Raw genomic sequence first — 115,173 nt, forward strand, 5'->3', positions numbered from 1 at the left:
TATATGGGTTTTGTCATCACAAATTCACAATTAATAGAAAGCAAAGCGATTGCATTTTAATCCACAGTCTGGGGTTACATGTCACTTTAAATTTAAGGAGATCCAGTGATAACGGTGATCTCTATTTTTTTCCCCTTATATTTTACATTAATTCAGTGGATGCATCCATTTCGGTAAAGTTACTTATATGAATAGAAGCTCATTACTGCAAATGTTTTAGCTAGATTAAGGCATCAATTTTTCATCAAGATATAGCAAGTAAGAAATTAAAGTTAATAGTTCTTTAAGAAATGTGATTATTTTACTTTTTTACTTTGACAATAAAAGAAGCTATTTGATAGAATAATAATTTGAGAGACTTATTCTCTTCATAAGTTATTAACCTCTGTGTAGCAAGGCTTCTAGCCAGTTTACTAGGCCTACTAGAGCATTGGACAAGACTCAAAGACAACGAGAGTGACATGGTTATTTTTAGACACATCTAGTGTTTGTGTAATGATTAACGCACTGCAGTCTAGAGGAATGGACACAAGCCAAACTCGTGTTTGAGTTAACCAAATATGGAGTTGGGGGAAGCCCTAATAGAAGCTCATTACTGCAAATGTTTTAGCTAGGTTAAGGCATCAATTTTTCATCAAGATATAGTAAGTAAGAAATTAAAGTTAATAGTTCTTTAAGAAATGTAATCATTTTACTTTTTTTACTTTGACAATAAAAGAAGCTATTTGATAGAATAATAATTTGAGAGATTTATTCTCTTCATAAGTTATTAACCTCTGTGTAGCAAGGCTTCTAGCCAGTTTACTGGGCCTACTAGAGCATTGGACAAGACTCGCGACAACGAGAGTGACATGGTTATTTTTAGACACATCTAGTGTTTGTGTAATGATAAACACACTGCGGTCTAGAGGAATGGACACAAGCCAAGCTCGTGTTTGAGTTAACCAAACATGGAGTTGGGGGGAGCCCCATCTAAAATAGTCTTCCCTAAGAGCATTCACATTAATGAAGCCATAAATTTAGCTATTTAGCATTACAAAAAAACCATTTTATCTATTTTACCTTTTCACTTTACAAAATATCCAATATCAGTGGTTTTATTTTAACTTTCAACACAATAAAATAATATATTCATTACAATAAAAAATTCATTTATTTATTATTTTTTTCTCTGTTCTTCACTGTCTTCAAGCAATCACGGCGGCACCACCACCACCACAAACACAAACCCAAACCTAACAACCCCAAACCCAGCAACCCCACATCAATCAAAAACCCAGTAACCCCACGGCTTGACCCAAACCCAACCCGACCCAAACCCAACCCAACCCCACAACACAAACACAAACCCACAACATAGTTCCAACAATCTCAAATCAGCTAAAAACCACACGAACCCCACGACATGACTCACCCAACACACCCACGAACTCGATCACCCACACCCACACGGCAAAACTAGAGACCCTCACACAGCAGAGAAAAATTTGAGAAGAAAAAAGAAAAAATTCTATAAAGTTTATTAATATCCGAGCTCATTAGTTTACCCCTGTCTATCTGAATGATCGGTCTCAACTTGGGAGGAAGAACTGGTAATAGACATAAAACCATCCATTCTGGTTCTATATTTGAGTGCTTATGACTAAACATCATTAGTGGGAAGTCACGTCTTGCTTGCATACACTATATCTTAATAGTAAATGGCCACATCCATCCCCTGTGAACACACAGCTTTGTCCCATGTCCCAGGTCAAACCTAGGAGTCAGGCTCAAAGCTAGGACTAGTTCCACGCTTGGTCATTCGTCTGTGCCTCTGCCCCCTTTTCTGGTCTTCATTTTTATCATGGTGTGGAGAAGCTCCTGAACTATGATAATATTATCAGATGTCTGTCGGCCGGGAATGAAGCTAGACTGGTTAGGACTTACCAATTTATGTAGCAAGGGTCGAATTCTTCCAACAAGCACTTTAGATATGATCTGTACAATCACATTACATAGACCAATTGGCCGAAATTGGGTAATGGAGTCCGGATGTTCCACTTTAGGAATCAAATTGATTAAAGTTTCTTTTTTTTTAGATGAAAAAGAAAAATTTTTGAGAAGAACAAAGAAGAGGAAAAATGAGATAGCAGAGGAAGATTGAGAGACAAAGAGGGGCGGAGAATGAAGAAAAAAGAAAAGAAAAGAAAAGATTAAAATATTCTGACCAGGTGAATGCAACATAAAATAATATAATATATTTTACCTTTGAGCTACAGTGTACAGCCATCTTTGGCTGTGTACTGTAGCTAAGAAGCCAAAATTTTTGGCTTTGGTTCCACCAATGCAATTTCAATTTTGTAGTTGGTGGTGCTAAAAATAGCAATATATGACTTTTTAGCACCATCAATAATAATGCTCTAAGTTAATATCATACCAGTACCGGTTGCACTAGTGGTATGATAGGTACTGTATTACCATTAAATTGGTACCCATCCTCTTTCAGTCTTTTGTAATGTATTGGATTAAATTCCAGCCCATATTGAGAATTTTATGGGTGTTTCAGGCGGTACAATAAAAAATAATTTAAAAAATGTTATTAAATATATTATTCAAGTTAATACATTGGGTTAATATACTTAGGTTAAATGTATAGACTTTCCCGCAAAAAGTAAAGACTTTTCCGAAAAAATTACATATTTTCGCACAAAATGTATCAAGTTATTCGTAGATTATACATACTTTCCTGCAAAATATATAGATTTTTTTTTTTCAAGATATATAAACTTTTCTGCAAAATGTACAGACTTATTCGCACAATATACAGACCTCCTTACAAAATGTACAGAATTATTCATAGAATATATAGACTTTCCCACGAAATTTATAGAATGGCCAGTAGAATATACAAACTTTCCAACAAATTATACTGACTTTCTCATAGAATATACATGTTTTTCCGCAAAATATATTAACTTTGCTACTAAAGGTACCAACTTTCCCACAAAATGTAAAGACTTATTCACAAAACATACAAATATTTCCCAAGCTGTAGACTTTCCCACAAAATATATAGGTTTTTAAAGCAAAATATACACACTTTTCCAAAAAAAAAATGTACAAAATTTCCCAAAAAATGTATTGACTATCTCCCAGAAAATGTACAGACTTAGAAAAAATTTATGTACAAACTTTTCTACAAAATGTACAAATTTAGGTATAGAGACATGGATCAGATTCAAACTCTTTTATTTTGATATGATAATTACCAACTTTCCTAAAAATTTAAGCTATTAAAAAGTGATAAATCTAATAATTTAACCATAATTCTTATAAATAATTATTGTACTGACCAAATCCTTGAGATCACTCTCATATCTTCTGTTTCTTCTTTATTGTTAAAAACATTGACCTATTGAGTGCGTCAACTCAAGTGGGTAGCTAGGGTCCTCGAGTCTAACTTGAGTGGACAAAACAAAATTTACATCTTTAATTGACTTGCAAGAATGCATAAAAATATAGTGGTATAGGTGCTTTGTAGTTTTGCCAATAAGGTGACTTCAAAAGACGCGGCATTGCATGAGATTTCCATGCCTAATAATACTCTTTAAGGACCAAAACATGGGCTGAAATTGTTCAACATCTCATACTCAAGAGTTCTTTTTTAATGAAAATTTGTACACAATGATGAATCAGTCCTATCTTTTTGCCTTTTTTTTGCTGAAACAAGAATCACTCAACCGAATTAAGGAATTATGAGTGTATTAAAATTCAGGAAATTTGAACCCAATTATAGCGACCCAATTATAGTTGACCGACACTCACACTCTTCACATAAAGTTGTGGTTTTGGTCAATCTGACACAACTCTAAAAATGTTATGGCAAATTCAAATTCTCCAGCTTTTGACATCAGAATTTTTCTAATGGTTCTTAAATGGTTGTATCAGCTGTCACTGTTTGCCTTGAGAGTTCTTAGCTGTATTGGCAGCTATGGACAGTAAAGAATTGGACTTTGATTTTTCTTCGAATTACTTTTGGCCACATGTTTTGTTGCCAATTGAATAAGTCGCTTCACTTGTGAAATTTAAAAGTGGGGGCATTCAGTTCAGCCTCAGGACTCGAATTGACTAAGAGTTGAATCAGTCAAGTCAAAGCCACAATATGCATCTCAGGCTGGATCCCCCTTCTTCATGTTAATAATAATATAAAGTGCATACATTTTGTTAAGAAAGCACTAACCTGGATGAGACCCGCACTTCACAATTATAAAATTCTCTTTGTTAAGGTTGAAGTGAATGACACGAGCACCAACTTTTTTTCTTTGATAAGTGATCACCAATTCAAGATTTCTTACTATTTTTTATATATCTTTTTAATAATGGTTAGACTATTACTAGTTACGTGTACCAATCGCCTAAATAAAGGAACTATCACTGATCCTACCAATATCTTGTATGATGTCGGGTGGAATTTTTACTCGCAATTGTGCTAATTTTCACCACAACTTGAACCTTTACTCCCTAAGACTATTCAAACATTATGTCTGAAGAGGTACCAACTCGTCTAAATAAAAGAATCTTTATCCTACCAAAATTATTGTATGATATTTACGTGGGATTTGCACTCGCAAATGTGCTAATTTCACTAATATAATAATCCATTTTTTTTACGTAATGGCATCATATTGACCTGGTAGTGAGTTTCACCAAACTCTACAATTCTAAAAATATTTGAAAAAGAAAATGTGGATAAGAGAGACAAAATATGAAAATTTTCAGTAATGTTGAGCATCCACAGCAGTGGATCTAAATTTTTAACTTTTTAGCACCACAACAAGTCATTTTATTTATTTTACATTTTTTTACATCCAACAGTAATAATTTTATTTTAATTTTTAACACAATAAAATAATATAAAGATTATAATAAAATAATATTTCATTTAACTACCAAAACACAATCATAACCAAAAATAGTGTGAACGTATGGTGGACATTGGGAGACACACGTAGATGTAGTGACCAAAGAGATGAAAGCAGTGTGAACACAAAATATATATATATATATATATATATATATATATATATATATTTATTTATTTACCTTTCAGGTAGCACAACCAAAAGTAGTTGTGCCTTGTAATTGTGGAGCCAAAAAATATAGTTTTGGCTCCATTATTGTAGTGTACTTTTTGATATTTAGTGGTGCTCAAAATAACAATATAGCTATTTAACACCACTATTATTAGTACTCTTAGGACCTACACCTAGTTTTTCCTTTTCTTTTTTTTGTCTTTTCTTTCTTTTCTTTTTCCCCTTCTTAGAATTACTTAGTATTTATTTTACTTTTTTTTATTATGAGTAAAAAGGGTTGGAAGGGACGACTAGAATGACTTTCCTACTTTGACGTTGCCATAGTAGTATCTTACCTGCTGAGTCCGAGACAGCAAGCAGAGGAATCGATGAGTCATAGTTGTTATCCCAACCTCACAAGGGTATTAATGGGTTTTGAGCTGAGGGCGTGAAATTTTTTCCAAATGCTTTCCATTTCGGGATTCAAATTTAGAACCTCCTCCCCCAAACTACTAGGGAGTAGGCCCAATAACAACTAGATCACCACCCCCAGTGGTTTTAATTCTCTCATTACACTTGCAAAAACTAGTTAAAAACATGTAGAGTATGGTAGGAGAATTTTGTAAATTACCAATTCCTTTCATTGTTTGTGAAATAACTATAAGGGTGTGCAACCAACCTGCCAATTCACTAAAATCAACTCAACCCAACCCAACCCACCGGGTTGAGTCAGTTTATGGGAGTTCGTGGGTTGGATTAGATTGTCAAAAAAAAAAATATATATATATATTATGAAAGGTAGGGTCGGGTGCAGGTCAAAAAATTGAAAAATCTGCTTAACCCTACCTAACCCACCTATATTTAATACATATTTAAAAAATATATTATATAATTTTATTATTTATTCTTTTATTTATCAAGAGTTGGGATAGAATTCTATGATATTCTACTAACTTTGAAGAACTAATAAGATAATTTGTGTTGGTTTAGAGTGATGCTTAGGTTTATAAAGTAATAAATTTGCTTTATGCTCAATTTTTTTTTTTAAAAAGTCCGACTCATGGGTCAAACCCGATCCAAGTAGGCTAGGTTGGACCCCTATGATGGGTTGGGTTAGGTTGGATTTTTTTTTTCAACCCAGCCATGGTGGGTCGGATTGAAAAAACCTTTCAACCTGACCCATATACATCCCTAAATAACACCTCAAAGGACTCTTATATTTTAAGTGTTTGAGCTCAACTATTTTTTTTTCAACCTTTTAAAGTTTTTCTTTTCCTTATTTTCATATAGGACTTTCATTTCATTTGGTTGAGGTGAAAAAAATAGATGAAAAACTTTGGGTGGAAAACTCAATTTTCCAATATTTGGTTAACATAAAATAAAATAGGGGAGAAAATGATAGTGTTTAAGTGTTTTCTACCTGAGCTCACCAAATTATTTTCTCTCCAAATTGAGGATAAGACTTGGGGGTGAAACGTGAAAATGGGTAGTAAAGTCAAATTGACTTAGTATATGCTTGGATTTAGCATTTGCGTTTGCGAGTTTCACATCTGTGCGTTTCCTCTTTTTTTTTTTTGATGCACGTGTTTCAAGAGACATATAGCACTATTCAGTGGATCTCATGCATTTTTCATGGGACCTACAAGTACTTTATTTTAGAAAAAAACATGAAAAATGAGTCCCACATCACTATTTACACATTTAAATATTATGTTGCTATAGTATTTTCAGTTTTCAGCAAAATACGCTGTATCTAAATGGACCCTTAATTGTCATTTCATACCACTTTTTTTTCCCTACCCACCAACTATCATTTTTGTCCTCTTCCAACCCCTTTTAATAAATTCACACAACCCACATTTTCCTTCTTAACCAAACAAATGAAATTTATATTATTTTCTATTCTTTCATTTTTCTATCTCCTAAACAAACATGCATGGTGGAAATAAATCAGTTATATTTTCTCACTTTTTTATCCTCTTTACATTTTCCACTCTCTCAACCAAACGGAGCATTAAGTTTTAAACTCAACTATTTTAAGGACAGATCCAGGATTTTAAGCTAGCGGGGGCCGGAGTATAAAGAAAAAAAAAAACTCAAAATAGGCATCCATATAGTATTAAAAAAAATATAAATACTCAAAATCGTTGTTTTTAAATACATTAAGATGCAATCATTTATCAACAAAGACAAAATAATGTTTTTTTTTATTACTAGGTTGGCTAGGATTTTTTTTTTTTTGTAAGTTAGAGTATTTACGGTGGTGCTACTAAAAATTTTAGTTTTTAGCATCTCAAAAAACTACTTTATTTAGTTTACCACCTCATTTTACAATATACCCAATATCAAATATTCTATTTTTTGATCACTTCATTTAAAATAATATGAGCAACTCATTAAAATAATAAAGAAAGCGAGAAAATTTGAGTTTTTTAATTAAAAAAAAGATATATAATCTTAATAAAATATTGTATTTTATTTTTAACAACTTGCTACAATTAACTGGTATTTATACCAGTTTACTGTAGTTGAAAAAAATTTAGCTTTAACTTCTCCAATAGCAAATGATTTTTTAGTTCTTTGGTGGTAAAATAGTTTTTTATTTTTTTTGTTGCTAAAATACAATTACCATAGTGAATATTTTTATTGTTTTTGTTAAGTTTTTGGGATGGATAGTTGTTATTTGGGGTGAGGCTAGTTAGACTTATTAAAGAGAATTGGAGCCTAAGGTTTTGGAAGGGAGGCCAACTACAAAAATGAAATATATTATAATTATAAAAAAAAAAATTTGGACCAGGGGGGGCCCGGGCCCTCTTGGGCCCCCACCTAAGTCCGTCCCTAAACTATTTATATTACTTCCTCAACTATTTATATACATTTTTTTCCTGATTTTCACTTAAAGCAATCACACCAGTCAATGTAAAATACAAAAAGTGATGAGTGACATTTTTGCTAAAAAAATACCCATATTAGTGGGTCTATAATATTGTTCATATGCAAAAATGATATAGTAACTGTGTATATTTACACGGTTACGGTAGCTTTACATTTTAATATATTATTAGTTTTTTCTCTCACCATCAGATCCCTATGCTCTCTCTCTTCACTCTTCTTCTCCATCTCACTCACTCTCTCTCTCTCTCTCTCTCTCTCTCTCTCTCTCTCTTTAACCGATCAATTCGTCAACCCACCGCCACTACCCAGCACCACTCAACCACCACCACCACAACATTACAATACATATTAATCTGACCTCAAAGTCAACGTAAAACAAACATACCCACAAACAAACACATTGATAGAGACAGAGTATTGTTGCGAACAAATGGTTGTGAAGGAGGTCGGATTATTATGAAAGTCGACTAGAACATGTCTCGGTGCTTGTGGGTCGACTGGAATGAGTTTTTGTGTTTGACACTACTTGTGGAGATGGATGCTTATGGCGGATTGGGGTTTGAACAGAGGGAGATGTAGCTTGACCATAAGGGAGAGGTGATCTAAGCAAAGAAGAAGAAGAAGAATAAGAAGAAGAAGAAGAAATAAGGGTGGCGACTAAGAGAGAAGAAAGAGATTGTGGGTTTGGATGAGAAAGGGGTGAGAGGTGAGAGAGACCCATTTAGTAATGTTGTTCTAGTAACGTTGTTTATATTTTTTGAAAATATGTGTGGATGAAAAAATGTGGAAGAAAAAGTGTGGAAATATATGTAATATTTTTTAAATACTGAAAATTGTTGTTTAAAATACACTATCAAACAACGCCTAGATTTGAGATATGTGTGTTTGTGTTTACTGTATTTTTATTACTTTTTAGATGTGAGAGGAGAGAGAGATATATATATATTAAATGAAAATACTAATAAAAAAATAAAACTAATTATTTAACTAAGATAAGGTGTATAATAGATAAATTGATGTAGGTGTTTTTGAGAAATGGTTGTAAAATAGAAAAAGATGGGTTCTTAGTGTAAAATAGACAAAATTTTTTTTTAGAAAAGTAGATGCTAATGCTCTTGTACTAGTATATCTGAAAAGTAAGATTACTACGCATGATGGGAGCATGAATTAGGGTACCAAAGAGCAACACTATAAAGGCATGAACAAATGATGTCAAATAATAAATTCTGTCATTCGTGGGCTTAGAACTTCCTTTTTCTTTTTTGGTCAAATGGATGCTCAAACTCAAAGGTCTACAAAGCTAGGAGTTTGAACTTCTACAGAATCTATAACTAACAATAAAGCTAAAGCTGGATGAAGATAGACATGTCTTTGGAAATTCATGGACACCACAGTTTGTCAAAAAGTCTAAATATTTGCTTCCTTCCCCCGAGAGTGTGTTGAAGCTTTAGGATCAAATCGTTTTCAAAAGTCTTTCTGGTATATACCTTTTGTGGTTGAAAGTTGGGTCATTTACATATGCTGGGCTTGGTTATGTTGGCAGTTAGTGGTATAGTGTGAGAACGAATTAATGAAAGTAACTAGACTATAAAGCATTGAGCAGTAGATCAAAGTTTGCCAAATATATCCAGAAAGGTCAGACAAATGTATTCAATAGTAAATCAGAGTTTATAAATATACTCAGCTATATCATATAAAAATATTCGACGGTAAACAAAGGAGAATGAGTAAGAAATGGAGAGAATATTATTGTGAATCTGTGATAGTACACTCCAACAAAAATGCAAATATCTCATTTTTCTCTCTTTGCTCTGTATGAAATTTTGACTTCATTAAATATACTTGTGTTGACTATTGACTATGAGATCTAATTAATGAGAGATATTGTAGAACGAATGTTTATGAATAAGAATTTGTGTCTGTCTATATGTGTTTAGATAAGTACTTTAACGAGTCCTTTGAGCATTTGAAAATGGATGGTCTTATAGAAAGGAGGCTAGTGTGATGCAGCTCAAAGAAATGCCATCAACAAGCTAATTAAGGATCTCACAATTTCTTTATAACAATATTATTCAAATGAAACCTATCATATATAAGCATTCTTATTTTTTTTTAATGAGAATATTATAAAGATGGGAACCTAACATCGAGATTCTTGGTGAGAGACATAAATGTTAAGGAGTTTTTGACTCAATGGTAACCTTGCCTTAAAGCACATATTTCAATTGTAGCAATGAAGCACGTACCATGGACATGGTTGCATTAGTAAATCTCAGCAGCATTAACCCATAAGCTATTTAGCCCTTAATATTTGGTTTCTCCAAAAAAAAAAAAAAAAAAACCCATAAGCTGCCTTCTATATTGAGCTTATACCTACCCACCCAAAGAAGTAAAAGATCAAGAAATCTTTCTTATGAAAGGGAGAATAGTAGAAGAATTAGATTCAGGAAAGTAATAATTATTTTATGTATCTAATGTACATTTTTTTCTCTTAGAAAAAAAAAAGCTTGATCTGAACTTTAAGAAGTTAATGGTTTTAATATTTTAGATTGTTGGAGAGAGTAAAATCAAAGGCCATAGTATTCCTAGCTTTCCAAATAGACCAATTTGTAGGCTGAATTTGGATTTATGTAAGAGTTTCTTTAAAAATGATAATATCTGCCACATATCAAATTCAGTAATACCATTTATCTCATGTAAAATTTTGGTGAAAGTTTTGCTCTTGATAAAAGAGTGGTGTTATAATTTATTTTTATACTAACCTTATAAATTGGTGTAAATTTTGACATAAAAAAATAATTCAGAAAATTATATTATTTTAATGATGTGATATCAATCACATTCATTAATGTGTCAAATTTTAAATTTTTAGAGTAAAATTAGTAAAAGCTTTAATGAGAATATTTTCACTGATAAAAACATTGTTTTTCTTAGAATAATTACATTTTACTTGTTTGCTGTTTTGATGTATTAATTTGTTGTTTTAAAGGTTGCACTTTAACTACCTAAATTTTTTCCCTAAAACTTACCTAGCTTTAATTCTTAAATAAAAATTTGTCCAACTAGTTAAAAGGTGAAAATACACAAATCCCATGTACTTTGTTCAGAAAACACAAAACCATTTAAAGTTTTGAGCGTAAAACTTAATTTCATGTGGTATTATTTTATATGTAAACCATTAGACACTGAACCCTTTGAAGTTTTGAGTGTAAAACTTAATTTCGTGTGGTATTGTTTTATGTGAGAGCCGTTATACATCCATGAAAATGAACAGTAATTTACTCTTGTGGTGACACATTTTCATATATATTTTTTAAAGATAGCACATTTTCATATTTAGAGTTGAAGTTTCATACAAAAAATTACCATAATGTTTTGTGTTATACTTAGAAACTCAAGAGTTAAGTATTATGCAATTAACGGTTTACAAATAAAACAACACCACATGTAGTTTAGTATTACACTCGAAACCTTAAGTTATTTTTGTATTTTATGGGAAACCACATGAAATTTTGTATAGTTTCCTGCTTAAAAATAGTATGTCTAGACTTTAAAGCACATTATTGGAAAAGTACATTAAAAAATATATATAACAACTTTATTATAATATAAACATATGAAATTCATGAACTAAAAGTAAATACAATTAAAACTCAAATAAATAAATAAAATTTTAAATTATATGTGACAAATAAAAATTTGACTAAAATTATATGTAGATAAAATGTAATTAATTTTTTTGGATAAAACTTAAGTAGCGTACAATTGCTTTGGTGTCATATAGTTTCTTAAGTGTTATATATAATGTGAACAATGATCTTTTCTAAGGACAAGTAAATTTAACCGTGTGACTTATTAACCAATATAACAATCAGTGGTGGCTCTACGATTATTTTTTTAAGGGGTCAATAAGAAACATAAATCATACAAAATTTAAAATAAAAGAAAACTTGAATATATTGACATTACAAAAAACAAAAACAAAAATTGAAATATATAAAGTTTTACAATTGCTTTCTATGATGTTTCATTTTTTGAAATCATGACATGATTTATTCACTATCAATCCCATGGGCTACATATTTTGAAGTGTACACAGTCAAGCAATCATTCATCTATTGATCTCCCATTTAATTGATTTATTTCAAATTTGTTAAGATCTAAATGAGCTTTTTCTTTGGTTTAAGATTGACAAATTTTTACTTATGTTGTTGGACTTATTAATTTTTTTTCCCAAATTTTAAATCAAATGGGTTTGTTATTGAGGTTTTTTGTGTGTGTGTGTGTGTGTGTGTGTGTGTGTGTGTGTGTGTTTAAAAATGTTAGGCCATTGTTAAGAGGATCATATTCAAACTTATTTTAGCTGAGTATAAAAAAAATCCATGATCAAGGTGTTCAAGATTTTATTTTTTTTTATTTTTTTTTGGCTAGCAAGGAGTTCATTTGAACCCTCTAGGCTCCAAGTGGAGCCGTCCATGATAAAAATACGATTTTTTTATTATAGAGTTTCAACTTATGGTGTCTACTTCTGTGATTTTTGCCTTTTTACATAAGATCCAAATATCAATAAGTTTTTTGTTTAGACATGGATTAAACCCTATAATTTCTTATTTAATGATCAAAGATTTTACTAATTGAGCTAATTGAAACCCACTAAATAACATCATGATTGAGTGTACTTAAAAGCCAAATGTAGCACTAATCCAAGAACCTACACCTTACTTTTCCCCCATGTTGTGGCATGACACAAGCATGCATTATATAGATTTGTCTCTTCCAATATTCAGTACAAGTTCAAGGCTCTTCAAACACTTTAATCATTGAAAAAGGTTTATTTTTAAACCTAAAGAAGACACCTCTCACCAACCATGTGATCTATGCCAAAATCATTCACATATACTTTTAAATAAATTGTATGATTTATTTAAAAAATACATGTAAAATATCGGCTACGAATAATCACATTAGTTATTGTAAATTTTCCATCTATTTTGCACAAAAAAACTATTTTTTCTATTTTACATACCTATTTTTACAAAACACCTATATCAATCTATTAATTCTACACATTTATTCAATAAAATATTCATTCTTTTATAATTTTTTATTATTTTCTCACTCACTACCCCTCTCCCTCATAGACCTAATACTATCAAAAAATACTAAAATATTAAATGCATAAACTACAGTAATCATGCATATATGCACGGTTACTATAGTACTTGTACATTTATGCACAATTTTACACTCAATGTAAGTGTTTTTTGGTCAAAATATATAAAATAAAATATTTTTTTTTGTATTTTGCAAGACTTTGCACCAAGTTGCTCTATAACTTTTAAATCCAAAACCCATAATTTTTTTTTTTTTTTTTTGGAGGTCGGTTTTCAGGGGTGACCCACAGCAGGGTCAAGGCAAACGGCTGAGAGAAAGAAAACCTTTGAAAAAACGGGGGCAAAGACTAGAGGAGATGAGAACTTTTCAAAGTATACACGGTGGGAAACCAAAAAAAAAAAAACAACTTTTCAAAGTAAGAAATTTAATGTTTTTATTTTTTTAATAAAAAAAAAAAGAGGAGAAAAGAAAGAAAGAGAGCAATTTAGTACTCTTCTAATAATTGAATATTTCAAAAATAAATAAATTTCTCTCTATTAATTTTAGAGGTCTCTCTGTCTCTCTCTCTCTCTCTCTCTCTCTCTCTCTGTGTCGTCTGGATGGGCAACTACACGAGTCTCTTCCAGAAGACAAAATCACAGTTTTTTCAGAAATCCCATCTCATTTTTTTTCGTCTGGAAATTTGACTGAAACAATCTTTGCCTTTTGTGAATTTTAATGGGCATTAACTTTTTCTCAGGTTTGTCTCTTTCTCTCTTATCTTTTTTTATCAGTGAAGACTTTGTTGACTATATATATATATATAACAAGTCTTACGTTGTTGATTCCTTCTTCTTTGTTGGGTTCCTTTTGAATTGTATTTTTTAGCTCCCAATTACAGGAAGAAGCTGAAAACTGAACCTTTGTTGTTCTTTGGCTATCTTTGTTCGATTGGGACTAGAATACCCACACTTGTGTACGTACACTATCTGTCATTACTTCAAGTCCACGCTGCTCTACATAATGATTTTTTTATTTTTCTTTGGGTATCTAAAACTGGAACTACATATTTAGAATTGTTTTGTTAAGTATTTTTGTTGTGGTGACCAAGAACATGTTGGAAAAGAACACTCATTTAGATTAAGTTATAGATTCTTCTTTTCTATTTGGCGTGTGCCTTACTTTTTGGATTTTGGGTTTTTTTTTTTTTTTTTTCCTTTTCTTGGAAATGAAAATAAATAAACACTTCTGGTGAGACAAGTGAAATATTTTGGTGTTTTTTTTTTCTTCTAAGAATAGAAAATTAACTTAAATGAAGCCCAAGAGTTGGACTAAGCGCATTGAGTGGGAGCTTTCAATTTTCATAATGTATAAGAATGTCAAATCCAGGTCCTATTTTGATTTATTTTTCTAGGCAATCAAATGCAAAATTACCATGAGGTTGAAATTTTTATGTGCTTTTGCTTTCCAATTCAAATGGGCCTGGCTGTATCTCTATTTTGATTATATGCCAAATTTATCATCAATCTCATATAGAAAGTACTAAGCTAATAACTGAATGACTTATTCCAAATTGATATTGTAGGTAGGCATTATAAGGGAAAATATCAGAAGGGTGATACGGGTATGAATGCTGTTCTGTTCTGTATCAAAAGACCTGGGTTGTTGTTCTGCGACCTGTTCTCTGACATCTTTAGTTAGTGTTTTTATCTCATGGGAACAGAGGATTTTACTTCCTAACTTTATTTGGTTGCAATATGATGACACTAGACATGGCCACTAGTGCCTCATGTGGTCCGGCTGGAGAAGCCGTTGCTCAGACAGTGGAGGTCATTCTCGAGATTGTACTTGCTGCCAATGATGTCCTTGTTAAGAAGGAATGTTTTAAGGAACTTGCAACTTACTTGGAAAGGATTATTCCTATATTGAAAGAGCTGAATAGGAAAAATGTTAGCGATTCTGAGAGCTTAAACAATGCTATCGAGATTCTCAACCGAGAAATAAGAGCTGCAAAACAGCTGACTCTGGAGTGCAGCAAGAGAAATAAGGTCTATCTCTTAATGAATTGCCGGACAATAGTTAAGCGCTTAGAGGACACTGTGAAAGAGATCAGCCGGGCATTAGATCTTATTCCTTTGGCCTCTTTGGATCTTACATCTGGCATTAGTGAAGAGATTGGAGAGCTTTGTGACAAAATGCAGAGAGCTGAGTTTAGGGCAGCTATGGCAGAAGAAGAGATTTTGGAGAAAATTGAGTCAGGAATACAGGAAAGGAATGTTGATCGTTCCTATGCCAATAATTTGCTGGTTCTCATAGCAGAAGCTGTTGGAATCCCAACTGAGAGATCAGCATTGAAGAAGGAATTTGAAGAATTCAAAAATGAGATAGAAAGTACACGGCTGAGGAAGGATGAGGCAGAAGCTATACAAATGGATCAGATAATGGCTTTATTAGAAAGGGCTGATGCTACTTCCTCTCCAAGGGAGAAAGAAATTAAGCATTTTAGCAAGCGGAAATCTTTAGGTAGTCAACCATTGGAACCTCTTCAGTCATTTTACTGCCCAATCACCCGTGATGTTATGGAGGACCCTGTGGAAACTTCTTCAGGACAGACATTTGAGAGAAGGGCAATTGAAAAGTGGTTTGCCGATGGGAATAAACTGTGTCCTCTGACCATGACCTCTTTGAACACATCAATTTTACGGCCTAACAGAACTTTGCGGCAATCAATAGAAGAATGGAAGGATAGAAACACTATGATTACAATTGGTTCTATCAAACCAAAACTCAATTCTGAAGAAGAGGAAGAAGTACTTCAAAGCCTGGAACAGCTGCAGGAACTCTGTGAACAAAGAGACTTGCATAGGGAATGGGTAATATTGGAGGACTATGTACCAACTCTCATTCAACTTCTTGCCAAAAATCGTGAAATAAGGAATCGTGCTCTTCTCATCCTCTGCATTTTGGCAAAGGATAGTGATGATGCTAAGGTGTGTCTATATTTAATTTAAATGGTATTGGTTTTTCCCCTTCCTTTCTTGTCTATTAATGAAGTACAATAGTTAACTATATTCTCACATTAGGACAAAACTTAGATACAGTACCTCAGGTGTTGTTCCTTAGGTTCCTCTTTTAAGATTCAGTCATGTGGCTACTTAACTAAAAAATGCACTTCGATCTCATGAGAAAAAATCCACATGATAGAATTTTAACGGGGAACCTAAGGAACAACACCTAAGTACTGTATATAAGTCTTGCCCTTCTCATTAAAACTGGGTTATTTATAAGTCATTAAGGAGTTGGATTCTGTCTGATTGGACATAGTAACTTCTGAAAAACCCAGTTTTGATAAGTCTATTAGTTACTTGATCATGCATGCTAAGAATATATTAGATTTATATATAGGAATATCAGATAATGTAATTGTTAATGAACACTTTTATTTCTATATTGGATCCATAAGTATGTGAATTGGGTCCAATAGTTTAACATTGTAGTAAATTTGGATACTTGATAGATTGCTATTGGCAAATTATTGCTGACTTTTTTTTGGGGGGGGGGGGGGTTGTAACTCTCATAACCGCAAGCCTAATTTACTTCACTATGGGTCTAGATGTGCCCATGCCCTTGTGCTGTAATATAGATTCATATTAGAAATTTGGAAGCTTTTCATAGATCTTACTTTTCTCAAAAACTGAATAAATAAATGCAGGAAAGAATTGTAAAAGCTGATAATGCAATTGAATCTATTGTTCGATCTCTTGGACGTCGTGTTGGTGAAAGAAAGTTAGCAGTGGAATTACTATTGGAATTATCAAAATGTCATTTGGCAAGAGACTGCATTGGAAACGTCCAAGGTTGCATCTTGCTATTGGTGACTATGTCTAGCAGTGATGACAGTCAAGCTGCCAGAGATGCTCAGGCACTCTTGGAGAATCTCTCATTCTCTGACCTGAATATCATACAGATGGCAAAAGCAAATTATTTTAGACATTTGCTGCAGCGTCTCTCCACAGGTACTTTTTATTTATTTTTTTCCTAATTCAATTTCATGTTGTGTTGGTTTGTCAAGAATCTTCCCTATTCTAGCCAGGTTACAGTTTAATCTACCATTTCCTTTATTTTAAGCACCTTCTATTATAGTTATCCATCTTAGTTTTGAAAAGTTGTGAAATAAAACACCCATATGTGTATATATATATATATATATATAGAGAGAGAGAGAGAGAGAGAGAGAGAGAGAACCATCTAATGAAAAGGACAGTTTCGAGGAAATAATGAAACCAAGTAGAGCATGACTAGATGGTTGACAAAGACCCAATTTATCCATCACTTTTGGTTATTCTGTGTTGCTTGCACTCTTATGAGTTATTATAAGATTCAAGTTATTGTAGTTAATTGTCAATCATGATATGAAATAAAGTATTAAGTTCAAAACTTAAGCAAAAAAAAGAAAAAGAAGGCTTTTTCTGAAGGGAATCATATGGTATATAGCTAATAAGATCTCTACTTTCATTTCTCATTTGTATTGTTGCCTAGAGTGATCCAACTTTCAAAAGAAACCAGTTGTGCTATAGTTGGAACTGTAGTGACCTCTTGAAAACAGACAAAGTAAGGGCTTTTGTGAGAAAATATCATTTTTGAAAAACTATTTGTGAACATACAGCACTTTTCAAAGTTAGTAAAATATAACAGTTTGGATACATGATTTCTGGCTGATCTGGCCAATTTTAAAAATTCCTTTCATATGGAAATCATGTCTTGTTTGCTGAACAATTTCAGTAATCTATTGAAATCATGTCTTTAAAATTTTGGAAACAATGCCAATACAATGAGAACTTTAAATCTTAGCTGGAAACCTTTTTTTGATGGCCCAAAATCCCCTCTCTTGCTCTTTTGGCCTCCAACCCTCAATCCCCCACCACTTTATCTCCGCCCATTATCTCTTCTCACTCCAACCATTGCCTCTACTTTGCTATGATGTCGTCCTTCTGAGATGATGAGAAAATTGAAGAAAATTCCTCTAGATATCAAGGTAGAAGCACCTAAGACATAGGATAAATCAAAACAATGCAACATGAAAAGTAAAGAACAAGAAAAATAAAGATAGAGAACCTAGGAATTAGCACCCAAGCTAACTTAGAGTCAGCACCAAGAAAAAGCAAAAGCAAATTTCTAGGAGTTAGCACCTACGACTGGCTTGATGTAGAACAAGTGTCACTGGATTTTCTTGAGAAGTAGAATATTCAGAAATCAAGGCAGAGGGGCGTGCAATTAAATAATTTTTGTTGTTATTGCTTATTTTCATACCTAAGTTTAGTTCTTTAATTTGAGGTAATTTAGTTTTTTTTTTTTATGTCGTAGGCAATTTAAGGGTATTTTTGTAATTTTGATATTTAGGGAAGCCTAATTGAAACCCGAAAGGGCTCCTATAAATATGTGCTTTTCTAAACTGGTTTTCAGTACGCTGAAATAAAGTACTTCTCTGAGAATTTCTCAAATTTCTGGTGGATTTTAGGCTTAAGTTTCTTGATTCATCAAGACTTCGTTAAGCTAGAACGAGATCTAGCCTATTACATTTCTATTCTGCGTTAGGTGGTATCAGAGCTTCTCAGCGATCTGGTATGGCAAACAACCAGTGCAAGTGTAACAACCGTGTTGAAGGATAGCAAGGGGTACAAGCCATTTGGGATGCACTCCAGGCTCCACAATAGAGTATCTAAGAGCTAAGAGATTCGTGATATGCTAGCTGCTATGAGACTTAATGCCAATAGGAACCGCGAAGGTAACAAGGACGATGGTGCCAGGTTCAATGCTCGTGGTCTAGTTGGTGGTCAATAGGGTCATGTCAATCACTGTAGGCCACTAGCCTATGCAGATGATTCTGAAGATGGAGATGGAGGATACAAAGGGTATCAAAGGGAGGCATGACGTAATAGGGAGGCTGAGGATTATTCTCTCAAGGTCGATATTCCTAGTTTCAGTGGGACTCTTGATATTGAGTCCTTGATTTGATCTACAAAGTCGAAATTTTTTTGAGATGCTGGATGTACTGGATGAGAAGCAGGTCAAACCTGTAGCATACTGATTGAAAGGTGGAGCTTCTATTTGGTGGGATCATATACAAAATAATCGTTAGTGGCAAGGAAAAGGGGCTAGTGAGGACATGGGGAGGATGAGAAAATTATTGAAGGGTAGATTTTTGCCTCCTGTTTATGAGCAAAACCTGTTTTAGCAATATCAGAATTGTATGCAAGGTGTTTGATCTGTTGCTGAATAAACGGAAATTCTTTGCCTGGCAGCATGCTGTGAATTATCGGAGGTGGCAACAGATAGTGTGATATATGTATTTTTGATATATTAACAGCTTAAAGTTCTCAATTCAAGAGAAGATGGACTTGCAGCCTATTTGGACAGTAGATGAGGCTCATAATTTGGCGTCAAAGGCAGAAAGGTTAATGGCATTGACCAAGTTGAACTAAAAAATTCCAAGCGGGGTCCTTCTAAATTGCCTCATAATAATTTTGAAAATGAGAAACAACTTGTGGAAGATCCAATTTGCTCATAAGATGTAAGGAGGCGAGGAACTGAAGGTAGCACTAGAACTGTTCCAAGGCAGACTGGTGGGGTAAATAATAGGGATGCTGCTAAGAACCCTTGTACCAGGCCTACTGCAAAACATTGCTACCGGTGTGATGAGCCCAGTCATAGTTCGAATGCATGTCTAGCATGTAAGCCTGTACATCTTGCAAATCATGCAGATGAATATGGTGGAGAATTAGGAGAAGAGGGTTATGGTGATGATAATTTGCTAGATGCTGAAATTGCGGACAAAGAGGGTGAATTCCTGTGTGGTGTAGACTGTAAACTCCTGACTCCAAAGTAGGAGGAGCTGTCACAGCATCATAGCATTTTCCATTCACTGTGGTCAATCCAGCAAATAGGAAGATCCATCACAGCATCATAGAATTTTCCATTCACAGTGTTCAGTCCAACAAAAAGTTTGGAACTTGATCATAGACAATGGTAATTGCCTACTTAGCCACATTCATCTCCCTATCAAAGTGATGGATAGAACAAATGTCCTTGGATTTTCTTGAGAAGCAGGATATTCAGAAGTCAAGGCATAAGGACGTGTAATTAAATAATTTTTGTTGTTATTGCTTATTTTTAGAACTAAGTTTAGGAAGCATTTTCATGGTGTCGGAGACGTTTTTGCGACAAGGGTCAAAAATGCGAGAACGGCCCAAATCTCCCTTGGGTTCTTTAGAAGTGATTATTTTTGGAGTGTCAAGTCCAAAATTCCAATATTTAGTAAATAAAAGCTAATGGTGTTTTAACAAGAGAGAAATCAAAATGTCAATAACAAAAATGTTGAAAAATGCATAAAAACAACAGAGGTCTGAAACTTCGACCCACAGTTAGTGAGAAGAAGAAATTGAGAAAGGTTTTGAAAAAGAGAGGAAAAGTTTCCCTGTATCCATATCCACCCCCTAGCTTCCAAATTGTGAGATTGTTAGTTGGCTAAATGGGCTTTTGCTCTAAAGTTTTAGCTTCTAAGAATAAAACATGGTTGCTTTTGAATCTGATCGGGGCCTTTTATATTGAGTTTAGGGTGCTCTAAGTAACTGCTTTGGTCAATAAAAAGAGGCTTTGAACCCCAAGGTTTGAATCAAAGAGGTTATGGTCAGATTTGCTTTAATTGGGTAAGAGGGTTGGCTTTCTTTTTGCATAATTTGGGAAATGAAGTGGCTTAAATTCATGAGCTGATGTTTCCTAGACATAGTAGCTCCTTGGAGTTTGCATTTGGTTGTTGTAGCAGACAAGGCTAGCCACTTAGGTTCAGCTATGTGTTTTAGGCAAAAAAAAAAAAAAAATGTAGAGCAGAAAAGTTGGGCCACAGTCAGCCAAAGCATAAAAGCTCTTTTGGGGTGGAAATTTCGGGTACAAGACCTCCTCTATGAGCTTCAGGTGCTACCAGTGTTTCTTGCCTACTTGGTAGCACGCATGCTGGGCTCATGCAAAAGGTTCAAAAGAAACTGACCTATACCCTCCAAACCACACTTCCTCAATTTTCCCAATATGTAACACGGGCTTAGGCCATGTTTAAAAGAATAAAATATAATATACACATGAATTAGGCCCACAACGAGGTTGGGCTCGATTGGATCATAATGTATTGTGAAAATGGGTATCAACACACGGATACAGACATAGGTGCAGTGACACAATTTTTGAAAAAGTAAGACATGGGTACTGTGGGGATACGTATATTAATTAATTATTAAATATATTTTCATTTAAATTTTTATATATGGTTAAGCATTTGTTTTTCATATAATATTAAACATCTATCAATTTAAGAGATATAATTAATATTTTATTTCTATATATTATTAATCATTTATTTTTTATTAAATTAGGAGTAATAATGGATAATAAAGCAATTCGTAACTATTAAAGTATATTCAGAATTTAGAATACAAATCAAGGATCAGGATGTTTCTTAATTTTTAAATGCAATATTATTATTCAAAGCATGAATGTTCTCTTTGTTTTGTGAAATGGTATTCAATTTCTCTTGTTCTCATGTCCCGGTTGTGTCCTGCATTTTTTTTTATTATAAAAAGACACAACTGGAACACCCATGTAGAAGTATCCAAGGAGTGTCAAGTGTCCGATGCGTGTCCGACACAGATATGGCACCCCAAATGATCTATGCTTCCTACTTTGGTTATTTCATTTTATCTATTTTCTTTGGGGTAATGTAGTCTTTCAGGATGTCATAGGAAATTTAAGGGTATTTTTTAATTTTTACTTTCAAGGAAGCCTAATTGAAACCTTAAAGGGTTCCCATAAATATGTACTTTTCTAGACTGCTTTTCAGTAGACTGAAATAAAATATCTCTGAATATTTCTCAAATTTCTGGTGGATTTTAGACAATTTTCTTGATTCGTCAAGACTTCGTTAAGCTAGAATGAGACCTAGCCTATTGCATTTCCGTTCTGCATTATGGCTAGATTCAACACCAGTCCAGACCATTGGGACATTCAATTTCAAGAAAAACTTTATTTACATCAAAATAATCTCATCTCCATAGGAGTACAATACTATGCTTATATAGACTACCATACCCCTTATTATAGCTTTCGTGGGAAAACCCTAATTTTAATTGACTTAGGAAACCTTTTTTTTTTTTTTAAATATAAATAATAAGATTATATAAATCAGAAAAATGAGTCGTCTGAGTAGCTATACTGGGGTAGACAATCAATTACAAAAATTGCATAAATCTAACAAGTCAATAATAGGCTATAAAGAGAGATTCCTCGTGGCTGACAGCCAATCCGAAAGAGTTCTAAAAAGAACAACTTAAGATCATGCATAGAACTTTCGATGTCTTCAAAACTCCTACTATTCCTTTCCCTTTGGATGCACCACATTAAACAATGGGATATAACCATTCATATATGACCATTTTGATGACAACGAAAACGACCTTCCCAACAAGCAAAGCTCAACAATAGATTTTGCATCACCCATGAAACTCCAAACAAAACCAAAATCTTGTAACACAAATCCGAAGCAATAGGGCAATGAGTCAAAAGGTGATCAAACAGATTCACCATCGAATTTGCACATACAGCACCAATCTGAAATTCTTATATTCCTCTTCCTTAAGTTGTCAATTATCAAAATTTTACCCAAAACTGCATTCCATACAAAGAAGGCTACTCTTGGAGGGGCTTTTGATCTCCATATGATTTTCCAAGGAAAGGACTGCTCACTGGTGGTAGCAGCAACATGCAAAAGATGGTAATAGGTACCAACCTTAAAGCCCTTTTTCTTATCAGGTTTCCAGCATATCTTATCTTCCTCAATCTCCCTAATTCTAAATGATTTGAGAAATCCCAATTATTGAATAATTCGAATTACAAAAATAACCTTGACTCTAGAAAATAAAATACTAATAGCCTAATTACTACTAATACCTAAAATAAAATACAATTGACCAATACAAATAGAATTGACCCAAATCAAAGAAGACTAAATTAAAATAAATCTTTCCTTGCACTTCCCACATCAACTTAAGTCCTAAGCACATAAACTATTAAAACAGGTGCTTTGACCTTGATATTGAGACTCTAGAGGGAAATTTCTTCAATTTTCTGGTCTCCAAGCCAGAAGGACAATGTCCTAGTAAAACGGAGGCAATGATTGGGGTGAGAAGTGATAATGGAGGTGATAGAGTGGTGTGGTGTTGGGGGAGAGTGAAGCTTGGAGGCTGGAGAGCAATGGACCAGTGGTAGGTCATCAAAGTAAGCATTCCAGCTAAGATTTAAAGTTCTTGTTGTATTGGCACTGTTTTCAAAATTTAAAGGATGACATGAATTCGAGACACGATTATTTTGTGCTGAAACTAAAGTTGAAAGCATAAATTTTATGATTTCAGTAGTTTTGCTGAAATCATGTTCTGAACTGAAGATTTCAGCAAAACGACTGACATTGTGTCTCCACATGGACTTTCTTAAATTCAGCCATGTGAGCTTGGCCATGTCAACGGTGAAAATGCACAAATCCTGTATTGAAGACACAATTTTAAACCCAGAAATCATGTATTCAATTTCACAGTAATTAAAAAATCCTGGCTTTTCACAAAATCCTTGACAGAGTTAATTTTCATTAATTTATTAGAAAACCAATAGAATAAGGTTTAAGAAATTTTAAATTAGGACTATCAATTTTGCAAAAATATTTGGTTATGGGTATATGGAGTTGAATTTTGGTGACTATTTGTAATTTGCATCTTTGATTCATTTGTGTCGTTGAAGGCTTGGGCTTATGTATAAAGAAACACAGTTATGCTATAACTTGGTGTCATTTGATTATGCAGGACCAGAGGATGTTAAATTGACTATGGCAACAACTTTGGCAGAAATGGAATTGACTGACCATAATAAAGAGTCTTTATTTGAAGGGGGTGTGCTAGGCCCACTTCTTCACTTTGTCTCGCATGGTGACACTCACATGAAAAATGTAGCTGCTAAAGCTCTTCGGAACCTCTCAAGTTTACCAAAAAACGGCCTGCAAATGATTAAAGAAGCTGCAGTGCGCCCATTACTTGACAGTCTCTTCAATCATAGCACATCATGTTCTAGCCTACGTGAACATGCAGCTGGCACAATTATGCACCTAGCTTTATCAACCGTGTCTCAAGAATCTAGCCAGATTCCGGTTTCATTGTTGGAATCTGATGAAGATATTCTCATGCTATTCTCTTTAATCAACTTGACAGGGCCTGAAATACAACAAAGCATTATCCAAACCTTCCAGGCCTTGTGCCAATCCCCCTCTGCTTCAATTATCAAGACAAAGTTATCACAGGTATTCATCTTATTGGAAACATGTTTTTATTTCTATGAAAAGGTGGGATACTTCCAAAGGCTGGCCATTCTAAGGAAATGTTGGCAGTGAAAGTGCCAAGTTTCAGAAGGCCATTAAGGAAATGGTCCCACCTTAAAGTTTTCTCGGAAGGAAAAAGTTCGTCCTAAAATTGATAAAATGAAAACTGAATAACGTGAGGCCAAGCATATGAGTATCATGATCTGTACAATAAGCCGGACCAAGCTAAGCCAACTCCGATTATAAGTGCACAAGAAATGGCAGAGCTTGGGAGGCTTGGGGGGAGGCTATTGTCCCCCCTGCCTCACCCAATAATCTTTAGTTGTGTGTGTGTTAGGTATTTTTGGTGTTGGCTAATTTCATGACAAATTTGGTTGTAATCATTGCAAAACTTTCTTTGTAATTGTTATTTAAGCTCATTTGTGATTGGTTGGTGTGAGTGAGGCTGTAGTCAGATGAAAGTTGTCGTTGTGCAAGTTTTGGAGAATCTCAGTTAATAGAAATCAAGGTTGGTTGAGTGAAATGAAGCAGTTCAAAAATTTGTCAAACAAAAAGTTCCGCCTGATGTTTGGTCAAGCAAACTTGTTAAGGAAAGCCACCCAACTTAGTTTTCATGTGTCTGTGTAGCGTTTCAAACCTCAAACTCTACACCTTATAAGAATAAAAAAATAACCCTAATATAAAAATATAGAAAGATAGCCACAAATCTCATTGAGAAAACCGTACCAAAGCCAAATTGTCTTTCACTCTCTCCAGTTGTCTTATACTTGAGAGGAGACTTTACCACCCAAATACAAGATCACCACCTGTGTTGTAGGAGACTAGGAGTGCTGTTGTGAAACCACAGAGACATTGGAAAATCTTCAAGTGGCTTTGAAGTAACCAAAAAATTGGTTTGGCAGTCAGCGATTGACTTGCGGCACTGAATCAGTGAATCAGACTAAAGGCTGGTTCAATAGTGCCTTTTACTTGTAATGGAGGTCTAGTAAGTTAGTTTGTATCGCAACATACTTTATAGTGGATTTGGCGAGTTGGATTTGGCCTCGGAGTATTTCTTTCCGATTGGGTTTTCACTTCGTGAACAAATCCTTATCTTTGTGTTCTTGAGTGTTTGTTCTTTTCTGTTATGAATTCTTTTATCCATGATGTGCTTGAACTTGATTAATTAACTGCTTGGAATTATTAATTGGTAAATTAATAAAATTGGTAGTTAAGGCCCATTATGGGTGAAAACATCATTTTTCAATATGTGATTTTTTTTTTCGTAATAGATTTCCTCTTGCATTTATTTTTATATCATATCTAAAGAGTTATCCTTTTCATACTTCAAACTTTTTTTTTTTTTTTTAATTCCTACTTTATCAATATATATTAAGCTTCAAGATCTATAAATGGAAAACAAGGATAGGAGAAAGGGGAAATAAAGAAATAAGAGGTATTAAATAAAATTGAAAAAAAAAAAAATTTGTGTAAAGCAATTAATTGTGGGGATTATTGCATAACAACTTCACTGTTTTTATTTTATTTTTTGATTAAACTTAGAAATTCAAGGTGCAAAGATGTCCATGATAGTTTTAAAGCTTTTATAATTTGAATATTATTAAACTATCAAACTAACCAAACTAACATAAATTTAGGTAAGTTGTACTTGGGTCTTATCTAGTTGCCAGAAATCCTTGTAAATCATATATAGAAATATGATTTTTAAACACTTGGAAAAAAAAAGTATTTTCATGTGTAAAACAATACTAACAGATAAACACAGTATAACAAATATGCTATCACTTTTTTGGGTTTTCTTGCATTAAAATATCACTTAGTATTCACATGATTGGCCTTTTGTTTTCCAAATTGCCTCCTATGATATATATATATATATATAGAGAGAGAGAGAGAGAGAGAGAGAGAGAGAGAGAGAGAGAGAGAGGGAGGGTATCAAATGTGTATATGTGTGTCAAGTATAAATCCCACCTCCCCCCCAAGTCAAATCCTGGCTTCACCGTTGCATTCAGCCAACTACTGGCAGGCTTTGGTGACTAGAATTGTCTAGTTTCCACCAGTTGCTGAGTGTCATACAGAAAATTAGGTGGTTTGTCTAGGTGACATGACATAAATTGAAGCTCTTTCTTGTAATGCTTTCTCTCGTAATGCAATGACATGCATTCTTTATTGTTATTGACACTATCAACTACTTGGTTGTTAACCATGGCTCCTGAAAAGTTTATTGTTATTGCCGATATCAACCATTAGTGTTTGCAAACTTTCTTAACCCTGACTCCTGAAAACTTTGAACTACTTGGTGGGTAACATGCTCTGTTAGGCTTGTTGATTGTGACATTTATAAAATGTTAGTATTTTTTTTTATTGTTAACGTACCCTTAAAAGTTTACCAAGAGTCTTGTAACTCAATTGACACCTTCTACCGTTTCCAACAGAAATGTCCAAGGTGCAAATCCTCCACGCCAATTGTTGTGACTTTCCCAAAAAACAAAATGCTCCAAAAAGTTTGAACTAGTTGGGTTGTTAACATACTCCTAAGACTTTGAACAACTTAACTATTGATTGTAATAATTTAATACTTTTTAAAAAAATACTGTTGAAAAGTAAAAGCCTCACGATTTATATTATGATATGAAATATAATAAAATAAAATAAAAACAAATTACAAACTTTTTTTTTTCTTGATGTGTTAATTTAAATTTCAAATATGTATTAACCTTTTTATGAAACATGTATTTAAAAATAAATAAATAAATAAAGCTCGTTTTATATATCATCTTTCTATTCAAGCAGATAAATTTGTCATTTATTAGAATTTTATATTTAGGGGAGATGCTATCAGTTTTTTTGTGAAGATGGAGAATGACATGCTCCTTTACTTGACTTTGAGGATTTTGTTTTATTTCTGTTATTTTATTTATCCCATTATTCGTCTGGATTATACCGTTACCAAATGGTAGCTTGTTCTTGATGTTGTAAATTCTGTGAGATACCCTAACTAGTTTGTTTACATTTATAGTGTGCAGCTGTGCAAGTATTGGTTCAGTTGTGTGAGCATGATGACCTGTGTGTACGAGCAAATGCTGTAAAACTATTCTGTTGCTTGTCAGAAGGCGGTGATGAAGTCACCCTGGTGGAGCATGTAAATCAGAAATGCATTGAGACTTTACTCAAGATCATCAAGTCTTCTAAAGACGAAGAAGAGATTGCTTCTGTGATGGGAATTGTCTCTAACCTTCCAGAATTAACCCAGATCACTCAGTGGCTTCTGGATGCTGGGGCACTTCCAATAATTTTCAGCCATCTCCATAATGGCAAGCAGAATAATCCCTATAAAAATCAATTGATAGAGAATGCTGTTGGAGCCATATGTCGTTTCGTTGTGCCAACAAACTTGGAATGGCAAAAGAGTGCAGCTGGAACTGGTATCATACCTCTTTTGGTACAGTTGCTAGAGTCTGGAACTACCTTGACAAAAAAACGTGCTGCAATTTCTCTTTGTCGATTTTCTGAGAGTTCACTTGTGCTAAGCAGGTTGATACCAAAGCGTAAGGGATTCTTGTGTTTCTCGGCTCCACCAGAAACTGTCTGCCCAGTTCATGGAGGAATATGTAGTATTGAGTCATCATTTTGCCTTATAGAGGCTGATGCTGTGAGACCACTTGTCAGAATTCTTGGAGAACACGATCCTGGAGCTTGTGAGGCTTCTTTAGATGCACTGTTGACTTTAATTGAAGGTGAGAGGCTGCAGAGTGGTAGTAAGGTGCTTGGAGAAGCAAATGCCATACCACCAATAATAAAATTTCTTGGTTCCCCTTCCCCCAGCTTGCAGGAGAAGGCTATACATGCTCTAGAAAGGATTTTCCGGCTGGTTGATTTCAAAATGAAGTATGGAGCATTAGCTCAAATGCCTTTAGTTGACTTAACACAGCGGGGAAGTGGTAGTGTGAAGTCTCTGGCAGCAAGAATACTTGCTCACTTAAATGTGCTTCATGATCAGTCTTCATATTTCTAAAAGGTAGAGGATTTGAAGATAAGGCACAAAACTTGGTTTCATGCCCCAACTTTGCAAGAATGAACAAAAAGGATGCAAGAAGACGTGCATAGCTAGGCATGCGAACCTTTACAATTCTGGAAGAGGGCAGGGCATACCTCTTTTCCCTGCTGTGATTTGGCATGCCATATTGCAGCTAAGAAGACCTAATTGACCGTGTGATCTGTAAGTGCAAAGTTGAGTTCACGTATTGTCAATTACTTTGTCCACCCCAAGGTGACCTAAATCCGATGTCAATATTGTTGTCCAGAAATTAGACCTCTGGAGTGTGGACAGGTAGTAAATTAACTGTGGCTTGTATTTCACGCCATGGGATGTGTTGTGTCTGTACATTGACACTCAATTGATTCACCGGTGGAAGAAGAAAAATCGAGTCTTTGCCACCAATGGCTGACTAGTTAGCCAAAATGAGATCATTTTTTGTATTAGAATTGGATTCTTTGCCATTACTAGGATGCAAATTCGTGATTCTTGTGTATAATGAAAAAAAGTAAAAAAAAAAAATATAGAATTGGATTTTTTGCCTTTATATTTTTTCTTCTTCAACCACTAAAACCCTATTATTTGGACTTTGAAAGGGTGTTCAAATTAATAACCTTGTTTTCTTTGACCATTAAACCCTGTCTAAATTTGATTTTGGTTGTATGGCAAGCCAAGATGCACAGATGTTTCCCTGTTGTGCAATTGGCTAACACTACAATGCCAACTTAGATGGGCTAGCAAAATTATATTTACAAAATATCCTTCATGTTAAATTGATTTGAAACATAGAGCTAATGTCAAGGATCCTAAACATATAACCATAAACACCACTAGGGCACCTATTGGCAACCAAAAACAAGTATTAACATCTGACAGACTCAAAACCTTAATTAGCCTTTTTTTTTTTTTTTTTTTTTTAAGGAAAGGAAAGGAACCCAAAAACCATTCCTTTCTTCCTGCCACCCAAGAAATAAAATAGACCTGAGAGAAAATGATCAGATCTTAGGCATTTACCAAGAGTTCATTAAATCTAACCACTCTTTAATGATTTAATTTAGATTTTGCTATGTCATCATTTCATTAACAATTATCTTAATTGTTTTATTTACAACATTATTTTATTATTTCAAGAATATTATTAATGAAATGCCGATACTACAGAATCTAAACTATTAAATCATTAAAGAGTTACAGATTTAATGAACTCTACTGGTAGAGTACCCTAGAAACTCTAGAGGATCTGAATCCGAGAGAAAAAACATGAAGGAAATAAACAAAAGCCCTTTGGCCCCCAATCCCAATGCCACTCTCCTTGACCTACTTGGGCTACCATTCCATGACAATATTGCCTAAACCCAAATTCTGCTACTGTTGTTATATATTGATATTAGATTACTAGTGTCTAGTGGGATAATGCCACACGACTTAAATGTGATATGAACCAACTGAGACAAATCCACGCCTACACTCTTAGAAATGGCATAAGCTACACCAAAACCCTCATTGTCAACTCTCTCCAAATCCCAAACCTTTCTTATGCCCGAAAACTGTTCGATGTTATTCCTAAGCCAACCGTGTTTCTCTATAACAAGCTTATTCAAGCCTATTCTTGTCATGGACAATACTACCAATGCGTTTCCCTCTACTCCCAGATGTGCCTTCAAGGCTGTCCACCAAACCAGCACACTTACACCTTTCTCTTTGTTACATGCGCTTCCCTCTCATCCCCTCACCATGGCAAAATGCTCCACACCCATTTCGTCAAGTCTGGTTTTGAATCTGACGTATTTGCCTTGACTGCTTTGGTCGACATGTATGCGAAACTGGGGATGTTGGCCTCGGCACGCCAAAAATTTGATGAAATGAGAGTAAGAGATATACCCACTTGGAATTCAATCATTGCAGGCTATACCAGGTCTGGCTATATGGAAGGTGCTCTAGAATTGTTTGGCTTGATGCCTTCTAGAAATGTGGTTTCCTGGACTGCAATGATATCTGGGTACTCGCAAAATGGACAGTATGCTAAGGCCTTAGCAATGTTTTTGAATATGGAGAAGGAGAAAGGTGTGAAGCCTAATGAGGTGACTATAGCTAGTGTTCTTCCGGCTTGTGCGAATCTTGGGGCATTGGAGGTTGGCGAGAGGATTGAAGCATATGCAAGAAGAAATGGGTTATTCAAGAATTTGTATGTGGCCAATGCTGTATTGGAAATGTATGCAAGGTGTGGAAAAATTGATGTGGCTTGGCGTGTGTTTGATGAGATTGGCCACCACAGAAATTTGTGCTCCTGGAACTCAATGATCATGGGTTTGGCTGTCCATGGAAGATGCAACGAGGCTCTTGAGCTTTATGATAAAATGCTGGTATGCAGTCTCTTTGGTTAGCATTCCTACCTTAGTGAATTACTAGTTTTGGAAATTACTATGTTGCAAACATAAGCGTTTAGGCTCTCACTATCACTTTTGTGTTTTGTGACCTTATACCAGGGAGAAGGAAAAGTACCTGATGATGTTACATTGGTGGGACTTCTCTTAGCATGTACTCATGGAGGCATGGTTGTAAAAGGCCGACAACTCTTTGAAACAATTGAGACAAAATTTCATATCACTCCCAAATTAGAACATTACGGATGCATGGTTGATCTCCTAGGCCGTTGTGGAGAATTGCAAGAAGCTTATGATCTCATTCAAAATATGCCTACGAAAGCAGATTCTGTTGTATGGGGTACGCTTCTGGGGGCTTGTAGTTTCCATGGCAATGTTGAGCTGGCTGAAATAGCAGCCGAGTCACTCTTTGAACTTGAACCCTGGAATCCGGGGAACTATGTCATTCTTTCCAATATTTATGCATCGGCAGGCCAATGGGATGGAGTTGCAAAGCTAAGGAAGTTAATGAAGGGTGGCCAAATTACAAAGGCAGCAGGATATAGTTTCATTGAAGAGGGAGGCCAAATTCATAAATTCATTGTGGGGGATAGGTCACACCCAAGAATTAATGAAATATATACTTTACTGGATGAAGTTTATACAAAGATGAAGCTTCAGAGAAATGCAATTGATTGTGAATCTGAACTTGAAGGAGGATGATATCATGTATTTCTTAATTTGGGATTAAGCAACTATGTGCACTGCTGTAGGGGATACTGATAGCTCAACTAATTACAGCTGGGATGGTTTCTTTTTGCAAAGCCCATTTTGCATAGCAAAGCATTAGTTATAGCCAGTGTCCAGCTTCAAGCATTTGATGTTTTCATGGAAAACCCACCAATGGAACGAAGATACGATATACAGACATTAGTGTGGCTATAGGCTCAACGGATAGTAGGCAATGTTCATTTTACATGGCTATACTAGCTTTGCAAAATTGTGTTGGATATATTTTATTAATTCCATATAAAATCAATTATTATTTTCACAAATCTTATTAATTTTATTATAAAATTCATTATTGAAACGAAATAGTCATTCATTACACCCCTTTATATAGTGCTCCATCCTCCCCCTCTCCCCCTCTTCCCCTTTGTAGGATATGGTATTCACTATGATTAGAATGGTTTATTTTAAGTGTTTTAATCTTAACATTTTATTTATATTTTTGAAGGAATAGTGAATATTAAAACACAAATACATGATTATGATCATCCTGTGTACCATACCATTACAACAGAATTTTTCATGGACGTATATTTATTCTTTTATTGAAAGTAACATTGGTTTGTATCTTAGAAAGTTTATTTAGTACAAAGAAATGATTATGGAATACAAGAGTATGATGGTTTTTGTGTAATTTATATTTTGTCTTAAATCTTCATTTATTTTAATTTCTTAATTTTGATCACATTCTCTTTTGTTCATTAGTTTAAAATATTTCTAGAATAACTTTAGTTGCAGCAATCTTTAATTTAAGCATTAATAATCAGTTGTATATCATTTTTTTATATATATAATTCAATAGTTGGGGGTGAGATGATTTAAACCTTGAATGTATTTATTAGAAACACCAGGTAATGCTAACTAGTTGAGCTACAAAGCTCTTAACTAATTAGTTGTATATCTTGATATATTTATATTATTATGTGAACCTTGTAGTTTTCAATAACTTATTTGCATAGTATTTATTAAAATATATAATTTTCGGTATACTTTATGTTAATAAATGTGACAAAAAGCTAAAAGATAGTTTTTATATATATAAAAAAATAGCTTTGTTAAATTCAGATTTAATTATAACAATAATAAAAAAACAACAACAACAACAAAAAATTCATAAAATTTAAAGCTAAAAACAAAGCAAACTATAAATAGAAATTTAAGCCTTTTTTACCCTTTTCTATGAATTCTAACAAATTAAGATTAACATGTATTTTTTATTGTGTCATTTTATTTTTATAAATGTAATAGAATTTTAATTTATGATGTTTGCCTTGTGATGATTATTTTTTATCATCTGGTCGATTGTTATTTAATATTTGGTCAAGATATCAATCTATTTTTTGTGTAAGCAGAGTTCAAATCCTAAATTTCTTATTTAATGGCAAGAGACTTTACAAATTAAACTAATTGAAACCCACATTTAAAAAAAAAAATTTGTATCATTGATATAGGACCATGCTAACCTAGGAAGCACATATACTTCATTTTGGATATTGTACCATACTCGTGTCGTAATCATGTCCTATTGGCCGTATTATGTTATAATTTTTCAGAAATTGTTTGTGTTGCCAGATCATAACCGTAACATGTTCATGCATCCTAGATGCTAACTTAGATTTTGAAAGCATAGAACCGATAATCATGCAAACAATATTTCTTGGTCACGTTACAAATGATTATGACAACTTCATAAATTATATGTACATATTAAAAAATTTGAAAGAAATTTTGTGGATTAAAAAATGTTTATTAAACTAGCCAGAAATTCAAACTACAAAATTGATTGTAAGATAGAGTGAATTCCAAATGGGCCCATAGAAGAATTTATTAAACCAGAGCCATAAACACAATGTTTTGTAACCTCATAGTAAGAATGAAACAAAATTTAGCATAGTTGACACGGAGCTTACCAATGAAACAAGACTTGGACTAGCACTTTTTCCAGATGTTAATGAATACATGTGACCAGTGTGTACTTTTAAATATAAAAGCCTAAATTTAAGAAAGAATTGTTATTTAACATAACACAGAATGGACCTCCCAATCTGTGACCTGATAGAAATTACTTCCACAAGAATATTGAGCCTGAAATTTTTTCATGCCATCTTCTCCTTTGCTATCCATCTTTGACTCCTTCCCACAAATTTCAGAACCTCATCAATAAGAATCACAGGAGCTGAAACCAAGATGACCAAAATCCACTCACTCAGACTCAATGGCACAATACCAAACACTTCTGCCAGGAATGGGACAGAGAGTATGAGGCAGTGAAGTCCAAATAAGACTGACATAGCAACCAAAAGCCAAGGGTTCCTCCAAGGTGGCATTTTGACCAAGCTGTTTCAGAAAGGGCGTTCAAGGAATTGAACATCTCAATTGACACCAAGACAGAGAGGGACAGAGTCATTGCTTTCACTTTACCAACGGTAAAATAGTCACAAGGGTCTGTAATAGAGATCATGTGACCCCCAGCAACCGTGAATGGACTCGTGGTGAAATTTGACCATGACAAGCATTTTCCCAAATTGTGAAGCTGAGAAAATTCAACTAGTGTATGCCTATCACTGACAAGATTGATATCCATAAATGAAGCTTGAGTGTACCACAGGACGAAGATGCCAGCAGTTGCAATGCCCACATAAGTACCAATTACCTGCAAAACAGAGACTTAGATAGTATTTGGACAAATTACATAGAGCTTTCTATCTTTTTTTACAATTTTAAGTAGAGAGTGCTTATGTAAATCACTCTTTAGAAAGTGCATTAGAAATTAAAGTCAATAACGTTTTTCCTTCTAGGGTTATACCAGCTAGCAAGCTTCCCCAACTCCTCAATATTCACATATGTTTTGAGTATACATGGCCTCTCCTCAACTACTCCTTGATGGCACTCTGTGAACTTTTTGAGAACATGCTGGGGCTTAAAAAGTTGCAGACTTTCTTTTTTCTCTGATAAGATTTTCAAACTCCCAAGATGGATAGTGCTTGATCTCCACTTTTATCTCCAAGTATCTTGTTCTACCATTTGAATTTCAATACTATAAATCAATCCCAAATCACAAATCTGAGATCCTATCTCTGCATGCAATTGCATCCGGATGCTCAGGAAAAATGCAATTTTAAAATGAAAGCTACTCAAAATTATCCTGTTCAATGTTCAATGATAAATATGACTTATGTTATACAACCTATGTTACCCAATAACATTTTATTTACTTCATGAAGAAAGTGTGAACATCATTTCATCAAGGGAAAAAATATATGTTAAAAAAGAAAAGTGTGTGTGTGCACATCTGTGCTGTGGGGTACTCTTTAATGACAACCAGAGGAAATGAAACAGGAAAATCCTCTATCCTAGCAACATTACTAATGAGAAAGCATGTCACCTTGATATAAGTTTCCCAAAGATCATCATTGGCTGTCATTTTTTGGCAATTCTCATCACCAGCAAAATCATTCTGAATTGGGAGATCCTTTATTTCCTTGTAATCTTTCATCGAGCATAAATTTTGATCTTCTAGTACATCTTTGCCACCCAGAACGCCAAATCTTCTACTGCATGATGCAATCATCCAGGTTGAAGCTTGAGGATTGCATGTAGGACCAATTTTATTCCTTATGTGCAATTGCTCTAACTCAAGGTTAATATAATCCATGAGAAACACTACGAGTGAAGAATTGGTCACCCTCTTCACCTACAACTTCAAAATAACTCTCGTTACATGCAAAAATTTATTCTCAAGGATACCAAAGAAAAATTCAAACAATTATTTTGTTCCAAATTGTTTAACAACATCAATCTCAAACATTACTGGAAATGGGGGAGATTTCACTGTTTTTACACGATACTTTCAGGAAATCTAAATGCAGTAATTGCATTATTGGGAAACTAAACTTATGACAACAATATTTAGTCAAAATATTTACATTAACTTATGCTAGAGTTTTCACATGGCCTTCATGAATAATTATGCAAATGCTCATAAATTATCTAGGAAGTCATAAATTGAATGTACATATCCTTTCTAACTACAGGTAGTAGAGAGAGAGAGAGAGAGCATCAGTCCCAGCTGATAGTCCTCAGTGTCTAGAGTGTGACTTTAGTAATATTTCCTTTCATCAGTGTTGTCATTTCCGTATATCAAAAACAAATATTTGAAATTTGGTAGAGTTCTATTATGGTATGTTTATTCATAAGAACTTAATTTGAAACTTATAAGAGTTATTTGAAATTTTGCACCTTCAGAAGAATCCAAAAATCTCAGCAAATGTTGTAGCCTGTTATAGGCTTGTGAAAAGAAAATCTCACCTACTCCACTACATGCATCCAATATCTTGACCCACATGGTTATACCCTCCATTAGAAGCTGGATTTCCATAAATCAAGTAGAAATAAGTACAATTATCAATTCTACAACATTAGATTTTGGATAACAATGAAAAAAATTGAGATAATGCAAATGATATTGTAGGTAAAGGAACAACACAATAAAAATAAGCCAATATAAGCAGACAATAACTTTCTTGTATTATGCGAAGATCTCAATGTTGAAACAAGAAACATTCCAATCATCAAATTCAGTCTTTATTGTTGAAATTTGCATTGCATGAAGAAATTCTGCAGCTTCGTTAGAAACCCCTTCAACATATACAACAACAATTTGTGACAACTTGAAACATATTAGTTTCTATGAGACCAAGCATCAGGATGCACCTGGATTTGTTTATATATAAGCAACATAATAGAGCAACAAATTATCTAAAGATACAAGAATGGATAAATGGCAATTCACCTAGGTATAAGAATCCACATAATCTCAGCAGTTACCATTTCTCCTGTTTCATCCCAAGATAACCCACTCTATTGAAGAACCTTTATGTCATTATATTGCCTTCTCAAATGTTTGTATCTATGCCTCAGAGCATCTTTGTCATAATGAGACCAATGTCCCATTGAACGGTTTTGACCATTTCATTCCAAGCCTCGGCAACAAGTCCATGACTATTCCCTCTAAGTACCTAGTTTCATAACAAATCAATGAGGTTATGATGCATTGTTGATGACTACTTGATGTCGAGCTCATTCTCAGACATTCACTATCAGGAATGATAAATCTATTAGGTCCCAATAAAATCTTCATGGAGATAACTATTCATTCATCAAAACATTTCATAGTGCTCTTTACTTGAATAAACTTGCAAGGACAAGTCTATTCGTTGTAACATGTAACTGGTAAATAGTTTTTATTCATTAAAAATAGATGATACTTCTTGACAACACCTCACCACAAGCTAAAACATAACCAACATAATTTAAATCAGTCATAATGCATTTAGTTCTTATTTTGTTAAAAAAGCAGCAAATTTTAAAAAAAAAAATTACAATCATTTCCAGAAACTAGCAAAAAAGAAAAAAAGACCATCAAAACCAGTCCAATCAATCAAGTATTTGCAAAGCCAAATACCTCGTACTCAATGCTGCTGCCTTGTTTGTCATCAATGGTCCTCCACGGTGTTCTAACCTGTAATTTTTTTATAAAAAAATTAAGTCAAAATCCAGAATTAATTTTTTTGTTTTTCTACTTTTTTGGAAGAGAACAAAAAGGAATGTAGATGGCCGGATAGTTAAAGCTCCTCTGCTCCACATACATTGACTGCAAGTTATTGCCCATATTCGGAGAAACAAACCCAAATCACACCAAAAACAGAATTGCTGCACCTCAACGAAGGTTAAGCAATCAAAAAAATTAGAATCAATGAGCTATGGACTGAATATTTCAATGTAATAACAGACACAAATGATATCAAACAAAGATGATACAATGGAAAACATTTTCAAAGTAATTATAGTACCTTCCAATGTTTTTGTTGAAATTTGATCAAGAGGGTCTCATTTTCTTTGACTGTGGAAATGGACTGAAGTCAGAATCATCGTCCAAAGAGGAGGAACCCAAATTAAACCCATCACCAAGGGTTAATTCAAATCCAAAATCAAATTCAGACCAATTTGTCACATCCAAAGAAAGCCATGAATTAGAAGACATAGAAACCGAGGATGACCCGCCACCATTCAAAGCTCTTGAGATAATTGGACTGTCCGAATTGCTTGAATGCACTGAAGTTGGTCATGTTGAATATGTGGAGCCTACCTCCTTCGGACACTGGCAGTGGGTTTGAGCCAAGGGCCTGTTTCTCTTTTTGATGACTTTTCGTGCTTTTAGTAATGGTTGATAAAAGGTACTTCTAGTTGACTGCTTGGTATTGTACTGTTTACGCATGATGAAACTTGAACCATGGAGAAGAGCCGGTCTCCGCCTGTTTCGCTGTACAATGCTCTTTGAAATTCGACAGCCTTGGGATTTTTGAGGAGAACAAATGCATTCTACATGGACCCCTACCCTTGTAATCACAGGAGGAATTTTTCCAGCATCATGAGAGGTTTCACAGAAAATCTGAACGAGATTCCGATCACCTAGATTCAAGCCCTCAAATAGTTTCTGCAATGAGCTTTGAGGTCTACAACAAAACAACAGCTGGTTAAATTGTTCAAATGAATGATATGTTCTTCCGAACAGTCGTTTACTACCATTGATGGAAATGAAGACGAGATAATCAATACCGCAACGACGAGCGTTTACTGTTTCAGTAGGAGTTATTTCAATAGCAACACACAGAGAGCAATTGTTGGAAATTCTGGACCAATCAAGAATGATATTGAATTTTCATTGCTTTGGTGGTTAAACCAATTTGGAATCTCATCCCCGTATCCATCTAACACACATTGATACTCAATAAAAGGGTAATACCGAGAGGGGAAAAACGCAGGGGATATTGTAGAAGATGAGTTTGGGTGTGGAACTATTAACATGTGGCATGGTGGAAGATTTGGTGGAAGCCTTATCATTTCTCGAATCTGCATGCAATTAGAGAATTCAACAAATTACTACATTTTAGCAAAATTAATCGACAAGTAGTACTTGGGAAGGTAAAAGAAACTGTTTCTTAATACCTGAACGAATATTTCGCTTGTTTGTGCAGATCTTTCACTTTGTGGAAGGCTTGGAATTTCCCCAAGCTCATTGCAAAGTTTAATATTCACAAGTTCTAAAGACCTCAATCTGCCAGTGATTTTTGGGAAGGTAACAATTTTGCTGTCATCAATCCATAGATGTTCCAACGAGGGGGGACAACAATAATTCAAAATAAAATCCATTTCTGAGGGATTTGGAATAGCACAAAAATATATAGTCTTCAAGCTTGGAAAAGCATATTTGGAAAAGCCTCCGTAAGAATTGCGTAGTAGCTCCACGTCCTTCAAAAATGTGAAATCGCCATAAAGAAAGAGTTGCTTAAGACGTTGTAAATTATAGATGCTACCTGGAATATGTAGATGTCCCGCTTCCGCCTCCGAGTTTCCAAGCGATAACCGAATCATCCCAGTGAGATTCCCAAATGACGGAGGCAATTCACTAATTCCAGTACCGTACAACCGTAACTGCTCTAAACTTTTCATTTCTCGCGAAATATTGGGGAACTTCTTAAGGCTTTTGCAGAAAATAAGATTAAAAATTCTAAGAGATTTCATCGTGAGACAACTCGGAAGAGTTTCAAGTTTATCGCAACGCCGAAGGTCCCACACTTCAAGCTTATCAAGACGCCCCACAGAGTCATCAACCTCAACTAAATTTCTACAAAAACTAAGTTTCAATTCCTTTATATTTGGGCTCATTGATAAGTCAGGTATTTTCCTAATGGATTTACACCGACTGAAGTCCACATAGCTCATGCTTTTGAATGCAAAAACCTGTAGATGAAAAAAATTCAAAAATTAAATTATACTTTAAACTTTAAAAAAAAAAAGTATTTATCCTCAAAAAAGAAAAGAAAAGAAAAGACCATACCTGCTTGAATATTTTCTTTAATTGGTTACCAACCATGTTGAGTACAACCAGATTTTTAGGAGAAAAATGGGATGGAAGTGAAGGAAATGGATAATTATGCCAATCAAGCAACCTTAATCCATTGGGAAGATATTCAAGATGTCCAAAGCAATGTACATTACAAATAGTAAGCAATCTAAGATTTTTCATCTTACGAAATATTTGTGGCTTTAAGTGCAACTTTATCGGCTCAGGCGAATATAACATTATGCTTTGAATTTTATTCGACCCCTGATTAAAAAAAAAAAAAACAAAAGTAAATTACCAAATTAAAATATAATATTTACTAAATTATGGACAAAATATGTGATTTATCCTATTAAATTTTTTAAAAAAATCATCTTGAGAATATTAAAATTGCTTCCACATTAAAAGGGAAAAAAAGTGATTATATTTTTCAAGTGAAAAAAAGGGAGAAAATGAATAAAAACAACTCATACCATATTCTCAGTTAGCACGTTAAGAACATCCTCACAACGCCATAGTCTACTGCGTTCTCCTAGATTTTGTGGTGATTCTTGTCGAACAATTTCTCTACCCATACCTTGTAGCAAATCATGCATCGACAATTCATTATTATAATTAATAGTAACAAGACATTTATCAATAAGTCTTGAAATACCATCTACTAGTTCTAAATCACAATTTTCTAGTATATCCACAACCTTATCATAATTCATGCAATATCCCTTGAAGAAGCATGCAATATCAAGGAAAATATTCTTTTCGTTTTCATCTAATCCTTCATAACTTATTTTCAATATCTTTTGAATATCTCTATTGGGAATTTTATCATACTTTTTTATAGAATGTTTCCATTCAAGTTTAGATCTTCCATACAAATCAGCACCCATTACTACTAGAGCTAGTGGAAGGCCTTTGGCATAATGTATAACCTTGTGCACAAGTTCCAAATAATCTCCATTGGGTTCGTTACATCCAAAGGCATGCATATTAAAGAGTTCAATAGCTTGATATTCATTTAATTCCTTAACCTCATATCTGTAGGTTGAAATACCATTTCCAAGAGTAACAAGCAGGCGTTTATTTCTTGTTGTCATAATGATTCTGCTTCCAGGAGCAAAGTAATCACATTTTCCAATCAAATTTTCTATCTGATCAAAATTATCCACGTCATCAAGAATGATAAGAACCCTCTTTCCGCAAAGAAGTTCATTTATCATGGCGATTCCACTAGATACATTACACACTTCCAAATTCCTATCCCCCAAGCTCTTAGAAAGAAGTATCTTTTGTAGACAAATTATGCCTTCAATTGTCTTTGACCTCTCTCTAACATTCTCTAGAAAAACTTTTGCTTTGAAATGATGTAAAATTTTGTTATAAGTAGCTTTGGCGATTGTAGTTTTTCCTACTCCACTGATACCACAAATCGCTACCATGTAAACATCCTCATTTGATTCAATATTTAAATATGTTATTAATTCCTCTACACGAGACTTTATTCCAACTGGACATTTAGCAACATATAATTCCATCCGATTTAGTTTAGACTTTGAGACCTCTTCAACAATTTCTTGGATAAGGTCGTATTCATTGTGGCTGCCATTCACAAAGTATTTAAGACAATTAACGAATATAATTTAAAAAATAAATGAGAACATAAATTAAATGCAAGGTGTTTAATTTGTATCTCATAACTGAAGTATGGCTAAGTAAAGTAAGTGGCATGTAACTCATGGATTGAAAATATATTGTTTTATTGTCACTTATTCTGGGGTAGCAAATTAGCTTTTAGCACGAAATTGCATGAAAAGCCCCACTAGATGAGTAAATAATCTCATTGGGACCCCACTACTTTAGGAAAATGCATTAATAAGTTTTTCTTTTAAAATATGTGCGAGGCAAATACCTAATTAATAATTGGTAAGAGAATCTAATTCTAAGTTCTTTTATTTCCATCGTTAAGCTATAGATAACTAGCTCAGTTATGACAAGAATAGAATACTTTCATAATTTATTAAACTCTAAAGAAAAAAATAGTAGAAATCAATTAACTGTAGTTGTTATTTAACATGAAAATTTAACAGTCATCCCAAATCCATTAAAAGTTTAGGGTATTAAAAGTTTAGGGTTTGCTTGATTGGATAAAAAATAAAGAGGGATGAAATAGTGGGATGATAGAAAGAAAATAAAAATTACTTTAATCTCACGGTATTTGGTTGAGAGTGGAAAAATAACAACCACTTTTCTCTCCAATTAAATGGACCTTACAGAACAACTAACAAGGATAGTCACTAAATAAATACCTGTTCTTGTAGTCCCAACCAGAAATGTTGCCTGCCTCACATAGAGCTTTCCTCCACCTTTGTACCTTCTTTTTATCTTTAAATCTTTCTTCATGCCTGGTTAGTGCTTCTCCAAATTTTCCTTGTTGCTTACGAACTTCTGATGGATCCACTTTATAAAAAATTGGTAACACCAACCGATTATTTTTCCTACATTCAATAATCTTAGTAAGTTCATCCAAACACCAACTGGAGGATGCATAATTTTCGGAAAATACAATAATTGACATCTTTGAGTTCTCGATAGTTTTGAAAAGCTCTGTAGAAATTTCTTCTCCCCTTTCGAGATTATTATCGATGAAGGTGTGAATACCCCGGTCACACAAAGTGTGATACAAATGGCTTACAAAATTAGAGCGGGTATCTTCACTTCTGAAACTCAAGAAAACATCAAACTGATTAAAGTACTTGGATTGGTGGACGAATGAGGAAGAGGAAGATGAAGAGAAATATGAGGCTCCTTTGGTGGTGATAAGCGCCATCGGAATTTATGAGCAACTGGATGAGTAGATCTGAAACTAAAAGAAGGAAAGCCGTGAAATGGTTTGTTAATATAACTGAGGAAAGCCAACGACAAATTAGGAAGAGGGTGATTCGCTGCAAGTTAAAGAAATAACGTAGACTTGCTTTTCGGTGTGACTATCGTCCTAACAAACTTTCAACTTTCAAGTGCCAATTAAATTAATGCTTTTTTACATTGCAATGTAGTATCATGGAAGTTTCTGAGTGACACCAAAATAACTTTTTGACCAAAAATAAATAAAAAATTCATAGAGTCTGAGTCTGAGCTTTCCCAGAAGAACTCCTAGCGCAAAACTGGGCCCTTATCAATATATCAATCAGCAGCTGCGTCATTGTTGCATCATTGTGTAGTTAAATTTCAGCATTTAACATATCCCTCTCCTTCAATAGGAGTTAACAATGCAAATTCTTGTTTTATGGTGCATTAATTGTTTGAATTGATTTTATCATGGCAGCTTATAGTTATATACACATCAATAATACATATCCCAATTCTTGCAGGACCCAATTTATGCACATGCCCTAATGCACAGTAATTAACACAGCAAAAAGTCCCACCAACTTAGACAGAAAAAACTACAACAATGAACATAGAACCCCCAAAAAGCTAGGAGGGAGCTGCTTCCTTCATGGGTTTTCAGTTTTGGTTTGGGTTTTTAGAAATAGGATGAAACGGTGTAGTTTATCATTAGATTTTTTGTGTTTTAGCATTGTGGAAAACTCCACCATTTTTACTGTGACAGGTAAGCTTTTATTATCAGTTGAAACTGTGTTGTTTTAGGGCTTATTTAAAATAAAAAAAATCAAAAAAAAATCAGCAAGATGACATGACAGTTAACAGCAGAAACTAACCAAAGGGTGATCTGCTAACGGAACCAAACGTTGGGGTGTAAAATTAAAGTTCCGAAACGTTGAGGTGTAAAATCCAGTCAACTCCAAACTTCAGGGGTGTAATTTGCAATTTACCCTTCATATTTTTGAAGGAATAGTGAAGACTAAAACACTTGGAAATACATGATTATGATCATCGTGTGTACCAATCCCTTACCATAGAATTTTCATATGTGTATATTTATTCTTTTATTGAAAGTAACATTGGTTTGTATCTTAGAATTTTTCATATGTGTAAAACTATTCATGGGTTCCAATGCACTTTTTGATACTATTTATGGATCACACTGTACTATTTTAGCTAACTTTTACATTTATCTACAATACTTTCAGCAAAAAGTTTTCAATTACAGCAAAATAAACAGATCCCAAACAGTAAGAAGAAATGATTATGTAATACAAGAGTATGATTGTTTTTGTAATTTATATTTTGTCTTAAATCTTCATTTATTTTTATTTCTTAATTTTGATCACATTCTCTTTTGTTCATAACTTTAAAATATTCCTACAATAACTTTAGTTACAACAACTAAAATCTTTAATTCAAGCATAACTAATCAGTTGTATATCATTTTTTATTTTATTTTTTATAATTCAATAGTTGGATGAGAGATAATTTAAACCCTAGATGTATTTGTAGGAAACACTGGGAAATGCTAACCCGATCAGTTACAAAACTCTTAGCTAATTAGTTGTATATCTTGATAGCATATTTGGAGCCATTACATACATACATACATACATACATATATATATATATATATAGTTTGAGTCTCAAATTTTTATTAAGCATATTGAATGCTTTAAGCTTGATATATTTATATCATTATGCGAATCTTGTTGTTTTCAATAGCTTATTTGCATAGTGTTGATTAAAATATACAATTTTCAGTATACTTCTATTAACTATATAAAAAGAAGCTATGTCGCTACAGTGTTTTGCCACTGTTCATACAACGTTTTGCACTGTGCAACACTGTAGCTGCAACAATGCTTTGGTTTAGTGAGTCTTTTTTTTTCTTTTTCTTTTTTTTTAGTAATCGGTTTGTGTTTTTTTTCCCTTTTAAATATTGAAGTAAGCTGACATTTAATTGTTATACTGACACAATAAATTTCACAATATTTTCACAATTATTGACGTGTCAATTTTTTACAAGTCGAAATAAAATAATAAAATAAAATATGAGATTGGTTTTTTTTTTTCTTTTAAATATTGATGTAAGCTGACATTTATATTGTTATACTAACACAACAAATTTCACAATATTTTCAAAATTATTGACGTATCAATTTCTTACAAATCAAAATAAAATAATAAAATATAAGACTATAGCCAACCACAATTGAAAATAAATGTTTTAAAAAAATGTTACAACACTTATTGTTATCACAATACACTGTAGCACAGTAACTACAACAATCCTTTGGTTTAGTTTTCACAATTATTGACGTGTCAATTTCTTACAAGTCGAAATAAAATAATAAAATAAAAATCAGTGTCCATTCGAAGCTTTTTCATGTTTGCTTATTTACTTTTTCTTTTTGTCTCAATTTAAAAAATAAAATAAGTGTAAGTTTGTTGTCACATATTTAATATAAAAATTTTTTAAAAAATTATCTTATATTTAGCAAAAAGCCCTGGGCTTGTTTAGTGTTGTTGTTTAAACAATAGTTTTTGTTGTTTAAATAACAGTACACTTATTTTTACAATATTTTTTCACTCACACATATTTTCACAATACTTAAATAATATTACTAAAAATCTCTTACCAAATAGACCTTTTATTGCCAAATGGACACTCAATAATGTGATAATACACAATAAATTTCACAACTGAAAATAAATGTTTAAAAAAAATGTTACAACACTTATTGTTATCACAATACACTGTAGCATTGTAGCTACAACAATGTTTTGGTTTAGTTAGTCACTTTTTTTTTTCAGTAATCGGTTTGTGTTTTTTTTTTCTTTTAAATATTGATGTAAGCTGATGTTTATATTGTTATACTGACACAACAAATTTCACAATATTTTCACAATTATTGACGTGTCAATTTCTTACCAGTCGAAATAAAATAATAAAATATGAGACTGTAGCCAATCACAACTGAAAATAAATGTTTTTAAAAAAATGTTACAACACTTATTATTATCACCATATTTTCACAATTGTTAAGATCTCATTTTCTTATAGATCAAATAAATAAATAAAATGCTAAATCTACAACATTTTAACATTAATTTCTATAGTGCCTAAAGTTTTTTTTTTCCCAATAATCGGTTTGTGTTTTTTTTTTTTAATCTTTATATAAACTAGCATATATATTGTTATACTGACATAACAAATTTCACAATATTTTCAAAATTATTGAGGTATCAATTTCTTACAAGTCAAAATAAAAAAATATATATATATGAGACTGTGACTAACCACAATTGAAAATAAATATTTTGAGAAAATGTTACAATACTTATTGTTATCACAATATTTTCACAATTATTGAGATCTTAGTTTCTTATATATCAAATAAAAAAATGTTAAATCCACAACATTTTAACATTAATTTCACAACAAATCATAAGTAATGTATTATTGATGGATAGCATTGGAGCTATAGTGCTTTTGGTTTATTGACTTTATTCAACTAGCACTGTAGCTACAATGCCTAATTTTTTTTTTTTTTTTTTCAGTAATTGGTTTGTGTTTTTTTTTTCTTTGAAATATTTATGTAAGTTGGTATGTATATTATTATACTGACCCAACAAATTTCACAATATTTTCACAATTGTTGACGTGTCAATTTCTTACAAGTCAAAATAAAATAATAAAATATGAGATTGTGACTAACCACAACTGAAAATAAATGTTTTGAGAAAATGTTACAGCACTTATTATTATCACAATATTTTCACAATTATTAAGATATCAATTTCTTCTAGATCAAATAAAAAAAATACTAAGTCCACAATATTTTAACATTAATTTCTACTGTGTCAAAAGTTTTTTTTTTCCCAGTAATCGGTTTGTGTTTTTTTTTTTTTAAGTATTTATGTAAGCTGACATATATATTGTTATACCGACACAATAAATTTCATAATATTTTTACAAATATTGAAGTATCAATTTCTTACCGGTCGAAATAAAATAATAAAATATGAGATTGTGACCAACCACAACTGAAAATAAATGTTTTGAGAATAATAATAACAATGTTATCAGTTTAAAACCAATAATAATTTGTCATTTAGAATTTGTTCTAAAAATGTTATGAATGTAGTATTTCTCTCAAATAAAATAAAAAATATATATTTATTCAGATCTTAAAAATGAAGATATTGTAAAAATATTATGATATTTTGTTGTATTTTTAAACTTCTTTTTTAATATAGTCAAATTGGGTGAGTCAGAATTCACAGTTTCACACATAAAATCTATATTAATTTTCTCACTAATAGGGTAGCACGTGCCTTGCACGTGCAGCCAACACTAGTTATGTTAAATGTGGGATAAAAAGCTAAAAGGTAGTTTTCATATATGTAATAAATAAAATAAATAAATAAAACAACAACACAAAGGCATAAAACTAAAAGTTAAAAACTAAGCAAACTATAAATAGAAATTTAAGCCTTTTGACCCTTATCTATGAATTCTAACAAATTAAGATTAACATGTATTTTTTATTACATCATTTTTTTTTTTTAAATGTAATAGAATTTTAACTTATGACATCCGTTTTATAATGATTGTTTTTTATCATCTAGTTGATTGTTTTTTATCATTTGGTCACGATATCAATCAATTTTTTGTATAAGCGGAAGTCAAATCTCAAATCTCTTATTTAATGGCAAAAGACTTTACAAGTTAAACTAATTGAAACCTGCATTTTTTTTATTTGTATCATTGATATAGGGCTATGCTAACCTAGGAAGCACATGTACTTCATTTTGGATGTTGTACCTATATCATACTCATGTCATAATGGTATCCTATCAATTGTGTCATGTTGTAATTTTTCAAATATTATTCGTGTTGCTGCTTCATAGCCATACCTTGTCCGCGTGTACTAGATGCTAACTTTGATTTTAAAAGTATAGAACCAATAATCATGCAAACAGTATTTATTGGTCACGTTACAAATGATTCTGACAACTTCATAAATTATATGTACATATTAAAAAATTTGAAAGAAAAATTTTGTGGATTAAAAAATGTTTATTAAACTAGCCAGAAATTCAAGCTACGGAACTGATTGTAAGATAGAGTGAATCCCAAATGAGCCCATAGAAGAATTTATCAAACCAGAGCCATAAACACAATGATTTGTAACCTCATAGTAAGAATGAAACAAAATTTAGCATAGTTGACGCCGGAGATTACCAATGAAACAAGACTGGGACTAACACTTTTTCCAGATGTTAATGAATACATGTGACCAGTGTGTACTTTTAAATATAAAAGCCTAAATTTAAGAAAGAATTGTTATTTAACATAACACAGAATGGACCTCCCAATCTGTGACCTGATAGAAATTACTTCCACAAGAATATTGAGCCTGAAATTTTGTCATGCCATCTTCTCCTTTGCTATCCATCTTTGACTCCTTCCCACAAATTTCAGAACCTCATCAATAAGAATCACAGGAGCTGAAACCAAGATGACCAAAATCCACTCACTCAGACTCAATGGCACAATACCAAACACTTCTGCCAGGAATGGGACATAGAGTATGAGGCAGTGAAGTCCAAATAAGACTGACATCGCAACCAGAAGCCAAGGGTTCCTCCAAGGTGGCATTTTGACCAAGCTGTTGTGTTCAGAAAGGGCGTTCAAGGAATTGAACATCTCAATTGACACCAAGACAGAGAGGGACAGAGTCATTGCTTTCACTTTACCAACGATAAATAGTCACAAGGGTCTGTAATAGAGATCATGTGACCCCCAGCAACCGTGAATGGACTCGTGGTGAAATTTGACCATGACAAGCATTTTCCCAAATTGCGAAGCTGAGAAAATTCAACTAGTGTATGCCTATCACTGACAAGATTGATATCCATAAATGAAGCTTGAGTGTACCACAGGATGAAGATGCCAACAGTTGCAATGCCCACATAAGTACCAATTACCTGCAAAACAGAGACTTAGATGGTATTTGGACAAATTACATAGAGCTTTCTATCTTTTTTTACAATTTTAAGTAGAGAGTGCTTATGTAAATCACTCTTTAGAAAGTGCATTAGAAATTGAAGTCAATAACGTTTTTCCTTCTAGGGTTATACCAGCTAGCAAGCTTCCCCAACTCCTCAATATTCACATACGTTTTGAGTATACATTGCCTCTCCTCAACTACTCCTTGATGGCACTCTGTGAACTTTTTGAGAACATGCTGGGGCTTAAAAAGTTGCAGACTTTCTTTTTTCTCTGATAAGATTTTCAAACTCCCAAGATGGATATTGCTTGATCTCCACTTTTATCTCCAAGTATCTTGATCTACCATTTGAATTTCAATACTATAAATCAATCCCAAATCACAAATCTGAGATCCTATCTCTGCATGCAATTGCATCCGGATGCTCAGGAAAAATGCAATTTTAAAATGAAAGCTACTCAAAATTATCCTGTTCAATGTTCAATGATAAATATGACTTATGTTATACAACCTATGTTACCCAATAACATTTTATTTACTTCATGAAGAAAGTGTGAACATCATTTCATCAAGGGAAAAAATATATGTTAAAAAAGAAAAGTGTGTGTGTGCACACACGTCCAAGCTGCAGGGTAATCTTTAATGACAACCAGAGGAAATGAAACAGGAAAATCCTCAATCCTAGCAACATTACTAATGAGAAAGCATGTCACCTTGATATAAGTTTCCCAAAGATCATCATTGGCTGTCATTGTTTGGCAAATCTCATCACCAGCAAAATCATTCTGAATTGGGAGATCCTTTATTTCCTTGTAATCTTTCATCAAGCATAAATTTTGATCTTCTAGTACATCTTTGCCACCCAGAACGCCAAATCTTCTACTGCATGATGCAATCATCCAGGTTGAAGCTTGAGGATTGCATGTAGGACCAATTTTATTCCTCATGTGCAATTGCTCTAACTCAAGGTTAATATAATCCATGAGAAACACTACGAGTGAAGAATTGGTCACCCTCTTCACCTACAACTTCAAAATAACTCTTGTTACACGCAAAAATTTATTCTCAAGGATACCAAAGAAAAATTCGAACAATTATTTTGTTCCAAATTGTTTACCAACATCAATCTCAAACATTACTAGAAATGGGGGAGATTTCACTGCTTTTACACGATACTTTCAGGAAATCTAAATGCAGTAATTGCATTATTGGGAAACTAAACTTATGACAACAATATTTAGTCAAAATTTTTACATTAACTTATGCTAGAGTTTTCATATGGCCTTCATGAATAATTATGCAAATGCTCATAAATTATCTAGGAAGTCATAAATTGAATGTACATATCCTTTCTAACTACAGGTAGTAGAGAGAGAGAGAGAGAGCATCAGTCCCAGCTGATAGTCCTCAGTGTCTAGAGTGTGACTTTAGTAATATTTCCTTTCATCAGTGTTGTCATTTCCGTGTATCAAAAACAAATATTTGAAATTTGGTAGAGTTCTATTATGGTATGTTTATTCATAAGAACTTAATTTGAAACTTATAAGAGTTATTTGAAATTTTGCACCTTCAGAAGAATCCAAAAATCTCAGCAAATGTTGTAGCCTGTTATAGGCTTGTGAAAAGAAAATCTCACCTACTCCACTACATGCATCCAATATCTTGACCCACATGGTTATACCCTCCATCAGAAGCTGGATTTCCATAAATCAAGTAGAAATAAGTACAATTATCAATTCTACAACATCAGATTTTGGATAGCAATGAAAAAAATTGAGATAATGCAAATGATATTGTAGGTAAAGGAACAATACAATGAAAATAAGCCAATATAAGCAGACAATCAATTTCTTGTATTATGCGAAGTTCTCAATGTTGAAACAAGAAACATTCCAATCATCAAATTCGGTCTTCATTGTTGAAATTTGCATTGCATGAAGAAATTCTGCAGCTTCATTAGAAACCCCTTCAACATATACAACAACAATTTGTGACAACTTGAAACATATTAGTTTCTATGAGACCAAGCATCAGGATGCACCTGGATTTGTTTATATATAAGCAACATAATAGAGCAACAAATTATCTAAAGATACAAGAATGGATAAATGGCAATTCACCTAGGTATAAGAATCCACATAATCTCAGCAGTTACCATTTCTCCTGTTTCATCCCAAGATAACCCACCCTATTGAAGAACCTTCATGTCATTATATTGCCTTCTCAAATGTTTGTATCTATGCCTCAGAGCATCTTTGTCATGATGAGACCAATGTCCCATTGAACAGTTTTGACCATTTCATTCCAAGCCTCGGCAACAAGTCCATGACTATTCCCTCTAAGTGCCTGGTTTCATAACAAATCAATGAGGTTATGATGCATTATTAATGACTACTTGATGTCAAGCTCATTCTCAGACATTCACTATCGGAATTGATAAATCAATTAGGTCCCAATAAAATCTTCATGGAGATAACTATTCATTCATCAAAACATTTCATAGTGCTCTTCACTTGAATACACTTGCAAGGACAAGGCTATTCGTTGTAGCATGTAATTGGTAATTAATTTTTATTCATTAAAAATAGATGATACTTCTTGACAACACCTCACCACAAGCTAAAACATGACCAATATAATTTAAATCAGTCATAATGCATTTAGTTCTTATTTTGTTAAAAAAGCAACAAATTAAAAAAAAAAATTACAATCACTTCCAGAAACAAGCAAAAAAGAAAAAAGACCATCAAGACCAGTCCAATCAATCAAGTATTTGCAAAGCCAAATACCTCATACTCAATGCTGCTGCCTTGTTCGTCATCAATGGTCCTCCACGGCGTTCCAACCTGTAATTTTTTAATAAAAAAAATTAAGTCAAAATCCAGAATTAATTTTTTTGTTTTTCTACTTTTTTGGAAGAGAGCAAAAAGGAATGTAGATGGCCGGATAGTTAAAGCTCCTCTGCTCCACATACATTGACTGCAAGTTATTGACCATATTCAGAGAAACAAACCCAAATCACACCAAAAACAGAATTGCTGCACCTCAACGAAGGTTAAGCAATCAAAAAAATTAGAATCAATGAGCTATGGACTGAATATTTCAATGTAATAACAGACACAAATGATATCAAACAAAGATGATACAATGGAAAACATTTTCAAAGTAATTATAGTACCTTCCAATGTTTTTGTTGAAATTTGATCAAGAGGGTCTCATGTTCTTTGACTGTGGAAATGGACGGAAGTCAGAATCATTGTTTTAAGAGGAGGAACCCATATTAAACCCATCACCACCCATCACCAAGGGTCGATTCAAATCCAAAATCAAATTCAGACCAATTTGTCACATCCAAAGAATGCCATGAATTAGAAGACATAGAAACCGAGGATGACCCGCCACCATTCAAAGCTCTTGAGATAATCGGACTGTCCGAATTGCTTGAATACACTGAAGTTGGTCCTGTTGAATATGTGGAGCCTACCTCCTTCGGACACTGGCAGTGGGTTTGAGCCAAGGGCCTGTTTCTCTTTTTGCTCACTTTTCGTGCTTTTAGTAATGGTTGAAAAAAGGTACTTCGAGTTGGCTGCTTGGTATTGTACTGTTTACGCATGATGAAACTTGAACCATGGAGAAGAGACGGTCTCCGCCTGTTTCGCTGTACAATGCTCTTTGAAATTTGAGAGCCTTGGGATTTTTGAGGAGAACAAATGCATTGTACATGGACCCCTACCCTTGTAATCACAGGAGCAATTTTTCCAGCAATAAGAGAGGTTTCACAGAAAATCTGAACAAGATTCCGATCACCTAGATTCAAGCCCTCAAATAGTTCATGCAATGAGCTCTGAGATCTACAACAAAACATCAGCTGGTTAACACGTTCAGATGAAAAATATCTTCTTTCGAACTGTCGTTTACTACCATTGATGGAAATGAAGGCGTGATAAACAAACTCGCAACCCCGAGCCTTTACAATTTCGGTAGGAGTTATTTCAATAGCAACACACAGAGCAATTGTTGGAAATTCTGGACCAATCAAGAATGATATTGAATTTTCATTGCTTTGGTGGTTAAACCAATTTGGAATCTCATCCCCGTATCCATCTAACACACATCGATACTCAGGAAAACGGTAATTCGAAGAGGGGACAAACGCAGGGGATATTGTAGAAGATGAGTTTGGGTGTGGAACTATTAACATGTGGCATGGTGGAAGATTTGGTGGAAGCCTTATCATTTCTCGAATCTGCATGCAATTAGAGAATTCAACAAATTACTACATTTTAGCAAAATTAATCGACAAGTAGTACTTGTGAAGGTAAATGAAACTGTTTCTTAATACCTGATCGAATATTTCGCTTGTTTGTGCAGATCTTACACTTTGTGGAAGGCTTGGAATTTCCCCAAGCTCATTGCAAAGTTTAATATTAAAAAGATCTAAATACCTCAATCTGCCAGGGATTTTTGGGAAGGTAACAATTTTGCTGTCAGAGATCCATAGACGTTCCAACGAGGGGGCACAACAATAATTCAAAATAAAATCCATTTCTGAGGGATTTGGAACAGCAAAAACAGATATTCTGTTCAAGCTTGGAAAAGCATATTTGGAAAAGCCTCCGTAAGAATTGCGTAGTAGCTCCACGTCCTTCAAAAATGTGAAATTGCCATGAAGATAGAGCTGCTCAAGACGTTGTAGATTATAGATGCTACCTGGAATATGTAGATGTCCCGCTCCCGCCTCCGAGTTTCCAAGGTCTAACCGAATCATCCCAGTTAGATTCCCAAATGACGGAGGCAATTCACTAATTCCAGTACCGCACAAATTTAAATCCTTTAAACTTTTCATTTCTCGCGAAACATTGGGGAACTTCTTAAGGCTTTTGCAGAAATTAAGATCAAAAAATCTAAGAGATTTCATCGTGAGACAACTCGGAAGAGTTTCAAGTTTATCGCACAACGAAAGGTCCCACACTTCAAGCTTATCAAGACGCCCCACGGAGTCATCAATCTCAACTAAATTTTTACAATCACTAAGATCCAATTCCTTTATATTTGGGCTCGTTGATAAGTCAGGTATTTTCCTAATGGATTCACACCGACTGAAGTTCACATATCTCATGTTTTTGAATGCAAAACCCTGTAGATGAAAAAAATTCAAAAATTAAATTATACTTCAAACTTTTCTTTAAAAAAAAGTATTTATCCTCAAAAAAATAAAAATAAAAGACCATACCTGCTTGAATGTTTTCTTTAATTGGTTACCAACCATGTTGAGTACAACCAGATTTTTAGGAGAAAAATGGGATGGAAGCGAAGCTAATGGATATTTATGCCAATCAAGCAACCTTAATCCATTGGGAAGATATTCAAGATGTCCAGAGCAACGTACATTACGAATAGTAAGCAATCTAAGATTTTTCATCTTACGAAACATTTGTGCCTTTAAGTGCAACCTTTTTGGCTTACGCGAATATAACATTATGCTTTGAACTTTATTCGACCCCTGATTAAAACAAAAAAAACAAAACAAAAGTAAATTACCAAATTAAAATATAATATTTACTAAATTATGGACAAAATATGTAATTTATCATAATAAATTTTTTAAAAAAAATCATCTTGAGAATATTAAAATTTCTTCCACATTAAAAGGGAAAAAAAGTGATTATATTTTTCAAGTGAAAAAAAGGGAGAAAATGAATAAAAACAACTCATACCATATTCTCAGTTAATACGTTAAGAACATCCTCACAACGCCATAGTCTACTGCGTTCTCCTGGATTTTGTGGTGATTCTTGTCGAACAATTTCTCTACCCATTCTTTGTAGCAAATCATGCATCGACAATTCATTACCATAATTAATAGTCACAAGACATTTATCAATAAGTCTTGAAATACCATCTACTGGTTCTAAATCACATTTTTCCAGTATATCCACAACCTTATCATAATCCATGCAATATCCCTTGAAGAAGCATGCAATATCAAGGAAAATGTTCTTTTCGTTTTCATCTAATCCTTCATAACTTATTTTCAATATCTTTTGAATACCTCCATGGGGAATTTTATCATACTTTTTTATAGAATTTTCCCATTCAAGTTTAGATCTTCCACGCAAATCAGCACCCATTACTTCTAGAGCTAGTGGAAGGCCTTTGGCATAATGTATAACCTCATGCACAAGTTCCAAATAATCTCCATTGGGTTCGTTACTTCCAAAGGCACGCATATTAAAGAGTTCAATAGCTTCATATTCATTTAATTCCTTAACCTCATATATATTGGTTGAAATACCATTTCCAAGAGTAACAAGCAGGCGTTTATTTCTTGTTGTCATAATGATTCTGCTTCCAGGAGCAAAGTAATCACATTTTCCAAGCAAATTTTCTATCTGATCAAAATTATCCACGTCATCAAGAATGATAAGAACCCTCTTTCCGCAAAGACGTTCATTTATCATGGCGATTCCACTAGATACATTACACACTTCCAATTTCTCATACCCTAAGATCTTAGAAAGAAGTATCTCTTGTAGACGAATTATGCCTTCAATTGTCTTTGAGCTCTCTCTAACATTCTCTAGAAAAACTTTTGCTTTGAAATGATGTAAAATTTTGTTATAAGTAGCTTTGGCGATTGTAGTTTTTCCTACTCCACTGATACCACAAATCGCTACCATGTAAACATCCTCATTTGATTCAATATTTAAATATGTTATTAAATCCTCTACACGAGACTTTATTCCAACTGGATATTTAGCAACATCTAATTACATCTGATTTAGTTTAGACTTTGAGACCTCTTCAACAATTGCTTGGATAAAGTCGTATTCATTGTGGCTGCCATTCACAGAGTATTTAAGACAATTAACGAATATAATTTAAAAAAGAAATGAGAACATAAATTAAATGCAAGGTGTTTAATTTGTATCTCATAACTGAAGTAAAGTAAGTGGCATGTAACTCATGGATTGAAAATATATTGTTTTAAATGGACCTTACAGAACAACTAACAAGGATAGTCACTAAATAAATACCTGTTCTTGTAGTCCCAACCAGAAATGTTGCCTGCCTCACATAGAGCTTTCCTCCACCTTTGTACCTTCTTTTTATCTTTAAATCTTTTTTCATGCCTGGTTAGTGCTTCTCCAAATTTTCCTTGTTGCTGACGAACTTCTGATGGATCCACCTTGTAAAAAATTGGTAACACCAACCACTTATTTTTCCTACACTCAATAATCTTAGTAAGTTCATCCAAACACCAACTGGAGGATGCATAATTTTCAGAAAATACAATAATTGACATCTTTGAGTTCTCGATAGTTTTGAAAAGTTCTGTAGAAATTTCTTCTCCCCTTTCGAGATTATTATCGATGAAGGTGTGAATACCCCGGCTAGACAAAGCGGGATACAAATGGCTTACAAAATTAGAGCGGGTATCTTCACCTCTGAAACTCAAGAAAACATCAAACTAATTAAAGTTCTTGGATTGGTGGGCGATTGAGGAAGAGGAAGAGGAATATGAGGCTCCTTTGTTGGTGATAAGCGCCATCGGAATTTATGAGCAACTGGATGAGAAGATCTGAAACTAAAAGGAGAAGGAAAGCCGTGAAAGGGGTTGTCAATATAACTGAGGAAAGTCAACGACGAATTAGGAAGAGGGTGATTCGATGCAAGTTAAAAAAGACTATAACGTAGACTTGCTTTTTGGTGTGACTATCGTCCTAACAAACTGTCCTAACAAACTTTCAACTTTCAAGTGCCAATTAAATTAATGCCTTTTTACATTGCAATGTAGTATCATGGAAGTTTCTGAGTGACACCAAAATAACTTTTTGACCCCCAAAAAAAAAAAAAATTCTCCAAGTATGAGTCTGAGCTTTCCCAGAAGAACTCTTCGCGTGAAACTGACCCTTCTAAAAAATTGGGTAAATTGCAAAGTACACCCTTAATGTTTTGGATGATTGGATTTTACACCCCAATATTTTAGAATGTGGGGGCTTATTTGGCACACAAAAAAAAAAAAAAAAAAAAAACACATCAGCAAGATGACATGACAGTTAACAGCAAAAACTAACCGGGGGTGATTTGCTAACGAAACCAAACGTTGGGTGTAAAATTAAAGTTCAGAAACGTTGGGATGTAAAATCCAGTCAACTCCAAACTTTAGGGATGTAATTTGCAACTTACCCTTATATTTTTGAAGGAATAGTGAAGATTAAAATACTTGGAAATACATTATTATAATCATCATGTGTACCATTCCTTTACCATAGAATTTTTCATATGCGTATATTTATTCTTTTATTGAAAGTAACATTGGTTTGTATCTTAGAAAGTTTATTTAGTGTATGTTTGGCATTGGCTTAAAAGCCAGCTTAAAAAGTTTTCAGTTTCAACTAAATAGGTTGTGTTTGGTTAGCTTATTTTTTGCCAACTTATTTTACTATTCAACTTATTTTTGTTACTATTAATGAGTCACACTACACTTTTTGGTACTATTCATAGATCAAATTGTACTATTTTAACTAACTTTTACATTTATCTACAATACTTTCAGTAAAAAGATTTCAATTACAGCAAAATAAGCGGATCTCAAACAGTAAGAAGAAATGATTATGTAATACAAGAGTATGATTGTTTTTGTGATTCATATTTTGTCTTAAATCTTCATTTATTTTTATTTCTTAATTTTGATCGCATTCTCTTTTGTTCATAACTTTAAAATATTCCTATAATAACTTTAATTACAGCAACTAAAATCTTTAATTCAAGCATAACTAATTAGTTGTATATCATTTTTTATTTTATTTTTATAATTCAATAGTTGGAGGAGAGATAATTTAAACCTTAAATGTATTTGTTGGAAATACTGGGAAATGCTAACCAGTTCAGTTACAAACTCTTAGCTAATTAGTTGTATATCTTGATAGCATGTTTGGAGCCAAACTATATATATATATATATATATATATATATATATATATATATAGTTTGAGTCTCAAAATTTTATTAAGCATATTGAATGCTTTAAAGCTTGATATATTTATATCATTATGCGGATCTTGTTGTTTTCAATAACTTATTTGCATAGTGTTTATTAAAATATATAATTTTTGGTATACTTTATGTTAAATGTATGATAAAAAAGCTAAAAGGTAGTTTTCATATATGTAATAAAAAAAATAAAAAAATAAAAACAACAACAACACAAAGACATAAAACTAAAAGCTAAAAACTAAGCAAACTATAAATAGAAATTTAAGCCTTTTTTACCCTTATCTATGAATTCTAACAAATTAAGATTAACATGTATTTTTTATTGTATCATTTTATTTTTATTTTTATAAATGTAATAGAATTTTGACTTATGACATCCGCCTTATAATGAATGGTTTTTATCATCTAGTTGATTGTTTTTTATCATTTGGTCAATATATCAATCAATTTTTTGTGTAAATAGAGATCAAATTTCAAATCTCTTATTTAATGGCAAGAGACTTTGCAAGTTAAACAAATTGAAACCCGCATTTTTTTTTTAATTTTATCATTGATATAAGGCTATGCTAACCTAGGAAGCACGTGTACTTTATTTTGGATGTTGTACCTATATCATACTCATGTCATAATGGAATCCTATCAGTTGTGTCATGTTGTAATTTTTCAAATATTATTCGTGTTGCCGTTTCATACCAGTATGTCCGTGTGTACTAGATGCTAACTTAGATTTTAAAAGTATAGAACCAATAATCATGCAAACAGTATTTCCTGGTCACGTTACAAATGACTCTGACAACTTCTTAAATTATATGTACATATTGAAAAATTTGAAAGAAAAATTTTATGGATTAAAAAATGTTTATTAAACTAGCCAGAAATTCAAACGACGGAACTGATTGTGAGATAGAGTGAATCCCAAATGGGCCCATAGAAGAATTTATCAAACCAGAGCCATAAACACAATGTTTTGTAACCTCATAGTAAGAATGAAACAAAATTTAGCATATTTGACGCCGGAGATTACCAATGAAACAAGACTTGGACTAACACTTTTTCCAGATGTTAATGAATACATGTGACCAGTGTGTACTTTTAAATATAAAATCCTAAATTTAAGAAAGAATTGTTATTTAACATAACACAGAAGGGACCTCCCAATCTGTGACCTGATAGAAATTACTTCCACAAGAATATTGAGCCTGAAATTTTGTCATGCCATCTTCTCCTTTGCTATCCATCTTTGACTCCTTCCCACAAATTTCAGAACCTCATCAATAAGAATCACAGGAGCTGAAACCAAGATGACCAAAATCCACTCACTCAGACTCAATGGTACAATACCAAACACATCTGCCAGGAATGGGACATAAAGTATGAGGCAATGAAGTCCAAATGAGACTGACATAGCAACCAAAAGCCAGGGGTTCCTCCAAGGTGGCATTTTGACCAAGCTGTTGTGTTCGGAAAGGGCGTTCAATGAATTGAACATCTCAATGGACACCAAGACAGAGAGGGATAGAGTCATTGCTTTCACTTTACCAACGGTAAAATAGTCACAAGGGTCTGTAAAAGAGATCATGTGACCCCCAGCAACCGTGAATGGACTCGCGGTGAAATTTGACCATGACGAGCATTTTCCCCAATTGCGAAGCTGAGAAAATTCAACTAGTGTATGCCCATCACTGACAAGATTGATACCCATAAATGAAGCTTGAGTGTACCACAGGATAAAGATGCCAACAGTTGCAATGCCCACATAAGTACCAATTACCTGCCATTTGGGAAGCATAAATATTTGCATGATGCAGTTTATTAACAAGAAACTTCATCTAATTGAGATTTGGAGTAAAATTTTAAGTATCAATGATTTATCTCCTGGAGTGGATGATAGAAAGTTTGATCTTGCAATATACTACTTCTCCATACTAAGTTAAAAATTTTCATTAGTTTCCATAATTTTTTGTTTTGGTGCTACAAATTTTTCATGATCTAAAATCTACTACATGTATCAGTTTGCTCAATGACCTGTAGATGTGAGAAAGAAAAACTCTAGTGGCAACTGAACAATAAACTCTCTGTAAAATGTGTTACTTTAAGACACCACTATTTTACTTAAAATGCATGATAAATAAATAAAAAATAAAAATTTGGTCCTTATAATGTATGATTGTGAGAATGTGTTGGTAAATAATAGTTTTGTGCCTGTGAATATAATTCAAGAAAGGCATATTATGCATGTACATATAAAATTAAGCAAGTATTTTGCAGTTCTGTATTTACTGACATTTTATACTTACTATATTGGTGAACTAGTGATTATAACAAATTTAAATGCTGGCTTAAAATAATTTTTTCCAGAAAGTTCCATTTTCTAAAAAAGAAAACAGAAACAGAACTTATATGCCAATGCAGATAATTCCAATTTTAATTTTCAACTAAACCACCAGCGTTATTCTCCTTACCATGTCCTGTCCACAGCATCCCAACTGCCATGACAGGACATGGTAGATAAAAATATTTTAAAGAACTCCCATTTCTTAACATTAATTATTACATAGAAAAGATCTTTATCTAACTATTTAATGTTTTTTATCTACTTCTATGCTTACATGGTGACAAAAGACTCACTAGGACATTAAACCATTGCAAATACTAGCACATAAAGTTAGCTATTTTTTGTCAGTGATGTGGAGCACTATGAATTACAAACCAATGGGATTATCACCCAATAATTTTATTAGAAAGTGAAAATATTTATCTATCTGCAATCAAGGAATTAGGCCACAATTCTTATTCTTTCAGATAGCAGCATATAATAGACAAGCAAGGGCTAGCCTAACTTCTGCCATACAGAAGCTGGAAGTGAGGAAGAAGAGTGTAAACGAATACTAACCAAATAACGGAGAAGAATCCAAGAATTTATTAATGCATCATCACTTCTGCGGGGTGGTTTTCGCATTATATCAACATCAGCAGGGTTAAAACCAAGAGCAGTTGCAGGAGGTCCGTCAGTAACCAAGTTCACCCACAGGAGCTGTACAGGTATCATACACTCTGGTATCCCCAGGGCAGCAGTCAAGAATATGGATATTACCTCTCCAACATTTGATGATATCATGTACCTGCAAATTGAGGAAATAAAAATGACTTCCTCAAACCATTCAAAAGGTGAAAGGTGACAAACTAAGAGATGGTACCTAATAAAGGCTTTCATGTTATTATAAATTGAGCGACCCTCGGCAACAGCTGAAACAATGGTACTAAAATTATCATCTGCCAATACCATATCTGAAGCTTCTTTTGCTACCTGTGTAAGCATGAAGGATTATTAACATACCACTCTAATTTTTAAAGAACATACGACAGGGCCTGAAGTTGAAGAGAAAATGAACACATCTTTTCTAACTAGTCAGAGGATCGTTTTAATGCAAGGAAAATCTAACAATAATTAGACAGTGGGTGCCACAAAGCCCTTTAGAATAGAGAACAGGCTTGTGGTGGCACCACTTCACAGCAGGAGAGAGAGAGAGAGAGTGGCAACCCACAATAGAAGCCCTAAAGATTAACTGGCCATTTACCTCAGTACCAGTAATTCCCATGGCGATCCCAATGTCAGCAAGTTTAAGTGCAGGTGCATCATTTACCCCATCCCCAGTCATTGCAACAACTTCCCCCATCTCCTTCAGCATCCTTACAATGTCTTGCTTATGCCTAGGCTCAGCACGTGAGAACACCTTCCCTCCAGGTCTAGACAATATTTCAATTTGTTGTGAAGGCGAGAGAGCCGCAAACTCTTTACCTGTTAAACTTCTCCCTCTAAGATCCTCGCTTTTAGAAAATAGATTAATTTCCCGACAAATGGCCTCAGCGGTGGACTTATTATCCCCAGTTATCACCATAACTTTAATCCCAGCTCCTCTACAATCCTCAATTGCTTTATGAACTTCCTCACGTGGAGGGTCCTGCTCAATTCAATTATTAAATAAAAACCTTTAAATGATATAGAACAATTAATCTAATTGATGTGAAAAAAAAATGTGGCCTATACTCACTCTTAGACCAACAACTCCAACAAAAATCAAGTCACTTTCAATTGAGGAGTATGAAGCCGGATCAAGCAACTTTTTGTGGGCAGGATGACTCTCAGAATAGTAGTCAGAAAACTCTCCCAACTCATCCTTATATGCCAAACCCAAGCAGCGCAATCCCTTTGAACTCATCTCCACGAGTTTCAAGAGCAATTGTTGCTTACAAGGTTCATCTATTGGAACAACGGATCCATCGGCAAGTTGGACGTGTGAAGTGCGCTCCAGTAGACTCTCAACCGCACCCTGAAAATCCAAATTAAATAAACTGTAGAAGAACACTAGATTAAATAAGCATCCAAATATGATACCAGTTTGTGAATAAGGCAATGTTGACCCAACCACATAAGAAGGGTGTATAGGAACTTTCTGAAGGAATAAATCTCAAACCATACAATTCAGTCAAAGATTTTATTGGGAGGAAAAATGCTTATCATAAAAATACTGTAAAGATGCAATTCCAATTTCTGGAAATTTTCCCAAAAACTAATTTTAATGAGTTTATATTTTAAGGAAAAAAATAAAAATAAATCCAAAACCTTGATATTAAACATAAAGCTTCAGAGTAAACATCAAAGGGACAATATCACTACTGAACATGGTTTTCAAGACTTGACAAGTCAACTCTGTAAAAAATTTACTAAAGGAGTAAGAATTCAAACAAACATCACTGAGCAAGATACAGAGCCAGCTTTGCCAAGGTGACACTAGTAAGGATGATTTCCCAGTCAATTCAGAAGTCTTCCAGTAGTGAAAAATAGAAGATATATATATATATATATATATATATATATATATATATATATATATATATAACAATGAAACTTAACAGCCTGTTTACAGTTATGTCCAAAATTCAGACAACACAAGATATGGACAAGGCTTGAGGCAATATGCAGCATATCAGTTCAGTTGCAGATCAATCTGAAATTGAATAATATGTAGCAGGCTAGCAGCAGATGAAGTTTGACTTTGAACAAATATGCAACAGCAGATGAGGATAGATAAGAAGCAGTATATTAGGATGATATTGTTTGAAATTTGTATTTGATAGGAGTTAGTTTCTATTTGTTAGGATGGTTTTCCCATTATTTGTATTAATTATGTAATGTGAAGGAAGGAATGGAACACAATAAGAATAAAACCCAAATTTCTCTATTCTCTCCCTCATGTTCTAGGAGGCTAGTCACCTCAAATTTTACAAAATTCCTGTTGCACTCTTTGATAAAATCGCTTCGTAGCATTTACACATTTCTATTGTTTGTCCAATCAGTATAACATGTTACAACATACAATATAACAAGTCAATTATCTAGTCAATACTTCCTATGAATGAAGTCAACCTACCAAGTCAATTAAAGACACCATTTAATCTTCTTCTCATTTTACCAACAGCAACAACACAATTTAAAACCAACTTGTAAAAGAAATTTGGAGACGGGCTATACATTAGACATTATCCTTCTGACAAAAACCAGAAAGACGACAATCTAACACTCACCTTGACAAGAAGTCGGTTTTGCCCGGTTGGTTCCCGGACAATAACACTCATTGACTTCCGAATGCGATCAAACTCCAACATGGCAACCTGTTTTGATCTTTTTGTCCACCACTCACAACATCCTGTATTAAGCAAAAGTGAATGAATATAGAAACTTTCACCATGGCACATAATTTACACCTTACAAAGAATATTTTTTCTGCTCACCTAATTTGACTGAGTTGCGGTCAATCAAATAGTTTGCAGCAAGTTCAGTATCACGAATTTTGCTCCTCGCCTTGGCATCTGGAACCCCCATCTTTTCAACCAAAACCTTAAGAGCTGCCTCAGTAGGCAAACCAGTAGCTCTATAGAGACGACCATCAAAATAGATCCCAGCATCATTACAAACAGCACATATTTCTGCCATGGCTTGCAAATTGGCATCCATATTGTAGCAAGTCCAGTCAACTATGCCCCCATCCTTGGGATCATAAGTAGTGCCTTCAACATGAAAGATTCGAGAAGCCGTAATTTTCCCTCCCAAAGTGAAGAATTCTGTCACAGACATCTGATTTGTCGTCAAAGTCCCAGTTTTATCTGAACAAATAACTGTTGTGCATCCCAAAGTTTCTACACTTGGAAGCTTCCGCACAATTGCATTCTTTTGTGCCATTTTCCTAGTTCCAAGAGCTAAACAAGTTGTTATAACAGCAGGAAGGCCTTCTGGGATGGCAGCTACTGCAAGGGCAACAGCAATCTTAAAATAGTATGTGCATTTCTCAAAAGAAAAACGAATATTTGCAGGCCATCCATCCACAACATCCCAAGAGAGGAAATGTTTGTAGTTTATGACCCACACAACAAGGCAAACAAGCCCAATTGCAGTAGTAAGTCTGCTCCCAAATTCATCAAGCTTCTTCTTCAAAGGGGTGTCACTCTCTTCTAGAGAAGCCTCATGTATTTGCGTTTGTATCTTCCCAATCTCAGTGTTCATCCCCGTACTAACGACAATACAGATGCAGCTCCCATTGACAATTGTTGTGCCTGCAAAAACCATATTTTCTTTAGCTTGCAATTCACAGTCATCCACGAATATAGGTTCAGTGCCTTTCAACACAGGATTTGCCTCTCCAGTCAATGAGCTCTGCTCAGCTCTCAAAGTCGTAGTTTTCAAAGCTGCAACCCTCATATCAGCAGGGACTTTGTCTCCAACTCGCAATTCCACAATATCCCCTGGGACCAGCTCTCGTGCAGGCAAGTTGGGCACAAAGTAACCATCCCTTAAAACCTTTCCAGATTCACTTTGCATCTCCTTAAGGGCCTCAAGTGCCTTTTCAGCATTAGTCTCTTGCCAAACTCCAACAATGGCATTGAGGACTAGAATCAAGACAATCACAAATGGTTCCACATAGGCTTCAAATCCAGACTCTCCTGCTTCACCTCCATGCATGTAAGCTAGAATGAATGATATACAGGCCGCAACTAGAAGTATCTTTATAAGCATGTCATCAAATTGTTCCAATACAAGTCTCCACAAGGGCTTCCCTTTCTCTTTGATGAGCTCATTCCAACCATACCTCTCACGCAGCTTCTCAACCTCATAACTGCTCAAACCCTTATCTATTTTCACATTAAACTCTTTCAAACACTGCTTCACTGGCCATGACCACGCAGGGAATGGTTTTTCATCCATTGCTGGTTCAACTTGGAGCACAAGTTTCACTCCAAACAAAAAAATTAATCAAAATTCTCTAGAAAAACATCTTAAATTCCTACAAAACAGTTCAAACACAGAGAACAAACTTCAGCAAGGCATTAACCATGCATCATCAAACTGTAAAATGAAACTCAAAAAAGAACAAAGCGCCACTCTCTAATTATAATGTCATAAAATATTGTTACAACAATTACTAAAAAAGATAAAAACTGCACAAGGAAATTTATTGCCAAATGAAAAATAAAGACTAAAAATAAAAGCTGCTACAATAATTTAGTGCCAAATGAAAAAAAAGCAGTGAGAATTATTAACTTTGACAACTAAAAATACAACGCTTTAAAACTTCTTATTTATTAGCAGAGCCAACCAACCATAATATTAGAGGCCACAATAAAGGCAGTTCCTAAAATCCAACCGACAAATTAAAGAGGAAAAAAAAAAACAAAAGGGTAATCTTTATAAGGAGCACATATTAGTTCTATCTTTTAATAAATAAAATTCATATTAGAACAAACGCTTCCCCAACAAAAAGATACATAAATAAATTACACATTAATGTTAACCACCCAGAGACAGTAAACCCACCATCAGATTCAGAAAACCATAACAAACAAAACCACCACAACCACTACACTTTTCGATTACCCACCAACCCAAGTACAAGACAACAATGAAAGAAACAAAGATTACAAAAAAAAAAAAAACCCTGAAATTTGTTGAATTGTGTAACACGCTCGAACCAAAAGAAACGTACCCTTTGGACAGGAAAATACTTCAGTAAATGACAAAGTTGATGGCTTGGAGGCAAAGCAAAAACAAAGCTCTCTCTTTTTTTTTTTTTTTCGGTTTTCTCAGAGAAAAAACTGAAACACCTTGTCAAACACACAAAGCAGTTGAAGGAGTTTGGAATGGACTAGACCAGACCATTAATCCTGGTTTTATACAAATCTTCTTGTTACTTTTGGACTGCTTTTTTCAAAAATCAAAAATTCCCCTCGGTCTTAACTGTTTTTAACTTTAAAAAATAAAAAATAAAAAATAAAACTTTAAAAAATTTTGAAATGCTAAACTGTATATACAGTTACTCAAATACCATTGGGTAAGGCTATCTTACGTTGTTGACTTGTGGGCTTGTGGCCGCATAATATGACAGTACGTACCAAACATAGGAATTTTTTTTTTTTTTTGATGGGCCAAACTTAGGATATTTGTTTGTTGTGTTTCTTTTAAGTTTTTAACTACTCCAAGACCAAGACCATATAGTAAAAATTTTCATTATTTCGACAAACAAATGTAGCAGGTTAATAATCGTATTTGTGTCTCCTGCCCAACCAAACGAAAGTAAGTTTTGTTGGTTAAATGTGAGACATTGTAGGACAGTTTTGCTAGGTGATGGAATTCACACGAGGTTCATATATGTTCATATTTATGATGACCTCATTGGAATGTGGAAGGGCCTAAAGCGCCAAAGCGGTGAGTTCTTGCTGGCTAAGTTTTGTATTGTTTTGTTTGCTTTATACTGTAGTTTATACTTTATATATTGACTGACCCGGCATTTGTCGTCTAGATGTTACTACTTGCCAGTTTACAAACTTTAAATTTCAAATATCAGCTTCTACTTCTTTCGACGCAAGTTCAATGGACTCAAATGATGCGTCTTAAATTCAAAGTTCTCAAGTTTCATCGGTTTACTATTAGTCTTTAAAGTTTCGAGAGTATCTCATAAGTAAATGGTTAGAATAGTCTGACTAAAAGTTTGGATATTATTTTCTTATATTAAAAAATAACTAATATAAATTTCAATATCATGTGATATATGGATAAATTAAAAAAAAATACTCAAGAACAATTAAAAATTCATGTGCACATAGACTAGAAGACCGAGGAGAAAAATGAAAACTAGCATGGTAATTGAGGTTCTTGAGGAACAAAGGCATCTCAAGAATGCTATAGGAAGTCAACCATACTGAAAAGATGAGCTCCAAGGGAGGTAGCAGAGTCATATCAGTAACGGAAATAAGAAATATCTAGGAATGTGACTGTCACCTCTACATTTAATGCACTACACCAACTGAACTGACCGCATTTATGAAGAAATGACACCTAAACAGTATCTTCACAGCTCACAGTCCTTCCTACTACTACCAGAAGGCCTTAATGAGACAAGCATCTAAAGGATTCCCTAGAAATTGAACAAGTGGAAGGCTGAGATTTGGAAGGAATTATATAAGGAAATGACCTCCATAAAAATGGGAGGAGATAGAGGAAGAAGGGAGAGAAAAAAAGAGAAAAACAGAAGGACTCATTGTAAAATGATTAAACTTGATCAATATAAGAACATTTTCTTCCTCAAATTTGCTTATGAGAGATATTATGCAGAATTTATGTGTCCTTTTAACTTGAGCCCAGTCAATCTTGAGCCTAAACTTACGTGGCTTTGTACTTTGCTTGTAGGATCTATTTTCTAACAAATTTATTGTTTTGGACTTATTGAGTTGACATCCACTGTTCTTGGTGGGTTTAGTCTGCAATTCTAATCCTTACATGTAAGATTCCACTTTTATTATTAAAATAATTATAGTCAATTATCAAAATTATATATATATATATAAAGAATAAAATTTCTTTTATATTTTTTGGAAAATTTTGATAATAGAGTGCCACTTAGGAGAAACTATATTAATAATTTTAGTATATTTATAATGCATTACATGACAAAAATGAAAATAAAAAAAATGGCCATCCACTTAAGCAATCACAATTACAAATTGTATGTATATAAGTTTTCTACTGCTTGCATATTTTATGACTATATGTGTGTATATATATATATATATATATATTTCAAAAGGTAATATTTATTCTATCTTTGTTATTATAAAGAAAACAAAATGTGATATGAAGATTTTTGCTTGTTTAGTTTGCCTTACTTTTCCAATGAATTTATTTAGGTTTTTCAATTATGTATATTTTTTAATTGTTACTTCTTTTCTAAGAATAGTTTTACTTTTCATAACTTACTTTTTAATTAAAATAAGCTAATAAAACTAACCTATACAAAAACAAGCTATACTGTAAGTGCACAATTGCACCTGGACCCAAAGACAATCACGGACTCAGGCCCAATGAGCCTTAAACAATAAAATTTGTAGAGTGTGGGCTTGAAACCTAGGTTAGAAGTACTGGGAACTTGATAACAGGCTTTTATAAGCAAACACAAGTAAATAACGAACGATAATGACAAATGGATCTCCTCGGACTCGAGCCGAGAACTACTTCTTTATTATTTCTCTTTCTTCCTTTAAGATTACAAGTTCTTAATTTCTTTCTTAATTTTCTGATCCCCATTTTCTTTGGCATTTACCCCCCTTTTATACTTCCTTCCCTGATACTTTTTGAACAGTGACTAGAAGTTTCCACCTCACTGTTCAGGGGTCACCTCCCCATTAATGCGACCAGGGAGGTAGGTGCAGAGCCTTTAATGCGGAGGTGGCAGCCTTTATTCTTGATATTTTCTTTAATATTGGTGCATCTAGAAGATTCAGGATGTCCCCTTTTAACCACTGGTCTTTCCAGAGTTGTGCTTTTGACCTTCATAATGAAACTTTGAATTCTCTAAGGCTTTTCCGAGGAGAAGTTCGTCCTCGGCTGTATCTTCGGACTCTCGGCGTATGGGCGACTCATAGAGTTTAATCCTGGAGCAGGTCGGTCCTTCATGTTACAGCCCAAAGGCCCATATGCCCATTTGAGCCCTCTTACTCCCCACATATACTATCTTCAACTTTGGACTTGTAAAAAAAGGTCCGTATTAAATAATCACAAACAAATTGATAAAAATATATAATGCAAAAATTGTTGTGCTTAAATTTGCTTTTATATTAAAAAAAAAACCTTAAATTTTCAAAAGACAAAATAAGAGCAATAAGGAAGTGTTTTTGCTTAAATTAAAATACCCATAACTATAAAAATAAGTTAAGAGTAGTTCTAGTAATTAATAAGGGAAATAAATTCGTTTTCAAAAATGAAGGGAGAGCTATTATAAAAGAAATAAAAGAATGTTGAGAGTTGAGACCAAAAGGTAATAAATTGTTTAGAGTTTACCGTTTTCTTCCTTGCCCATTATTTATTCAAAAATAAAATAAAAAATTGATTAAATAATTAAATAATTTTTTTCTAATAATTTTTTTTTTATACAATTGATAATTATTATAGTATCATAGTACAGAGAGGTTTATAAATTTTTGATGGAACATTATCAAGGCCAGGCCTACAAGAATTTATTCTGACAGTTGGCGAATTAGTTCCATGCTTACATTATTTCCCATTATTTGTTTTCATGAGAATATAAACAAAGTACATGCATGAATTAATTCTGACCAGTCAAGTAATTCTTGTATATTAATATATATTGGCTTGCAAAATGCTTTACTTTATAATAATAATATACAAATTGAATATATTATTGTATATTCCATTTTTGAAAGACAACGAAGAAAAATTATGAGAGACTCGGGACAAGGACTTCATGACCGCTACATTGCTTAAGGTATGAAGTCAAATTATTGGTCTCATTAAATAAATACTACTTTATTATAATACAATATAAGCAAAGATCTTTTCTCAAAAAAAAAAATATAAGCAAATACTTTAATGCAAGAAGGAAACTTCCAGGAAACTTCGGCTGTTACCTTTGTCCAAAATGGGAATCATATTCATAGATTTGAATGGAGTGGCTGCTATCATTTGGGGAATTCCCACTTCCCAGTTTTTGGCATCCATTTGTCAAAGTCAGGGACTTCTCATAATGCCTTTTTTTCTTTTCTTTTTTAAGTATTATTATTATTATTTTTTGTTTGAAGTGTAGGCCATTGCTTTTGATGAGAAAAAGACACTATCTGATTGGTTATACCTTTACTCCACTGTTCCAGAGTCTTCTTTTGAGTAGTCACCACCAGCTTCTTTTTCTTTTCGAGGTTTCCTCTCTGGGCAAGTAAGGAGTATTCTTTGGTATAAATAAGATAGAACTAAAAGTTTATGGTTTTTTTTTTTTTTTTTGGTAATAATTATTTTATCATTTTTCAAGAAGAAAATATAATTACTTTATTCAACAACAAAAGATATGGGTAATTATCGAGTATTCTTGAAGTACCTTAAATGCGTATTCATTCTCTCACATAACTGTAAATCCTACTAATTAAATTTATGATAAAACCCACAATTCATGTTAAAGGAGGGAGTATTCAATCATTTTTCAAAAGATACTATTTTTTTTTTGATACATGATAGAATTCTTACTCTAACCTAATCTAAATATATATGTGTGTGAAGCTTCCTTCTAAAGACTTGAACCACAACCCTTACCCCTCACACCTCATAAGTATCTATACTTGTGAAGTGACCACCACACCAAAGGTGCACGGTGATTAAAAGATATATTATCAACTAAGCTAACTAAAACATAAGTAATTGATTGTATCAATTAAGCTAACTACAACATATAAGTAATTTTCTCAAAAGAAGAAGAAGAAGAAGAAGAACATACACGTAATGGATTAAGATCTTCTAGATTTCCTAGAATACTCTACCAAATAATTTTTTTTAAAAATTTTAACAATTCTTTAATGATTTAATGGTCTAGATTTTGCCATATCAGCATTCCACTAACAATAATCTTAATTGTTTTATTTGCAACATTATTTGATTTTTAAAAAAATATTGTTAGTGGAATGTTGACATGGCAAAATCTAGACCATTAAATTATTAAAGTGTAGTTATGATTTAAGGAAATCTATTGATGGAGTACTCTAGAAAATTTAGAGGATCTGAATTCACAAGTAATTACTAATTAGTTATTACATTGAGGCTTCATTTTAGGAGTTCACAAAGGAATGGAATGATCATTATATAGTATCCCTATATATAAAAAAAAAAAAAAAGGGAAAACATATAAATTACACCATTTAAGTTTGGTCAATTATCATCTTCGTCCTCTAAATTTCATTTTTGTCATTATGGTCCTTTAAGTTCATGGTTGTTGTCAAAGGTGGTCCTTCCATCCATCTTGTTAAAAAATTATCGTTAAACCCTAAAATAACATAGTTCAAGGGTTTTTTTTTCACCAAATCTCAACAAAAGCTAGGTAAGACAACCTCTATCTAAACCAAGAAGTTTGAAGGGTTTCTCCTCATCATTATTAGATAGATAGAACTTTGCAAGGATTAACTCTTTTATTATTATTATTATTGTTGTTGTTGTTGTTGTTGTTGTTGTGTGTGTAGATAATATAAATAATAAAGGAGAAGAGTTGTGAGGTTTAAACCACAGACATGAGACATTACAAATAATTCAACTGCCACTCGACCATCAATTGAATCCTATAATTAACTCAATTAATTGGTGTTAGGATTTTGTTTTTTGATCTTCCATATTCACAGTGATTGAAAATGAAGCAAAAATAAATGAGAGTGAAATCATTTCATATTTTTGCCGAAGCTCCATTGCGTGTTTTCTTTTTAAATAAAAAATGTAGACTTTATTGTTATTTAAAATTTAATTTAATTATTTTTTTTGTATACAAAAATAATTTTTTAATGGTTAATATATAGTAGTTAGAGATGAAAGGATTAATGATGGTAACAGATGTGAATTTAATGGAATAAAATAACAAAAAAAAAAATTGACCAAACTTGAAAACGATGTAATTTTTACTTTTGCAATCTTTTTAAATTTGTTGTTTGAAAAAGAACTTATAACGAAAGTTAATATATTGACATGACAAATACTATGGATGGAAGGAGAAGTTATTACATGCAGCAGATGCATGTTTCTTCTCTCTCACAAAGGGGTAGACTCCAAATTTTTCGGATGAAGAGCCATCAATAGTTTCAGGCATGCACGTCAAACACGTGACTAGAGTTGGTGGGGAAAAGAGCTCCATTTGATTATTCAATTCCCTCCTATTTTTAGTCAAGTTTATTTGATTTTTAAATGTCATATGTGTTATAAAAACAGGAAAAAAAAACTTATCTATGTAGATGTGATGTAATATGGATGGAAGAGCAAACATAAATATTGTAATATCAGCTTGTAGGATTATTTCTTTCCGAAATGAATTCATCGCTACTTCTTTCAAAAAAATAAAATAAATATTAACTTAATATTAAATATAAAGTGATAAAATTAGCCTACTTATAATTTGATCCATCCCATTATATAGACACGAGTTTAAAATTTAAGCACTGGGTGTGATTAAGCAAAAAAAAAGAAAAAGAAAAAGAAAAAAGCACATAAAAAAGCACAACCTATGAATGAATATGAATGTAATAATATAAGAGAAAATTTTGTTGCACATTTGTTAATGTACATTCCGTAAACATAATATTCATATTTTCACACTCGATATCCACATTTTTAAAGAATATTCATATTTAACAACTGAGTCTGATAATATGTATAAAGATGGTACATTAGTGAGTGTGAGATAATCAATACCCTATACATGATTGGCAAATGCTTCATATGATTTTTTTTATATATAAATTATAAACTAAACTCAGTTTGGTGTAATACATTTTTTTTAATAAAAATCAATAGTTTGAAAAGAACATAAATATTCATATTTTATTTAAAATATATTATGGACATATAAAAACAAGTTATCTTTGAGCTGTATAATAACTATTTACAAATAAATAAAGGTGACAAAAATATAATTTAGAGACTATTAAAGGTAAAAAGTGAGAACTATAAGGGTCTTTCTATAGAAGTTAATACTTGGATAGAGGGAATTCTAAATTTCTAATACCATTTTATAGGGTTAAATTAAATATATATATATGTATGAATTAAATTAAATTAATCCAAGAAATAGTGCAAAACTGGAAATTAAAAAGTCATACAAGAAGTCAACCACTCAAGAACATAAGGACGATGTGAATCATGTGATCAATTATTTGAGACTATTATTTAAACTTTGTCACGTTCATATCACGACAATGTGTACGGATTTGAGGAGGAGAATCTCAATTGAGTTAGGTTTAAAATTCTAACAATTATGAAGCTTATCCTTATAAGGGTGGGGTAAAAATCAGACCCGTTGAGATGTTGACACATCGCAAATATCTGACATGTATCAACATCTCAATAAGTCTAGTACTTTTGTGCACAGTACTCAAGCCAGTTTCCATACAAGTGACTTTAGAAAAGAGTTACTACATTCATACATAACTTTAGTGGATGGATGCTCCTCCTTTGAGATATGCCCCCTTGACTACTCCTGATGGGCTTCTTGGCTTAGAAGCTGAGTTGGATTCTAGGAAGCCTCCCTCTGGTAACTTTTGGGGGAGTTCAGAAACTTACAAAGAACTTTTTTGATTCAATGTTATTTGTGACTTTTACCGTTTAAAATTAAGAAGTTTCAATTTGTAGGAGTTTTTGGACAACTACTAAGAGCATCCACAGCAGTGGAGTTAAAAATTTAGCAATTTAGCTCCACCAAAAGTTACTTTATCTCTTTTACCTACACATCTTTGCGATGGATCTATTTTACTTTCAACACAATAAAATAATATAAACATCACAATAAAATAATATATCTACCACGATAAAATAATACATCTCACTACAATAAAAACACCAGCGATAAAAAGGTAATGTGAACACAAAATAAAAAATTAATTTTTTTTTAACTAATGAGCAGTGCACATCTATCATAGATGTCTGTAGATATTTAAAAAAATATAAATTTAGCTTCACTACTGCATGCTTCTTTTTGATATTTTGGTGGAGTTAAAATAGCTATATAGCTATTTAGCTCCATTGCTGCAAGTGCTCTAACTTTTTATTTTTTTTTTATTTTTTTTTAGCATGATTGGATGGTAGATAGTATCTTATTCTTTTTAGAATAATAATGACTTCGGCTTTGGCCCAAAACTTTTTTGGACAGTAATACACAGCATCAGCATAAATGCACGGTTAGCTGTCAGATCATTATTCCAACACATTTGAATGCACTAGGAAGTAACAATGATGTCTTACCGACCAAGCGTACAGACTATCAATATATATGTCTATATAGTTAAACCTATGGCTTTTACCTTGTTTTTGTTTTTGTGATTGGTTGGGCAATCACTTTAACCCAAGACACTTTTTCACCCATCCAGCAAACTTGGATTCATTTTCTCCCTAACAAAGAGTTCAAAAAAAGAAAATCTTTCTTTTCTATCGTATCAATGAAAGCTAATAAGCTATTATCAACTAAATTATGTTGCTTCAAGTGAGAACAAATAAAAAAGTACTATATTTAGCCCCAAAAAAAAAAAAATAGTACTATTTCTTCAACTCTTTAAAGGTTCAGCAACTCAGCTTTACTAAAAGATGGAACCTTCCACAAAAAAAAAAAAAAAAAAAAGGGGAGGGGGGGGTGGGGCCTCGCTAAATTTAAGCCTACACCACACATAGGAAAGAGTTCAGCTTGGGCCTTTCGGTTTTGGGCATCAATTTAATTCCATGCCACTCTTTATTGAAAAAAAAAGAAAAGGAAATTGCAAATTACACTCTTAAGTTTGAGAGCACTTAAATTTTAAATTCAAAAATTTCAAAATTTAGAATTTATCCTCTAAAATTTGGAGGTATTTAAATTTTACTATTTTACCCCTACTAAGCTATTATCAACTAAATTATGTTGCTTCAAGTGAGAACAAATAAAAAAGTACTATATTTAGCCCAAAAAAAAAGAGTACTATTTCTTCAACTCTTTAAAGGTTCAGCATTTCAACTTTACTAAAAGATGGAACCTTCCACAAAAAATAAAAAAAAGGGGGCCCTCGCTAAATTTAAGCCCACACCACACATAGGAAAGAGTTCAGCTTGGGCCTTTTCGGTTTTGGGCATCAAATTTTTTTTTTGGGCACCAATTTAATTCCATGCCACTCTTTATTAAAAAAAAAAAAAATTACAAATTACACTCTTAAGTTTGGGAGCACTTAAATTTTACCTCCAAAAATTTCAAAATTTAGAATTTATCCTCTAAAGTTTGGAGGTATTTAAATTTTACTATTTTACCTTCTAACATTTGGAAAATACGCTCAAACTTCCGAAAGTAAAATTTAAACACTATACTACCTCACATTTTTGGTGTGATGGTCACTCTACAAGTATAAGTATTTGTCGAGTGTGGGGGAGTAAGGGCCGATTTCAAGTATTCAGGAGGAAGTTTCACACAAATATATATTTAGATTAAGTTAGAGTAGAATTTTACGTTATATAAAAAAAAAAAAAAATTATTTGCAATGACAAAAGTTTAATACAGTTAGTGGAAGACTCCAAGTCAACCACTGACAACTTCACAACGAACCTACCGTCCGATCCGCTGACCAAAATCTCAAAATCTGACGGCCACGATTAACTTCTGTATAAATTTTGGGCTTTATATATAAGCAAACGCTCACTTTTCTCTTTCTTTAGGGTTTGCTTTTCTCTCTCTATTGCTCTGAGACGAATCGGATTCGGTGTCTTTAAGCTTAAGGTACTTTCCTCTAATCTCTCTCTTAACAATTCGTTAATCTTTCTCGCTTTTTTCAAATCACTGTATTTTTTTTTTTTTTACTTTCTTTTTCTGTGTTTGGTTTCTCGGAAAAAAAGACAAGATTCCTTTTGTACTTGCTGTTGATTTTTTTTTTTTGTTTCAATAATTAATTGGTTTCTGCTTGACTTACAGAATAAGTCAGTTTCTTTTTTTTTTTTGTGTTTTCTCAGGAAACAAACAAAGGATTAGGGTTTTTTTTTTCTTTTCTTTGGATAGTCGCGACGATGAGGCCGATTTTCGTGGGAAACTTTGAGTACGATACTCGCCAATCTGAACTGGAACGCTTGTTTGGAAAGTACGGGAAGATTGAGCGCGTCGACATGAAATCTGGTTAGCGAACTTTGATTTTGATTTGTGTGTGTGTGTGTATATATATATATATATTGTGTCGAAGTTGTCATTAACTATTTGGTACTTGTGGTTTTTAATAATTGCAGCTGTTTTATAAGAATGTTTTGCTGATTGCTCATTGTTGTAGCTATCGAAATTTGAAGATAAATATTGCATGTTGTTCTAGTAACGTTGTTCGTATAAGTATGGGTGAAACTGTGTAAAAATATGCGTAATGTTGTTTAAATATTGAAAACTGTTGTTTAAAATATCTTACCAAACACCCCCTTGATTTCTCATTGTTCTTTAATGTAATGTGGCGTAGTAGGAGTCATTAATAGACTTGCTTCTACGTTGTGGCATGCGTTTGTGGAGGTTATCCACATGTTGAAGTGTGTGAGATTGAGGTTATCTTTCGTATCGGAGTGTTTTTATTTTTATTTTTTATTTTAGTGTTGTGGAAGATATCTCCAATGAAGTCCCTACATCTATTACTATTACCATTTTAAGTAATTTTATAGATTGGTAAGTTGCGCACACACCCAATCGGTGAGGGGAGGAAGTGCGAATTTAGCTACAGCTCATTGGATATTAGCATTATAATTAATTTTGGTGCTCTCTTTTGTAATTGAGTCAAAACTTCGGAACCCTTTTTTTTTCACCTTATATATTTGGGCACTCTCTACCTGGTTCCTTCTTCCTGTTTCTGTCCTCAATTATCTGAATGATCTGTTTTAAAGCAGAGTGGTATGGGTTGTGTGGGTTTTTTTCCGTAGCCTCTAGGTGATTTTTTTAGGCTGTGGCTGCTCCCTTGATTACCGGGCTCAAGGATATCCATCACGGCGATCTTTTATTAACAAAAGTTTTGTACAAACTTCAATTCATTGGATATGGATATATGGCTACTTGTGTAGTGTACATATCCAATGCCTGTTTCCTGATGGAAATGAATGGGGACCACAAATTTGCAATTTCTTTGGAGAAAACGTCCATATTTAAGTGTTTCTTTTGACGCAGGAACATCTGCTAATGGAAAATGAGCTGAGCTTCTATCTGGGCTCGCCAACATCTGTGCAATATACTTATTTTGGAAAGGAAACCATCTTGCTTGCCTGATCTCCTTCCACCCCACTGATAGCATCATCCTGCACTTTCTACACTCCGATCAATCCTTCACTCATGACTCACCCACTTCATCGCATGCCATTTCACAAGAATTTACATAGTGGAATCAGGCAATTTATTATGCCTTGCCTACCAACAATGATCATAGGGGATCAATGATGTCTGCATGCCATGCCAACAACTGAATGTAGTGGGATGAATGAATTCTGTCATGCTATGCCTTCCATTACTGAATTCGTGCTTTCTGAATGGCGAAGCATGCTTATCAGTGACATCTCAGACCTGAAATTTTGGATTAGAACTTTTTACATGCAACAATCATTAGTTCATCATGCAACACCTCTACGGCCTTATGTTCATCAGCCCCTCACTTTTATGCAGGTGTTGTATTTTTTGTTTTTGCCAGGGATAAAGAAAACGTGAGACTAATGTGCTACCAGCTGAGTGGATGATTTGCCATTGCTGTCCTTAGGTTCTATTGTTGATTTTTCTTTTGTTTTCGTACTGCAGGTTTTGCTTTTGTTTATTTTGTGGATGAGCGTGATGCTGAAGAAGCTATTCGTGCCATTGATAATAGGCCATTTGGTTATGACAGGCGTAGGCTGTCAGTGGAGTGGGCCAGGGTACAATATTTTTTACACTTAAAGTACCCATTTTTTGCTCACTTATATATCGTTATGGTCTTAAAGTTGCCAGCATTCTCGTTTAAACCATTTTAAAAAGGAATCGAGATCCACTTTTTCCAAAAAAAGAAAGGAAAGAAGAAACTACATCCTTCCATTATTATTATTATTTTTTTTTTTGAGAATCAGTATCCTTTCTTCCTGATCATGATGAGTTAATTTTTTCAGGGTGAACGAGGTCGGCCTCGTGATGGATCTAGGTCAGTGGCAAACCAGAGGCCTACTAAAACCTTGTTTGTAATTAACTTTGATCCAATACGCACAACTGTTCGTGATATAGAACGACACTTTGAACAATATGGAAGGATTCTTCATGTCCGAATTCGACGTAACTTTGCATTTGTCCAGTTTGAGACTCAGGAGGATGCTACCAGAGCCCTTGAGGCTACTCACATGAGGTTGGTAAAGGGGGTTTCCATTGCATTACTTGGCTAACTCTCATATGATTACAGTCTTTCTCTTCGTAAATGTGACCTAATGAACTTAATAAGTGCTGTCATTTTGCAGAAAGCTATTAGACAGAGTGGTTTCGGTTGAGTATGCTTTGAGGGATGATGATGATAGGGGTGACAGGAATTACGATAGCCCTAAAAGAGGAGGTTATGTTGGGCGTGGGGTTAGTCCTTACCGAAGGTCACCAAGTCCAGTGTATCGCAGGCGCCCAAGTCCTGACTATGGTCGTCCTGGCAGCCCTGTTTATGATAGGTACAATGGGCCAACATATGACAGGCACAGGGGTCCTGATTATGGTAGGAACAGGAGTCCTGAATATGGCCGATACAGGAGGTATTAATACTTTAAATGTCTCCTCATGTTGGTCAAACTCTGTGAAATTTTGCATTATTAAAACTTATGTTTTCCTTTTATTAATATATATATTTTTATTTTCTCCTTGAATCTCGACTTGCAGCCGGTCACCTGTTAGAAGGTCAAGAACTTGAAAGAGAAACTCCTGGTTCTGGGGAAGCGGTGAAATATGTAGCTTGGAGATGTTACTACTAGTTTAGGTATTTTCTTTTGTATGCACAATGGATATTAGGGTTAGCATTGATCATGGAGAAGTTTTTCCCCCCTTGAATTAGTAATCATGGAAAAGTTATTGGATATTACTTTTTAGGATTGACTATATTTGTCAAAACTTTTTTGTTCCAAGGCCTGATGTTGTGTCTAAAAGTGATTTGCATTTACATTTCAACCGTACAGATCATTGGCAATGACAACAGCTTAGGTCTAGAATATGGTTGTTGAGACCCTACAATCTGTGCAAGTTTTGAGATGGGCATCCGATTTTGACCCCTGATATAACAGCCCAACCCACCTTGTTCCCCCCGCTCCCCATTGTCTTAACCACAAACTTTTCACGTGTTAATAAATCTGAATTATTGTTGTCATCAATATGGACATGGGGGTGGACACATTTTGGATTTATCCAGCTCTAAAATACAACCTTTTGTAGCACGAGTTAAATTATCTGAAAAGTTTTGGGTGTTAGGTTGAGGAGAGTGAATTTATACTGGTGGCCTCAACTAGTTCTTCCTAAATTCTATAACAGCATGAAAGTTTTGTAAAACTAATCCCCAAGAAGGATCAAGCCTGCTTGAATTAGTTGTTTTCATCATATTTTATGTTCTGGGTGGTGGGATTAGTGGAGGCTCTGGTTGCTTTTTGTACTTAGCAGTGCGGCTATGTTCATTAATCTGGTTCGGTATGATCCATTGATATAAATGGGAGTGAATTAAATGTGATTGAATCATCAATAAACGAGGATTTTAGTACACTCATTATAGACTCTCACTCTCATGGGCTTTCAAGCGTTCAATGTCCATTTATAAGAACTCTTATCAAGCCCAGAATAGGTGATGGAAAGATGCCTTTTTTGTGCCCTCCAAACTACTGCTCCTACACTTTCCCCTTTTGAATTTCACATGGCATTGTCTTTGCGAAGAACGATTTGGGATTTTGTATTTGTTTTGCCTCGTTTTTCATCTAAAATAATGTCTCATCTATGTGAGCGGCTTACACAATATGTGTGTATCTATGGATGTCCCGTGTTCTTGTAAGGGCATTTATGTATGTTAGTTATAAATTTTGCCAACCCTTAAATCAAATCTTGACTCTGTCACTTGCTTTCCACCTTTCGCCCACTAAACACACACACACACACACGTATACACACAAACAAGTTTCATATCATTTAATTTCGGTCCTAGAATGAAGTTGCCTCCAAAGAAAATATTTTATGTTCACAAGTGTGCTTCTCACATCTAGGGAAACTTCGTTGCTTGTAGGGCAGCACTCACGTACAATGTGAATAATTATGAATAATTCCAGCGTGTTATGTACTATATACTTTTTGTTTTACGCTATTTCCTTTTATTGTAAACTATTTATTCTTCACGGGTGATGGACGGAAATTCATCACATTAAATGGATGCAGCAACTTTAGGAGATCTTGCTCCGGCCCCTTTGTAGTTGCTTCATTAGTTCATCTTCTGCCTATATATGTGAGCCTTTACTCTCATTGTAATGTATTGAGGAAATTAGAGAGACATTGAGAGTAAAAGAGAGATATATGTATATCAGTTTAGAAATAATATGTTGTGGTGGAAGACCAATAGACAAGAAGTAATTTAGATATAATATCATCCTCATATATCTTCTATTTTACAACACAACGGGCGTTTTTTCCTTTCCTTGTTATGCTTAGAATATTCCCCTTTTCTTGTTATGCTTAGAATATTCGATTTTAGCCATGGTATAGAGCATTTTTTGTAGTTACCTTGCTAGTGTAATGCTATTCTTATTGCACCAAAACATATAAATCATGACCACACTCAAATTGAAAATTGAAAATGGATATGAGCATACAAAGAAATACGCTTCATAATCTTTAACATTATTTTTTATTTTTACTTCAGGACAAGTTAACAATGTCCTAAAATAATTTATTAACAAATATTTTAAAGACATCCGCTAATCGAACTCTTTTACGTACTATGCCTTTCGCTAATTTACGGAAGGTTGTATAAAAAAGGAACAAAACTACAAAAGAAAAGATTGAAGGAAGTTCTTTTTCACTAAAATGAAAATTCTTTCATGGTGACAAAGTTAGCTGTTGGTGAATGGTAAAGTTAGAAGATTTTCTCAAGGTGCCATGGCTAGCACGTTTTCTAGTATGATTTAACATGTATTATTGTTTCAAATATAGTGAAATATCAAATTAATTTTTAAATGATTCATAACAAAAATTTTCTTTCATAAATAAAATTAAATTCAACAAACTTGAGTTTTACATCCTTTTATAATACTAAAATAATTTATAATTGATTATATACGAAATTTCTTAACTTTTTTAAAAAATTATTTACAATTAAACAATCGTTTAAAAACTCACATTTTATCATATTATAAAGTTTTGTTTTGATAATTTTAATGGTTGAAATTATATCATCTCAATATAAGGAGATAATATCTATTTAAATCTTTGACCTTTTCAAAAGAATCAAAATCTAAAGTTTTAGTATTTAGCATAGATGATTGGAAAATAACTTTGAATCACGAATACTTTTTCTCTTGAAATATGCATAAATGGGTGATGGTTTCCTTATAATTTACTTATATCCCAAAACTTGAAAATCTGTAACGTGTGATCCACTTTGAAATTACTTTTATTATAATTAGTGTTATTACATAATAGAAACTTTTACTTTTAGTAAAAAAGGATTTTTTTTTTTGAGAAGGTAGTAAAAAGAGGATTTTAAAAGGGATTTAATCTATTTGTGGAGACATATAATGTTTATATACCAAATTGGAGTGATTTACCTGTGACACAAAAGAATATAAAATATGACTAAATGATATGCTAAAGTAATAGTATAATTTTTCTTAAAATGCTGAGGGGCCTTTAAGTAAATTAATATATATGTTATAATTTTATTAGTAGTAAGAGGGATAAATCTATGTCGGTTCACTCAAAAAAGAAAGGGGAAGAAATTTAAAAAGCCGAAGTCCCTCCCTTTGTCATTGGAATATGTGCAACTATAAAACATTACGTGGATGATGGCAAAGTTATCTTTGTTGCTTAGAATAGCATCTAATTTCACAATTCCAATAGTCAAGAATAATAATTAAATTATTAAACTAATTTTTTTATGAGATTAGCTTGGTGGTTGTTTATCATGGTATATTCAACATTTTTTTTTATGAACGTATATTTAACATTGATCGAACTATAAATCAATGATGCAGTTACCATCTAGTCTTGACCAATTAATATTAGGTCATGAAGGGGTTTGTTGGATCTTTAGGTCCATATCGATCAAAGAGTAATAAGAGAATATACCATTGATCCAACCAAAAAATCAATGGTACAGTTTCCAATTAATGCAAGTTCATCAAGGAGTTTGTGGGATCTTTAGGTCCATATTGATCCTAGAGTAATAAGACAATACATACCAGAAAAGGCAGATGTAGCTAAAGGCTAAAGCTCCCATATTGGTAACTCCCATCCATATTCCATCTCCTATTGATGAAAAAACTATAGCCTGCATCAATCTAAACAAATTCATCATCATAATTTAAATAATTGTCTTTCTTAGCCAAATTACAGAAAACAGATGGAACAGTCTATATAAAATGACTGCTACAAAAAAAGAAAAGAAAAGTAATAGCATGATGATCAAGCTGAAGACTTCTTTAGCTCTGGGTCAAGCGCCTTCTCAAGCCATGCCTCAGCATCTTCCATCATCTCAGGGCTCAGCCTCACCATTAGGATACAAAACTCATTCTCATTAAGCACGCCATCACCATCAAGATCACCTTCTCTAACCATTGCCTCTGCATCCTCTTTGCTCATCCCTTCCATGCCAAGAAGAGCTGAGTTCTTCCTTAGACTCTCGGATGTTATCAAACCCCTTTCTGGGTCTGCCAAAAGCTTGAACCCCTTACATAACTCTCCCACAAAGGACTCAACATCAAGCTTGTCAGCCATCACTGGCAAAAAGTCCTCAAATTCACTTCTCATGTTGTTTTCCATTGTTTTTTTTTTGGGGGGGGGGGGGGGGGGTGGATGAAAGAAGCTTCCTAGTTCCTAGCTAGTGGGCTTGTAGTTTTTAATGGTACACACAAAAATATAGTGGCACAATTGGCCCTTATATAACAGTAGGTAGGGAATATGTTAGACCCCAATAAATAAGCAAGCATATAGAGAGAGAACTTTCATGAAACTATCTTTTGTGGTGGTGTGGCTCTTCCTGTGGAGGATCTAGCTCCAAAGTTATGCCAACAAGTTCACACATGAAAGGTGTGGAACTCAAGCCATGACCATCATGATCAAAATTCATTATTTTAATCAGACAAGTGTATGGTGAAGATTCTCTCAATTTTCACTAGTTCATAAATATTCTTGTTGATTTTTTTATTTTTATAGTTTGGAATTAATTTTATAATTGAAATATAACGGTTTCTAGGAAGGTGCAATTGGTAGGAGTACAGAAAATAATATCGTGGGCAGACGTAATCTTTGATAGAAGGAATAGCTTAATTTGTCCGGTGTTTGGCTTCCATGAAGCTTCCTTTTCTCTTTCATACATTTTCTCTATCAATTTCATATTTTTGGATTCTTTCTTTTTGTTTTGAGTCCATAAAATGTGCCGTCCTTTTTTTTTTTTTTTTTGGTATGTCATATATGGGTGTTTTTTTGTTTTTGTTTTAATCAAATGACAACTAACCTAACAATAAGACTGGGTTTTATCCTATCAAAAAAGAGAGAGAAAAGAAAGAAGAGACTGGGTTTTATGGTCTGCGGTTGAAGTATGGGACCATAGGTAGTTTCCTTTTGACATGGAGCCCCTTTCTCTCAATTTTTTTTCTTCCTCTTTTTCATGTCATTAATTTTATGACCACGGGTCTTTGCTCTGCCTATATACGTTTCTTTTTAAAGAGAAATTCTTCAAGTCCTTTCTATATCTTTTTATTAATGTGAATTTTGAAAAAATAATTGTTGAATTGCGCGTTCTTTTTTGTTTTTAACACATATGTCAAATTTCGTTTAAGTTAGATATTATTTACTATTCAATTAATAAACATATTTTTTATGCATAATTTTTTTATCTAAGAATTTGAAATTTAAACATGTTTTTGATGACATAGCTATTGATCTTTGACATTTTTAAAATTTTGTAATCATGAAAGATATAATAAGAATATGTAATTTAACGGTTAGATTTTCAAATTTTATATCAAATAAAAAGATATTTGAGAAGTTTAAAGGTTTCTGTTTAAATTAAGTTTTAGAGAAATCTTTTCCGATTAATAAATATTTTGAAAAAGTATTAGATTGCACATCAATAGCATTTGCTTGTTCCTATAATAAAAAAAAGAAGAAAATAAGATAAAAAAGAGAGCATTTTCTTGTTGTATAGGAATCCACGTAATTGGATGCATTTATTCCTAGCTTTCTCCTTACACCTTAGCGTGCATTTGCCTAGAAATTATTAGGCGTTTTGCGTTTTTTGGCTAGGTCCCATAGCACTGTTCACAACCCAACCAAATTTCAAAAAACGCGCATAAGCAGGTCGGCCGAGGGTCCCACGGCACTATTCATAGTTTAAAAATTATTTTGCTACAGTGTTTTCAGCAATAAATTTTCAGTTTTCAGTAAAATAAATGGTATTCAAATAGACTCTTAGTCAAACAAAAGTTTTATTCATTAATTCATTTATTTAAATGTCTGTAATCAACAAAAGAGGTAGATTAAATTAACAGGAGCCCGAGCCATGTAGGTAGCACCGTAGTGCACAAAATCAAATAAATACCACGTGTCTCATATTTGACTAAAAATTGAAGGAATACAAGGATTTAATTGGGAGGTAATCTTATCTTGTTCGATAATAAGGTTGTACGTGTGACTCATATGATAGATAAATAGTACATATCATTTTACTTCACATAAGTACTTACATATATATATATATATATATATGTATATATATATATATATGTATATATATATATATATATATATATATCTTTTGTACCACTAAAAAAATAAAATAGGAAAAAAGGGGTAAAAAAAATCTTATTCCATTAAACTTGAACTACCTAAACCTATATAAACCCAAATATTAGAATTCAAAAGCACCTAGACTAGACCTCCCACGACTCCAAAGATCCTGCTTCAAGCTTAAATAATTCATTTGAGGCAACCAAGGGGTTATTCAACTTTCCCTATTGAAAGGTCTCTCTATCCAACTTTGGGATAATTAGTCACTGCCAAATCTTGCAAGAAATGTTTGGGTGTTTGATGGTTGTGATCCATGTCTTTGCTCATTGACTCAATTGAACCCTCCCTAGTATGTATTCCATCTTATTCTTTCAATATTTGATGTCAATTTTACCTATTTTTTTAATGCTTTGGTGGGAATTTGAGAGATTTCAAAGCTAAGTTTAGGTTTTAAGCTCAATTTGAGGGACTTTTTATATTATCAGTTATTCTAATTGATCATTCAAACACATAATTGAGAGTCCTAATTGGTGATTTAAACCCTGAATTCAATTAGATTATTATTTTTGAATTATTTTTAAAATAATTAGACTTAGGCTATTATACACATACAAATTGGAGAATCGTGGTTATTACCCATTAAATTAATTGCTTACAAATGACATTAAATTCTCTAATTAAAGATTATAACTTGTAACTTGTCCAGACTATGGGTGATTTTTATCACCGCATACCCTTGGTGCGATGGTCACTCCACAGGTATAAGTGTTTGTGGAGTGTGGGGGGTAAGGGCCGGGGTTCAAGTCTCCAGGAGGGAACTTCACACACATATACACTTAGATTAGGCTAGAGTAGAAATTCTATCTTGTATATAAAAAAAAAAGATTTGATTTACTATGCTATATTAGGGTTTTCCAATTCAATACAAATTAACTAATTAAATTCAATTGGAGATGATAAAATAAGTAATAGGAACTTTTAGGCCCCAAAACTTGTTCATTGCATTGGAGAACAACAAAAAGGCTTAGCCATGCCCCCTAAACCAAAAACCATGGAGGAAAATATTAATCAAACATAAGGCCTATCTTCTAGACCCAAAAAAAAAAAAAAAAAATCAAATTAAAAGGTAAAGAATGCATGGTTATATCACAGTCTATGGTGATGATTGTTATCAATTATTTTACCCGAAATTTTTTATCTACAATTAATTGTTTTCAGTAAGGTGTGATATTGAGAAGAGGTTTATCACTTGTTCCGCAACACTAACTGCCGCATGCAGTTTTGGTATTGGCATGTAAGTGTATTCCTTTATCTCATCCTCCTTCCTCTATATATATATATGTGTGTGTGTGTGTTTTTCTCAAAAAAAAAATAAAAAATAAAAAATAATTGTCTTCGCGAAGGTAGACATTTTTTTTTGGGGAAGGAAATCGTGAAGGTAGACATGGTTTCACATCTAAAGCAATTGTACAATGTTCATCAAAGAAAATACTTACCACTAATCAGTAATCACCTTACTACACACCATAAAAGCTGGCATAGATAATGGTATAAAAGATTAATCAATCAACAACAACAACAACAATAATAATAAAAAATCTACGCAAGATATCACCCATGAATTGATCTATTACCCAATTATTGGGGGGGAAAAAAAAACTAAATCAAGAAGCTTTGACTTAAAATATTAAAATGTACTAAAAATTAAGGAGGGACCTTCCAAGAAAGTCACCAAAAAAAGACTGAACACCCGTACGTCAGTGCATGCACATTGAGGAGGCAAATTCATTTTCTTTTTATTTATTTATTTATTTTGCTGAATGGAAAATTTATTTGCTTAATCGTAGACTGTCCACATTTCTTCATTATACTGATAAACTAGACCTTTACCAGAAAAATTACTCACTCCATTATACTGATAAATTAGAGCTTTACCAGAAAACGTACTCTAAATAGAAAGTTTATGGGCACAAATTTTGTTACAAGTTTTGGCATAATTTGTTAAAGTAAGTGATTGTGATTGGTAGAGAAAAATTATAAATTCATATAAAAATAATTATCCACTAAGACCTATAATCACAGTCAACCAATTCAACAAGTTGCGACATAAATTGTGTTCATAGAAGAACTATAACCAAATATAAACCTTTACTAGAAAACCCATTATTGAAATTCTATAGAAGTTTATTTATTTATTTTTAAAAAATTATGCATCTTTTATTAAAATATTTTACTTTTGCTTTTAGAATATAACCCTGAGAACATAAACTAGAAATATTCTACACAAATCCATAAAAATATGGACTATAAGTTTGGCTACAAGTCTACAACTTCACTCAATATCTTTTTGTTGAATTTCAATTTGTAAAATTCATCATTATATTACATTTTCATCTTATATCCTCTATACTTATAAAATTTGAAATAATAATAATAATAATGTCATCAATTAAATGTTTACATTTCAAGTTTTTGTATTTTAAAATTATGCATAAAAAATAATTTTATGGATTGAATAGTAAATAATATATGATTGACATAAAATTTAGTATGCATGTTAAGAATATAAAGAATATACAATCTAACGGTTAAATTTTCTAAATATGTAATTATATTAATATTTTTTAGTGGGAATTGTAGCCAAACTTTTTCCTTAAAATATATAGTTACATGACAGACTTCTAGTAAAATATTAACAAAACATTATCTTTTGGTATGTTTAACATTACAAAAAGAAAGAAGTGATTTTATCAAAATGGTACAGTCACATAAAAGGGGAAGAAAATACAAATCTTTGAACTTATATAGTCAAACAAATACAAAACTTTTTGTAGGAATTTGTGCCTATTTTTCTGTGATTTTTTTAGGGCAAATTGAGTTTTCCTCTTTAAGTATAGGAGAGTTAGGGTCCGTTTAGATACCGCTTATTTTGCTGAAAAATGAAAACAATAAAAGAATAATAAAAAAGTTACTGTTTACGCGCTTAGCACTGTTTATAAGCCTAAATGCATTGTTCATGGCGTTGAAAAAAGAAAAAGAAAAAAAAGGCAAACGCCGGAGAATAAACGCAATCCAAACGCTCATTTAGAATATCCATTAGTCTATTGACCCCTTTACTTTAAAACGTTGGTAGCAATGCCCCTTTTAATTTTTATCTCTTCGCATTTTCTCTCTTTTGTTTGAATTTTACGTCAAATTAACATAAAAAAAATTGTTAACCCAAAAAAAAACATTAAAAAAAAATTTCACTTTTTTAAACGTGTTTGGAATTTGGATTTACATGTTAATGACTTAAATACCCTCTAACAACAAACACATCACATGCACAATGATGACCCTTCAAATTGCACATGTAATCAAGTTATATATATATATATATATATATATATATATATATATATATATATATATATATATATATATATATATATCGTTTTAAGGGGGGCAAAAGAGATCTCTTAGACCAAAATTAAATTGTACATAAAATTCAAATCATATACAGGCAAACATATTTGTACTATGTTATGTATGGATTTGATATTTTACTTGAAATTGTGAGAAAATATTTTCATATTTTGTGTGAGAGAACTAAACTAAAAAAAAAAAAATTAATTTTATTTGTTAACATCATAAATTCTGTTTATATAGTATCTTCATAGAAAATTGATTTAGTCATATATTATTGCATAATTGAATGATCTATGATTTTTATATAAAAAATTAAAATTAATTGAGCAATTATATAGCATCTATAGTATAGATTTTTAGTTTAAAATTGATAGGTCAAGAATGTATTGACCCCTTGTGATGAATTAACCAATTAATTAGCCAAGTTGATTAATTAATTAAATTAACATACAATATGCGTGGCAACACAAACAAATCACCAATTAACTAAAAATGCAGCGGAAATTAAATGACACGGTGATTTGTTCACGAATGGGAAAAACCTACACGACAAAAACTAGGGATGGCAATAAAAGCCAGACCCACGAGTACTCAGCCTGACCCGACCCTAATGGGTTGGATTTTACCCAGTTCGATAAATAATAGGGTTAGATATGGATTTTTTTTTAAAACCCCGAACGGGTCCGGGTCGGGTCCGAGTTTTATGCATACCCAGCCCAAACCCGACCCATATACATATATAATATATATTTTTTAAAAACCCTAGATATAAATACTCTCTTTCTCCTAATTTCATTTCTCAAACCCTAACCCTCACCCTCACTTCTCAGCCGCCCCTCTCTCTCTCTCTCTCTCTCTCTCTCTCTTTCTCTCTCTCTCTCTCTCAGAGGCTCTCACACACTGCCGCCGGCCACCTGCAAACCCTAACCCTTACCTCTCAGCCGCCTCTCTCTCTCTCACAGAGGCTCCCACACACTGCCGCCGACCACCTACTTTTGCTGATCTTTAAACAAACCTCACTACAAATCCAAATCCTTGCTGCCCCCGTCATCTCTCATCACCATCGTCTTAGTCGTCTTCTTCGATTCATTACCTACGTTACACCATCATCTTCATCGCAAATCTGACAGCGAGACTGAAACAGCGCTGTCGCAGCATAGAGCCTCTCAACAATCCCATCTCTTCGTTGCTTCAACTTGCAGCATAGAGCCTCTAAATCTTTTTTTTTTAATTTATTTTAGCCACGGGGTGATTATCCTTGTGAAGTAGCACCGTTTTAGTTCTATACTGTGTTGTCTCACATGTAGTTCAGTTTGGATGTAGATCCCTATACAATACATTTCTAATGCGAAAGCTCTTTTCAATTGATGATTCCATTTCTTTTATTTAGTGTTCTGTTGGCTTTGTGTGATGAATGCAAACCAAAGGGTCAATGGTTTAAGGACTGGCACACGCACACACAGAGAAATGTTCTTTCTTATTTAAATTTAAATGTTATAATCTGTCTGGTGACTGATAGCAAAACTTGATTTATCATGTTGAAGATTGAAAATAGTTTCTGTTTGTGATTTGTATTTGTTTTTTGTTTTGTTTTTTTTATGGGTGTGATTTGTATTACTGTTTATGTTTGTGAAATAGTTTGTGGTTGTGATTTATGTGGTTGTAAATTTTTTTTTTAATGATTGGATCGGATTGGGGTTCTGAATAGGCGACAAAAGTGGTTGGACGAGGCCCGTGGGGCCCGTAGGGCGGGTTTGGGCCCCGCAAAAAAAAATCCGTTCAATAATCGGGCCGTGTCCGGGCTTGCAGGTCGGGTCCAGGTATCAAAAAACCTAGCCCGAACCCGACTCGTTGCCATTCCTATCAAAAATCCCACCGGGTGATTTTAAGGTCACCACCCTAAGAATCCATTATTATCAAAACAAGTGGTTACAAGTAAATCAAAACAAGTGGTTACAAGTAAAGGAATTCCAGTACCTTATACCAACATACAGTTGAAACCTTACCCCAATATCCAATTTGACTTGTTTTGTAGTGACAATATTTCCTTGTATTGCATGGCTCCCAGTGCATGACTAACCAATAGATGCGCAGATCCCAGTACGTGACTTGATCACCAACTTGAGAAGGATGTTGGCTGCAAAGTTCTTTTGTTCTTCAATACATGAAGATCACGAAGTTGCTTGGTCATAAAACCCTACGGTGTACAAACACAACAGCTTCTTCAAGAATTACGGAAAACTAGGTTTCCGGTCACACTTGAGGAATTATGCTCTTATGCAATTGTGCTCTTGGTTGTGCAACTTGATACGACTCTTAAAATAATCCTTATATATGTTTAGAGTTGTGAGAAAAGAAAGCCCAAACACATAATCATAGATTGAATGAAAAATCAGAACTGAAAATCTGAATTTCATAAACCTTGACAGATACCCTAGTTGTTGAGAAACTATCGAGCCTTGGGCCTAAACAGCTCTTTTAAATCTCGATAGATACTAGCTATCTAGCTAGCTGTCGTGTTTTAATGAACAACACTTCTTCACTTGTTTCTTAGACAGACTTGCATGGTGATAGGCCAAAAATGTATTGACCCCTTGTGATAAATTAACCAGTTAATTAGCTAAGTGAATTAATTAGGTTCAATTTTATGCAATGAGCGTGGCAGCACAAATAAATCACCAAATAACTAAATGCAGTACCTTATACCAACCTACAGTTGAACCCTTACCCCAATACCCAATTGGACTTGTTTTGTAGTGACGATCTTTCCTTGTATTGCACGGCTCCCAGTACGTGACTAACCAAAAGATGCACGAATTCGAGTACACGACTTGATCACCAACTTGAGAAGGATGTTGGCTACAAAGTTCTTCTGTTCTTTCAACCGATGAAGATCACGAAGTTGCTTGGTCACAAAACCCTACGTTGTACAAACACAACAGCACTTGATGAATTATGCTCTTGATCAATTGTACTCTTGGATGTGCAACCTAATACGGTTCTTAAAGTAATCCTTATATATGTTTAGGGTTGTGATAAAAGAAAGCCTAAACACATAATCACGAATTGGATGAAAATCAGAACTGAAAATCTAAATTTCATAAACCTCGACAGATACCCTAGCTGTTGAGCACCTGTCAAGCCTCGGACTAAAACAACTCTTTTAAATCTCGATAGATGCTAGCTGTCGAGCTTTAATGAACAACACTTTTTCACTTGTTTCTTGGACAGACTTGCATGGCTTTAATACTTGAACTTGAAATCTTGTTTCTTGAAGCATTAAACACATCTTAGATCTACACAATTACAAGTAAAGTGCGTTTTGTCAAAGGATTAGCCAATACATAAAATGTTGACATATGTTCCTAACATCCAATCACATATGTCCTAACAATCTCTCCCTTTGACAATCCGTGACAAAACCACAACAAACAAATGAATATATGAGAGGAGTCATAAATCACTTAACTCATACTCACTTGTTGAAATCTATCCTAGCACAAACTCTTGAAAATTTTTGCAAGAAGAGAGTTTATGGCAAGAAGACTTTGATAACCTGTATTTCTGAAATACTTAAACAAAACTCATCAAGGCATCTTTGTGTGAAACAGAAATAAAATATTGCATACAGATAATAAGAAACATGTGTATAAAGAGAGATAAGAAACAACTCACAGAAAGATAGGTGAAATAACATACATCAACATATATATAACGCAAATATAAGTACAATGTATGTCAAACGGTCACAAGACCTAAGGTACAAGGAGAATGTATCTAAAAGAAAGAAAAGAAAAAGATACAACAAAATCCTCACTACATCTCTCAAAAATATGAACACTCCCCCTAATAGAAACCTCCTATGCTAACCCCCCTATGAGTATGACTACTCTCATCCCAAAACTACTTCCCCTTTTTGTCACGAGTGACAAAGGGTAAAAGTGTCAAGTAGACATCTCCTCATCACCTGAAGAGCTAGCATCACCATCCTCAGCATCATCATTATCATCCTCATCCACAGAAGCCTCTAGAGTAGGAGGAAGATAAGCAACGAAGCCACCCATAATGGCCTGTCATCGAGCAATACGACCAACACGGGTGTTCACCTGACACAGCTTATCACTGAGAGTGTCAAGGCGAGCATCCATGCGCACAAGCTATGCCATGATGTCTTCAAGTGTCACACCGCCCGTAGAAGAAGAGGTAGCGGATGTGGATGGAGCTGTAGAAGTTGGAGGAACCGTCGATCCAGACCGTCTCAAACGTAGCTGTGCCTTGCTCCATTTAAAGGTAGTGGCGTCTATAGCACATATGACATGGAAGTGGTCAGACACGGGAAAAGGAACAGAAAGTGGCGTAGAATCCTCATGATAGCAGAAGGGAAGATGAGCTTATCACGGGTCGCTGTATCCTTATAGACATCTATAAGAGAAAGTATGACGTGAGAGGGAAAATCAATGGTAAGATGTTCTATGAGGGATAACAAAAATCGAGCACGGGGTTCTGTAATAGAGTTATAGTGAGAAAGAGGATGCAAAACAAAGGTCATAACCATGTTAATGAATCTAAGACCTTTAGCAAAGGTCGAACAAGAAGTAAACTGATGCTTACCCCAATTTGAAGGTCGCTCACAAAAAGTAGAAATAAGCTCGTCTTTAGACACAGTCTTAAGACGCTTATAACTAGGGTAATCAGGATGCATTACCCTAGGGACATGGAGCACGTCGGATACAATATCCAGAGTGCCACGATACGCGTACCTCGAACGCGAGTAACAAAGAGAGGCACTGAATAATCAAACCCATGCATGTTAAAGTAGAACTCCTAGATCAGCATGGATGGACAAGTAACTAAGACGTCACATAGTGACTCCTAACCCCTACTGTAAGTAACAGTGGGTAGGTTAGTGTCAGAGAAGTCTGACAAAATGACTTAGTGTTCCGAATGAATGCCTCGTCTAGAAAAGTTCTCCAAAAAGTCCTTGCGGGCTTTATCATCACAGAACCAAATATGAGAAGGAGTAGGATTAGAAGAGGTAGATGTCTCGGAATGAAGAGGGTTTCGGGACGGAATAGACTTACGTTTAGGTGCCATGACGCAATTAATGTAAATAAGAGAGAGAGAGAGAGAGAGGGAGAGAGACAATCAAAAAAGCACCAACAAGAGACAATATAGCAAAATATAGAAATTTGAAGGTACGTATGCATGAAAATGCATGAGCATGTGATATGCAATAGTAAATACATCATGGGCTCAACCCAATCCAAACCTACCAGCACATAATCAGTTCCACAATGTAAACATACATCTAAAATGCATGAAACATCATTATAATGCACATGTGATGCAATGCATGATGTTTTAAGATCAAATATACAAAACCCTTCTAAAAAATTTTGCAAAAACTTCATCAATTTTGAAAAACCCCAAAAGTTTCAAAAAAAAAAAACCAAAAAGTTAGGTCAAATGCATGAAAAACTTGATCTAGGCCAAAAAATCCTTATGGATGAAGTTTGGAGTGAGAAAAAGAGGTTTTGGGAGGTGAAGAGACAACAGGAATCGAGAGAGATCGAGAGAAATGAGGTCTGAATCGCGTTGACTTTATATATAGAAGCTCAGTAATTCTCGACAGATCAAAAGGTGTCGAGCTTTAAAAGGGTCGACAAATGCAGCTATCGAGCAGGTGTCTAGATGTGTCCATAGCAGAAACAAGCTCGATGGATCGAGGAGCTATCGAGCAGACATAAACTTTCTCGATGGATTGAGGAGCTATCGAAATGCTATCGAGATTGCGATAAAAAGAAGCTGAAGAGTTTGATAGATAATCCAGGTGCCGAGAGGTGTCGAGATAGCTTAAAAAACAAATTTTCAAGAAGAGAAAAACACAAACATGAATACAATCAAACATGCAACTCAACCAAGGATCCAAACAAAATTTTTACCTCTCAAAACATCTCTCAACAATAAAAATGTCATGCATTTAGATCCAAAACACACACACACACACACACAGTAAACAAGTCCAACCAATTTTATATTTCAAAAATAAGTTAAGACAATTTAGTGAGCATACATCAACACATATAAACCTTGTGATGGCCAAATCACATTATACCTGCACATGTATCAAAAGTAGCAAAGAATATTGCGTGTTGTGTGTGAAAACATCGAAGATTGCATAAGTGTCTCTATTTTATGACGATTTGAGATATGAGTAAATCACTTTAACTCACACACAATCATAACTGTTTGATGGGGACTATCACCTTTGAGGTACATCCTATAATTCCCACATCTCCTAGAATACACGCTTGCAATTATATTTTGAAGCATTTTGATCTTTTTGGTTTTACTTTTCTTTGCATATTTTTCTTTTATTAAGCATATCACGCATTGGCATATAAGAGAGAGAAAAGAAATACCTAATTATGTTAAATTTTTTGACATTGCATTTTTGCTATGCCAAAGCATACCAATGTCATTTCATGATTGGCGGGCAACAGTGGTGAGATGGCTATTTATGTCTTTCTCTTATGATTTTCTAGTCCTTCTGGTCAAAAAGAGTGATACAAGTGTTAAGTACAAGAGATCACTTAACATTACTCATCACAAACACGAGTCACTTGTTTAGTTGTGCATAGAGATGCTCATTTAAGTTACAAAAGATACAAAGTTTGAAAACTTTGTTTCATTGGCCATTCAAGGTACACAAGTACCAATGTACACAAACACATTGTTTTTGTATTTTTTTTATTTTTCAATTTTTTTTCTTATGAAAGAGAACAAAATAAAAAATAAAAAACTGAAAAACAACCAAACAAAAACATGTCAAATAAAGCAATGCATAAATACTAGACTGTCTCAAATAAAAAACAAAACATACAAGTAATGCAAACATAACAAAAAGAGGGAAAGAGAAAAAGTGACTAAATCACTTGGAACCCTTTTCCTTCCACACCTTGGAAGAACCTTTCCTTTGAGAAAATCCTTGAACCGGCGGTGAATGAGAAAAACTGAAATAGTTCAAGTTCGAAAGAGACATGAGGGTTTTGAGGAGATCTCCTAAAGGTGCAAGAGAGGATGAAAGCTGATTCTAGCTTCCCGACGACATCATGTTGTTGCTCTGTTGAGTGGCTAACCGCTTATAGTAATTTGGTCAAGTATGTCCAGCTGCATTGATGACAGTGATGCTTCTTCTTCTCTTTGGACTTTTTAGCATTACTCTTCTTAGCCCTAGGGCTTTTGGTTTCTTTCTTAGCAAGCTTAGGGGGTGCTCCTAAGATAGATTTACTCTTGTCTATGTTCTCATTAGCTATCACAGTTTTAGCATCATTATTTTCAGAATCAATATTATTAGTAGGAGAAACAAAAACTATAGTACTAGAAGAAGCAATATTAGGACAAGAAAAATCATACCCTAAACCAGTTCGATCGAAGGCAGATTTTTGCATGCTGAGCATCTCGTCAAGCTTTGCACTTGAGGTCCTCTCCAATTGAGCTCTCACTTGGAACAGTTCCGCCTCAAGCTTCTTGGTCTTCTCAGCCAAGAAATTGTTTTCAAACTTCAGTACTCCAATAGTCTAATTTGCTTCATCAAACTTTGTGGGGTCCTCTCCAACTGAGCTTTCACTTGGAACAGTTCCGCCTCAAGCATCTTGGTCTTCTCAGCCAAGAAATTATTTTCAAACCTCAGTACTTCAATAGTCTGATTTGCTTCATCAAACTTTGTGGAGAGTTGTTCTCATTCAAGCTCCACATCACTGAGCTTCTTGGTGGCCAACCTATATAACTTCTCATGTTTCTCTAAGACCTTGTATAACTTTGCATAGGCTGTGTGGATATCATCTTGCTCATCCATCTTCTCAAATTTTGACTCCACTAAGTTCTCTTCTTCATGCACATCTTCTACAATCCCTTCAGTAGGATTGACAGTGGCGGTGAAGGCATTCAGGATTCTGTCATCCTTATTTTTAGAATCATCCTCAGGTTCGATGTCACTCAAGGTAGCAGCAAGTGCCTTGCTTTTCCCAATAGACTTGAGATAAGTGGGGCACTCTTGTTTCATAAGATCGAATCCTTGACAACCGAAACACTTAGACCCTGAAGGAATAGTGTACTGACCGCCATCCCTAGCACCCGTCTTCCCTTTGCCTTGACTTTTAGACTGTGAAGAACTTGATTGCCTACGGTCCTTGTCGAAGCCCTTTGCATTGACATTTTTTATGAACTTCTTGAATTGTTAGGTGATGTAGGACTTCATTTTAGAATATTCATCATCGGAAGATTTATCAGTGTCACTGCTCTTGCTTGACTTCCCGAGCCTAAATAAACACAACTCATAGCTCTGTCAAAGGAATTTTATCAATATCCTTTGTTTCCTCAATAGCGGTGATCTCGACATGAAATCACTCGGGCAGAGATCTGAGTACTTTTCTCACAATTTTGGGCCCTGGAATGGTTTCCCCAAGATTAAATGTTGAGTTCACTATGTCCTTGAGCTTGGCATAGAACTCATCAAATGACTCATTCTCCTCCATGTTGATATCTTCGAAGCTAGTAGTGAGCCTCTGAAACTTCGAATCCTTGATAGCCTTGGTTCCTTCATAGGTTGTCTGGAGAATGGTCCACGCCTCCTTTGCAGTTTCAGTGGAGGAGATTTTCTTGAACTCCTCATTCGTGACCACATTGAATGAGACATTCAATGCTCTACTATTGAAGTTAACCGCCTTGATCTTTGCATCATCCCGATCGGCCGGCGCTTCCTTCGGCTTGGTTTAGCCTATCTCCACAGCTTGCCACGCACCTTCTCATCTTAGGACTACAAGAAAACTCTCATGCGTACTTTCCAATATGCATAGTTAGTTCCATCAAATAAAGAAGGTACAATAAGTGACTATCCTTTATCCATGACAAATAGGGGTCAATGGATCTCACAGCAAAGATTAAACCCTAGTCATAGTGTGCCTGCTTTGACACCACTTGATAGGCCAAGAATGTATTGACCCCTTGTGATGAATTAACCAATTAATTAGCTAAGTTGATTAATTAATCAAATTAACATACAATATGCGTGGCAGCTACGAATGGGAAAAACCTACATGGCAAAAACCCCACCGGGTGATTTTAAGGTCACCATTCCCGAGAATCCACTATTATCTAAACAAGCGGTTACAAGTAAACGAATCCTAGTACCTTATACCAACCTACAGTTGAACCCTTACCCCAATGCCCAATTGAACTTGTTCTGTAGTGACAATCTCTCCTTATATTGCATGACTTCTAGTACGTGACTAACCAATAGATGTGTGGATCCCAGTACGCGACTTGATCACCAACTTGAGAATGATGTTGGCTGCAAAGTTCTTCTGTTCTTCAAAACATAAAGATTACGAAGTTGCTTGGTTACAAAACCCTATGGTGTACAAACACAGCAATTTCTTCAAGAACTAGGGCAAACTAGGTTTCCGGTCATACTTGAGGAATTATGCTCTTATGCAATTGTGTTCTTGGCTGTGCAACCTGATACGACTCTTAAAATAATCCTTATATATGTTTAGGGTTGTGAGAAAAAAAAATCCAAACACATTATCACTGATTGAATGAAATATCAGAACTGAAAATCTAAATTTCATAAACCTCGACAGATACCTTAGCTGTCGAGAAACTGTCGAGCCTCGGACTTAAACAGCTCTTTTAAATCTTGATAGATACTAGCTGTCGAGTTTTAATGAACAACATTTCTTTATTTGTTTCTTGGACAGACTTGCATGGCTTTAATACTTGAACTTGAAACCTTATTTTTTGAAGCATTAAACACATCCTAAATCTACCCAATTACAAGTAAAGTACGTTTTGTCAAAGGATTAGCCAATACGTAAAATGTTGACATTTGTTTCTAACATCCAATCACATATGTCCTAACAAAAATAAGTGTTATGAGATAATCTTTGCTTTAGTAAAACTTTTAACTTTTTAAATATTTGAATTTAGAAAAAAAATAATTTCATTTACCACTCATAATAGTATAATACTAATAAACTTGTGGAATACACTAGATGCATAAGGTATATAACAATTATTTGACCCACAGATAACAAAGCAATACATTAATCAAAAATCATTTGTTGGAAACTATCATAACAATCAATATCTCAAAAAAATTGGTTTTCTTTTTAATTGGCATGTTATGTAACATTTCACTCTTCCCTACCCCAAAGACCAACAAATTACATACTTTCTTCTATAAAAATAAAAAATAAATAAAAAATTACATACTAGAAAATAAGAGAAAGTACGTAACATTAAATTAAAGAAAAAAAATTTATTCAAGAAAATTATGAAAACTAAGCATATCAGCACATAGAAAAAAAAGATGCATAGTTGGAAATTGCATGACAAAACTTGTTATTATTTTATTACTCATATTAAATAGGCACTTTATTATAGACTTAACAATGAAATTTCTTTAGCTATATGCCTTAAACCTAATTGTATTCAAATCATTAAAGAATTTTCATGCATATATTCACAAAATAATGAATTTAAGTGAAACTTTTATAAAATTTGTATAATTTACTTATAAATTTTATAATCTTATTATTTTTTATGGGATATTATAATTTTTTAACTTTTTTATTTTTATATTTCTTAAAAAATTAGTTTTTTTTGGGTGGAATCATTTTTTTTTGTGTGGCAAAATCTTTAAAAATTATTAGGATTAGGAGGTTTAACTTTGGGAATTGGGATGTCTCCCTTGATAAACACCCAAAAGGTCGTTGACAGTTATGCACATGATGTATTTTTCATATTAGAGGACATCAAGATATTAATGTATGGGTCCAAATGCTTTTTGCAATTTTTTTTTAAAATTTTCTATTAATATGACGGAAAATACTAACAAAGGGGATAAGTACTCATTATAAAAGATGAAGGAAAAACACTACAATTGTATAAGCTATAATAAATCTTTTTTTTTTTTAGGTTAAGGTTTTTTGGTATGGTAAGACAAAGATTGAAACCCAGATATCAACCTCTCCAAGGAGGCAATATGCTGATTATCAAAAAAAGAAAAGAAAAAAGGAGGCAATATGCTATACGATTAGCCCATTGGTTACTTCTAAGAGTTGTTGGACTGGGCATTACTTTTGCCACTATTCCTATTATGCAAGGATCATGCTGTCCCAATCCCTAGAACATCATGATTTTCTTAGTGTGACTTTAATAAACTCAACTATTAAACAATTGTTTAACGTGACAAATTTTTTCACAATTACTGAGATGTTAAGCTGTAAATGGTAGACAATAGGTGAGGCCAGAGAAGAAACAATAAGTGAATAATAACTTACGAAATATGTTCTGAAAAATAGTGTTTGTTGCATTATAGAACGTTAACACTTGGGTTGTACCTTCCATAGAGTTCTCAATACCTACAATTTCCACACCTTGATTATCATATGGGATGAGATCGAATTGAAAATTTGGAAAGTCTCATCTTTGATATGTGAAACGTCAAAACTCACCATTATTGTCTTTTGAGAATGACAACCAAAATAGATAAAACTAGCCCATAAAATTGTTTATATCTTGTACGCAAGTATAATATTGTCTGTCATTTTTTGGAAATTCTTCATTCTAAAATTTAAAGACTCAAAATTTTCAAACATAATTTTATTTAGGTAACTTGAAGTTTAGTAGAGACAAATAACGTTTATTTAAGATACGAGATAAATTCAAAATCTAGGAACATGTGGAATTTTAACTCATTTGAGTTTAAATTCAAGGTTTGGTGACCACAAGAGTACAATTAACACAACAAAACGATCAAGCCCTTCCATATGCCTCCCTTTACTTGTTTGCACTTTGCAAGGAAAGGTGAAAAGAAATTATTGATGCTCTACTTTTGCGTTTTTGTTGTTTGCAATAGTAAACTTAGGCCTAGCTGATTGGTGATTTTCCCTACGATGCAAACAATAAGAGACCAACATGACTTTTGAGGTGATTGGAAACCTGATTATACATGCTTTTAGCAGTCTCATATTTCCTAGCTAGCTAAAAGTAACAAATAGATCAATTTCAAGGTTGGTGACTCAGACAGAAAACATGAAGCTACAAAGAAATTGCCAAGTATTAAATATACAAGACATTTGGTACCTTGTTAGGTAGAAAATTCATCTTTTATAGATTGCTGACACAAATTCTATACAAATGAAGAAGAATGATCACTACAGAAGTTTCCAACTTTTGATTCCTAAATAGCGGACAATCTTTTCAATTTATTCATAAATGATACCATAACGTGTAAGGCAAGGCACTTTTGCACAAATTCTATCTATATACAAGAACAATGACTTTTTCATTCTTTTAATAATCAATGACATTCAATTCTTTGCACAAGCTGAACATAATGTAGAATGAGGTAGCTTGTGTCAGCAAGAAATAGAGGAATTCACAGCCATTTCTGTGTGCTACCAACTATCCTTGATGATCTTAAACTTTTCAAGTATGATTTTCCCTTCTTTGTACTTCTGGGATTCCTCATAAGCTCGTAAATATTTCCAACCCAACAATTCCCCGCAATCCGAGCAAAATACATCAGCAACCGTGTGAAGACCTGTAATGAGGTTCCGATCCTCTTTAGGCCCTTCCACAATGTTCATCGCATGGGAGAACAGAAAGGCTCTGTTGTTGCCCGACTAGAAAAAATAAAATTTTGTACACAAATGTTGAGAAAAATTAATTCTTGGAAAAAACATTGAGCAGCATGTTTCATTTAGGGACACCAAAGTGGTTTTAAGAATTCACAGGACCATGAATGCAGTGTAGAAACAAACACAGAAACACATGAAAATTAGTATAAACCATATTAACCTTTATCCATCTAATATGCAAGTTTCACTTCAACTTGACACAAACTGTGAGTTACATATATATATATGGCTTTGTATAAACAAAGAAATTGTTTTGAATTTGCACCTATGGCTACCACTAAACACCCTTTGAAGTTTGAATCTCATAGACTCATAAACTAAACTAATCGTACAAATATTTATTGATTTGAGCACAGATATTAAAAAAGTTGCAGTGTCAAAACTTGGAGATGATGATCAGGAGTGAGTTCACCTGAAAATCTTTAGAAACGATATCATCGTGTCGGGACACATTATTGCGGCACCTAAAGCAGCTGTACAATCTTGGCCCACCCAAGTCCTTCATTGTTGAATTTTCTCAATACCAATCAATGTACTGCCCCCACAAAAACTGGAAAAAAAAAATCAGGACAAATGGGAAGTAATTACCAAAATGTTAACCAACAAGCCACACATCTCCTTTCAAAAGACTGAAAACAAATTACTTGGCTAATCGTCTCTATAAGCCAGGTTTTGGATTTGAAAAGATTAGTTCAAATAAAAACATTGTGGCTTCAATGATAGAGATATAGTTTAATGAAAAGGGAAAAAACCAGGATAGGTGATTGAGTGAAGATTCTAAACAAGAAACAGAATATTGAATAAACAAATGGGGTTGATAAAGACAGGTTTAGAATATGAGTAATGAGTCCTATTAGCATTAAAATCACAATGATCCACGCCAATATAACCCAAAAAAATAGTAACATAACAAATAAAAAAAACACTTAATAATATAATACTTTAAGAAGTCAATACATAGTTGCCGTCTTCATTTATTTATTTATTTTTAAGTGAGAAGTAAACATTTAATTAAATCAAGTTGATCCTTTTTGCTTAATTAAGGAGAAGTAAGGAATAGTTTAGCACCTACCAATCAGAAAACAACAGCCAGAGGAGAGAGAGAGAGAGAGGGAGAGAAGTGCCCACAATGAAGATACAGTTTATAATAAAGCTATCCTTTTTTTTAAAAAACAATAAAGCTATCGTTTTTAGTTTCTAAAGATCCTAACAAATTGAAAGTGATATCTTTTAGTACCTAACAAATTTAAAATGACCATTTTTTGTTCCTATAAACTAGTGACTATTACTTTTTTTTTATTTTTTATCAGATCATCTAAATGATTAAAAAAAAAGAACTACTTTACGTAAATCCTTTGCACTAAAAAAGGGGACTAAAATCGTTAATGCTCTAAACTCTAAAAGGCATTTTGCATTGTCAAAAAACTACTTTATTTACATCTTATACCCTATTCTTTTTTGTAAGAGTAAAATAATTGGGGGTAGAAGATAGTAATACTTGTTTAAGATATAGATGATCAGATGTTACTGCAATATAAATTACTTTAGCAAAATGCAAAAACCTCAATAATGTTAAAGCTAAAAACACTGTTTTGAGAGCAGTGGATGGGAATGCTCTAAATACTAATCGTGTATTTCCTTGTATTTAAGCCAATATATATATATATATATATATATGAAAATTACGGGGCATAACTGAAAAGATCCTTATAGTTGGAAGCTTTGGAATTGGAGTATTGGATGGTTTGAGACTTATAGTCATAGTGATTGATTAGTGAAATTAAGAATAAATGGGCTCCAATTAGGGTTTTAGACAAAACCCATAAACCCTAGCTACGACATTATCCGGGTCAACCTGAATCAATTTGGGCATTTAGGTTGTGTCAAATTAATTTGATTCCGAGAAAGTTTATAGACACGAAATTTACAAAAAAAAAATCACAATTGTTATTGTGGCAGATTGTTAATAGTAGGTAGAAAAAAGATATCAGAAGAAGTGGGCTCAAATAAGAATCAGTAGAAGTCTATCAACTTCACTATAGTGTTTCCTAAAAAAAAACTATAGTGAAAATGCAATGAATAGTTTTTTGCTTGTAGCATTGCTCTTCGAATCCAAGGCTAACATAAATCTTAATACTCCTACATATATACATCATTGTCCAATATTTCATCTTCATTGTACATAACTAGTAAGTTACCAGTGCGATGCACGGATAATATTGTAATATTTTATATAAGATGGTTTTGGAGAATGTTGTATAAGTACTATAACATAATTATTATAGAACTTTATTTATAATGAGTCTATTATAAAAAAAAACAACCGTTATAAATTTTACACATACATCCATTATAAATAGTCAATTGCAATGATGAGAAATAAAATAAATAAATAAAACTTTGGAGGAATATTATAGAATAAAAGTTGATATAGAATGTGTCTTTTTCTTTCTTCTTAATTCTAAAAATAAATACACATACTAAACACCTACAGTCAATTACATTATTTACAAAAACCACAAATTCACAACGTCCAACCTTAACATCAAAATAGTAATTGCCGTATGTTGTCACCCAATATAAAATGAAAGCCCCCCTTTCCTTGGTTGTAGGCAACTCATACGGATTATGATTAAACGAAACAACAATGTTAGAGTTAGGTAGGTGTCATCGAAAGATTGAAGGTAAATGACATCATTTTTTGTCTGTGTATATTTGACATGGGATGGCTTAAAGGGCTATGGCTAGGTATATATAAAGGGGTAGAAGTGCAAGAGGTGAAAATTGTGAATTAAAATGCAAAGAAGTTTGTGTGTATGTGTGAGGGATAAAAAGTCTTGAAACATTGAACCAAATGATATAAATAATATTTATTTTTTAATTAAAAAAGTCTTAAAACATTGAACCAAAAAGTCAATAATTAATTTATTTTTATCTTGAGAATATTTTAATTCTCTTTACATAGAATGCGTCACTTGGTAGAACCTTATTACTATTAGTCCTTGCTTTTTTTAAAAAAAAAATACTAAAATAGTGGGTATGCTAAAATAGTGTGTGGTGTAAGCTTAGACAATTAATAAGATATTAATGAGATAATAGTAAAATAAGTTAATGTGAACTTTTGGGTGACAGTAAAAAAAATTAATGAAAGAGGTAAAGAAAATGTTAAATGTAAAAGTAGAGCGTCACTTGGTAGAACCTCATGCGCTCCCGCATAAGGTCTTTGCTTTTATATATATATATTGATGTGTCATAGTGAGAATATTCGATCAGGATATTGTGTAAATTGGGTCTTTTATACCCTCCGATAATGATGTGACACATCATATTTTTCACACATAAGAGTTAGCCATTGTTTGAATGTCAACTTGTAAGTGGATTCGAGCACTTACACATAGGACCACCACACATACTTGCTAAAAAAAAGTGCACTAATTACGGGTAACACTCAAGTATATTTGAGATTTGGGTATATACTTGGGTGTGTCCCTAGGACTGTGAATGAACCAAACCGATTATGAACAATTAGGGCTCGACTCGATATAAAATTCGTTCATGTTTGTTTATTTATAAATACACTAAACTTTAGTCTTAGTTTCAGGCTCATTTAATAAATAAGCCGAGTCTAAGCAAAAAAATTTGTTCATGAATAAGCTCGTGAGCCATAAGGCTTGATACAAAACAGTTTAAGTATAGACTTATTTATAAGTTTATATGTGTTAGTTAAATATACTCATTATACATATCTTAATAATGACATGGCTAACATGGGACCACTACCCATTTCCTTAATTTTTTTCATTTCCTCTAAATTGACCAAGAATCACTTTAGACTTTAGTTACATTTAAATTAAATAAATTAAGTGGATCACATGTGATCCTTCCTCATCGACCATCTAATGTAAAGTTATGAAATATGTTAGTATATTTCTATTCATAATAGTTACAAAACAAATATTTTTCTAGTTCTTCATCATCTAACGTAAATGTAAAAATTGTATTTTGAACAATTGCTGAATTTGTAGACAAAGAAGAATGAATGGATGAATTTAATTATATGAAATTTTAATTTGAATAATGGCTAATCATAAGTAGGACTAGACGCATGATAAAATGAGTATAATATTTTTTTTCTTTCTTAATTTTAGAAATTTAAGCATTTGATAATGTAATTTTCTTAGATTCTAAATTCAAAAGCTTGACCTGAGCTCAAGTTTGAGCTTGATATTAATCTTGAGATTGGTTTGACTAATTAATTAAACCAAACTAAGCCAAATTCAAGCTTTTTGACTTTCCCATGAGCTTAAGCTCAAACATTATTTTTAGGCTTATCACAAGCTTGAGCCAAGTTTGAGCTTTTGATTTTTCCTAACGTGCCAAGCTTGAACACATATTACTTGACAAAGCTTGGCTCGTTTATAGCCCTATGTGTCCCTAAGTTGAGCATTTGCACTAGCTCATCTAAAATAGCATAAAGCTAAAAAATTACCCACATCAAATTATCAACTGGTTATCCAAAATGAGATTTTGCTATAGTTCTTATGCAAATATACAAGTTACCATAATTTATGCAAAAAAATTATTTATTATTTATTTGTGTTTCTTGAGAGTGAAGAAAGAGAGTGACTGCTGATTATTGTATATGAAGAAAACAAAACAATTAAAAAAAATCAAGAAAAATAGATATTTTAATGAAATAGAGTATTGAATAGATAATCATATGTGGATGTTTTGAAAAATGGTCAAGTAAAAAAAAAAAGGCTCTCATTCTAAAATAGACAGTAATTTTTACATATACTTGTGTGAATGCTCTTACTTGATTATTTTCTCAAAAAAGGGAGAAAAAAAAATTCTCCACTTCATTACACTGTCATTAAATTAAGGGCAAATTTGGTGGACTATAATGATAATTACATAGGAATAGAAATAAGTATTACAAGGAATACAAAATGCTGTAATATAATATATATTACTATTCATTTATTTGGACAACACAATAATAGAACCCTAAGGTAGAATGAATAGTTCAAGTGTAAATTTACATGGATTGAACCCCAATAGACTGTTGGAAAAATAGCATGGAGTGAACAAGAAATTGATGTTTTCTATGTTAATTTGAAGATGTTATTAAAAGTGGTAAAAATTCTGAGTCTCACATACGAAAGGAAAGAGATAATATATGAGTTTATATACTCATGAGTTGGATATTGGGTTAGGCTTTTGGCGTATGTGGACTGGACCTATTTGTCCAAATAATAATATTTTATTATTTTAATTTTTTGAGTCTATTAATCTGTGCACAACAATTATTACTGAAACAGAGTGTCTGTTCAATAGCGTATAATTTTTCATAGTCCCTCATTCATAATTTTTTTTTTTATAAAAAAAACTCTCCCAAGGAGAATATTTTGTGTATTTTCATTTTGTGTTAAAGAGAGAGAAAGAGACATTGAGTACTTCAGAGAGAACGACCTTGTGTGCTTCGTTTTCATGTTATAGATCATTTTATCCTGTGAGGCAGACTTCCATGAGTCTCAAAGCACCATAGTGATTGTGTGAGGGGCAAAATCTGCTTTAAGGAGATTGTGTCAAACACAAGACTTGATCTGAATCATTCATCCTTCATGCATTTGATCTGTGAGTTTTTAATTATTTGCAAATTTCTTCTTATATATACAATATTTATTTATTATGTTTGTCCATCACATCTATTTGTGTTATTGTTTATATTTAGATTTGTTTGTAGTTCCTTTTGCTTTATCACAAAAGTAAATTGTTGAAATATATCCAACAATCTTAAAGCAGAGTTGAAATATATCCAACAATCTTAAAGCAGAGTTATATATTTTAATTTTTATTTTTGTGATTTATGGTGAAGGGAATTTCGGGTTTGTTGAATATCGTTATTGTCAATTTTATACTCCTAGGTAGATCTTGAAAAAACTGGGTTTTGATTTTGTGGGTTTGTCGTGTAATATCTACTTTGACCTATTATAAAGTTAATGGTCTTTGTCTTTTATTACGTTTCGGTGTCGGTTTGACTTTTGATACTATTTGTGGAATTTTGTTTTCTTTGGGTTTAATTTAGATATTTGTAGAGAATCATTGGATTAGTGTCTTAGATATTTTCTAAGCATATGTTAAAGTTGATTTTGCGCTTGACAGTGTTGATGGTTTTGATTATATTATATAATATTAGGCTTATGTTGTCTCTTACGGTTTATTGCTTGGCTAGGCTTTTTAGATTCTTATGTTTATTGTGTTCGCATTGTGCCTGCTCTGTTTCTGCAGTTAGCTTTACTTTCTATTTTGCACGGTAACGTTTGAAAGTAAATATTTATATTTATTTTTTAAACTTGGCTGGTTTTGAGGATTCAATTTGTTTGAATTTTGTTGAACACAAATGTCAAACGAAATTGTTGTGAATCTTGTTGTGGCTCAACCAACATGAACCTTTCTGTGGTGATTTCTGAAGTGAACTTTGTAGGAGAAAATACTAAGAAATGGTGGGTGGACATTGGGGCTACTTGCCATGTATGTTCAGAAAAAAAAATGTTTTCTATATATAATCTTGTGGGTAATGGAGGAAAAATTTTCATGGAAAATTCCTCAACCTCTAAGATTGAAGGAATCGAAAATTTTGTGCTCAAAATGACTACGGGCAAGTTTCTTACTTTGAAAGAGGCACTGTATGTGCCAGAAATTCAAAAAACCTTGTATCTGGCTCATTGTTGAGCAAGAATGGTTCCAAGTTGGTCTTTGAATTTAATAAATTTTCACTCTTTAAAAGTAGAATGTATGTGGGCAAAGGATATTTGAGCAATGACTTGTTTAAGATGAATGTAATGACTGTTTTTCCTACTATTGAGAATAATAAGGGTACATCTTTTGTTTACATGCTTGAGTCATCTAAAATATGGCATGGTAGATTGTGTCATATTAATTATCATACTTTACATAGACTAATTAATTTAAATTTATTGCCTAAATTTGAAATTAATTTTGATTATAAATGTGAAACTTGTGTGGAAGTTAAGATAGTTAGAACATCTTTTAAATCGGTTAAAAGAAGCACTGAACCTCTAGATTTAATACATAATGATGTATGTGACATGAAATCTGTACAAACTAGAGGTGGTAAGAAATATTTTACCACTTTCATAGATGATTGCACTAGATACTGTTATGTGTACTTGCTAAGGAGCAAGGATGAGGCAAATTGAGGCATTCATGCAACATAAGAATGCGGTTGAGAATCAACTCAACAAAAAGATTAATGTTCTAAGGAGTGATAGAGGTGGGGAATATGAATAACCTTTTGGTGAATTCTATTTATGGCATGGTATTGTTCATCAAACCACTGCACCTTATTCACCTTAGCAAAATAGAGTTACTGAAAGGAAAAATAGAACCTTGAAAGAAATGATGAATGCGATGTTGATAAGTTCCGGTTTACCGCAGAACTTGTGGGAGAAGCTATTCTTTCTGCCAATTATATTCTTAATAAATTGCCTAGAAAGAAAACCAAGAAGATGCCATATGAATTATGGAAAGGTAAAAAGTCTTCCTATCAATTCTTAAAGGTGTGGGGGTGTTTGGCAAAGATGGTTGTCCCTATTCCTAAAAGAATAAAGATAGGATCAAAATCAATGGATTGTGTTTTCATTGGTTATGCTCATAATAGCAATACATATTAGTTTCTAATTCATAAATCCGACGTTCCTGACATGAATGTGAATACCATTATTGAATCAAGGAATGCAGTATTTTTGAAGAAATATTTCCTTACAAATCCACACAAGTATCAAGTTCTCTTAAGAGAAACTTTGAGTCTATATCTAGTACCTCTCATGATCAAGAGTTGATGGAAGAAAGGAATGAGGTTGAGCCTAGATGAAGTAAGAGGGCTAAAACGTCAAACTTGTTTAGTTTGAATTTTCTAACTTATATGTTAGAAGATGAACCTCAAAGCTTCAAGGAAACTATTTTTACACCTGAGGCGCCTTTCTGAAAAGAAGCTGTCAATAGTGAGATTGCATCCATCTTATAAAATCATACATGGGAACTAGTGGACCTTCCACCAGGTTGTAAACCTCTAAGATATAAATGGATATTCAAGAGGAAACTGAAAGCTAATGGATTTATTGACAAGTACAAGGCAAGACTTGTTGTAAAGGGTTACAAACAATAGGAATGTGTGGATTATTTTGATACATATTCACCTGTTACAAGAATAACATCCATTTGGATGTTTATAGCTATTGCAGTGTTGCATAACCTTGAGATACATGAAATGGATGTAAAAACTGCATTCTTAAATGGTGAATTAAATGAGGAGATTTATATGGAACAACCTGAGGAGTTCATTGTCCCTTGTTAGGAAAAAAAAGTGTGTATGCTTGTTAAATCTCTTTATGGATTAAAGCAAGCTCCAAAGCAATGGCATGAGAAATTTGACAATGCAATGATGTCAAATGGATTTAGAATTAATGAGTGTGACAAATGTATGTATATTAAAAATACCACAAATGGCTATGTCATTGTGTGTCTCTATGTTGATGATATGCTCATTATAGGTAGCAATAATGATATCATTAAAGCTATCAAGAGAATGTTGACTAGTGAGTTTAACATGAAAGATTTAGGTGTTGCAGATGTGATACGAGAAATGAAAATTTCTAGAAAATCTGATGAACTTATTTTATCTCAATCACATTATGTTAAGAAAGTTGTTGAGAAATTGAAGAAATATGATGACAGTCTAATGAGAATGTCTATAGATGTAAATTTACATCTAACTAAGAACAAAGGGCAATGAATATCTCAATTGGAGTATTCAAGAATAATAGACAGTTTTATGTATATAATGAACTGCACTAGAACGGACATAACATATTTTATCAGCAAGTTGAGTAGATACACTAGTAATCTAGGGGAAGACCACTAGAAGGCATTAGTTAGGGTTTTGAGGTATTTGAAATATACCTTAAACTATGAGTTGCACTACACTCGGTATCCAGCTATACTAGAAGGGTATAGTGATGCTAATTGGATATCTGACACAAAAAACACCAAATCCACAAGTGGATATCTCTTTACACTTGGTGGTGCAACAGTATCTTGGAAGTCTTCTAAACAAACATGCATTTCTAGATCCACAATGGAGAAGAAACAGAGTGGCTTCGTCATTTCTTGGAGGACATGCCAATGTGGATAAAACCTGTGCCTCCTATTTGTATACATTGTGATATCAAATCAGCTATAGGTAGGGCACAGAGTCATATGTATAACGGTAAGTCTCAACATATACGTCGAAGACATAATATTGTGAGGCAGTTGCTCTCTAATGGAATTATTTCCATTGACTTCATAAAGTCAAAAGAGAATATAACGGATCCGTTAACCAAAGGTTTAAGTAGAGACAAGTAAACTGCTCATTGAAGGGAATATGGTTAAAGCGTATGACATAAAAGTATCCGAGATGGCAACCCAAACTAACTGACTGGAGATCCCAAGATCTAGGTTCAAAGGGACAACTGAATTGTGGAAACTAGTTTTATCACTATGGAGGAAACATCTCCCACCTGTTCCCATGATGAAATAGTGATGCCTGTAAGCGAAGTTCAAGGTAAGCTTTGCTTTTAATGATTCTTATATCTTGGAATTCTAAGTGGGGTATAGCAGGATACTCTTAATAATAGTCCCCTATATGAGTGTGAAGTGGGCCGCTTCCATGAGAGTTTCAAGGCTGAATTCTCTAAAGCACTTCATGAATTTACCTGGATAAGTTCAGGGCCGAAATGAACACAATTATAAAAATGAAATATGTTCGAAAAGGAACTATGTGAATCCTATTGTCTTGGTATACACAAACGGTTGAATAGTTCAAGATTTCAAGTTCACTGGTTAGCTAGTATGTTTGATAGTCTTTCACAAAGGAAAGTTCAAAGCCACAAGCTACTTCTCCCGATACAATAACTTTTCTTCTACTCTCTCCGTGTCTGCATTATCATTTGCATTGTGTCTATCAATTTCTATTCATGTGGGGGATTGTTGGAAAAATAACATAAAGTGAATAAGAAATTGATGTTTTTTATGTTCACTTGAAAATGTTATTAAAAGTAATAAAAATCTTGAATCCCACATAGGAAAGGAAAGAGATAATATATGAGTTTATATGCTCATGAATTAGACATTGTGTTGGGCTTTTGGCATATGTGGACTGAGCCTATTTGTCCAAATAATAATATTTTATTATTTTAATTTTTTAAGTCAGTTAATATGTGCACAGCAGTTATTACTAAAACAAAGTGTCTATTTAGTAATGTATAATTTTTCATAATCCCTCATTTATAATTTTTTTTTTAAAACTCTCCCAAGGAAAATATTTTGTGTATTTTCATTTTGTGTCAAATAGAGAGAAAGAGACATTGAGTAGTTAGGAGAGCACAACCTTGTGTGTTTCATTTTCGTGGTGTAGATCATTTTATCCTAATAGGCAGACGTCTATGAGTCTCAAAGCACCACAGTAATTGTGTGAGGGGCAAGATCTGCTTTAAGGAGATTGTGTCAAACACAAAACTTGATCTAAATCATTCATTTTTCATGTATTTGGTTTGTAAGTTTTTAATTATTTGCAAATTTCTTCTTATATATACCGTATTTATTTATTGTGTTTGTCTATCACATCTATTTGTGTTATTACTTATATTTAGATTTGTTTGTTATTCTTTTTGCTTTATCATAAAAGTAAATTATTGAAATATATTCAACTTAAACCAATCAGTTTTTGGTATACGCGAGAATTAATCTCTAGTCCTGAAATCAAGTAACCAATAAGCTTGATCTCCAGAGTGACCACCTTCCAACAAACCAGAAAGATTTTCATGGATCCCAATAGAATTCAATACAGCCACAGGAGTCACATTCAAAGGTCTGAACAATCTGAATCTATTGGAGCAAATCCCACCATCCCACCACCTTCGACAAACCCCTCTTCAGAATCCACATCGTCCACAACCACCCTATCCCACTCAGATTCTCCCTCCATAAGCATCAAGGAAGACCCCGAATCATCCCCAACATTAAGCTCATCCAAAACAGAGTCCTTTAAAATTCCTATTGCCTGTCGCTCAATCTCTATCGACATCACCACCTTCTTTCCATCCCTGAGCTCTAAAACCCATTTGTTAGAAGAACCCCACGACTAGGGCCGACCCTTCTCTTAGGCGAGTTAGGCGGTTGCCTAAGGCCCCTAAGTGGAAGGGAGGCCCCAAAATTTTAGAAAATAAGAGGGAGTAGGGGAAAAAAAATAGTTTCAGGGAAGCACCAAAAATCTGACACAGTAAAGAGAAAAAAAATTAGTTTAAGGTGAAGCTGAAGCACAAAATTTTGGCACATCCTTTTAACCAAAAAACAAAAATTTTGGTAAATCAGACAAACCAAAAATCATCCAAATAAACTACAAATCCAGTCTAACACATTAACCACAAAATAATCACAAATCACAACAAATAAAATAACTCAAAACCCTAAAATTTTTAGCTCTCTCTAATCTCTGCTCTTCGCCTCTCTCTGTCTCTCATTCTCATTCTCTCTGATTCTCTTTCTCTCCCCTGTTCTCATTGATCTCATCTGCTCTCTGGCCTTGGTAGCAAGCTTCCTTAGTTCCTCCGGCCCTTCTCTTCCTCTTCCTCAGTTCCGTTCAGTTCAGCCATTCAACAACTTCCTTCAAGGTTTAAAAAAAAAAAAATAATAATAAAGCTTGCTACTGCGATGCTGCGTAGGTTTTCTTCTTTTTGGATTTGGGTTAGATCTTAGATAGATAGGATCTTTTATAAAGCTTTGGGTTTTTTTATAAAGCTGTGCGTTTATTATAAAGCTGTGGCTTGTGGGTTTTTGTCTTTTTGTATTTGGGACCTTGGGTATTGGGTTATAGATAAGTGATAAGTCTGAAACTCTGATAAGATTTTTTTTTTATGGGAAAATCGTCTGATAAGATTAGATAGAAATATAGGATTAATTTGTTTTGTGTGTGTGTGTGTGTGTGTTTTTTTTTTTTTTTTTTTTTTTTTTTTTTTTTTGTGGGTGGGTCTTTTTAATAAGCCTTGTTGTGTTATAGTTGTGCTTAAATTTTTGTTATGGTTGTGCTTATTTTTTAATTTATTTGTTTTAATCTTGTGTTTTCAGTTTATATATATATATATATATATATATATATATATATATATATATATATATATATATATATATATATATATATATATATTAGTTAGTGGCCATATACTGAATAAGTCTTTATTTATGCAGGTTGAAATTGCCAAAAACTTGTTATTGTTCGGTGAAATTACAACAATACTTTTTATATAAATCAAGTTCTATTTCTCATTTGCTCTACACTTGAAAGTTATTTTTTATTTTAGTCTTTATAAATATATTGTTTGATTAGAAATGTCTACTAGGAAATATGCATCTAGATATGAAAAACTTAAAAAAAGAAAAATTAATTGAGTCCCAAAAAAGAACAATGGATAAATTTGTTATTGGTAATAAACAAAATATAACACAAAATAAAGATGAAAATATCACAAATAAGCAAGAAATTCACCAAAAAGAGTTAGAAGATAATGAAATGATACACCTACAAGATAACAATGATGTTCAATTTTTCAATACAACAAATCTTGATAATGAACTTCAAAATAATTTAGAAGAAAATGAAAATAATGATGAAAATGTCACAAATGAACAAGTTCATCATAATGATGTTCAACTAGAAGAAAATGAAAATAATATGATATGTTGAATTATATTCCTTCAAATATTTATGATCTAGGTAATTGGAAAAATATTGACACAAAATTAAGAGATTTATTAGTAGAAAGAGGTCCAATTAGAGACAATGATATAATTTTTCCTAAAGGTGATGACACTAGACATTTTTCTACTATTCATGACACTCGAATATTATCAAATGGGGAGAAGCATGATAGAAAATGGCTAAGTGTATTCAAAAGATACGGACCAAGTATTTTGTTTTTGTTGCAAGTTGTTTGAGTCTAAATGTACTGGCCAACTATGTAATGAAGGAACTCGAGATTAGAAAAATATTAGTTCTAAAATTAGAAAACATGAAACAACTAAAGAGCATATTACTAACAATTTAATTAACTAATACATTATCAAAAAGATCAAAGAAGCAAATTAAATTATGTTAGGCTAAACAAATGCAAGTCATCAAGAACAAATGTCTCTCATATTACGATGTGTTGATATTTCAACAAGTCCAATAAAAATAGTAGAACATTTTGTTGAATTTGTGAAAGTTGATGACACTACCGGAAAAGGTCTTTTTGATGAAATTATAAATATAATAAATATTCTTGAGCTTGATATTAATGATATACGTGGACAAGGATATGATAATGGGTCTAATATGAAAGGAAAACATCAAGGAGTACAAAAAAGACTTCTTGATATAAATTCTGGAGCATTTTACACACTATGTGGTTATCATAGTTTTAACCTTGTACTATGTGATATGGTCAATTCTTGTCCAAAAGTTATATCATTCTTTGGAGTTATACAACGCATATATACATTGTTTTCTTCTTCTACAAAAAAGATGGAAAATTTTACAAGATAATGTGGCAGGTTTAACTCATAAGTCATTATCACAAACATGCTGAGAAAGTCGCATTGAAAGTGTAAAAGCAATAAAATTCCAAGTTCCACAAATAAGAGATGCTTTGTTACAATTAGCACAAACAAGCGAAGATCCTAAAATAAAAAGTGAAGCTGATTGTTTAGCAACATATGAAATTGAAAGCTTTGAGTTCTTATTAGGTATGACATATTATTTGCTGTCAACTCTGTTAGTAAAAACTTACAATCAAAAGACATGCACATTGATGTTACTATGGATCAATTAAAAGGTCTCATTTCTTATTTTAAAGAATATAGAGAAAATGGATTTACTTTGCAATGAATTCATCTAAAAAAATTGCATTGGAAATAAAAATAGAACCTGTATTTCGTGAGAAATGTATAATTCATAGAAAGAAACAATTTGATGAAAATGTTCATAATGAGATAACACATTTTGTTGAAGAATCTTTTAGAATTGATTATTTCTTATATATAGTAGATAAAACAATTAGTTCAATTGAGAATAGATTTGAATAATTTCAATTATATGAAGATATTTTTGGTTTTCTATTTAACTTCACAAAATTGAAGTCACTAGATAATGATAGTTTACAAAAATATTGCCTTAAACTTGAAAATTTTCTCAAACATGATATTTATTCTGATATTGATGGTTTTTATTTATTGTCAGAGTTAAAGATTTTAAAAGAAATTTTACAAATAAAATATTATATTCCAATTGACATACTAAATTATATAAAAAGATTAGATTCATTTCCAAATACATGCATTGTTTATAGGATTTTACTAACAATACCTGTTACAGTAGCTACTGCCGAAATAAGTTTTTCAAAATTAAAATTAATAAAATCATATTTAAGATCGACAATGTCCCAAGAAAAATTAAGTGGATTAACTATACTATTGATTGAAAATGAGATATTAGAAGAACTTGAATA

General features: G+C 33.2%; 6 protein-coding genes and 2 pseudogenes across 10 annotated transcripts; 3 read left to right on the forward strand and 5 right to left on the reverse strand.

The window, feature by feature from the left end:
* The first annotated feature begins 13,611 nt into the window (after window positions 1-13,611).
* LOC142640460 (U-box domain-containing protein 24-like) lies at window positions 13,612-29,027 on the forward strand. Of its 5 annotated transcripts, none has more exons than XM_075814569.1 (6): window positions 13,612-13,800; window positions 13,929-14,016; window positions 14,630-16,030; window positions 16,753-17,056; window positions 23,936-24,426; window positions 27,464-29,027. In XM_075814569.1, exons 3-6 carry the CDS (start codon window positions 14,798-14,800, stop codon window positions 28,457-28,459), a joined length of 3,024 nt encoding a protein of 1,007 aa, XP_075670684.1. In that variant the 5' UTR covers window positions 13,612-13,800; window positions 13,929-14,016; window positions 14,630-14,797; the 3' UTR covers window positions 28,460-29,027. The 5 variants fall into 5 exon arrangements, with proteins under 5 accessions (XP_075670684.1, XP_075670683.1, XP_075670681.1 ...); XM_075814566.1 differs by having other exon boundaries at window positions 13,624-13,800; window positions 14,626-16,030; XM_075814567.1 differs by having other exon boundaries at window positions 13,624-13,800; window positions 13,942-14,016; window positions 14,626-16,030.
* Window positions 29,028-29,745: 718 nt separating this feature from the next.
* Window positions 29,746-31,898, forward strand: LOC142641119 (pentatricopeptide repeat-containing protein At5g08510). Its single transcript, XM_075815510.1, has 2 exons — window positions 29,746-30,843; window positions 30,967-31,898. Exons 1-2 carry the CDS (start codon window positions 29,917-29,919, stop codon window positions 31,564-31,566), a joined length of 1,527 nt encoding a protein of 508 aa, XP_075671625.1. The 5' UTR covers window positions 29,746-29,916; the 3' UTR covers window positions 31,567-31,898.
* Window positions 31,899-33,428: 1,530 nt separating this feature from the next.
* LOC142638919 (TMV resistance protein N-like) lies at window positions 33,429-42,416 on the reverse strand (annotated as a pseudogene).
* A 5,186-nt stretch (window positions 42,417-47,602) lies between these two features.
* LOC142638918 (disease resistance protein RML1A-like) lies at window positions 47,603-56,085 on the reverse strand (annotated as a pseudogene).
* Window positions 56,086-58,395: 2,310 nt separating this feature from the next.
* Window positions 58,396-65,700, reverse strand: LOC142638920 (calcium-transporting ATPase, endoplasmic reticulum-type). Its single transcript, XM_075812997.1, has 8 exons — window positions 65,481-65,700; window positions 63,235-64,781; window positions 63,028-63,149; window positions 61,494-61,772; window positions 61,020-61,403; window positions 60,639-60,748; window positions 60,335-60,563; window positions 58,396-59,212 (listed from the first exon to the last, which is right to left on the reverse strand). The coding sequence occupies exons 2-8, from the start codon at window positions 64,700-64,702 to the stop codon at window positions 58,652-58,654; spliced, it is 3,153 nt and encodes a 1,050-aa protein (XP_075669112.1). The 5' UTR covers window positions 64,703-64,781; window positions 65,481-65,700; the 3' UTR covers window positions 58,396-58,651.
* A 9,469-nt stretch (window positions 65,701-75,169) lies between these two features.
* Window positions 75,170-78,601, forward strand: LOC142638921 (serine/arginine-rich splicing factor RS31-like). Its single transcript, XM_075812998.1, has 6 exons — window positions 75,170-75,251; window positions 75,482-75,641; window positions 77,277-77,389; window positions 77,618-77,847; window positions 77,957-78,235; window positions 78,360-78,601. The coding sequence occupies exons 2-6, from the start codon at window positions 75,536-75,538 to the stop codon at window positions 78,388-78,390; spliced, it is 759 nt and encodes a 252-aa protein (XP_075669113.1). The 5' UTR covers window positions 75,170-75,251; window positions 75,482-75,535; the 3' UTR covers window positions 78,391-78,601.
* A 3,280-nt stretch (window positions 78,602-81,881) lies between these two features.
* Window positions 81,882-82,727, reverse strand: LOC142641132 (calcium-binding protein KIC). The gene has a single exon (XM_075815524.1). The coding sequence runs from the start codon at window positions 82,482-82,484 to the stop codon at window positions 82,128-82,130; it is 357 nt and encodes a 118-aa protein (XP_075671639.1). The 5' UTR covers window positions 82,485-82,727; the 3' UTR covers window positions 81,882-82,127.
* Window positions 82,728-100,024: 17,297 nt separating this feature from the next.
* On the reverse strand, window positions 100,025-101,258 carry LOC142641537 (protein yippee-like At4g27745). The gene is made up of 3 exons (XM_075815975.1): window positions 101,212-101,258; window positions 100,980-101,117; window positions 100,025-100,552 (listed from the first exon to the last, which is right to left on the reverse strand). The coding sequence occupies exons 2-3, from the start codon at window positions 101,070-101,072 to the stop codon at window positions 100,325-100,327; spliced, it is 321 nt and encodes a 106-aa protein (XP_075672090.1). The 5' UTR covers window positions 101,073-101,117; window positions 101,212-101,258; the 3' UTR covers window positions 100,025-100,324.
* Window positions 101,259-115,173: the final 13,915 nt, after the last annotated feature.

Source organism: Castanea sativa, chromosome 6, assembly GCF_040712315.1.
Source record: "Castanea sativa cultivar Marrone di Chiusa Pesio chromosome 6, ASM4071231v1".
Classification (NCBI taxonomy): domain Eukaryota; kingdom Viridiplantae; phylum Streptophyta; class Magnoliopsida; order Fagales; family Fagaceae; genus Castanea; species Castanea sativa.

Excerpts from the sequence above, each read along its gene's own strand:
- LOC142640460 (XM_075814569.1), top strand. The coding sequence starts at position 14,798 with ATGATGACACTAGACATGGCCACTAGTGCCTCATGTGGTCCGGCTGGA. Across the intron at positions 17,057-23,935 it reads GCTGCAGCGTCTCTCCACAG|GACCAGAGGATGTTAAATTG; the intron begins GTACTTTTTATT and ends TTGATTATGCAG. Across the intron at positions 24,427-27,463 it reads TCAAGACAAAGTTATCACAG|TGTGCAGCTGTGCAAGTATT; the intron begins GTATTCATCTTA and ends TTACATTTATAG.
- LOC142641119 (XM_075815510.1), top strand. The coding sequence starts at position 29,917 with ATGAACCAACTGAGACAAATCCACGCCTACACTCTTAGAAATGGCATA. Across the intron at positions 30,844-30,966 it reads AGCTTTATGATAAAATGCTG|GGAGAAGGAAAAGTACCTGA; the intron begins GTATGCAGTCTC and ends ACCTTATACCAG.
- LOC142638920 (XM_075812997.1), bottom strand. The coding sequence starts at position 64,702 with ATGGATGAAAAACCATTCCCTGCGTGGTCATGGCCAGTGAAGCAGTGT. Across the intron at positions 61,773-63,027 it reads AAAACCGACTTCTTGTCAAG|GGTGCGGTTGAGAGTCTACT; the intron begins GTGAGTGTTAGA and ends TTGGATTTTCAG. Across the intron at positions 59,213-60,334 it reads GGATTCTTCTCCGTTATTTG|GTAATTGGTACTTATGTGGG; the intron begins GTTAGTATTCGT and ends CCCAAATGGCAG.
- LOC142638921 (XM_075812998.1), top strand. The coding sequence starts at position 75,536 with ATGAGGCCGATTTTCGTGGGAAACTTTGAGTACGATACTCGCCAATCT. Across the intron at positions 77,390-77,617 it reads TGTCAGTGGAGTGGGCCAGG|GGTGAACGAGGTCGGCCTCG; the intron begins GTACAATATTTT and ends TAATTTTTTCAG. Across the intron at positions 78,236-78,359 it reads GAATATGGCCGATACAGGAG|CCGGTCACCTGTTAGAAGGT; the intron begins GTATTAATACTT and ends CTCGACTTGCAG.
- LOC142641132 (XM_075815524.1), bottom strand. The coding sequence starts at position 82,484 with ATGGAAAACAACATGAGAAGTGAATTTGAGGACTTTTTGCCAGTGATG.
- LOC142641537 (XM_075815975.1), bottom strand. The coding sequence starts at position 101,072 with ATGAAGGACTTGGGTGGGCCAAGATTGTACAGCTGCTTTAGGTGCCGC. Across the intron at positions 100,553-100,979 it reads TCGTTTCTAAAGATTTTCAG|TCGGGCAACAACAGAGCCTT; the intron begins GTGAACTCACTC and ends TATTTTTTCTAG.